General features: G+C 32.7%; 12 protein-coding genes, 1 non-coding gene and 1 pseudogene across 17 annotated transcripts; 7 read left to right on the top strand and 7 right to left on the bottom strand.

Annotated features, from left to right (window-relative positions):
* Nucleotides 1–405: 405 nt before the first annotated feature.
* On the bottom strand, nucleotides 406–14699 carry LOC11420262 (general transcription factor 3C polypeptide 3). 3 transcript variants are annotated; one of them, XR_005645821.1, is made up of 19 exons: nucleotides 14290–14699; nucleotides 13828–13936; nucleotides 13182–13295; nucleotides 12246–12427; nucleotides 10683–10875; nucleotides 9737–9985; nucleotides 8891–9037; nucleotides 7398–7476; nucleotides 6470–6583; nucleotides 6229–6395; nucleotides 4005–4123; nucleotides 3564–3687; nucleotides 3396–3464; nucleotides 3197–3323; nucleotides 2879–2993; nucleotides 2554–2744; nucleotides 2350–2462; nucleotides 1525–2038; nucleotides 802–932 (listed from the first exon to the last, which is right to left on the bottom strand). XR_005645821.1 is itself a non-coding variant. In XM_039833381.1 (18 exons), the coding sequence occupies exons 1-18, from the start codon at nucleotides 14622–14624 to the stop codon at nucleotides 666–668; spliced, it is 2790 nt and encodes a 929-aa protein (XP_039689315.1). In that variant the 5' UTR covers nucleotides 14625–14698; the 3' UTR covers nucleotides 406–665. The 3 variants fall into 3 exon arrangements, 2 of the variants coding, with proteins under 2 accessions (XP_039689315.1, XP_003607543.1); XM_039833381.1 differs by lacking the exon at nucleotides 1525–2038 and having other exon boundaries at nucleotides 406–932; nucleotides 6229–6312; nucleotides 6411–6583; nucleotides 14290–14698; XM_003607495.4 differs by lacking the exon at nucleotides 1525–2038 and having other exon boundaries at nucleotides 406–932; nucleotides 14290–14696.
* A 15020-nt stretch (nucleotides 14700–29719) lies between these two features.
* On the top strand, nucleotides 29720–29792 carry TRNAR-CCU (transfer RNA arginine (anticodon CCU)). Its single transcript has one exon. It is a non-coding gene; the product is annotated as a tRNA-Arg (tRNA).
* A 103-nt stretch (nucleotides 29793–29895) lies between these two features.
* Nucleotides 29896–43338, top strand: LOC11419376 (50S ribosomal subunit assembly factor BipA). The gene is made up of 19 exons (XM_003607492.4): nucleotides 29896–30293; nucleotides 30379–30453; nucleotides 31197–31347; nucleotides 33524–33592; nucleotides 33684–33856; nucleotides 34271–34408; nucleotides 34797–34922; nucleotides 35590–35688; nucleotides 35898–36018; nucleotides 36108–36171; nucleotides 36985–37039; nucleotides 37118–37242; nucleotides 39288–39361; nucleotides 39704–39753; nucleotides 39905–39991; nucleotides 40276–40326; nucleotides 40404–40487; nucleotides 41840–41890; nucleotides 42887–43338. Exons 1-19 carry the CDS (start codon nucleotides 29973–29975, stop codon nucleotides 42968–42970), a joined length of 1998 nt encoding a protein of 665 aa, XP_003607540.2. The 5' UTR covers nucleotides 29896–29972; the 3' UTR covers nucleotides 42971–43338.
* Nucleotides 43339–50360: 7022 nt separating this feature from the next.
* On the top strand, nucleotides 50361–52859 carry LOC11414120 (ras-related protein RABA1f). The gene is made up of 2 exons (XM_003607491.4): nucleotides 50361–50727; nucleotides 52068–52859. Exons 1-2 carry the CDS (start codon nucleotides 50507–50509, stop codon nucleotides 52498–52500), a joined length of 654 nt encoding a protein of 217 aa, XP_003607539.1. The 5' UTR covers nucleotides 50361–50506; the 3' UTR covers nucleotides 52501–52859.
* A 422-nt stretch (nucleotides 52860–53281) lies between these two features.
* Nucleotides 53282–54945, bottom strand: LOC120580252 (uncharacterized). The gene is made up of 2 exons (XM_039833817.1): nucleotides 54630–54945; nucleotides 53282–53886 (listed from the first exon to the last, which is right to left on the bottom strand). Exon 2 carries the CDS (start codon nucleotides 53868–53870, stop codon nucleotides 53496–53498), a length of 375 nt encoding a protein of 124 aa, XP_039689751.1. The 5' UTR covers nucleotides 53871–53886; nucleotides 54630–54945; the 3' UTR covers nucleotides 53282–53495.
* A 3667-nt stretch (nucleotides 54946–58612) lies between these two features.
* LOC11442894 (putative DEAD-box ATP-dependent RNA helicase 29) lies at nucleotides 58613–68221 on the bottom strand. 2 transcript variants are annotated; one of them, XM_039832904.1, is made up of 11 exons: nucleotides 67797–68221; nucleotides 65471–66632; nucleotides 65317–65374; nucleotides 64154–64273; nucleotides 63940–63988; nucleotides 62105–62187; nucleotides 61592–61644; nucleotides 60249–60330; nucleotides 60071–60127; nucleotides 59812–59950; nucleotides 58613–59125 (listed from the first exon to the last, which is right to left on the bottom strand). In XM_039832904.1, exons 1-11 carry the CDS (start codon nucleotides 68140–68142, stop codon nucleotides 58908–58910), a joined length of 2367 nt encoding a protein of 788 aa, XP_039688838.1. In that variant the 5' UTR covers nucleotides 68143–68221; the 3' UTR covers nucleotides 58613–58907. The 2 variants fall into 2 exon arrangements, with proteins under 2 accessions (XP_039688838.1, XP_003607536.1); XM_003607488.4 differs by having other exon boundaries at nucleotides 62105–62184; nucleotides 67797–68219.
* An 8243-nt stretch (nucleotides 68222–76464) lies between these two features.
* LOC11443699 (acyl-coenzyme A oxidase 3, peroxisomal) lies at nucleotides 76465–83093 on the top strand. The gene is made up of 13 exons (XM_003607487.4): nucleotides 76465–77026; nucleotides 78264–78381; nucleotides 78479–78586; nucleotides 78715–78887; nucleotides 78985–79084; nucleotides 79196–79270; nucleotides 79398–79528; nucleotides 79911–80046; nucleotides 80132–80251; nucleotides 81841–81987; nucleotides 82075–82179; nucleotides 82260–82361; nucleotides 82500–83093. Exons 1-13 carry the CDS (start codon nucleotides 76554–76556, stop codon nucleotides 82746–82748), a joined length of 2037 nt encoding a protein of 678 aa, XP_003607535.1. The 5' UTR covers nucleotides 76465–76553; the 3' UTR covers nucleotides 82749–83093.
* Nucleotides 83094–86263: 3170 nt separating this feature from the next.
* Nucleotides 86264–87683, top strand: LOC11438815 (UDP-glycosyltransferase 79B30). The gene has a single exon (XM_003607485.4). It carries the CDS (start codon nucleotides 86295–86297, stop codon nucleotides 87681–87683), a length of 1389 nt encoding a protein of 462 aa, XP_003607533.2. The 5' UTR covers nucleotides 86264–86294.
* Nucleotides 87684–103457: 15774 nt separating this feature from the next.
* On the top strand, nucleotides 103458–105204 carry LOC11441693 (UDP-glycosyltransferase 79B30). The gene has a single exon (XM_003607483.4). The coding sequence runs from the start codon at nucleotides 103640–103642 to the stop codon at nucleotides 105026–105028; it is 1389 nt and encodes a 462-aa protein (XP_003607531.1). The 5' UTR covers nucleotides 103458–103639; the 3' UTR covers nucleotides 105029–105204.
* Nucleotides 105205–105837: 633 nt separating this feature from the next.
* On the bottom strand, nucleotides 105838–109649 carry LOC11441253 (transcription factor VOZ1). Of its 2 annotated transcripts, none has more exons than XM_024782240.2 (5): nucleotides 109474–109649; nucleotides 108952–109179; nucleotides 108700–108858; nucleotides 106873–107494; nucleotides 105838–106683 (listed from the first exon to the last, which is right to left on the bottom strand). In XM_024782240.2, exons 2-5 carry the CDS (start codon nucleotides 109171–109173, stop codon nucleotides 106172–106174), a joined length of 1515 nt encoding a protein of 504 aa, XP_024638008.1. In that variant the 5' UTR covers nucleotides 109174–109179; nucleotides 109474–109649; the 3' UTR covers nucleotides 105838–106171. The 2 variants fall into 2 exon arrangements, with proteins under 2 accessions (XP_024638008.1, XP_003607530.2); XM_003607482.4 differs by having other exon boundaries at nucleotides 108952–109175.
* A 1336-nt stretch (nucleotides 109650–110985) lies between these two features.
* LOC11439259 (optic atrophy 3 protein homolog) lies at nucleotides 110986–113993 on the bottom strand. The gene is given in 4 exon segments (XM_003607479.4): nucleotides 110986–111494; nucleotides 111496–111636; nucleotides 111824–111910; nucleotides 113507–113993. Coding segments are annotated over 4 exon segments (528 nt in total). The 5' UTR covers nucleotides 113774–113993; the 3' UTR covers nucleotides 110986–111461.
* A 2599-nt stretch (nucleotides 113994–116592) lies between these two features.
* Nucleotides 116593–124273, top strand: LOC11439258 (protein MAK16 homolog; annotated as a pseudogene).
* A 1511-nt stretch (nucleotides 124274–125784) lies between these two features.
* Nucleotides 125785–126779, bottom strand: LOC120579971 (ATP synthase subunit alpha, chloroplastic). The gene is made up of 2 exons (XM_039832765.1): nucleotides 126483–126779; nucleotides 125785–125910 (listed from the first exon to the last, which is right to left on the bottom strand). The coding sequence occupies exons 1-2, from the start codon at nucleotides 126777–126779 to the stop codon at nucleotides 125785–125787; spliced, it is 423 nt and encodes a 140-aa protein (XP_039688699.1).
* A 781-nt stretch (nucleotides 126780–127560) lies between these two features.
* On the bottom strand, nucleotides 127561–129292 carry LOC11444460 (probable O-methyltransferase 3). The gene is made up of 2 exons (XM_003607475.4): nucleotides 128490–129292; nucleotides 127561–128067 (listed from the first exon to the last, which is right to left on the bottom strand). The coding sequence occupies exons 1-2, from the start codon at nucleotides 129252–129254 to the stop codon at nucleotides 127765–127767; spliced, it is 1068 nt and encodes a 355-aa protein (XP_003607523.4). The 5' UTR covers nucleotides 129255–129292; the 3' UTR covers nucleotides 127561–127764.
* Between the last annotated feature and the right edge of the window lie 12588 nt (nucleotides 129293–141880).

Raw genomic sequence — 141880 nt, 5'->3', positions numbered from 1 at the left:
CATTCTCAATGCCATCAAAAGTCCTACCCAATTAGTATCACAAGTAGGAGAAACTTAATGAGACTAAGTAAAATGAAACATACTGGTAGTACTGTTGCACTAATTTATCCAACTCAATTTTAAACTAATATGTTGCCACTAATACTTTAAAAAGAGATTAATTTTGATGCAACCAATGTAAATGGTTTTATGCTGTCAAATAATCACAACCCATGATATATTTAAGTTTTGATATAAGAATTATATTTGAAGTCGAATATTTTTAATTTTATATCACACTGACTATACATACCAATTAAAACTCAGTACTTAACTGAAACGCAGTAGTGTAATAATAGTACTATTACAGAATCAAACCTAATAAAAATAAAATAAAAACTGCACTGAACAAAATAAAGCAAAAACTGACGTCAAAATATAGAGCTGAGATCATGAAAAATATAACGCACTAAACACTTCAGCATGTCTTTGAATCATTGCTGCTGGGTGTTTAGTGTGACGTAATAATGAATTAATACCACCAACCATGTACAGAAACCATCTACTAAATAAATGTTTCTAATTTTGTGTGTATATATAATAGAAATCCGCTTATCAGACAAAATATAAGGGAAATCCAAATCAAACCCTAAAGTTAATTTGCAGTTTGTAATGATCATATAACCTCAAACGGAACAATAATCTTTCAAAACTTGTCTAGCAAGATCGAGAGCCCCACTCCTTTTGTAGATTAAATGCAGATTGTAAGCTGCCTCTCTGCGAAGGTTGCAGTAACCAGGTTTGTGATTTTCAATGACATCAATACTCTCATTTTGAAGTTTAGGAATTGGATAGTCTCTCTCCCTAATAGCAATCACCTTCTCATAATATATTGCTGCCAGTGTTACAAGACCAACATGATGGTATGCCCGAGCTATGTTGTATAAAGATTCCTGTAAAGCTTAGCAATCAATTACTTCAGTTTGACCTTATTAATTAATGCATAAATAAACTCATGTATAGAGTAAAACACTCATGACAAGAATCAACCAGCTGTAAGTTTCTTAAATGATAAGCTACCCCGATTGTTTTAAGGATCATGCTACCTTAAGGCACAAGTTAAGGAGCTAAAAAGAGAATCGGGAAAAAAAATATAGACATTCCATCAAATCTGAGACACCGATCACAGTGATTGGTCAACATAATTAGAATGTAGAAACCAACTCGTTATGAGATAAAAGTGCTATTGACTGACGTCAGATTTCAGTCCCCAGTGCCGCTAGTGGTGATAGCTTTTACTTATTTACATTTCCCTCTTGGAATCTAGATCCTTTTGGGTGAAAGGCGAATCTTTATCAGGAAAAACAAAGAAAATTGATAATATGAATAGGAGAATGTAAAAACAAGCAATATGGAAGATAATCCTAGGAGATAATCTAAGATTAGAAATTGATCATAGGAGATAAACTAGGATAATGTCCAAGATATTTTGTATATTCGAACACTCCCCCACTCAAGTTAAAGCATAATAAAACTAAGCTTTACCTTGTTAAAGAAAACAATGCATTTTGCTGCATATAGATGTAATGGTTGGGAAGACAACTTAGGGAGGCTGAAGAAGTCGGGAAGAATTGTTATAAAGACATATAAGTTTGGCCAGATTGATAGCATGATCTGCCTGAGAGAAATTTCATGGCAAGCAATCTCGCAAAGATAGACGTCCTTCTCAAAACCACATTTAGAAGCTTCAAACCAACTCTTAAAACTGCTTCTAGTACAAAGGCCAAGTCAGTGCATCTGGAATGAAGGATGATGCCAGAGCATCTGGGACAAAGGCTGAGCTAGTGTGTTTGGGATGAAGGATGAAGCCAGTGCATCTAGGACCAGGATTAGTGGTGCACTGGAAAAAGGCTCAGGCCGAGGCCAAAGCACCCGAATAGAGAGTTTGGCTAGAGTGAGCCATAAGCCCATAACCAACAAAAGTCATCGTCAGAATGATCATCTTGGACAATGGCTCAAGCTAGTGCATTTGAGATGAAGGATGAGGCCAACATTGCATCTATGACCAAGATGAGCAGTGCATTGGGAAAAAGAAGTATTGTAAATGTGCCGAAATAATTCACTATATGAATAAATACATCTGATACTTCCATTTTCTTTTTTTTGTTTGGTCAAGTAATCTAGTGGCTAGAAATTCACCCCATATGGTGAATAAGTGGGGAATCCGGGGTTCGAACCCCGACCCCTGTATGCTGCAATGTCCCTGCCAACTGAGCTATGCTCACGGGGACTTCATTTTCTTATTTTTATTTTAATAAGTAATGAACATTTTCTTCTTAAATGGGCGCTATGAAATTCATGAAAACAAACCTGACTGTTCGTACAGATCTCCAAATTATTGTAGAGGAATGCTAAACCTTGTACAATACACTGATGCTTATTATGAAGTCTGAAACCCAGCGCCAGGTTGACCAAGGCCGTACCTAAGAAACATTGATGAATAACAGTTCAATTTCTGCTTGTTCTTGGCTAAGAAAGCACAATATAAAAACAGCGTGAAATGAAAGAGCATACCGACACAAAGATTAACCAATGGATTCTCGGGCAGAAGTTTATAAGCTTCAAGATATTTCCTTGCCGCATCTTGATGATGGCTACATAGAGTAAACTGATGCGCAGAAATGAGGATAGGAGGCACACAATCGACAAATTTTCCTTGCATGGAACGTAAAAATTTGTCGTGCCTTGTATCTCGGTTTTCCAGTCTATCGAAAAGGATAGAAACAAGTAAACGAAATTATAGAAGAACAAGGTTCTACTTTTACTTCAGGCCATAACTCTGTCCTACTACAAAAGAAAATTAATGAGCCAAACTAACGTCTTGCATCCACATATTTACCTCGATACGACCTTGTAGTAGCAATTCCAAGCTGCAACACTATGTGCATGTTGTTGAACCATGTCTTTTACACAATCAAAACCTTGTTTAGGATCTGTGGTGTTGTATGCCATTTCTGTGAACACAAAATTGCTTTGTCAGCAAGATATGCATTTTCCCACCCTAGAACAACAAATTAGTTTATCTCTTCAAAATATCTAACAAACAAGCAAACAAGCAGTAAATCCATTCATTTTTTATTTTGATTTCTTGAAACAAGAAAAGTTTGAAGCATAAAATCAATCTAGAAAGAAATACTTGTTAAAGTTCAGGACTTACGAACTTCAAGAGATCGAAGCTTCTCATTCTTCTCAGTAGACAGGGAAGTATGAGCCAATCTTAGAGTTAAATTGATAATCTCCAATGCTTCGCTATACCTTTGCAAGGATGCTAATGCATTGCACAACTGTAAATTCATATTAAGATGGCGCACATTAAAAAGGAAAGGGGATACAGAAAAAGTGATAGAAGTACTAACATCAATGATTAGCTGGTGATATCCTTCATCTTTGTGAAGATTACACAAGGGAGAATCTGTGTTTGGTTCCTGGAAACATCCCACCCAATATACACAAAATCTGGTTAATGCATTATCATTAAAAAAAATTGTACTAGAAGTGAAAGTAGACAACACCAAACAGATTACCTGAGGCTCATCATCTGAGTCATCACTTAGCCAGTCAATTCCAGAGGCCACTGCCTCAGCTTTCTTTCTCTCCTTCTCAATTGCCTTTTTCAAGAGCAACTTTTTTGCCCTGGAAGCTTTCGACCTAATTGAATAAAACAATGTAAGAGGGATTCTTTTCACTTTGTGAGCAAATGAAGTGAGGACTAAGAACATGCAAAAATGTCCACTACTCTAGTATAGTATATGTAGACTAAAAAATCATCACTTACAAGTTATAGTATATCTAGACTAAACAATCATCAACAAAATCAATTAACTAGAACTATTGGAAAAATTCAAGCCCCGCATAGAATAGAGATAAGACCTGATAAGTGTTTATAAAGAGTGGCACCCCTCCCATTACAAACCAGATCAGTACAATTGGAAATGTGATTACACATTGTGAGAAGCAACACTCACAGATCAGATGATGAGGTTATGGGCCTGAATCCTCGAAATACGCTATTTGTTTCTGGAACATTCAGTACCCTTACTCTTTTCTCAAGATCTCTTATGGAGAGACGCCTTTTTGATTGGCCCTGCAGCAACAACCAGTAAGGATGTATTCCTTTTTTTTTTTCCTTCATAAAAGTATTAGTTATAAAAGCAGGAAAAAGGAGTACATATTTAGAGAGGTCAGAAATCTCATAGTATTCAAAAACAAACTTAAAACAGTGACTCCAAATAGCTGAATAATGGAAACAACATGCTCCATATTCTTACACATATTCATTAAATATAAAATGTTGAGTTGTATTTGCAACACTCAAGGTAGTCAAAATTGAGATCCGACCAAAGACCAGAAGTCAAGATCGTAAATCAAGGAATCGTAACACGGATTATAAGATCCTACCATAAATATTAAAATATGTTTTAATATAAACATATGATGATATATTAATTATTAATAGTATAAAAATGTAAATATAATTTCAGTTAGAATATATTTAATAGTCTATGTTTGTCAAAAAAAAAAATCAATAGTTTATGGGTTATTTTACGATCAATGTTTTAAGGAAACCATAAATAGAAATTTTGTCTTGAAAATATAAGTTGTTTTTGATCAAGTAATAATTATACCTCTGTTTTGTGAAAACTTACTTGTTTTGGTTGCATAACCAATTCCCTTGGGGCACTCTTTAGCATTCTCCATGTTTTAATATATGTCATTGTTATTATGAAAAGGAAATTAACTTTCTAAAATAAAACATAATAATATGTAAAAAGAAAGTACCCAACAGTTTTTTTTTTTTCCAATTACGTTGCCTCTCCCTCGTTTATGAGAAAAATAAGACTTCTTGGAAATCAGGTAGTTTTTTTCTTTTCCCTAGAATAACCTTTATCTTTTCCCATGAGAACTATTTGCTTCCCACTCACTTGTTTGGTCCCCAGAACAAGCCTTTCTGAAAAAGACCAAAAAAACCTGTTCGGACGGTAAGAAGCAGAGGGCAGTTCGCAGAAGCTAGAGGAAGACACAGGCAGATGAAGGAGAGAGGGTCTGCGTTAAAGACAATGTTTGAGGGAGAAAAAGTTTGGGGCATGTTGTACAAGAATTTATGGGTACGATTCTGCTTAGTCGCTAAAATGTTATAAAGCCTGCAGCCAAAAGCTTAAGCTCCCAAAATGTGTTGGTCCTGCACACATTATCAAAGTCTTCTTGTTGCACTTGTTCTTTTTATTATATCTTAATCCCTTAAAAAGGTTTTAGGGAAGCTATGTTTAGTCCTTGCTTCAAGCTCAAAGAGCTTTCATTTGAGGTGGTGTATTAGAGACGTGAACACTCTACGGCTAGCACCGGGCAGGTAAAGCTCCTTGAATAAACCGGAAGTAATAGGACCAAAGAGAGACCATAAACTCAATGCCATCACAAAAAGTGCAAGTGCAAAGAGACATGCTTGATAATAATCAATGTAGACATTCTTATCCAAACCAAATACACCATAGAAATAAAACTGAAAAAAGGGACCAGTCACTTCATGACTGATAAGATCACCTTATACTTAAGGAGCTAGAGAACCAAATGGAAGCTGTTGAAGTTTATGGAATAAGTATGAATAGGATTAAAAGAAATGAGAATACGGGATGTCTTTGTGTCATTCTCCAGTACCCTCAAGACCACGAGCTAAGATGGCAGCCTAAGTAGAAAACCTTTCCTTTGCATGATTTTATAAAACAAAATCTAACTGACTGACCACCCATAACATAACATTCTCATATAACTTTAAAGACTAAAAACCTGATATAACTTCCTCAATTAATTGCAAAACTAAAACATATAACCCTTCTTAAAGCATGATTATCATCAACCTTAGGTTTCACACTTTCACTAGCTACAAACAACAACAAACACCTTTTCCCACAAGCAGGGAAGATGCCAGTCTTCTTTTCAAAACCAAAATCCAAAACCAATAAATGCAACTAATTCACAAGTCTCCAGCTGAACCTTTTTAACCGAGCAATCAAATTTTGTAAGATCTAGATGAAATCATTTAGTTTTTTCAACAGGTTAAATTTGAACTGAGCATGCATGTACACAGGTGTTTGGGACCACTCGTATATCTATGTTCAACTCTTTGTGTGTGAATGTGCTTGTATGAAAGCAGGAGCAAGAGTTTATGCATAAATATAGTTTTTCAAATATTACCTTTCGTCTAGGAGCTGGAACATGCAGAGATTCATGTACCAAAGGGAGACTTACATTCACAAAATCATTAAGCATCCCTCTAATCTGAAAAATGTTACAGAGCTTAAGTTTTATTCTCACATCAACCCACCATCTATTTGACTTTTCAGAATGTGCTTCACCAGAGTCTGCAAGTACCTCACCATTAGTATCTCCATGGAAGAACTTCGATCACAAAGAAAGAAAACATTTTTACAAGTACCAGAATCCTTTGGAGGAGACAACAAGGAAATGGCTTCATTTTCTTTCCCCTCCTCAACTAGAAGGGAAGCCAAAGCTACGCGTGCTTCAACATCGTCTTGTAGTGTTTCTAGGGCTGAAGCAAAATCTTCATTAGAACTGAAGAATACGAAGGAAAAAAAAAGTGAAAAAAAAAAAAAAAAAGCAAAGACTATTCAAGCGAAATAATAATCAGAAATCAAAGAGTATTGCAGCATCTATTGTAAAATAGCATGCCTGTGTCAAAAGAGTGTGCAACCCCGATGCACCCCCTTTTGACTCTCTTTTTTCTATTTCCTTTTTATCCTATCACAAAAAGAGGTTTCAAAGATGTTGCAGTAAAAAAATTAAGAACGTTAGCTGCAAGACTTGAATCTTCCGAATTCTCGAGAAAACTCCCCCAAGAAAAAGGTTGGGAACTGTTTGTAACCACAACAACTGGAGATAAAGCCAAAGTAGTCTTTATAAGGCCTGAGCAATCCTCGCCTCTTAAGCTAGCTCTGTGATTATCTTAAACCTCAAATTTTAAAATAGTATCAAAGCATGTCCTACATCTATTATTGGGTCATCAGTGATCGTATTTTCTGCGCTCCATATGTCTAATAGTAGGCATGAGGGGGTGTTGTTATTGGACAACATGATCCTGAGCATAAGTATAGAGGTATGGTATGTTATGGCCAAAGTAGTCAATATAAGGGTTGAACGATCCTCGCCTCTAGAGCAAGCTTTTGAGGTAGAGCTAGGCTAAAAGCCCAAATTCTAAAAGAAACATTTGTTTCAAAAGCTTCAGCACCAAATGAAAATGTTGGTGGAAAAGAAATTTCATTTCATGTATTGAAAAACAAGAGGGGAATGGGTTTCATGAAGTATAATTTCCTTAAATTCTGTTGTTAATAAAAATAAAACCTTACCTTTGTAAAAAGAGATAATTGCTTGTTTCCTTTCTTCCAAGGATCGATAACATCTAGCAATTTTTAAATACAGAAAACCCTGCAAGAAAGAAATTAAATTTCAATATCAGATTGACCTAATAGTACAATAGGTACAATAATGATGACGAAAGATCCATTAACCTGATTAAACTAATATAACTAATATTGATTTTTTCTTTATATTTTTATTTATAACAAATTACAAGTCGAGTTTACCTAGACTATATAAGTTTGACACCCGATGAGGGTGCCTCCCACTAATAATGATTGTTCTAGTCTCAATGTAACACCCTCAACACCCCTAATGCCTAGGACTAGACATCTAAAGAAAGCCCCGGGTGGTCCAATAACTGGTGGCCCAACAAATCTAAAATAAGCTTTGATGTATTTTAGAATGTGGATTGAGTAATCAACCACACAAAACCGACTTTGTATGCGAAGCTTGCAATTCTATTAAAGAATAAAACTGCAAGCTTCACTTTGTTCAAATAAGCAATATGATTCCTCTAACGTACCCTTTATCCCTCCAAAAGACTATCGAAAATGATATCTGGCAGCAATAAAAATAGATTATGGGAATAAGACATAAAGGAAAGGACAAACTGCTAAATGGGAGAGAGAAAAATGAATTTGTTGAAATAGATCTCTATAGTTACATTCCATAACATTGACCTTCATTTATGTTTATATTAAGATTAAGATGACTAAATGATCCTTATACTCCCCATCAATTAACCTATAAATATACATAAAAACTCAATGTCACTACACATAAAGGCACAGAATACACAAGCTTCCGCTTGTTAAAATATAAAAAACTCTTCTTACAAAACTGTGAAACTTAACTACAACAAAACTAAACTAAGACCATCAATCTTGCCAAAATTGGCAACTAGCACTCAAAAGGTCAAAATCCCATATGTCTTTTATTGACAGTTCCCAAAAGCCTGCAACCTATTAATCCTGGCAGATCTCTCCGGAGCTTCTCTCCAGCTACATGGTGATGGTATCATTAATTAATGAGATATTTGAGAACATCTGCATATGATTCTCTGTCGCTTAAGAGAACAGTATGAATTTCACATAGTGAATTAGGCTAGAGAGGAGTAGTGGATTGGATTATGGACAACATTTGAAAAGACTATACGTACAGCTGAATATTAGAGAGTACGACAGAAAAATATTAAGTTGCCTGCTAAATCAAATTACCCAAGGGGGAGCCAGCGCAGCGCTAAAGTGGTTGTCAAGTGACTGAAAGGTCACGGGTTCAAGTCCTGGAAAAAGCCTCTTGTGTAAAAAATAAAAAACAGGGTAAGGCTGCATACAATACACCAATTGGTGGGACCCCTTCCCGGACCCTGCGTATGCGGGAGCTTTAGTGCACCAGGCTGCCCTTTACTTTTTTACTAAATCAAATTACCCAAATAAAACCAATACAGAAAATTACAATAGATAGGAATGAGTTGCCGTACATTTTCATTTTTACTATTTCCTTCCAACATCTTAAAATAATTCAATGCAGAATTATAATGTCCAAGACCCATCAATGAGTCTGCGACCTCGGTGATCAACTCAACGTGCTTGCTTGCATTCTCTGGTTTCAGATCATTGAAGAAAACCTGTTAATCATGAATAAATGTAAGTAATGCATACAAATAACGTAAAACCAAAATAAAAACTCGTATAATTCTACTTGCATTTCATCATTGTATTAACTGAAGCTAACGAGAAACACAAAAAATAACGATATATTGACAAGCTTTGGAAAGGGGGGAGGGGGGCCGTGCTGGAATACAAAGACAATAACCTAAAATATAATTTGATTTACGTTTGCAAAAGAAAAAAAGGGTTTTTAATTAGAAAGCTAAAAAGATGGCATAACAGAATACAGGAGGTCTAGTTCAAAAAACTGAAACGACATGAAAAAAAATCTCCACAACATAAAAAATCAAAACAAATTATGTGAATCTCTTTCAAACTTCAAAAATGATATACAAGATGGAGATAATTTCATGGATAATAACAAGCTTTTTACCTGTAACATCATACAGGTTATATTCAAAGCTCTAGCTAAGAAGGTGGGAAAAAAAAACATCCACAACACAGAAAAATATGAAAGTTAATAGCAAATGTCTTTAAAAAAAAATCAGACTTTGGAAGTGCTAGACTTCATGGGCATAACATCATGAATAACAAGCGGAAGGAGAGAATATCAATAAACCTAACATTATATTATGAGGTTCAAGCAAGTAATATTAAGCAATCCAGTGATCAAGCAAATCAAATTTAATTCAATTAGAAATATGCATGCAACGCACCTGAGCGATTTCCATGTTTCCAAGATGAACATGGCAGATTCCAGCTTTAACTTTCAAATTTAAGGGCAATTCTTTCCCAACCACTTGAGATTGTTCTATGAACTGAAGAGCTCTGTCATGCGCCTTAATTTCCATCAATATGGCACCAAGTAGATCAACTACACTTGCATTTACACCATCTGGTTTACTCTTCAGATAGTCTTCGAGAATGCAAATTGAGCGCTCAACTTGACCACACTTTCGGTAGAACTAAAAGTAAGCAGTAAAATTCTTTCAAATTTCAATATTGAAAGTCAACCGCCAGATGTATATATAAAATGAGCTTTTCCTATTGAACAGTATTCTAAAGCATGACTCCAGCAGAAGAAAAACCAGTTTTGCCAATGATAAATACTGGCAGGACAAAATTCCAACACAATATAGTTAGATCCTGATTTCACGACAAAAGTGGTTGGCCTCCCCGACTTAAGCAAAAAAGTAGTGACTCAAGCAATCATGGGGCCCTAATTTTGTCCCTGAAGTATTTGAACCAGTCCAACTTTTTCTCTGGTTTTCATATTTTGATTGTGTTGGGCTAAAGCTCTAATTTCATTATTGTATAGCCTAATGCTTCTTATAAAAATTATTAAAAATAAATAAAATATATTATGATCAACAGACTTTGCATGTAAATCTATTTTGAATAATGAAATTCAAATTATGCTGCCTCAAACATCACCTTTTCCCAAATGGCCACCCACTACAATAATGCCAACTCAACCCCTGGTAATAGGCTATAATTATAGATACAGGAACAAGAAAGTTATGTGCATTATATAGCATCAGAGAGGCCAATCCTATATTACATATAATCATTAACTAAACAAACAAAACTAGCAAAGCATAAAATCTATAGAAAATTGAATGCATTTTCATACCAAATCCAGCTCAAAAGAAAAAGACTAACCTTAGCTGCTTCTTTTAGTGCATCATCTTCACGACAAAGTTGATGTATTTGTTCATATGCCTCAGCAGCTTTTTGATAATTTTGACTTTCAGCATAAAGCAATGCTTGATGCCTTCTAAGACTAATATCTTGGGGGTCTGCTTTTATTGCTTTTGAAATACAATAACTGGCTTGACCAGCATCACCTTGTTTTCTGTATTTGAAAATGATTCCCAACTTAGTAACTAACCATTTCTTCCATATATAAACTGATTGTTTAAAATGAAAACATGCACGAACTTAGTATTGTTAGAAAATGACAAACTCCAACAACAAAACTTTTTTGTCATTTTAGGGTAACAGGAGAATCTCATAGAAAATGAAGGAAGGCTATTGCAAGTTCGACTCTGTAACAATCACCGATATAGATATATAGTAGAAAAAAAGTTATCAGTTAAATTCAGTTACAAGGCAGTTAGCGCATTTACAACAAAAATCCAATTTGCCAATTATAATTGTAATTAATAACTAATCAGGGATTCTACAGCTAATCAAAATATCACATGTGACCAATTACAAAAGTCAAGTGACTAATTATGATTATAATCATGAAAGGTACAAAATTATTGTTGGCCAAAGTCAGAATGTGGGTAAGTATTCAGTCATCAGAAATGAAGCATAATATATGTCTTGTGTATCTAGGAGAAATAAGGAAGTAAATGGTGATATTATTATTTTGAAGATATACAGCAAAACAATTATTAAGTAGTTAATTTAATTGTGCAATAGGGTAGTTATACGTTATGGCAGTTATTTAGGAGTTACATAAATGTAGGTGGGATAATTGTAGGGAGTATTTGGGCAGTTTAGCATACTTTTTTTTTCTTTTGCATGAGACGGAACTATTTTCTCAGAGGAAAGCCTCGGCTCTAAGGCTGGCAGGGAACTTCATCTACTAGATATTGTGTACTCAGTTGAATTCAATGAGGTTTCTGTTACAAACCTTATCATTGATCCAACCTTCCGAATATGAGAGGGGTTGTTTGATCACAGTAGATACTACTACGATACACAAGTAGCAAACTATATCATCCCGCAAAGTGGAGTTCGCTACCTAACGAATAGTATTTTAAATGTTGGTCATGGAACCATCATGGCAGATCTTTAACGACCGCCATAGGTAGTTTGAGATGGGATGCCAGCCATGACGGCACCACAGGCCAAAATGGCGTGTTAATTTGGCAGATTTTTGGCCTTTCTCCGTTGACAACACTGACAAGTGACAACTGAAGAATTTTCTTTAAATCATGCCAAATTACAAAACATTTGAATCTAACTTTTGATAAAACAGTGATAAACTCCGATGAAGTAAACATAGTGAAGGGGTATTTTCGGTGCAAAATGAAGTTGTTATAAACCATATGTTCCATTAATATACAGCGTACACACAAATTATTTATTTTGACGATGCATTACTCAGATGCAATTTTATCATCTTTCATTATTAGAGTGATGTAGCTAATACTTCCACAAAAGTAACTTTAAAGAAATAACAATCGAAACAAAAATGAATAACCATCTTACATGGACCACACAAAGAGCCTTTCCCAAAGTGATGAATCTTTTGGAGTCAAATGAGCATAAATCATGTAAAAACCCATTTCATTTTCATGATCCCCAATTGCACCATGGACAGCTCCAAGGATGTGATACGGGTCAGGTAAATTTGGTTCCAGCCTGACAACTTCATGCAACACATCTATAGCCTACAAAAAAGCCAACACAGCAATGTATAACTAATTTGCAAAAAGCTAACATAACAGTATTATGTTAAAGTATATCAAGCTTAAACAAACACATAAACTGTGTAAAATCGGAAAAATTTAACATCAAGCTCTAATGGAATCTAACATTAACAGTTCCGCATAATGAAAGCTGAACCAAATAAAAATGGGTACTCTTAGAAATTTGTATTGGGTCTAACTCAACCCTACAAAACCAACTTGAAAGGTGAAAGATGTCTCTCACTTATACATACTTATTCAGGCCAGATCACATCTGATGTGCCTGTGAGACTCTCAACACGCTTCTCTTATGCCTAATACTAGACATCTGGAGCGTGACTTGAGGTGGTCTAGTAATGGATGTCCCGGCAGATTTGGATAGGCACCAAAACATCTTATAATTTGTCTTCGGCCAAACTCAACCCTACAAAACCATCTTGTAACATGAGGAATGTCTCCAATTTATAAATATCTTTCAGGCTATATATATCTGACGTGGGACTTTCAGCGAGTACTGTTCAAAAAGCATTTCAGTAGACAGGAACGCAACCTGTAGCTATGTGTTGTTGTTGGAGGAAACTTCCTCTCGTCAGAAAGGTAAACGTTGTGTTGAGCAAGATCAAAAGTGGATTAGTGTGAATACGTAGTCAATTTGATGAACTTGGATTTTGATATAAACTGAACAACAAACTTGTATGTGAAAACCTATAGATTGTTAGACCACAGAATAATGTACCATGTCATAACGGCGACTCGTATAGTGCATGAGGGCATCACCGAACATTTGTGATATCTTTTCGTCAAGTTTCTTCTTTGATCCTTTTTGCCTACCTCTTTTTTTTGACCGCTTCTGGAATATAAACAACATTGAAAAGGTGAAAGTAAGTTATGTTAAAGGCAGATAATCAAGTGAATCCATAACATGTAATTGAGAATGCTCATCTTTTTCACCCTCTAATCTAAATCCTTTCAAGGGAAAATGAACATGAGAAAATGAAGGACCAAAAGCTTACTAAGAGAGAGGTGTAAAAGTGAACTAGTAAAGACCTCACATCTAAAGCAGAAAATTAACGAAAACAAGGAATCGGAAACACAAAAAATGCCGCAAAGTCACCTGGCATGTAAAAGATAGAAACTCTCCAGAAAAAGCTAGGATTGGATAAATGTAATTGGCATGAACATAAAACAATTTTCTTCCAAAATTATAATACCAAATGCATTATTCACCGATGCACATTCCATTGCTAGAGGTCAGTCTAAAACTTGCAATCTACCTTTCTAAAAGAACTTAACAAATGCTAGCATAGTACATAACGGCGGCGACTCTCTTACGACGATGTTGCACAATTTTGTGTGACTGAACATGTGTAAATGTATCATACCTTTTTTGATCTCTTGCCATGTCCCAAATTCATTAATTCCTCCTCTATATCAGCTAGGCCTACCCCAGAAATATCATCTTCCCTTGCCTTCTTAGAAGAAGTCTCTTCACTGCATTTCGAGTCATTCAATACAAAAATGTGTCAAACATATATAAGTCGGATCCGGATTTGCTAACTTTAAGGCAGGAAAATCACGGTGACTTTGTGTTTATTTCTCTTATATTGCTCTCTCTCTCTCTCTCTTTATCTATCATTTCTCATTCATCTTTCTCATAAAATACACTAAAGTCGCTGTAACTTTCCCGCCAAAAAGTCAATGAATCCAAATCCATATAAAGTCCATTAAGTCCATGCAAGTAGCAAAACATGTATAACCCTTCCAATCAACACTCATAGCATCTGAACTCAAAATCAAACTCATCTTGAAACCCTAGAGAAATTAAAAAGGATGAAGTTAGTTACCGATGAGGTTGTTGCGGTGGTTTTCGCTTTCTGTTATCGAGAGCTCGGTACTGTATCGATTTCTGGTGGTAATCTTCTAATTTCTGGTACAATTGAACACTGGAATCATTGTTACGTACGAAGTCCAACGGATTTACACCGCCGCAGAACCTGAATTGATCTTCATCCACCGTATCGCTTTCTCCTTCCTCTTCCTCTTCATTCTCCAACGCGTTTTCTTCTTCTCCGTTCTCTTCGGCACCGTACAATGTGCCATATTCGGTATCGACGGCGTTGTCGCTGTCTTCTATCGCCCTCGGATGATCTTCATCCTCCTTTTGGTTAATCACTTCCATTCTGACGTTGAATTTTCTTTTTCGAATTTTTTTCAAATTTGCCTCTTTTTAGGTTTATTCATATCCGGTGGCTGCTAGGGTGTATCACTGCGATTTGTGGTGTACGGTACCCTAGGATAAATTAGTAATCTCAACTTAGTCACACAAGTTAAATCCTTCTTTGAGCATTGACATATGTGATCTGACATTCCCACCACAATGTCATGCACGTGGGATCCGACATCGAGTAAGTGAGTTAGCGAAAAGCTATGAAGCCCAGCCAGATATTTTCTGATACGTATCGGAAGAGTATCGGATCATTAAATTTTATTTTATTTTTAATAATCTGATACTTCCTGATACGTATCGGAAGAGTATCGGAGTTTTTTTCTTTAAAATGTAAGAAAAAAACTAAATTATATTTTTGGTCCTCTAAATATTTAATTGGTATCGGATTGGTCCTCTAACTAAAAATTGATTTATTTCGGTCCTCTAAGTTTCGCACCGTTATTACATTTAGTCCTTTCTGTTAGTTTTATTCAAATAAACGTTAGGGTTTGTGTTATGTGGGTCCTCTAACTTTATTTATTAGTATCATTTTGGTCATATGCCTTGTTAAGGTATTATGATTAAATAGTGACTTATATTATTGGCAACTGTTATGGTTCATATGTATGTGTGAAACAGAAGATCAGGTACCTCACATAACACAAACTCTAACGTTTATTTGAATAAAAACTAACAGAAATGACTAAATGTAGTAACGGTGAGAAACTTAGAGGACCGAAATAAATCAATTTTTAATTGGAGGATCAATCTGATACCAATTAAATAGTTAGAGGACCAAAAAGGTAATTAAGCAAAAAAATATATATATTATTATAGCACTAACAATGTTCCTTTTGAATATAGTATAACATTGATGGTGCTCTTTTTGGGATATATTATATATGTAATTGATTAATCATCACTCTCTTAATCGTCGATATTATTTATATTTATGTTGATATGCTACGAGTCTATGGCTGGTTTCTTGTGTTTGTTAATATATTTGCATATTAAAAAAAATTGTTATAATTATATTGTACATTTAATTATATAATTTTTTTTATTAACGTATCTCAGTCGTATCGTATTTTGATTTTTGAAATTTTTTCGCATCGGTGTCCTATCGTATCTTGTATCTAGACTTCATAGGCAAAAGGAGATGAAAAGGGGGATAAAGTTAATTAAAATATTGGTTTAATACATGCTTTGGTCCCTTAATTTATTTTTGATTTTCATTTTGGTCCCTTAACTATAAAGTGTCTCAATTTGGTCCCATAAATCTTCGGCCGTTAATTCTTTTGGTCTTCTCCGTTAGTTTTTAACAATAAATATTTAAGATGAACTAACTTTATAGGTGGTCCTGTACCAAAAAAAAAAAACTTTATAGGTGGTCCACCATAGACCTCATAAATCTTTCTAAATCTAACCATTTGATGTTTTTGTTAAAAATGAAACCGATTGATCTTGAAGGTCTATTGAAATTAATAGTAAATCATCGACACCTAATTTATTTATCTTGAAGGCCTACGACAGAAGATTTATAAGACCAAATTAAGACACTTTATAGTTAAGGGACCAAAATGAAAACTAAAAATAAGTTAAGGGACCAAATTATGTATTAAGCTTTAAAATATTTCTTTAGCTTGATTGACGAAAGAAATAGAAGCAATGAGATGATTTAATTGGATACGGACACTTTAAATAGATCCCTATTATCAAATGGTTAATATTCGCAAAAATATAATTTTGTTTAAAAAAAAAACATAAATCAAAAGTCATGAAATAAAGGGGCTTAAGTATAGAAAAATTTGTGGTATGTTTGACTCTAACGTTTTTTGTTTGGATTCTTTAAAAAAAAAAAAAAAAACATTTTTCTTTAGTAGAAAGTTTCCAACATCTTAATCGACATATATTCTTTCCATCTCATAATAATTATCTCTTTAATATATATTTTTTTTTAAATAATTGTCACTTTAGAAAATCAATGTAGCATTTATTATTATTTTTTCATTATTATGCTTTTATTTATTGAATTTCATTCAAATTAACTACTCTACTAACTACAACTAATAAGGATATTATAGTAAATGATATTAATTTTACCAATAAAATTAACACAATTAATCATTTTTTTAATAGTCGTGCAAAAACCTTAAACGACTATATTTAAAGACATAGAGAGTATTTTATGCTCACATTTTTCCTTATTAGAGTGTAATTTGTTCATACTCTTCTTTATATATTAAATTAGCTTTTTCATGATTTCGTCTACGTCTATTGTACGTGCTGGAGAAACTCATTTAAATCCTTTATTAGACCTTGGTATGACTAAACCTTTGCTAAACATATTTTTCAATCTATGACCAAACCCTTGCTAATATTGAAACTAGGTTTTTGCATTCATTTCAATTATCATGACTCGTACTGTGTGCAGCAGTCCATTACATTTAAAGGCATAAAATGGATGATATTTACTTATTTGTCCGAATTTAAACCTATGATCTTCAACTCTTTTAATAATTAATACTCGTCTATGTTTAAATCGACTTATAAGTGCATAACAGCTATATATGAGACATGTTTTTTATGTTAGCGAGTGAGTAATAAGAAAAAATTTACACGCTTTATAGATATGATGTAATTAGTCAGTAGAGAGCTAAAGAAACATACCATAAAAATTCACACGCCTACGTTTAAAATACCAAGTCAATATGTTAACAAAGGAAGATATGATACTAGTAAAGAAACTATAACGGATGTTAGTTTATTGCCAATGTTGTCTACTTTTGACTTTCTTTTGTCTCTATGTGCTTTGTCCCTTGTTTTCTCTCTCATCATCGGGGAACTCAAACTCTAATCCTTTAATGGCAATGAAACTGGTCGTAGACCGCGAAATCGAGAAAGTTTTGTTTGCTGAAGTAGGAAAGTGTGCAGCCGGATTCCTTTTATGCCTACTTGCATTGTCTCAAGGTACCGTGGTTCAAATGTTGACGTCGAACACTAATGTTATCTCGTGTTCTTTTCCTATTCTTCATTGAAGCTTGAAAGCTATGGATGTTATTTTTGTGCTCGATCTACCTGAGAGTAAACTGCTCAATCTAGTTATGGGGTTCTCTTCATACGATGTGTTTCCTCTATGACACATCAACACATCCCGATGTCAAAGATTTTGAACACGGTGATGATGCCTTTGTCGGTGTCGTGGAGTATGGATACACTTATTTGGTTGGCGACGACCTCTCTATCGAACCAATTTTTTCAGTGATTGAAAATTATGTCAAGTTCAATATGAAGGCTTATTCATCGTTGGAAGTCAGAACAATAAAGTTTGACATTGAACAGCATGACGTGAAGTCGCTCAGGGCATCTCTTGAATCCAAGACCACCGTCCTTACTGATGTTTTCTTCAACACTATAAGATATGGTTTGAAGTCTTATCTCAAGGAGAAAGTCTTGGTTGGGCACAAATCTAACACCTCAATTTTGGGCACACACACAAAAGCAAGAAAAAGTTAATAAAAAATAAAATTATAATATATCAATTGATTTGACTAAATACTTTTTATTCAATTTTGTTAGTTTTATGTGAGTATGTGCCCAAAATTGAGGCGTTGGGTATGTAATGTGCCCAAGCAAGACTTTCTCTATCTCAAGAGTCACGAGCATGACCCAACAAATAAAATAACATTTACAGTTTTTTTTTCCCTTTTCCTTTATTATTCCATTCCAAATTATAAGAATGTTAGTATATTATGGTATGTATGCTCTTTATTAAATAATTTGAATTTTGTCACTATAAAAAAAAATAAAAAATAATTCACCACTCCTAATTTAATATATTATACTTTACATTTATCATAAAGAAGAATCCACCAATATTCGACAAAGACACTCAAAATTATAGTTCTCTCTATTTAATTTATACACTTTTCTTAATATGTGTGAAATAATCAACCGACTCAGTCAAACTGAGACGGAGGGAGTACTATTCTCTTAAACCATGACAAACTTATGATCTAGCTAATAAAAGAGAATTTATCACACAAATTTAAATTCACGTATGTAAAATATATTTTATTTTGAACACCTGAATAATTTACATTAATAATTTTATTGGATAATTTATATGTTGAATAATCTTTATAAAAGAGAAGCAACACATTGCTTCTTATTGTATACAAACTATATTTTATATTACGATTTTTGTGTTTAAAAAAAAATATATAATTTGCATAAAATCGTTGAAGTAAAAGTCCACTACATAATGTTTAAGACTCAACAATGATTAGAGATTCCGCATGTAATATTTCATGTTTACAATACAATACATATGTTTATAGTAATGTTTACAGTGTTTATAATTAAATAAGTAAAAAAAATAATGTTTTTGTTATAAATATTAATAGTGGATGTCCAAATAGCAAATGTGTTAGTGGGCCATACTACTAGGTTATTGGGCTTAGTTCATAAGCTACTCTATTTCCCTATAAATAGAGCTCATTTGTAACATTGATAAATACATTAGTGAATAAGAATACTGCTCTTATTCTCTCTTCTTCTCCTTCTCTCTATTACTCTATTTATTTACTTATTTTCATAACACGTTATCAGCACGCTCTAATCACTGAAAAGGTATTAGTACAATCTATTTCACTAATTAGTATAATCTCTTATAGATACACATAATTGTTATTGTGCAAGTTATTTATTCCTGATTCAACATCCATGCATCACTGAAATCCTTGCAGGATAGTGTAAGACATTGATCACATCTATAATATAATTCCTGAAGAACTATATTATATTAAAAAAAAAAAAAAGAAAAAAAAGGCATCCTTGAATGATTGCTTATAAAAACTCAATCTTTCCTAATGAATTTCTGAAGTGAAGAATTCAACCATAGTGCATCCCTGAAGGATTGCTTAAAAACTCAAATTTTTTTTTTTTATGAACTTAAGAAGAAAAAAAATCTATTTTTTTAATTCCTGAAGAATTCAATATGCACATCTGAAGGATTGAAACGAAAAAAAAAATTGATTTGATTATGTATAGTTCCTGGAGAACTTTAAAACTTTTTATCAAATAGTTAATTTAATTGTGTATAATTCTGAAGTAAAACTCATGTTTGTTTACCTTGAATTTCTGAAAATTCAATTAGATGTTACATAGTTCTCCGAGAACTAATTTGTATTGTTTGAATTCATTCCAGCCGCGATGTGAAATTAGCATGGATTCTTCGTTCAAAACGAAACAAATTAACAGGAGATTAGTTCATGAATAATTTGTAACCTACTTTGAAATGTATATTACTCATAATTTGAAACGTATCTTATTCTTAATTTGTTCCTAAGAATATATATTACTTTATTACTTGATTTGTTGCCTAATTTATGAAACATGGTTTGAAAAGTTTGATACCTCATCGTTTAAATTGGAATTTGGATCACCGATTCACCTTGAAAGAAAAGGGTTTGACAAGATTTGGTCCACAATTTTGTTTTGTTTCGAAAACTGAAAATTAATTTTCCTATATTTATGGATTCAATTGGCACGTGAGTGTAGTGGTTGTTTGTTTCCTTAATCTTTGGTAGCTAATTTCTCTATAACAATGCGTTTGAGTTTCTGAAGAACTATTTATTTAACCTAAAAATTCTTGAATGATTATATGTATATAAACAAAATTTTCTTAATGAATTCTTGAAGAATTAAACACTAATACTAATGCATCCTTAAAGGATCAATTAAAAATCAATTTTTATGAATTTCTGATGAATTCAAAAGTAAATGCATCCCTGAAGGATTGAACAAATGTTTTATCAAATTTGGTATATAGTTCTTGAAGAACTTAAAAAAAAACTATTTTTTCAGCTATGAATTCCTGCAGAATTCAACGTCCATGCATCATTGAAGGATTGCCCAAGGATTGGTTTTTTTTAGAAGGCATAAGGATTCATCTCATATTGAGAGATCTATTATAAAGTTACTGTAGAACTTAGTGAATTCTTGCAGAATTCAATCCAATAGTGAAGCATCTTTGAAATATTGGCAAAAGAATTGATATGATTGTTTATAGTTCATGAAGAACTTAAAAACTCAATTTTTATTGCTTCCCAGGATTGCATAAATAATTGATATTGAATGATTTGAGATCAATTACGATTTATGCATGAAGTAGTGGATTTTTGTGTTGTGTGCGTTATTGTATTTTTTTTTAATTCAATTAAAAAAAAAAAACAAACGCTGTTTATTATGTATTGATACATGGTGTTGTGTTTCGATTATTATTAGTTTTAGATCCAAAATTTTGGCTTAAAAATCTAGTATAAGTAACAAACATAGAATTATTTGGTTGACCGGGTAGACAATTTATTTAGCCATGAAATTATATTCTACCGGTTGCTGCTTTACTATCGTTAATTACGTCTTGATTTTTATAATTATGATTTTTATTATTGTAATTATTAATATCATTGATTGGTTCTAGATAGATCTCTTGTGACATTATTTCGAATTTGAAGAACTAATTTCTTGTATTATCAAAGCATATATGAAAGATTGGTCAACGAAGCAATTTTTTTCATTGATTATTAATATCATTAATGATATACTCCCAAAGAACTACAATTTTTTTTAGAACATCCTTGAAGGATCACTTAAAGAATGATTTTTTTAAAGATCATTGCTTATGAACATTTGTGATATAGTTCTTGAAGAACTAAAATAAACATATTATTAAAAGCATTCATTGAAAGACTACTCAAGGAATGAATTATCTCAATCATTGTTCATGAAGATTTGTGGCATAGTTTTTGAAGAACTAATACTTTAGTATCAAACACCCTTGTCATCGTGTTTGTAAATTTAATGTTGAGTTCCCGAAGAACTATACATTTAAATCATAATAGAAACTTTTTATTTGATCATCATATTAATTTGGAAAGAAAAAGAAAACTAAGAGCGGATGTGTGTATTTCTATACCACTATGTGTTCTTGAATTAGTCACATTTGTAATTGAACAAATAGTGGGAATTGATTAAAATGGTGAAAGGTCACATCATAAATTGAACGTCATTCGCAGAAGTGAATGGTTCATGCTATTTGTTTTATATATCCAACATTGTGGTTATGGAAGTTGATTTAATAGATATTACTATCGATATGATACATGTCAAAGTCATAAAGTTCCACTAGTATGAACTTAGATGAGTTGAAAATTAGTATCAAAGAATTTTTCTTTGAGGTAATATTTTAAACTTCTATGCTTTGTTTTCTTTCATAAACTTGGAAAATTGTTCTCTTATTCTATGAACAAAAATATATTTGATTAAGATTTTCTTCTTCCTTATTCCACAAGATTTTTATCTTGTAAATATTACATGAGAGGTATCCATATTTTCTTATGTCAAACTTTGAAAATATATCTTATTGACAGTTTGTGTTGCCTTATTACTCACCTGAGAAATGTGTATGATTTATAAAGTCTTGTTTATTGGAGAAATTTTGTGTTAATCTATATTTCTATCTATGGTAATGCAAAGGATAAATTTAGAATATTTATTATATTGTTTCAGTTGGATATATTTTTTATGATCATTATTGTTTCTAATAGATAAGAACATATGAAACACGTAATATTGTAAACCAGAAGTTTACAAATCATGTTTAGAATGCTCATTTTGAGTGTATTAAAGATTGCTCAAATAATGATTTATCTTGATCATTTATGATATAGTTCCTCAAGAACTACATGATTAATGAAGGCTTTTGAAGAGTATGATTTTTTCTTTTGTTATTCGGCGAAATATACACTGAAGAAAATAAGTGTTGTGGAAAAGTTATTTTCCTCTGATTTGTACTACACTTATATTAGTGCAACAGAAGCACATATTATTGTAAACCAGAAGTTTACAAATTATATTAAGTTTGTAGTTGGCAATACCGGTTGGGTTATCCCGGATTCGTTATGATGCGAAAAATAAATAAATTTTAATGAATTTGTATTGAAGAGCCAGAAGATTCTTCAATAAAATACTTTTTGTGTCTTAACTATTTTTTTCAAAGTAGAAAATTTGAGAATTTTGGTCTCTCAATATATGTAAATGCGTATAAGTTGATATTTGTGAATCAATACATCGAAAGTGTAGATGAACTAAATGACATGTATGGTTATTATTAACCCACAAACCAGAAGTTTGTGCGATTATCTTGTCAACAAATTTGACAAAGAGTTTATTTTCTGAACTTTTCAAAAAAACATTTGATAAGTATCATTTATCAATTGAAATTGATATTAAACAACTTGTAGCATATGCTCATAAAATGGACTTGAAGATCCATTCTTTAGACGTCTAAAGTTAATTGTATGATTTATATTTATGAGACCATACCTTCAAAACTCTACTTTGGGAACAACCAATATGTTGAAATGTTGATTCGCATCAAGCCAACAAGTTTCCATATGTAAGTCCTCCCCTTATTTTATAATTTATATTTTGGTTAAGAACTTAATATTTCTCATCTAAGTAAATTTTTGGATGTGTTCTGTCTATCACAATTGCTCCAATATAATGCACTTAGATTGAATATGATAGAATATTGGGAAAATTTTATTTGATATGAATCTTCATCTGTTATAAATTGTATTGAGCCAACTTGTTTACAGCCTATTAGGCTGATTAGTTTTCCCAATATTAGGGGGAGAAAATAAACAGCTGAAAATATGAACCTGAAGTTCAAATGAATTATTTGAAAGAAAATATTATTGTCTCATCTTGATCCTCAAAATATAACTCGTTTGCAAAGTTAAACAAATAAAATAAGCAGCTGCTAATGCTCCAATCGAAATAGATGTCCCTGTCGATTATTGCAAATGAGTCTCAACTGCGCATGAAGTGTGGTAGACCAATCAGTTCCACGTATAAAATCCTCAAACAATAAAAGGAGCTAAAAATAAAGATAACCCAAATAAGGATTTGTAAACTCTAAAAGAGTCATATGACATATTTGATTTTAAGTTCCAGAAGAACCGATCAGGTACCTGAGATGTATGAAAAATAAAGAGATCTCGATAAATTATGTCATGAATGGAATGAGGTGGAACAAAATTTAAAGTCAACGTTGACAATGTTTTTGCTTATAACATAGCGCTATATGTGATGAGTGTTAACGAGGATCATGGATTAAAACATGAAATCAAACTCGCTTTGTAAAGTCGAACTTTTTGGACTTGTGGTCCGCACACTTGAAGATGTGAAGTTAATTAGATATATAAGATTTTTCGCGCGAAAGAGAACTACATTGATAAAATACATATGTAAAGAGTTTGATATGTTCACCGAAAGTGAGCTGATATATGTCTAACGTTTATGTTTAAGAGACATATTTACCTGAAGTTAATTCAAGAACTTTTTCTTGCTTGATTAAGTTTAGTATTACATGAAAGGCTCAATTTATATGAAAGATGTGTTGCAATATAGTCGTATGACTCACGTGATAGTGATGAGTATATGAAACTCTCCGATAAAATTAATTTTCGTGAGATATTGAAGAAATGACATCATATGTCTATTCTAAATCTTTGAAAATGAATTTGTTATAATCATTTTAATGACGATGGTATAAATATTATTGAACTCCTGAAGAGATTCTAACATCCATTAATTATAGAAATATTTGAAATTAAATATGTTGCATACACAAAGTTTGTTTGGATTTGCAGATTTATTATTTAATTGAGATTTTGTGCATCAAGAAACTTATATAACAAATGTATTTAATATGGACACATCTAGTTGACTGTGTACTATAATGATTGTGATGTCACTTGATATTAGTATAGATCATGTCCTCAAGAAAATGATAAACAACTTGAAATTGGTTCAGAAGTACCATATCTTAGTTCAAACGAGGACATCAATGTATTTTGTTAATGATATTTATTGTGGTATTTTGGTTTGCCAATGTTAGTAAATACAGATATCAGAACAAAGTCAAGCATATATTTTGTATCTTAAAGAAGCAACATAATCAAGGAAGTGAAGAACGCTCTTTTATCAAGGATGATGATTTTACAAGTACAAGAAACTTGTTGATTTCTTAAAGGGGGTTTTGCAACAACTCAATATGAAGAAACTTCTCAAGCACTACTAATTTGAAGAAGACTATGAAGATAAACCAGATATTTCAACAAAGTCGCTGCAAGTAAACTTTTGAGTAACTAGAACAAATATTATTTGACTTTCTTCGTCTCATAGATGATTGTCTTTATGAGGGGGAGACATAAATGTGTTCTGCACTCTTTTTCCCTTAACCATGTTTTTGTCCCATTGGGTTTTCCTGGTAAGGTTTTTAACGAGGCAAATTATCATACACAAAAGGGATATTGTACTCTTTTTCCTTCACTAGAATTTTTCTCCTATTAGGTTTTTCTCTAGTAAGGTTTTAATGAGGCATATCCTCAATGGACATCCAAGGGGGAGTGTTATAAATATTAATAGTGGATGTCCAAATAGCAAATGTGTTAGTGGGCCATACTACTAGGTTATTGGGCTTAGTTCATAAGCTACTCTATTTCCCTATAAATAGAGTTCATTTGTAACATTGATAAATACATTAGTGAATAAGAATACTGCTCTTATTCTCTCTCCTTCTCCTTCTCTCTATTACTCTATTTATTTACTTATTTTCATAACAGTTTTTTTTTTTTTGGAATTAAGTACTAAAGGCCATAATCATCGTCTTTGTTGGTTTTGGTGAGGTGGCTCCCCGTTTCATACTTGGTAACTTTTTTGTGTGGAGAAATAGAAGAGATTTAGTAAAAAACAATGATGGATTTGCTTTTTTTTTTGGTTACACGATGGATTTGCTTTAATCATATAGTAAATTTTATTTCCTAGTATTTTTGTAGTAAAATTTTCATTTAAGTTTAAGTTGATCTTTTTTTTCTTTCAAGTCTTTCTCTAATTAACTCTTATTTTAATATTATAGATTCATATCTTAAGCGTTATTTAAAGGAAGTTAAAGAAGAAGTATCTGTAAAAAAAAAAATTTACCGCTGTCATTTTGGACAGATTGTTGTTGATGCCTTCATCAATATCCTAAAATTGACAATATTCCTCATTCAAAATCAAATTGTGCTGCTCACAAAAGTCACCTCTTGGGGATTTTGTTTATCGGATGTCACTTATGTGAGTAGGCATGACAACAAAACCCATGTCCATGGGTATCCGTCCAAACCAACCACAATTTGACGGGTTTTCCCTGATTTGATTGGGTTTGGGTATGAGTTTGGATTTTCTCCGATTTTAAAATACGGGTACGGGACGGATAATGGGGATATATGTACACCTCGAACCTATACCCAAACCCTACCCGAATGTAGAAAGGTCATATTTTTGTTTTTGTTAAGGGGGTTGATAATGATATGCCATGTTATTTGGTTTGATGATTGTCATGATATAAGAACTTTCACGAATAGTTAAAGGAGCAACCGAATTATTCGGTAACAAAATGTTAAAATAAGCGCAAATTGTTGAATAATGCATTACAACATTATCATTGAAGCTTAAAAAAAAACATTTTTAAAATTGATTCACTACGGGAACGGGGATGTGGTGGGAATACCTGAACCCATTGGGGACGGGGATGAGATTCAATTTCTCATCCCCGTTGAGATGGGTAGGGTAAGTATATGGAAGTAGGGGATGAGGAAGGCAAAACTCATCCCCACCTCTCCCCATTGCCATGCCTATATGTGAGGGGCTTGTATATGATATTTTCACTAGTCTACGTTTAAAATATCAAATCAATACGTTAACGAAGGGAAAAATAATACTGACAAAGAAGCTAAAACGAATGTTTGTTTATAGTTAATGTTGTCTTTTTTTATAGTTACTCTCTCTAATGTACATATTTAATTCATACATACTTAAAGAAGGAAACAAAGAAGAAAAAAAATCATGCTATATATATTTTTTTAATTTAAACGGCAACTAACCCTACAAAGTGATATGAAATAAAATAGTTACTTTTCAATATTATTTTGGAGAAATTTTTATGTATAATTTTATGGCTTAAATATGTAAACAAGGGATTATTACGTTGTATTTTGCTTCTATGTGTATTGAGAATCTTTTAACCATACCATAACCTAGGCTTAATACATGCTTTGGTCCCTTAACTTATTTTCGGATTTCATTTTGGTCCCGTAACTTTAAAGTGTCTCAATTTGGTCCCTTATGTCTTCTGCCGTTACCTGTTTTGGTCCTCTCGTTAGTTTGTTTTCAAAAATAGTTAACCCTTGTCCACATGTTATTTAAGATTGGTGATCAAGGGCTAGATTTGAAAAGTACACAAATATACAATGGGCTCACAACATATAATAATTTCTATTTTTCTAAAAATATAAATTTAAAATCACCATCAATCTTCATCTATTTATATATTTTTAAAATAATTTGTATCCAGATTTTTAAAAATTAAAATATTTTTTAGAATTTTGTAGAAAATTTTTTTTAAAAAAAATCTGACCTTTTTTTTTTAAAAAGATTTTATAAAATTCAGGAATATTTTTTTTTTCTTCATATTTTTCAAAATTAAAATATTTTCCAGAATTTTGTAGAAAAAATTAAAAAAACCTGTTATTTTTCGAAAAAAAAATATGACATTTTCTATAACCTTTTTAAATTCAGAATTCTGGATTTTTTAAATTAAAATATTTTCCAGAAATTTGTATCCAAATTTTTAAAAATTAAAATATTTTCCATAATTTTGTAGAAAAAATTTAAAAAAACATTTTTTTTGGGGAAAAAAAAATCTGACCTTTTTTTGAAATTTCGTAAAAAAAATTATTTTTTTTCAAATTTTTATATCTTGGAAAAGATTTTATAATTTTTTTTTTCTAATTTTAAAATCTGAATTTTTTTATATATTTTTTCAAATTAAAATATTTTCCAGAATTTTGTAGAAAAAAATTAAAAAAACTTTTTTTTTTTTTTTTCGAAAAAATTTTCGTAAAAAAAAAAATTAATTAATTTTTTTTAAATTTTGAAAATGCTTTCATAAAAAATCTGTAATATTTTTTTCTTCATATTTTATAAAAAATATCAATTTTTTTTATAGATTTTTGGCTTCAAAAAAATCAGGTGTTAATCATTCACCGGAGGCTGCAATACACCTACATGATCCAACGAGTTCTATTTGAAAAATAGATCAAACAGTTAAAATGTAATGGATAGGATCAAAAGAGGTAACGACAAAAGATATAAGAGACTAAATTGAGACACTTTATAGTTAAGGGACCAAAATGAAATCCGAAAATAAGTTAAGAGACCAAAACATATATTAAGCCCATAACCTACAATGTAGGTCATTCTACTAGTTCAAATTGGATTCAAAAATAATTTGTTGAAGGTCCAAGCTAAATGCACTCTATAGTCTTGTATTCCCACGAATGAATAAACACAAGAGACAACGATGATACTCGAAAAATATTCTTTCAAGTCCCAATACGTGGCTAAGAGGTGCCTATCTACCTACCAAAACCTAAAGCTCTATTTTCATAACTCAAAACTAAAAGAGCGGAATGCAACAAAACAAAATGGAACACAACAAAATAGAACAAAAAGGAGATACCATTTTGTTGTTTGGATATTTTACGATGGAATATAACTAGTTTCATATCCCATTTTTTAGAAAATTGACAGAACAAAATGAGCTATAACTTTTTTATTCCAATTTTCCTTTTATTCAAAAAACATTAATAGTTTGAATAAACAATAATAAGAACTAAAACAAATTACCTTTCAACATCTTCATAGTATATGTAAAACATATTACATAAATTTTGCCGAAAGGATGCAAATGCAACAATCTAAATCTCTAATAATTACATAGATTCAACAAGCCAAATGTATTGTGATGATCGTCCTAAAGTGTTTTTGAAACACATTTCTTTTAGCAACTAATTAGTTTTCTGGCTAAATAAATCTATAACAACCAGATAACATTATTTGATGTTTAAATCCAAATGCAAAAACAGTAAGCAACGTTGGAAGAGAAGATGAGGCAAACAGTGAAGGAATAAGGAAGGGTGAATGAGTGGTATTGGAGGAAATAAAGTGCACATTCAATAATGAAATAGAAAAAAAAAATAGGATGTAACATTTTTTTTGAATAAAAAGTAACATAAAAAGCTAATGATTCAAGCTTATTAATTAATATGCATAAAACGCAAGGGAAGCTATTTTTTTGAAATAAAAAGTAACACATTATTTTCAAACCAGTTTAGAACTAATAATGTGATGTCTCGTGTTGACAATTGTGAACCACCGTTATCAAAAGATCAAGTGTCTACAGCCGCTAAAAAAAATAAAAGAGATCAATTGTCTGTTGATTCAATGGCAAAACACCGCAAATCGAAGAAAAATACAATAGAGGAGGTCAAGAGTCGTTTGAGCATATATGAGTTGATACTTGTGACACTGTTCGGAGAAGAAAAAAATGTAAAACAACCAAGGATGCAGTAATTTAGTAATTGGACAAATAAATTAATTTGTTATTCGATTTCATTCCACCCAAATTGAGGGAAAGCAAAATGAGAGTAAGCAATAGAATATGATGGAATGCATGTCATTGAGTTTCCATTCATATTTTTTTGAAAGAGCAATTTTTAATGAATGATAAACTAATGCCAATGGTTAATATATTTTTCATTTAAGAATATTATAACAATAAAGATTGAATTTGAAATATTCATATAAACGCTTTCTCAATACAATTTTTTAATTCCTTATATGAGGAAAATTTTGTATTATGAATAAAAAATTAACCCACAAAGTTCTATCCTCCTAATGTATTCTATTTCATTCACTTGCTTCTTCATTTTTAAGGAGGAATGATATATGAACATCATTTTTGCTCCTCACAATATTAAAGGGTGTTGCATTAGTCGTACAAAAAAACACAACTCTTTTTCAATAGGCCTCTCCTACCCTTGGAAGTTCAACTTCCAAACAAAACATTAGTTGCTTTTCTATATATGGTATCTTACGCTTTCTATCATACATCAGCGCCTGTAGCTCAGTGGATAGAGCGTCTGTTTCCTAAGCAGAAAGTCGTAGGTTCGACCCCTACCTGGCGCGTCATTATCATATTTTTGCACCCTCCTTTTTTTTTGTTTTTGTCTAAACGTGAAAAAGTAAAAAAAAAAAAAAACAACGCATGCGTGCGTGCAAGTTTGCTACAACTTCGATCGCGTTGGTGTAAAACTCTAAAACCCTTACACATTCACATCACTAGTAAAGTCACGGTGCACTGTGGCTATGGCGGTTCCTTTTCTTCTCCGTTCACTCTACTCCTCCACACGAAAATCATTCACCTCTTCTTCACCTCTCACTCAATCTCCCTCTCGTTACTTCCCCCGCTTCTTCTCATCCTCATCCGCCGCCGCTGCCACCTCCTCTCCCGCCGCATCACTCGATCCTAACCGCCTCCGTAACGTCGCCGTCATTGCTCATGTCGACCACGGCAAAACTACTCTCATGGACCGACTGCTTCGTCAGTGCGGGGCTGATATTCCTCACGAACGCGCCATGGATTCCATTTCGCTTGAACGTGAGCGTGGAATCACCATCTCTTCTAAGGTAAGTTTAGCTTTTTCAAATCCAACACGTTTTCTGAGAATTGAAATTGATTTAATGGTTGAGTCATTTTATTTTTTTTCTTCAGGTTACTTCAATTTCGTGGAAAGATAATGAGTTGAATATGGTGGATACTCCTGGTCACGCTGATTTCGGCGGTGAGGTAAATTTAGATAAACTGTTTGTATCACAAATGCACACTATCAGGATAAGCGCTTGTCGATAAGTTTACGTAAACTATTTCTATTGATAAAAGACCAAAGTGAAGTTGTTTTTATAAGCTATCTTGGATAGTTTATGAAATTAAGCTGAAAAAGCTTATGAAAAGTGTCATAAGCTGTTTTCACAAGTTCTCCAAAAAGTCTCAAAAAACTTATGCTACTCCATGCAGGTCCTAGTTTCTTTAACTGTAGTAATTGTACCTTTGGATTGAAATTTTAATTGCATAGCCTATAAGCCTAACATGGTTGATTGATTACCAAAAAATGGTTTTGTTATTTTCAAAATAAAGAATCACGTTAACGGCGGTATGTTAGGTCGTATTTCGATTAATAACTTATTTTAATTAAACTCCGAGTAGCTTATAGCATAAGATATGTGTTATTTCTACACCAAAAAATAAAATAAAGCCAAACTGTCTTCATAAGCTACTTATGAAAATAAGCTAAAAACAACTTAGGGATATGTCAGAAGTTGTTTTGATAACTCTTCCAAATTGTCTCCCAAGTGTTTACTTAATTAAGCTAATCCAAATTTGTTTTTTTTCTCTGTCAGGGTTGAACAAACTCTTTTACTATTAAATCATCAATTTTGTTTTTGTTTTGAATGTGAATTACTATCACTGAAACCTACATATTGGTTGTAGTTTGATTGCACTTACTATTTTTGTGTTTGGTTCACTACTAGGTGGAACGTGTAGTTGGTATGGTTGAGGGAGCAGTTTTGGTTGTTGATGCCGGGGAAGGTCCACTGGCCCAAACTAAGTTTGTTCTTGCAAAAGCCTTAAAGTATGGGTTGCGACCTATTCTTCTTTTAAACAAAGTAGACCGGCCTGCAGGTTAGTTCCCTATTTTTCTAACACAGTATCTCAATATCATTTTACGAAGAATAGAATTTATGTCGATGACATGATTTTATGATGGTATACATGTAGAGAAATTTAAAAACAAAGGCCAAAAATAGCGGCAGCTGCCTTTTTCCAATCTTTCTAATTGCTATCTCATTTTTCATGTATCCTCTTTGTCTTCCCCTTCCTGTTCTCCCTCATGCCACATTTCACACAATAAATTTGATCCTAAGACTTTCTCAAATTTCTATTACTTTTAGAAGTGAAACATAATACTATACAGTAATCACATGAAAGTAAAAAACTATTTAACTGTCTCACCATCATTGTCTTGTTTGCATTTTTAGGTACTTCTACTGTTGTGATCTAAGAGTGCATTTGATGCACACAGCGTACTAGAGTCATAAACAAGAATAAAAACACATTACAAACAAAATAATGCGAGCTCTACTTCAGTATTTTTGTATTGCACAACCTTTATTTCATGCTAGACATTGCAGTATATGCATGTATATGTACATATACATATGTGACACGTGAGTTAGAAGGCGTAATTGTTATATCATATATTCAGCGGTGTTTTTGTGTGTATAGATGATTATTTTTAATGTTATTATATTGGGTCATGTTAACTTGTGCCCTAAGGGCACAAGTTAAGGAGCTTAAAATAGAAATTAAAAATAAATTTTATATTGGAAGTATAACTTTTGCAACTTTTAAGACATTGAATGCACAAGTTCCAAAAAAAACCTTCTACATTTGGTTTCTTAACTTGTGCCTCAAGGGCACAAGTTAACATTTCCCTATTATATTTTATATATATAGAAATTGCATGCTATTTGTGTTAATTTTGTGTGTCTTGTGTACATCACACCTCATATTTATAGTAGTATTTACAATTAGTACATTGAATGCTTTAATTACTTAGCACTAACCTAGTAAGTCGCAAAATCTAGAGTTAACAACAATCGGTCTAGGGACTTGTGTGATCTAGGATTAATTAGCTTAGGAAATATCTAAATCTAACACTCCTCCCCAAGCTGGAGCATGCATGTTATATGCACCAAGCTTGTTACAAATAGATTCAACTCGAGGACCTCTAAGGGATTTAGTAATGTCAGCCAGTTGGTCATTTGAACCAACTAAATCTATAATGATTTCTTCTGAAAGTACCTTATCTCTTACAAAGTGACAGTCGATCTCTATGTGCTTAGTTCTTTCATGGAAAACTGGGTTGGAAGCGATATGTAGTGTAGCTTGGTTGTCACATATTAGATTCATTGCCTTGACATCTCCTAATTTGAGATGTTGGAGTAATTGTCTTAGCCATAGCACGATATTCAGCTTCAGCACTAGACCTTGCAACTTTGTTTTGTTTCTTGCTCCGCCATGAGATCAAATTACCTCCAATGAGGACACAATACCTTGAGGCGGACTTACTATCTGCTGGTGAACCTGCCCAATCAGCATCAGAATAGCCTACAGCTTCGGTGTTACCCTTGTTTTCCATAAATTAATCCTTTACCTGGTGCATTCTTCATATACTTAAGAATGCGAATCACAGCGTTCCAATGGTCATCACATGGAGCATTTAGAGATTGGCTAACCACACTAACAGCAAACGTAATGTCTGGTCTGCTTACTGTGAGGTAATTTAGTTTGCCGTATCTGCCAGGGTCTTTCAGTGGCTCCCCCTGACTTGGCAGTAACTTGACGTTGGGATCCATAGGAGTGTCACTAGGTCGGCAATCAAGCAAGCCAGTTTCTTCAAGTGTATCTATCAAGAGCATATTTTCGCTGAGTAATAGCCACACCAGTCTAGGGACTTTTGTAATCTAGGGTTAATTAGCCTAGGAATTATCTAAATCTAACAATACACATAGTATAGAAAGAGGAGAGAGAAGCGAGAGGGAGAGAGAATGATTGTTGAGTAGAAAAATGTTTTTCTTTTGTATTTTACGCTGTGTGGTACCTGAGACAAAAAGCTTTCACATATCTTGTTGAACAGTAAAACATTAGAGTTTTGTCTTGTGCACCTGATATCTAGGTTTGTAGTGTCCCATGACTGTTTTAATAATTAAACATGCAATGAATTTTTTTCGTCTTCATTCCCTCATTTTAAGCAAATCACACATGCCCTAAACCTTGTGATTTTTACTTCATGTAGTTACTCAGGAGATATGTGATGAGGTTGAAAGTGTGGTGTTTGATCTATTTGCGAACCTGGGTGCTACAGGTACACAAATGAACACATATGAGGATTATGCTTGATTTTTGTATTTCAAATTCTTGTTTTCTGAAAGTTATTTTTTTATTTGTACCTATAGAGGAACAACTTGACTTCCCTGTTCTTTATGCTTCTGCTAAAGAAGGATGGGCATCCACCACATATACCAAGGATCCTCCTGCCGATGCCAAAAATATGTCACAGTTGCTTGATGCCATTGTATCACATGTCCCCCCACCAAATGCAAACATTGATGCACCTTTCCAAATGCTGGTTAGTATTTAAAATATTGACGAATTTATTATTGTCTCTCTTTCATCTGATAAGCTTCCTTTCGGGGAAGTTGCATTTTTGATGCAGTGTTTCTTTTCTTTTGTTGCCAATGCACTTCCCTTTTATCAAGTGCAGTTTATATAGAGGATTCAGATGGCTCGATCCTATTTATATTAAATTTTGAATGCAAAATGAATGTTGTTCATGTTTCATTACTTCAAAATCTGCATCCCTATTCAACTAATTACAATCACAAGTCACAACTAATTATAAGAGATAACAAAAGCACTATAGTTTAGGAAAATCTGGTCTCATTTCTTCTTGTATGAATCCTCTTAATTGTTGTTTCCTGGTACTGTTCTTGGATTTATATTTTCAGATCAGTGAAAAACCATGCTTAATAGTGATTTTCAGGTTTCAATGATGGAGAAGGACAATTATTTTGGGCGGATTTTGACTGGACGCGTGCATTCTGGGGTTGTTCGTGTTGGTGACAAGGTTCACGGACTACGTAACAAAGATTCTGGTGCTGAAAAGATTGAAGATGGAAAGGTTTGTAGACTTATGAGCTCTCAATTACATTTGTAGTTGGATAGAATGGTAATTTGGTCTGATACTATGGTGATAAATGATAAAAAGTAAATAGTTTTTAATTTTCTTCAGTCAATGTGTAATTTATTGAACTATCCACTACACATTCTTACTGTTCATTGTGCAGACAAAGCTTGAAAATATACCTGTATCATTCATTTTGGAAATCATCTATGGAAACTGTAAATAGCTCCTTAAATACAAATTATTCCCTAATGTAATAACTGAATTGTTGAATTGTTTTGTTTACAGTGTCGTCTCTTATTAATTAACAATAACATTTATGAGATAAATATATCTTGATCTTCTTCTACCGAAAGCACTAATTTCACGAGTTTTCATTTAAAAGGTGGTGAAAGTGATGAAAAAGAAGGGTACAACCATGGTTGTAACTGATTGTGCTGGAGCTGGTGATATAATTTCAATTGCTGGTTTGTCAAGTCCATCAATCGGCCATACAGTCACTACTGTGGAGGTATTTACAAGTTTTCATATTTATGCCTCCTTTTTTATAGCTTAATGAATAAGGCCATATGGCATTTAATGCGACCTTCATGATTCCCTTTTTCATTTCTATTTTTTATAAAACTTTTAAACCAAGACACAAAGTTGCTTCAGTAGTTAATATTGCAGATAACTTCAAAGTTCAAACAAGAGTACCAAACTTTAATGATGTCAAATTAGGCTCTTGAATACCAAACTTAATGTAGGGCAATCCAAGAGTAGTCCTCTTGAATACCAAACTTAATGTAGGGCAATCCAAGAGTAGTGCTCATCTGATTATCTGATTGATGGGAAATTCAACATCTTATAAAAAATAAAGTGTCTCAAATGTTTACCCTACCAGTAAAGCCAAACACCCTAATTACCTACTCCTATTATTGGTTAGAATAAGATAATCCAAACCAGAACAAAATCCTTGAATACAATAATAAAACCAAATAGTCTAATATGCACCAGTTGTTTAATAATCTCCTAACCAAAACCTATCCATTTATTCGCTGGTTGAGGTAAACAGTAAGCTCTTGATTATTTCATTTGTGTTTAATTATCAATTTTTATGTAACTAATGTCTCTGTATTTTGATAACTTTACTATCTTGGAATTGGTGACATTAGTAACTTCGTGTTTTTATGCCTTAGATTATGTCTGCATTACCGACAGTTGAATTGGATCCCCCAACAATATCGATGACTTTTGGTGTAAATGACTCCCCATTAGCTGGTCGTGATGGTACTCATGTAAGTTGTGTTAACTTTACTTTCTTTGCTGCTTTAGTTGCTTCTGTGAAAAGTTCTGTTGGAGATTTCCCAAATCCAAATTCAGACCCGACCCTTTGTCATCATTGAAGTTACATTATATAGTTTTTTCCATGAATAGTTTTTATATGTTATAAAATTTGTAGTTATTGTTTCTATCAAGTAAATAAGCTAATGCTGGATTTTTGTAGTTGACTGGGGGAAAAATTGGTGATCGACTAATGGCTGAATCTGAAACCAACCTTGCCATAAATGTGCTTCCAGGCATGTCAGAAACATTTGAAGTTCAAGGAAGAGGAGAACTACAGCTAGGTCTGTTCTTGTTTCTTGAAATTGCATACATATTAAAACTCTGATTCATTTTGTTCTCAGGCAGCTGCTCAAAGCTTTTATGTTAACAGGTATTTTAATTGAGAATATGAGGCGTGAGGGATTTGAGCTATCGGTCTCTCCACCTAAAGTAATGTGAGTTTCTGAGGTTTGAAGCTTTGAAATTTTGGCGTGATTATAAGTTTTGACTTGATGTGGTTTTGCATGCCTAGTGCTGTAAGTTTTTTGTGTATATATCTGTGTATTATTGCTTATGTTTTGATAGAGACTACTGAAATAAAGACCAGCTCGCCTAGAAAGCTTAAGCTATATAAGGGGAGGATTAGTAATGCTCAAATTATTTTTGAAAAACAGACTGCTAGAATTGATCTCCTAAACACTTGGTATAGCAATCTAATACCATGTCAGGGACCTAATTTCTTGTTAAGTTGGAGCCTCAGGACTGGTTTGATATCCAGTACAGAAATTATATGGAAAAGATAGAAAAGGACAAGAGAAATAGTAGTCAATAGTGGTGTCATGCATAAAATTAACCATGTGCTTCTTTATACACCACTATTCTAAATCCAGTACAAGCCCAGGAAATAGCACTAATAACACAATAAGATTCTAATAATAGATACGAAATTTCATGAATTAATCAAAAACAAATAAGCAGAGCGCTGGTGTTCCTCAGGGAAAGTTTTGAAGGCTGCTTTTTCATTTTTGCATTCTTTGTATTCATACTTCTCTTAACTTCATGTTAAACATTCTTGAAAGCTTTGCCAATGCAAAATGTTCGATCTGGCCAAATTTCATATATTGATTGATAAGTTCAGTGATTTTGGTCAAATTATATGATATGCCCTATGACATCATTTAATCCAAGTGGCTGACCCTACTTAGTGGGATAAGACTTGGTTGTTGTTGTTATTCTGTTTTAATGTCCTTTTGCTATGGATTTATTAGGTATAAAACTGACAAGGGTCAGAAACTTGAGCCAATAGAAGAAGTTACAATCGAGGTAATAATTCAATTTGGTGTTCATAGAATGCGTGTACACGAGTTTGGACCTTTGACATCATAACGGATAATATCCCAGGTAAATGATGAGCATGTTGGCTTTGTAATGGAGGCCTTGTCTCACAGAAGAGCTGAGATTACTGACATGGGTCCTGTCGCGGGAACTGTTGGCCGAACTAGATTGTGTTTGACTTGTCCATCGAGGTTGGTTTTGTTGTCTCTTTTTTTCCATCTTGACTTTATCTCTTCGATTTATAACCCCATGTACTGTACATATCGCAGGTAAAGAAATTTAGATGTATTTCTTTTTTTATTGAAACGCAATATATGTATATATCTTTGCCCCATCTTTCCCCCCTTCGTGGGAATGATGATAACCTTTTGCAAACCCGGTCACTTTCTTAAGTAATCTTGTTCTGAGATGATTAAAAAGGAAAGCACGATATTTGTTTTTTTTTTTTTTTGAAGAAGCTAAGGAAAGCAGGATATTGAAAATCTAAGTGGATGGATGTCTGTCAATTACTTCATATAATTTTTCTAGTTTTTTTCTCACCCAAAAATTGCTTCTGGCATCATGGTTGGTTGTGGATGGCACATCTTATAACTTCGTCGAGATTTCTGGTTTACTGTTTGGTCTCAGAGAGCTAATTGAGTAGTTTGAGCTTTGGGAATTCAGTTCACTACTGTCCATTTTTTATCGTATATAGGCAAGAAGAGGGAATGAATATGGTCTATAATATGATTGATGACTATGCTTTTTGATACAAAAAGTTAAACAATAACACAATCTTATTTATACTAATGCAAGACTCAAAATCCTAATTGAATAGGGTAACAAATCATGATAATAACATAACAAATATGGAAACTAATCTAAGGAGATAGTCTAAAATACAGATAAGTAACTGAGCCATTCTGATTATCTAAGATAGTCAGATAATATCAAGAATATTAGAAAATATTTCCATATTTTTTAACACTCCCGAGCTAAAACTTAAGCTTGTTACAAACGTACCCTTTGAAAACCGAATAATATAATATAATTTGATATTGAAAATAAGTAGAGAGCAGAGTTCAGACCGTATTGTGGTTGGCACAAAAGCTGAGGCTAGACTCCAAATGGAACAAATAAATTGGTGGCAAACTGCACTTGAGACAAAACCAGTATCAAACCGCAACTGAGACAAAACTGCAACCAAGGCAAACTGAATGCAAAACCACGGTTGCAACAATACCAGTGGCAAACTGTAATTTAGACTAAACCAGTGGCAAAATGTAATTTAGGTACAACCAGTGTCTTGCAAGAAACACGTTCAATCTAGGTTGGATTAGAGAAACAAGGATCGATCCATGGAGATCACAAGGAGGTGCCGCTTGAGCTGCAAACGGTGGTGAAATGAAACTCAAATGAGAGATTCACAAGCTAAAAGTGGTCTGAACAGGTAGGGCTGGCAAACAAAACATGACCACATTGAACAGACAGCATGAAGCTGGCGTGTGGAGCTCACATGCTGACTAAAACAGAAACTTAGTTGCCAATGAATGATAAGACAATGATGGTTTTAAAATGATTATAAATACAGTAGACTCCCAATATCATATTGAAGGTACTAGATCTTGGACCCGTAAGATGCATGGGAAAATTATATTTTATAAACAATATTTTCCATTTTTGAACAAAATCTTGATAAAATTATATTATATTAAATTAGCAATATGCATTAATTGCATTACAGTAAACAAACCAATCAAATTTAAAGCTGATATTTTAATGTTTCACAATGAAGCTCAAAATTGTACAACACATCCCAGTGAGAAATATACAAGAGCATTTGTTTTTTTTAGGCAAATATGAACATAGCAGCACAAAATGGCCATCAAGTCTCGTTTTGCAACATTTTTTATAAATCTGGTTTTTAGAGACAGATGGTATAAGGTTTTCGATATGGAAAGAAGTGCAAGAATAAAGACTTTGAATTATGAATTTGATATGATTTGACAATTATGAATTTTAATAAAAAGGCTGAACACTAGCCTTTAACTATACTAGTACATGACTCCAAATCCTATTTAAATAGAGAAACAAATTATGATAACAATATAGAAACATGAAAACAAATCTGAAGATATAGTCAACGATTCTCTAAGATAAGAAACCGATTCTATTAAATAATCGAGGATGATAAAACATTTTAATATTTTTTATCAGGCATTATTGTTAAGTAACTTCTTTATTATTGTTTGTTCAGGGGACTGGTTGGTTACAGGAGCGTGTTCAGCAGTGAGACACGTGGAACTGGGTTCATGCACCGTGCTTTCCTCAGTATGCATCTCCTGCCAAAAAGTTTATTTTCTTCTTCTTCCAACTAGCATGGAAAGATGCCGATTTTCAGTATGATTGTTACATGTTTTCCAAATCATGCTGTTTAGCTGCCCCCATGATTTAGGTTAATGCTCATTCATGTTTGGCATGCTGTTTAGCTGACCCCATGATTTAGGTTATGCTCATTTATGTTTGTGGATCATTATGCATGCTTATTGGAATAACTTCTCATACTATTTTTGAGCACTTCGATTTTTGCAATGAAGCTATTAGAGTTGGTTTTATACATACGCCCTACATCCATACATATATTTTATACTGTGCATTATTGTAACCTTGCAGAATATGAAAAATTTCGAGGCCCTCTTGGCAATGTGAGGAAAGGAGTACTGGTATGTTTGTCTGCTGCCTGTCTTAACTTCAAAAATTACACCGAGTTACTCACATGATATAGTTGTTATAAATCATAAAACCGTTTTGAGACAGCTTTTTGTCAAGTTTTCAAACATGTGCCTACTGAATAATGTTCCCTTAATTGAACAGGTGTCGGTGGGTTTTGGTTCAATCACATTGCATGCATTAATGAGCTTAGAAGCTCGTGGGACTCTTTTTGTATCTCCTGGAATGGAGGTAAGAGCCACTACCTTCTGCTATTTTTTTTTAGAAGGTAAAGTTTAGAAAAAACTGAATTTCAAGGGAAATACTTTCTTGTCGTGATTTTTCTTGCGGAAAATAAGCAGGGGATTTTTATGTTCAAATTATGCTCAAATACTTTGACCTTTTAATAATAGTGAAACGCGGGAAAGTGTGCTTAATTTAAACGACTTTATACTGTTTCAGCTTTCATCTAACTTTTGCCTGCACATATAGTTTCTCGTACATGCTGCCTATAATACCTGTTCTTTTGTTTACAGGCATATGATGGAATGATTGTTGGAGAACACTCACGGGATACAGATCTTGATGTAAGAAGAATTCTTAGCCTAACTGCCAGTGGTACGTCAATGTTGGTGGCAAACTGACAGACTAATATAAATTGCAGGTTAATCCAGTGAGGGCCAAACAACTTACAAATGTACGCTCTGTGAACAAGGATGATACTGTGAAGCTGATTCCTCCTCGCCTTGTATGTATTTATGGGTCAATGTTATGCCATTAAATCTTGCTTATTTTAGATAATTGAGAATTCTGATACTTACTTAATTCATAATTAAAGTGCATTTAAACATCAAATGTCCAGCAATGAGTTGAAGGGTTCATCATTTGATAAGACATAGTTAGGAGTTCACATGCTTGGATATTTAAAAAAATCTTTATTTTGCTCAAAAAAACTAGGGTGACATGTGTGTTTGGTTTCGAAGAGAAGTTGGAAAGACAGAAATAGGTAAGACAAAGTTTAAGAAGAGAGAAAAAGAGTAGATTTGATGTATTGTTTGTTTGGTATAATAGAAAGAAGAGAGAAATAGAAGATAAAGAGATGTTATTGTTTTTTAAAAAGACAAAAATATCCTTGATAAGATCATAAGACAACATTATAATTTATGATTAATTAAAAAACCAATGGCGACGCGTCGACCTGCTCTTGCCGCGGGAGCAGCTCAAGCAGTCCGCCAACAGCTGACGCGGATTTTCCTGCGGAAATTTATCCGCAGAGCTGCTTTTTAAAAAATTAGAGATCCCCTTTTGTTGTTTCTGTTGGTTTTGGGTAGTTAACTTGTTTTTCCCCTTGTTGTTTCCTGGTGTTTTAACAGGGGTTTGTAATCATTAGTGTTAGAGACTTCTTAGTCTTCTTCCCTCTTTCTTCTCACTTTTGAAGAGAAAACAAAAGGGTATGGGACCCGTCAATTATTCTTCTCTCTTCTCAATTCCTCTTCTTGCCAAACAAGAGAAATCTCCAACTTCTCTTCTCTTCTCTATCCCTCTCCTCTATTTCTCTCAAACCAAACAAAGGCCAAAGCAATGAAAACTTACAGGCTCAGTCTGTGCAGTGTTTCCAATATTGCATCTACCTGTATATAACATGGATGCTTTTAAAACCTCTGATCGAATAGTTAAAGTTTTTGAAGTTTCTGTTTGTTTAATTATTTTAAATAATGATTTGTAGCTGAGACAATACTTCCTTATTTTTTTAGGTTACATGGTTTAATTTCACTAATATCAGCTGGTGAAATAGAAAATTATCAATATTTTAATCATGCTTTTGTTTTATAGTCGACCTCACTTAGTGGGATAGACTTGATTGTTGTTGTATTTTAATTATGCTTTTCGCGTTCTTTGCATTTCTTGGATTCAACGGTGCTGTTATTGCCAAAATCTTTCAAGGAATCTAGCAACTTTTATGTACTAGACCTGGCATCATTTTGTGGCTGTGTGAAATATTTTGTTTGTGGCTGGAAAGTAGTTAGCGGAAGAGCCTAAGAAGATGATGGTTCTTGAGCTTAATATGTTTTCTTACACCTGGTGGTTTTTTGGTTGCAGATGACACTTGAAGAAGCTATAGGGTATGTAGCTTCAGATGAGCTTATCGAGGTACGTTCTAATCTACAATTTATTAATGCTGTAAAAAGTTTTATCTGATTTTCACGATGAAAATATGTTAAGGGTGCTTCATCCCCAGCCCGCCTCCACTCCATGCCCAGTACCCAATTAAACAAATTGGTTCTGCAAATACCATGATGTTGTCATATTTATCCTCTTAAGATTTTTGACATCAAATAGTCCCCCGATGATTATAGTGTAGAGATATCAGTCCTCAAATCTTTCCCCCTAAAACTAGGATCCTCAAGTTTCAATCAGTGTCTGTCAAATATTGATCATGGTGGCACCATGGCGGATATTGGTGGTGGTATTTGGGCTCTCCGGCACGCCCAATTTCGGCCAATATGGCGGGATTTTCCGGATTATACTGCCGCCACAAAGCAACCAGAATGGCTGGATTTTCTCTCTTCGCCATGCCCCACCATCCGTCATCGACAACACTGGATTCAATAATTAACTCTAAATTTGTTCTGCTGTCATAGTTTTAGTTATATACATGTATGGATTAATTTGGTGTCTTTATGTAGTCTAATTTTGTGATTTTTTTTAAATTTATTTATTGAAGTTCTTCTATGAGGACAATTTGGTTCAGAAGGGAATAATGTTATGATAGAAATATTTAGAAGGCTAATGTGAGGAGACCCTAATTTGACGGACAAATTGAGAGTTTACTTCATTACAAAATATCATTGTGGGGTTTACTCATAACAAATTATCACTTTGTTTTCATTTAAAGACAGAGTAAAATGCCTGGCCAAAAAAAAAACAGTAAAATGAAAATAATGAGCTGGAAACTAAATAATATTTCAAACAAAAAAGACCTTGTTGAGATCAAATGGTCATCATCCAAATAAGGCAAATATGTACCCTTTGAATGCACGTTGTTAAATGGAATAATGGAAAAAGGAAAAAAAAAACAGACAATGTTACTGTGACAAAATGCTATTATCTGATCGTTTTGATTGTGACATTTTTTCTGGCATGAAGGTTACTCCAAAGGCAATCCGGTTACGGAAGAAATACCTTGATGCTAGCAAGCGAAAAACCATGAGTAAAAAGCCAAAGGAATGAAGAGGACAAAAGGCCAGATCAACGGGGAGTTTTTCCTCGATTAAATTTTGTAACATTAAATTATTCAGCATACAGTATAGTCGTCATGAGCAAAAGTCTTCGTCTTCAAGTTCTAACTTAATTCAAGTACTGTATTACAGGCACCTCATAAGAAATATTCTTCGATAGTGAGAAATAAAGCCAACTCAATTTTGTATTTCTAGGAAATAATTAGTGATTGCCTTGCTTATTGGCTTGGAAAGAAGTTACTTACATTGTTATGTAATGTATCAAGTGTATTTTTTTTTTGAAGATTAAACTTCATATATAAACTGGTCATAAAGGCAGTTTATTTTGCTTACATTTAATATAATGATTTATATTTACCATGGTCTTTCTTGCTTTTGAAGGTATAATCATTTTGTTAACATGAGCAAATTAATACTCGGACAACTATGAAAATGTTTGTTGGATATTTGTAAAGTACGCAATTACGAGATAAAATTGTATATTCTAGTAGTAAGTTTCTGTTTATATTTGTTGTATATTCTAGCGTTTAAAAAAAAAAATTGTTGTCATCTTAAAGGCTTGAGCCTCCATTTCGTCTAAAATGTGGATAGATTGTTCTTATTGTCAATATATTTAGTGTCATCTAAAAGGCTTGAGCCTCCATTTGGTATATCGTTGAACAAGTTGAACACGTGGTCTACAAATATTATCATTCTTTTCCTGCTGAGCTAAAGAATTTCATATTTAAACTGAAAACATACAAATTCCGATTTTGTCACGCGAGGACACAAATATTAAGTATATTATTTTTAGAGCATGCTTGAACTTTTTTATTTTTTTTTTATTTTTTATGTTTTATATAAATAAAATTCAAATATACTTTTATAACATTGATTGCTTCAAAAATGTAGTATCAACAGTAGCTGACTTTCATTTTGTCATATATCGAGAGTATCTACCGTGGAACACTATAGACGGCAAAAAAAGAAAATCATTGCTGTCATTGATGTGCACTTCAAAACTAATCCAGGTTCCTCGACATACCTATCAGCAAGGTAATGGTTAACTCGTTAAATGTGTGTTTTTGAACTGAAACAGCGCAGCAAGAAAAGCAAGATGCTATTTATATAACAGGTACGGTAGTGTTCCATATACACGAAATGCTCGCCTATTCTGTCATGTAATAGGTGATGTGCAAAAATTAAATGACCCGATCAAACTATTTGTTGTAAAAAATATTTAATCAATTTATCAATTTCAATTCAATTGTCTATCTAGTTTTTTTACAAGACAATATTGTTGATCTAACTTTTTTTGACAAATGAGTTGTAGTTTATAGACCGCAGAAATTACAAATGAAAGGAGTGAACATATAATTTCGTCCATAAGCCACAAGTCATGATTTAAAAAGATCACTTAGAAATCATGACATATTATAAAAATACCAAGAATTTATATTGTTGGCACGTCTACAATGACACATTTATCTATTATAATTCGTTAGGTTAACGATTTAGAGTTATTTTTCCAATTTTTTTACCCTAATCAAAATCAAATAAAAAATTATGTCAAGTGATGTGACACTTTTTTGTTTGATCATATAAAAATTTAGATTAGAGGACACACATCTCATGGAAGATCAAGGAGAATCATCAACCTCATTGACGATTAACAATAAAATTTATGTATAACCTATCAACAACTAAATTTCAAACTAAAAATTAAGACACAACAATCGATGAATCGAATATCCAACCATGTGTGTCAGCTGCAATTGATAAGATTTCCATTTTTTTTCTTAGAGACATGGGGTGTGTTCGGTAAAAAAAAGCTATAAGCTAGCTGATAGCTGAAAAGCTAGTATATAGCTGATGGCTGATAGCTTATAGCTGAAAAGTTAGCTGATTAAAATTAAAAGTGTTTGGTAAAATTAGCTGTTGAAGTGAGTATAAATATAAAATGACATAAAAGGACATGCTTGTTTAATTTTTTTTAATATCATATATATAATTTTTATTACTTAACACATTTATTTTTAAATATTTAAATATATTTCAAATTATTTTCATCTCCAAAATAATAAATGTATTTATGAATTTAATCGAATTTTTTTATTTAACAATTTTTATTTTATTTTTATGAATTTTATTTAACTAAACTTGCTTCACTATTATAAATTTTATATAAAATTATACATTATATGAATTATGAGCAAAGTAAAAAAAAAACAAAAAAGTGGACAAGAAAATTTTAAAAGCCATACATGGTAAACATGGTTAGTTGAAGAAGATAGTGGGTAGTTTTTTTCTTTATTATTATAATAAAATAAAATAAAATTAAGAAAAGGTTAAAATGGGAAGAAAGTATAAAAAGCTACAAGCTATAAGCTAAAAAGCTACTTGGATTAGCTTATTAAAAAACGCTATAAGATAGTGAGAAAAGCTTTTTACCAAACACGTCTCATTTTATCAAAACAAGCTTATAAGCTAATCCAACAAGCTATAACTAGCTTTTTTGTGTTACCAAACACAGCAATGGTAGTGTTAGTTTAGGTCAAAAGGTCACATTAATGTGTATGTTCTCTAACAATTTAACTTAACAAATGGAACTTTTTCGATTGATATGTTACAATTTTAGGTTGTGTTTGGTAACACAAAAAAGTTAGCTTATGGCTTGTTGGACTAGCTTATAAGCTTGTTGGATGAAAACATGATGTGTTTGGTAACAAGCTTTTTTCACGAGCTTATAACTTTTCTTGAGAAGCTATTTCAAGTAACTTTTTAGCTTGTAGCTAGTAGCTTTTTATACATTTTACCATTTTTAACCTTTAGTTTTATTTTATTATTTTTTATAAAAGAAAAAACCTACCCACTAGCAAGAAAAAACCGCCCACGTTTTACCAATGCCTCTTTTTATATCTTTTCTTTTACGTAGGGTTCATCTCATCTCTCTGTTCAATCTATAAACCAATTTTTTATTTTTATTTTTACAAATTGAGAGTATACAGTATGTTGTTCTTTATATTGCACACATATATCATATTTATTAGTGCTAGTTTAAAGAAAAATATATAACTTTCCATAAGAAATTGTAAACTAAAAAGATATGATTATCTCCTAAAAAAATACGATAATGAAGTTAATTAAACAAATATATAATTTGAATTCATATATCACATATAGCATTGTAAGGGAAAAAAATTATAAACATAATTTATACGAAGAGCAAACATACATGTACTTTTATGTCATTTTTGAAGTAGATAAAATAGTCACAAGGAAGGGGGATTTGAATTGTGACCCTTTAAAAATTAACCTGTAACTTAAAATTAATTCTCAAGTTGTTTACTTGGAATAGTTAAGTTAGTGAAGTGACTTCAGAACGTTCTGAAGTTCTTATGCAAAAACAGTTTAATAAAGTAAATGTTTTTGTGTGTGTGGTGTATACTGAAATTAAAGAGTATAGGGAAGAGAGAAAGAACACTCAAAGATTTATAGTGGTTCCCCCAATGTTGGTTAGTCAACTCCTCACAATCTTGTGAGAGTTTCCACTATGATGTTTGAGATAACCTCTCAAATCCTTGCAATCTTTGTTCACCTGAACAATTACGCCAACTGTATTCTCTAAGCATCAGCAGGCTTGTACCTTCTTGCTAAGTTACCCACTTAGACTTTTACAATTTCTGCTCAAACTAACACTTTAATACCCCTAAAGCTAGATGAGATTTTCTTTACTTCTTGCTAAGTTACCCACTTAGACTTTTACACCTTCAGCTCAGACTAACACTTTAGTACCCCTAAAGCTAGATGAAACTTTACAAGATGTTTGGAGTTTGAAGTTTGAGAAACAAACAGAAGAAGAATGGAGGGAGAAGTTTATCTTTAAAAAGATAAAAGAGAATTGATTTACACTTAAAAAGACTTATTGAAATCTTTGTGATGATCAATTTTTTGCTAAAGCTTCACAACAATGTTCTTGCTGTTTTTCTTGTTGCTTTGCAATGGTGCATGTTATGTTGAGGTCTTGATCTCTATTTATAGAGTTCTTGAGCCTTTGTAACCGTTGGAGAGTGACCAATGGTCTTGTGCCACGTGTCCTGGGACCCACCAACTTTCACTTGAAATTCTGGGCAAACTGAGATACTTCAAAATGTTGTTGTGTTCTTAAGAATACTTCAGAATGTTGTTGTGTTCATCATGATCTTCATCTGGGTTCATGGGGATGAACGGTCAGATATGCATCTGGGCTTTATCAGATGAATGTCACATGAATTTCTAGGTTGTACTATGAAGATTGTTCTTGTACGATTTCAGAATGTTGTTAGGTCAGATCTTCTTTGAAATCTGTCTTGGAACATGTGCAGGATCTCATAAAGTGGAGTTGTCACTTCACTTCCATGCTTTAGGGGATTTGGTTTGGTTTGTACAGTACCAACTCCCTTATGTGTCGAATTCCTGTTGAATCAGACTTGATCTTGCTTTTTGCTTTTGCTTTTTACTTTCCACCAACTGTACTGTTCATGACAGAAAAAGCATGGAGCAGGATCGAACTTTTTGAACTCAGGGGACTTCAGAATGTTCTTTTTGTTTCACTTAGGATGATTTGTAAGACTCTTATTTGATGTAATCAAATTCTAATAGAGGAACATTGATGAAGTGCAGCATGGAAAACATCTAGGATGATATTCTTAATGGAATCCCAATGTTTTGTACTTCAAATGTTCATAGTCTTGAATGAACATTGAAGATGCCCTTTTTGACTTTAATCAAATAAATGCGTTTATTCCTTGATTGATCTTAGTCAATGTACTTTACTGGGCTTTTATTTAAGTCACGTGAACCTTGTATGTTATTCATTTGGTTCATGAATTTCTGGGTTTGGTTCTTGATGTTCATCATAAACAACCTTCTGAACTCTGTCCAACCTTCTGAACTCTTTTTAACTTTCTGAACTCTAACTGAGTTCTTAAGTCTTTATGTCCTTTAATTCTTTGTATCTTGGTATGCTTTAAACTTTGTTTGTGTCTTGGTCAATCACTCAAGAACGCACAAATACCAAGAACTATCAAAGTCCATTAATCCTTTAATCACCATAGATGCCTTTAATGATTTCTTGATCCAAAGTCAAAATCATTGTCTTCATAAGATATGTTCATGTCACATCTGTTCTTGCATGTTCTTGGTGTGGACATTGATTTATGGATTTGCTCTAATGAACCTTCTGAGCAACCTTATGAACAACTTTCTGAACTCCTTCTGGGTTCATACATATGAACTTCAGAATGTTTCTTCTGGGTTCCTTCCTTTTTTACGGTTGTACTTTGTGCTAAACATTCTAATGTTCTTCGACACTTTTAACCTTATGAAGATTGTCTATTTATTTCCTTCAAAAACTACTTGAAGAATATAAAGGAGAAATCATTTGTTTTGACAAACAAGATGATTCTTTCTTTGAAGTCAAAAAGAATATTTATGTGCATCTAGTTCAATATTGCTTGTAACAGATGACTTTAAATATTCTTGTTTATCCATGAAATAATCCGTTATGATTTCTAGAAATATTCTGGTTTATGTTCATGATCATTATGAACTCTATTCATATGAACATTTTGAACTCTGAACTTCTTATCTTCAGAAGTTTTGGAAGTGTGATACTTTGAGGAGGTTATGAGAATCTTCCTAACTTGTATTCATATTCCCTTTTATCTTCTTTGTCCATGGTGGATCTTCAAATCATATAATCATAAAACTCAATGTGAGTTTTGTCACATAACTTCAAGCACATTCTTATGTAGCTTGTGATGTAAGTTCATCCATCATAATTCTTGATTTATGAATCTTCATGAAGATATGATCTTGTTGTTTCAACTGATGATATACTCATTCTTTCATTGTTGAGTAGATATGATGCACTTATCAATGTGGGTGGCTTCTAGCTTATCCACTAATGTGATTCATGTTCTTTTAACAAAAACTCAAGTGCAAACATCAGTAGATCAACATTCATAAAACTACTCATTCATCAAAAAGATTTTTGCTTCAACAATTTTATATTTATCAGTTAGTTTAACAATTAATTTTATCAAATACATTATTTTTAATAAGAAAGTTTTTCAGCTATAAACTAGCTCTTCAGCTATCAGCTAGCTTATCAACTATAAACTACTCCCTCCGTTCCAAATTGTATGTTGCTTTGGAAAAAAAATTGTCCCAAATTATATGTCGCTTTACAATACCAATGAAATATTAATGTTACTTTTTCTATTTTATCCTTTAACTCTTAATTGCTCCCTATTCTTTCAATTATTTTATTTATCTTTTCCATACCATTTATTAAGGATAATTTTGTAAAACAACTCATAATTTCTCTTCCCCACACAATATTAATTACATTTCTTAATACGTGTGAAATAGCCAAAACGTCATACAATTTGGGACGGAGGGAGTAGCTTACTACTTCTTTTTACCACACATAGCCTTAATGACAAAGTTATATTAATCCGTAAAAGTCGGATACAACTGTTACAATTTCAAATATGAAATTGGCTAGAAATAAAAGTAAGTCCTGTATAACAAATTTGTTCACGAAATGCTTTTAGAAAAATACAGCATTAAGATAAGCGTTAGTCACGATAAGTAATTTAAAATTTAGCGTTAGTGACAAATCACAATAAGTAATTTAAAAATTTAAAAGGAATTGACATAAGAGAATTGAATGTTGTGCAATAGCCAATACTATAGCAAGAAAATCATAATTTGTAAATAAAAATGTTTAACTTTCATAACAATTAAATATTATAATTGATGGAGAGTGTTCGAACATTACGTTGGCAATGTATATAAATTAAATTCAATAAAAAAAGAAAAAACAATGATATACATGATTTTGGTCAAGTAGTCACACACCTAAATATGAAGAAGTTGTGAATTCATTGCTCGAGCTATCAACAACTAAGATGTAATTACATAACTATATTAACAACTAACTATTTGATAAGATGATGGACTCAAATGGAATTACAATGTAAAAAAACTCAAAAAATTTGGAGAGAAAAATTTACTAAAGTACATTAATAGTAAGATTAAAGCAAACATATTTCTTTGTAAACCTTAAAATTTACTTTAATTCAGGCGAACACATTCGACTTTCTTAATTTTTTTTAGTTAAACAAATGATCAAATAAAAATCCAAAACATATGACTCGAGAAATTAGTCTGGTATTTAATTCACAACGAAAATAAAGATTCAATTATTGGCAAAATAAAAATAAAACTAAAGATTCAACTTTGCTTTTGTGTTACTAAATTAATCAATTTTGACAGCTTAATTAATAATTTATATTTGTGTTATGGAGGGTGGAAAAAGTAAAATGCAGCCAACTCAAACATGTTGTAATTATTTTTTCATTTCATTTCATTTCTTTGAATATTTCTCCTCCCTCCTCTCTTTAATATCTTTTTCTTTCAAACAATGCAGAAAATTCAAAACCGTTCGTTTCATTGAAAAATTTCCCAAACCCTTCTTTCAAATCCCTAATTTTCATCAACAATGGGTGCGTACAGAGCCGATGACGACTACGATTATCTCTTCAAGGTTGTTCTCATCGGTGACTCCGGCGTCGGTAAATCCAATCTCTTGTCACGTTTCACAAAAAACGAATTCAGTTTGGAATCTAAATCCACCATTGGCGTTGAATTCGCTACAAGGAGTATTCATGTTGATGATAAGATTGTAAAGGCGCAAATTTGGGATACCGCTGGCCAAGAAAGGTTGCATTTTTATCTTCGCTTTGATCGCATTACTTTTTTTGGTTTTTGATTTTTTTATTATTTTTTGGGATTTTTGTGGAGCGAATTTTAGTGGGGTTTGGTTAAATTTTAATGGTCTTGATTATTTTATTGAAAATTTGAGATTTGATTTGGTGATGATGATGAATGATGTGGGCTGCATGAATTTGAATTTGATTTTCTGTTGTTGCGGGGTTCTTCTTTTTGATTTGCGTGATTTTGAGCATTGTGTTGTTATTGTTTAAAAAAAATATTTAACTTTGTTGTATGATGATGGAGAATGCCATTCACATTTTTCTGGGACAATGTTGCTAAATTATGCTATATATTTATGGCATGGTTGATGTATGTATTGATAAAGTTGAACAATTACCCAGGGTTGCTCGGATGAGATGGTTTAAGTCTCTTCTAGTTAACTCATCCTTACAAAACAGACTCGGAATGATAGGCTGTGATACCATTTTAGGTTTTTATATTGGAGCTAACTCACCCTTACAAACTCTAATTTGGCCTTGTCTTTTATCATTGTGGGACTTGGGTTTATCCCAGCACAAAGGATGCCTAGTTTATAACAACAAGAAAATCGCACATTTGATGACTTCTTCTGTAAAATGGTGAATGGAATGAAAGCTTTCTGTTGCCAGGGTTTTGACTTTTGAGCCATGGTAGATGGTTTTGTGGGGAGAGGATGCATCATACTCGTATCGTAGAACAGTTCTGTAGTGTAGATGAAGGTTTAGGGTATCTCTCCTTGTGTGAATTGTGAAATAATAGATGAGTTCCCTCATGTTTTTTTCTTCCACATTCATTTGTTTTTGCAAAATCCACTTCCAATTATCCTTTCCTTTTTTTTAAGCAATATGCTGCTCCCAAAATCAACTGGGTAGATGATAGGCGATAAAAAGTTAAATTGACCACATGACTTCTCAATAAACATTTGATTGAGAAAATAAAGTTATAAACACCCATTGACACCAATTTGTTTCCTAAGTCATAAAAGTGACATCAATTTGGTCCTCCAAAAAAGTTGACATTAGGTAGTACTTCAATCAAATCTACTCCTTCAATCATGCAAAGTTGACATCAATTTAGTCACTAATCATATCAATTTAGTCCATCAATCTGTACAAAGGCCAATTTTGATGATACTTTTAATGGTCGAGGGCCTAACTTGATCTCTAAATTCTTTGAAGTTTGAAGGACTGAAGTTTTGACTATTTTATTTTGAAAGACTAAATATGAGTTTTTGTTATCACTGTTGTATTTTTTATTCTACTGTGCGGTATATTTGCATCTTATTTTTGTAATTTTTATTTCTACAGATATCGTGCAATCACAAGTGCATATTACCGAGGAGCTGTTGGTGCATTGCTTGTGTATGATGTTACAAGACATGTAACTTTTGAAAATGTGGAGAGATGGTTAAAGGAACTTCGTGACCACACAGATGCCAACATTGTAATTATGCTTGTAGGGAACAAAGCTGATCTTCGTCACTTGCGTGCCGTGTCCACCGATGATGCTAAAGCATTTGCTGAAAGAGAGAACACATTTTTTATGGAAACGTCTGCCCTTGAATCATTGAATGTTGACAATTCTTTCACAGAAGTGCTTACTCAAATATATCGGGTCGTCAGTAGGAAGACTCTTGAGATTGGAGATGACCCTGCTGCTTTGCCGAAAGGGCAGACAATCAATGTTGGCAGTAGAGATGATGTCTCAGCTGTTAAAAAGGTTGGATGCTGCTCTGCATAGTTTGACAGATAATAGAAAAGATCTTCACAACAAATGGTATATCTATCTGCATGATTCAACCAATTCTCAACATTTTGAGATCCATGTGAAATTTTCTAATACCTAAGCTTTTTCCTTTTTGTATTTTTCCTCACATGTTGTCTTTATTATTGTCACTTTTTTTACCAAGTACTGTTTGCTCATAGGGATTTATCATTTTACCTTTAGATATACAAAATTACTGTTTGTATTGAATGAAAGGGATATCATGCTCTTAGATTGTCTAGTAGTTACAATACTTGTCACGCTGCTTCTAATTTTCCTTCCATTGGAAAAAGAAAAGTTCTATTGGTAGAGACCAAGTATAATTCAATCCTGAATTTGTAATGTGCATATACTTCTTAATGTTGTTAGGATATAAAGCCATCTGACTTAATATTTACGACGCTTTTGTTGTTGCACTGGGTGCTCTCCAATGCAAGCTAACAAACTTTCATATGTAGATGTTGCTTCTATAAATAATATAGTGCTCAACACAATATGAGGATTGCAAGAAATTGCACAGCACCTGAAGCACTCCGCTCCTTTTTTTGTAGATATAACACCTGTCCCATGCTTTAGTTATTAGAGAAGTGATACTTTTACATCAAGATTTATATGTATTTTGATGTTCAAATAACGCAATTCTACAAATATCTTGACAAACACTATCCTTCCAAAGAGTTGGAACGGCCAATAATAGATAAGTGGCCAACATATATGATATCAAAAACACGTGGCGAAAAAGTAAAGCATTGTGAATAAATAGAGAAATGATTTATTTAGCACTACAACGTATTTCATTGTAAAGAAAACAGTCTAACATCAATAGTAGTGTACAGTACTTCATAAGTTGCTGCTACTGCTAATGTTACATCTATTTATTGGCCTGGTCAGATGCAATTGTTCACTGTAAAACTATAAAACCATTCAAAACAACACGTACAGAAAAAGCAAAAAGAAGTTATTGCAGTAGCTCATGGTTTGGGAGGAGAGGAGCAAAACTGAAGTTTGCGAACAATTTTGTCCCTCACATCTTCATGATACTTGCGAGACTGTGGAGCACGCACCATGTCTTCAGGACCAGGAGCAAAAGGGTTGAAAAGAACACCCTTAGGTGTTCGAGGGCTACCATTTTCACTGTCGGAATCAATGTGGGTGTCACTCAGTTGTTTCCTAACCCCTGTCAATGTCAGAGTTGATTGAGCTTCCAAATCAACACTCTCTCTCATAGTGTGACCAGGAGTTACACAATATGTTGCATGCTCCTTTCTTGTAGCTTTTAGAGAGGAAACACCATTGAGAGTAACATTCACTTCCACTGCAGCTTGTTTTTCCTTGCAAGGATCCATTTGAACCGAGTTTTAGCTACACACACCATTGTTAAAGTTAGATATAATTTAATATCGGTATTATTTAGACACTAAAGGTGTATTTGGTATCGTATAAAATACAACTCAGATGTGTGTGGTGTCAGAATCGAGAAAAGAAAAATAATATAGAAATCATAAATCATTGATACAAACAATGTTGGTATTGAATTTTGTGTACACTTACGAATTTGATTCTCCATAAATACTTCGCTTTTCTCATCATATAGTTGAAAAGAAAGAAACCCTAATATTACCTCGTCGATGCAACACAGGAACAAATTCTCTCAAATGAAAAATCTCTGTCATGGAATCTTAACCACTCAAAATATTATTATTTGAACGGTGGGATTTTTACTAAATTTTCTCAAGTGAAATTTTCATTGAGATGATTCGTTCCTCCACGGAAACAAATCAGCTCCGGTGGAAATTTTCGATCACAAAATCTTTGTCACTCAAGTATCTCAATTGCATCGATGAGACATAATTGAATGATGAAGATTTTTACTAGACTTACTTTAGCGAATCTTCCATTGGACAAGATCCGTTTCAAAAACATAGACAACAATAATATTTATTATTAGTGGAAAAAACAATATAATAAATCAGAAATTGTATATACATTCACTGCTCAGATTTTGTGCCAAAGAAACGTTACTTTAATTCAACTTTAATTCAATTCTCCACAAATACCATCATTTTCTCATCATATAAAAGGAAAGGAAGAAACCCTAATTTTACCTCGCCGCCACAGCACAAAAACAAATCCTCTCATGTGGAAATTCTTCGTTGTTGAATCACAACCACTCAATAACTTATTATTGAATGGTTGGATTTTTACTAGATCTCCTTGAGTGAAATTTCCATGGAGATGATTCGTTCCTTCGCAATACAGAACGATCATCTACAATGAAAATTTTCTGCTACAATCTTCGTCATTCAAGATCTCGATCTCATCGATGACACCCTTTCAAAAAAGAATCTAGATCTCATCGATGAGACATAATTGAATGATAAAGATTTTTACTAGACTTAATTTAATGAAACTTCCACCGGAGAAGATCCGTTCCGAAAACACAAACAACAATAATATTTATTTTTAGGGCAAAACTATAGAAAAAGCCAAAAACACAAATTAAAGCATATTAATGAATTGATTGCATCATATCATCATAAATTATTAAAGGTAAAATTTTATCCTAAGGTGGGAGAAAAGAGGAGTGAAGTACCTATGGATTTGTGAGTCAAAGTTAAGTACACCTTTACAGCTACCGCCACCACAAAGCGCGAACAAGACAAAGAGATGCAGATGCGCCAAAAAAAAAACCCTTCTTTGTATTTATATAATTTTTTTGACACGTGCTAATGTTTTTTTTTTCAAACACGTGTTTCACTTAGGTGTCATTGGTCTTTTGTGCATTTGATCTTATCTCTCTTAATCAATCATTCTCTCTCATCTAAATAATTTATTTTAATCATTCATCCATCATTATCTCTATCTAAATTACACCAAAGACATCAATGACACCAAAAGTCAAATAATGACACCCAAGTGAAATCTATCAAACACCTCGTGAAAATGCACACACAAATATCTTAGGTTCAATTCGATGCCTATGAAAAGATAAGACTTTTATTTTATTTTTGAAATACCGTTAAGTTAAGACTTACCTACCTTACTATTGTTTTTTTCCCCTAGAAATTTGGGAATACCATGTATCTCTCTACAAACATATAGTAATATTTATTTTCAAACCTGTGTTCAAGATGGAAATGTCTCTTGGAAGAATTCTTGTTCTAAAAATTACCTTCGTATACTTTGGGAGTAACTTTGGAACTCGATCTTCTATTTACCAAATATTCTACATTAATTAAGTGAAGAACCAATAATTTGCACTCTTTTCACTTCATTAATTCTAGACTATGAAGTTAGTAAATTTAGTAGTAAATTAAATTCATTCATGAAGATAACGCTATATTTTGAAATTGCATTCATACCAAGAAGAGCGACTTTTACTCTGTTGCGTAAATACATTAAGGCGTCAATACATGAAGATAACGTTATCCTTCACCGTAAATAAATTAAAATAAGGTTTGAAATAAATTTATAAAGAGTGATACACCAATACCACTGCCTTATAGGCTTATTTGTAAGGGTTAGTAGTCATAATATGGTAGTATAAGAGTTTATTGACTCGGACCAACGTCATTTATTTTCATGCATTACACCTCGTAGTACTTGGAGTAGACCTAATACAAGAACCTAATACTTGTGTTGTTTGTTTTATATCAAAATCTTGTTTGCCTAAAAATATGTGTGATTTGTGGCTTAATTCTAACCTTTTGGCAATTAGATTGTTCTTTTATAAATCAATTTAAGGTCGTTAGGATCATACTAAAAATGGTTTAATTTGTATGAAATGATACGATAAACAATTGGTTTTATTATGAAATGGTAAACAATTTCAATTTCATAATTTTCATTATTATTTTGAAGAGTCGTTGTTTTGTTTTTGAATTTACAAGGCTTTAATATGTGTTTCGTCCCTGCAATTATGGGTCATTTAAAAATTCATCATTGTAATCGTTAATCCTAGCAAATTAGTCTTGCAAAGTTTAATCATTTAAAATTTCGTCCCTTGACCCACTTAATGACTGCCACGTCATTAATTTGATGACGTGACTTTGTTAATTGGCCAACCCACACGTGAAATGACATTTTTGCCCCTGTCTTCATCTTCTTCTTCTTACCGGATATTCATTCCCAAATTGAAAAAAAAAAAAAACATTGATTCACCTAAACGTCGATTCCCTCTTCTTCTTCTCGCTTCATCTTCACTTTTCTCCCCTCCACCACCACCAACAACAACCACCACATTCTTCATTCTCATCAACGAACCCAACACCACCACCAACAACTTCCTTCAACACCACCTCAACAGATCCAACAACACCACCTCAACATAACTTAATCATCTTGTCAATTTAAGTATTGATAGATCATTCATAGATCCTTGTAATGAAATTGAAGCTAATCAAGCAGAACTTTGGGATGCTCTATCGATTTATGGTTGGTTGGACAATGATATTGGTTACGTATAAGGTAGATGACTATACCTTTCAATTTTTAATGTTAAAGTGCAGGAATGAATGATATTTGCCCACCTTTGGTTATTCTTATTGAGAATGAAGCAAATTGCTTTTGGTGCTTTGACCGTGCGATGCGAAGGATGGTAGGCTCTATAACACACTAAGATGAACATTATGTTGCTCACAGGAAAAAAAAAATCTGGATTTGTGTTTGTTGTTGATTATAATGTTCAATGGGAGAGATGAAGGATTGATGTTGATGATGAAGATTGTTGGATTGTGGTAAAGATGAAGATCTAAGAAGGATGATGAGGGTAATTTTGTCCATTCCCATGACATTTTGCTAATTTGATGACGTGACAGTAATTAAGTGGTGTAGGGACGAAATTTTAAATGATTAAACTTTGTAATGGTAATTTGCAAGGATTAACGATTACAGACAAATTTTTAAATGACCCCTAATTGGAGGGACGAAACACATATTAAAGCCAATTTACAAAAACATTGAAACCCTAACTAGATCTCCATTCCTTAAGCACCCTAGTATCATTTCCCCTTCGTTTACTTCAAACTTCAAAATACCTTGGGAAGAATCGAGTTTAGCTATTTGGATCTCGAGTCTTTGAGTCGAAAGTTCACCACCTAACATCACATTGGTAAAGATAAGTCATCATTATAGTTTCTATTAGCACTACCCTACACTAAAAATAGATGAATCATATGGATTTGGATGATAAAAAACGGATCAAAACAATCAACTAGTGAATTAACAATCCGCTATTTTTTTTTAAAAAAAGATCCAACCAAATTAATCTATCAAACATAGAATTCATCCAATCCATTCATTATCATATTTTTAACAGAAGAATATCCATCCAATCCATCTATTAAATCTATTAAGGTATATTAATTTATTAATTTTACATTTTTCTCTTTAACAGATTTTTACACATTAATTTATCCATTCGTTATCATATTTTCCTTTTGATTGAATTTAAGCCAAAAACATATATATTTTTACTAGCCCAAAACATTTTCTTTTCAAGCCCAAAACAGATTTTATAGGAAAATAAAAGAATAAATTTAAAATACAAAAACAAATCGATTTTTAAAATAAAAAAAATAGAATAGAATATTTAATGATGTTGCTAACATTAATGACGTGGCATCTTATCGTGTTCGTCAACTTGGAAATTAATGTTTTTATTAAAAAGATCAAAAACAGAAGAGAAAATCACGTTGCTTTCTTTTTCTATCATATACGAATCGATACGCTTGATTTCTTAATCAATAAATTAACAATCATTTTTATGAATTAAAGAGCAAAATTCCAGAAATTATATCAAGAAAATTCTAAAAATCACATATTTTCTCAGAATATACATTCGCCGTCGATTGATGTTGCAAGCAATTAACAGGGAAGGAACACGGATCAAATAAGAAAATGAAATGTTACTTTGGTATTGAAGATTTTTATTTAACAGAAGTTTGGTAAACCACTCTTATCTTTCGCTTAATAGATACGAAACTTGGTGAATATTTATAGAAGATATAATTTTTACAAGAAAAGTTAACGAGAATATCTATTATCGCCATTTAAACACACCCAAACCAAACAACTGTAGCAAAAGACGAATATTAATCTAGGGGCTGCTGTGTACAAGGAGCAATCCATGTAAAACAACAAATAGTGTTATATTACTTTGAAGTTTGAACATACAAAATTCGTTGGCAAATGAAAAATAATAATCAACAAAATTCGTTGGTAAATAAAAAATAATAATGACCAAAATTTGCGTTTTCCTATTACTTGGGTTTCTTACTTTACTTTGCCCCTCATTCTTTTGAAGATACAGATGCACCAGAATTTTGGTAGAAATCATTTTGTTCCTTTCCATGACTAATTAACTTCTGAAGCCCAAAAAACGTCTACTTGGATTTTCTTTTATTTCCTCCCTTTCTGCCAGGTTTGCCCGATTTTTTACCCTTTGGCGACTTGCTCTTCATATAAGAAATTTTGCTGGCTTTCTTCTGCCTCTCCTTTCGAATTTGATCCATATCTTTGATTTCTGAACGGACATGAGCATTGGGCATTAAATGCTGCTTCTTGCCGCCTTTGTAATTCCTACCACCTCCTTGGTAAGATCCTGCATTACAAAAAATCAGTAAGTTATATCATTCACCGTTAATAACCAACAAAAAAAATCTTACAACCATGCATCATTCTTTGATATTACCAACCAAAACCAGCAGATATTACATGCAAAACTAGTTCCTGGATGGCGGAGAAACATGACACAGCAAATGAGGCGATTTTAAAAATGAGATCAAGGATTTAATATGCAACACTAACACAGAAAAAGCATCCAAATTTCATATGCTACTTAGATAAGAATGGTTGCTAAACAGAGCGGTCACTAAGCTACAATACAACCATACCTATGTTTTTGTTTCTTGAATATTTTTTGGCAGAAAAGTAAATTCAGCTAAAAAAAAAAGGGCAACCCAGTGCACTAAAGCTCCCGCATATGCAGGGTCCGGGAAGGGGTCTCACCATTTGGTGTATTGTACGCAGCCTTACCCTGTTTTTACACAAGAGTCTGTTTCCAGGACTTGAACCAGTGACCTTTCAGTCACAAGACAACAACTTTACCAGTTGCGCCAAGGTTACCCCTCAGAAAAGTAAATTCAACTATTGAGTATTAATACAACTCGTAGAGCCTAAATACCCAAAATATTCATAGATGCAAACATCCATGGATATACCAGGGGAAGCACAACCCACCCCATTGTCATCCCTAAATTAAAGTAAGTAATGAATTATGTATATTACCTCTTGAACTTCTTGATTCCTGAGCATCACCATCGGCACTTGTCCCTTTAAGAGATATCTTGGAGTGTGAGCGTTCCTTCCACTTTTTATATATACCAGTCTTGTTGGCCTTTGTTTTTGCACCACTCTCTGTCTTTATCTGTACTCAAGTAGAAATAAAAATGTTATGTTCTAAATTCTATGGGTTTAGGTAAATAAAATAATATCATTTTGCACAGTAAGTACTGACATAAAAAATAGGGCCTTATGAATACTATACCTTTCCATTTGCAGCAACACGGTCACCGTTGTTTAACTTGATGTACTTTTTACTCCTCTGACAGCAAAAGGTTTATAAGAAATAAATGGAAAATGATGCATAAAATTTGAAAAACAAATTAACTTTCCTGTCTTCTTTATTTATTTTTTACAATTAAACCACAACTAAACAGCATTACCTTATCCCAGTGATACACAGATTTTTGTTTCTTAATGCCAGCACCATCATCTGCACCTAGATCTAGGACAGCATCATCCAATCTGTACGTATTACATATCATTAGGATCAAAGCCAAACAAACCAAAGATTAAAACATAGAAAAGTCGGAGGGTGTGTGTATAATTGAGTCATCCAGGTTGAATGCCGCAATGTAATAATATACAAGCAAATACGCCAAACACCAAAGGACAGACAAAATAAGCCAAAAGTTTGTCTTTTCCAACTTTCTGCTTCTGAACTAAATGATTTAGGGTCTATTTGGCCAGCCTTTTGGGGCATAAAAGCTACTTTGAAGCTAAAAACAAGATAAGAGGTTTAGAAATACAGTAAAGGCAGCCTGTTCGCCTTTTTTTTTTCCTCTCTGATTTGAAAGCCAATTTTAAATTGAAAGTTGGTTGGCAAAATATCTTCATAAAATCTTTGATTTGATTATTAGTATTATAAATGAATGAGATATTTGAAAAATAAAGATTGTTTAGAAAAAATTTATTACTAAAAGACATGAAATGAAAGATAAGATTTTTTTAAGGAAGTCGTAAATTATAACATCATACTAGTAATTTACTAAGAGAATGCACTATGTTTAAAAAACTTCGATAAATTATATTTATGAAATTATTGAAGAGTTTAATTATAATATCATTAATTATAAATATAATCACAATACAAAAAATGAAACATATAAAGAATGTTTGGTAGTGGAAACCGTATACATATCATGTATAACGACAAAAGTCATAAATGAGATAAATGAACGGAGAAAACTATATCACCTGATGCTATAATCCCTTTTAGATAAATAAAATTCAAAAAAGTATATCTACAACCTTTTGTATTTGCGAAATACTAGCACAAATCAATATCAGCTCTAAGCTTTAATTACACACTGTGGCTCTCTCGTCCCACACTGTGAATAGCATGCAAGTATGTAAAAATAAGATAATACAATGGCGGCCCTTGGTTTCAAAGTGGGTTTAACAAAAAAAGTTTCGCAAAAGATTTTCCAAAGTTCCTCTCAACTACTTTTGAAGGTCCATTCATTATGTTTTTCTTCATTAAAAAAAAAAAGTAGCTTATTTTTGAAGAACTTTTACTGAATGTTGTTTGGCCTACCTTCTCCTTTTAAGGAGAAGACAAGGCAAGAAAAATTCAGACAAAACAAGCTCTTAGACTATGCCAAAGGGATATTTTGGTTCTCACTTATAATGCATCTCCCACCCTATTCCTTCATCCCAGGCTTAAAATATTTATTTTTTTTTTTAAAAAAAAAAAGACTAATTGGTTAATTGAGTAAATATTTACCTGTTTGAAGAAAAGCCTTCATTAGCTTTTACCGCAAGGCCTGCCTCCATGTGCTGTGCATGATAACAAGATATAACTTAAGTTAAACGGATAGCTGAATGTTTTGTTTCAAAAGCATATCACATAAAATGGTATAGGCAAAATTACAAGTTTAGTTCCTTAAAATAATTTAAGGTAACAGTTCGGTCCTTTATCTTTTTTTCATTTCAATTTTTCCCTTTTGATCCATTTGCATATTTATTTTCAAGCTCCAAATTCATGGTTTTAACTTTTTATGGCATTTCAATCTTCAAATTTATGATCTTTATCTATGTTTACATAAGAATATTAGATTTGAAGCTTGAAAATCCATATGAAATGGACCAAAAGGACAAAATTGAAATTAAAAAAAGATTAAGGACCAAACTGTTACTTGAAATTAAGTTAAGGGACTCAAAGTGTAATTTTGGCAATGGTATATGTCTATGTGAATCTAGATAAATATGAAGAATAGTAATATAGATAGTGACTTGCTTGATTTTGAGGTATGGAACTTATAAAGTATTCCTCGTCCTTGAAACTTTCTGGATTTGGCTTTCGCTTAGAGCCACGTGCTGTTGAAACCAAAAGAAACGGTCAGAAAATAATAATCTTTTGTCTTCCTCGTCTAGTAGCTTTCTCCATCAAAATGCTTAAAGCATACAATGTAAAAGAAAACCCTGAAATTTTCTATCAATTTTAACATACAAATTATCACCATGCCAAGATCTTAACTGCTAAGAAATTGAGTTCATAAGGCTGAGGCGCTAGGTTCATTGCCTCCAAGTGCAATGCATTTGAAAGTCACTTTATAAAACAGGGAAAGAAAAAAGAAAACTGGAGTTGGGGGTTGACAGGAGCCCAGTATGAGTTACTGATCTTGATTATAGACCAATAATAAAGGTATACACTACAAGGACTCACGGGGGAGTATATCTACTCTAACTAATTGTAACTAGCTAGTCAGATTAGAGGAAACATAATAATCCCAAACTCATCTTCCTGATAGTAGACCAATAGTACAGGTGCAGCAGTGCCGGTAAAAGGGTACATTTCACAGGGAATTATATCTCCTAACCAGCTGCAGCCTGTAGCTAACTGGTCAGATCAGAGGAAACAAAATCCCACTTTCAATAATAAAGGTGTACACTAGGAGGAACGACATTTCATACGAGATTATATCTCCTGTAACTAATTGTAACTAAATCAGCCGAGGGTAGTTGGAATGACATGGAAAGAGTAGACATAGGAAAAGGATTGGAGAACTGCAAGAGTGGACTGGAGAGTGGAGACTCTCTGGCTCTACTGGAGTACATTAGATAAATGGGCAAGTGACAATGAGATAATTATTTTTTCTGTCGATCGTTTGCATCTCTTTAGATTTGAAAGCGTCTCCATTGATTTGGTAGAACCTTAGCATTACGTTCTCTAGAAGTGAGCACTCATCCAACTTGCTTCCCCTAAAATGTCCATTGCATACTTTGAGAAGTTACAATCCTATTCTTTGATTATGCTACCGAGTGATCGGCCTCACTGCGAGTCATACAAAATTGATCAACATCGCAAAATCTGTTAAATCAAGTCCTAGGAGGTAGTTTGAGTCCATGTAGAGTTTTGTGAAGGCAACAAAGAAGCCCTAAAGATTCCCCGGGTAAGAGCAACAAATCCAAGAGGTTACTTCATAAAACCTTTTCAATGAGATCGCCATTACATACAAAAGCATTCTTAATATCTAGCCAGTGAAGAGGTTAGTAGCACTTAGCAACCATAGACAAAAATAACCAAACAGAAGTCATTCATTACCACCAGCGTAAACGTGTCCCCATAACTCAAGCCAAGGAATTACGTAGAACATTTAGCAACTAATTGAACCTTAAGCCCGTCAACCTCACCATCAAGACTAATTTTAACTGTAATAATCCACAATATCCAACAATAGACTTCCCTAGAAAAAGAGGAATAATGCCCCAAACCCCACTGCTTTGAAATGCAGACATTTCTTCAATAGTCATAGCCTAGGCTATAGCATAGTTCCCACTTACCATCAGTAAGTAACCTTTTACCCCTTCCCTTATTTTTCAGTTTTGATAAAGCCTACACGACAGGTTCTTGAAGTTGATTTTCAAAAATGTCACCTAATGACATATTCACACCTTAGGTTGAACTAGAAACAGTCCAAGATTAACAAATAACATAAAATCCTAGCATAATACACAATTTGAAAAAACAAAATAAAAGAGCACCAAAATGAGGACAATCCACTTTGCAAACCAAAAAAAGTACAACAATTAGACTTGAAGGACATCTACCGACATAAAAATGGAACAAACCTTTTCTCCCTTTATCCATGGAAGAAGTAATTTCCGGTTGATTTTCCTCCTGCAAGGAGAAAAAATATGTTTGTCCTCGACAAATGAATAAATGAAAAGAAAATGCTAAAGTAAAACCAACTAGCTCGATTCCAATCAATCGGCAGAAAAACCAGGTTAATCAAAAGAGTGTGGTTGACTACTCCAAATCCAAGTTACTGTAATAGCTACGTACCTTTTCACTATTACTCTTCGATTGGTGTTCATTACTCTTCGAATGCTGTTCATTAACTATAATACTATCATGAACGGCTCTTTTCCTTTTCATCACATCAACCCAATGACCAGAAGGGCCCTGCAATTATTAATTGAGCTTCATTTTAGATTTTTTAATTTAAAGGTCAAAGTTAAGGCAGAAAGACAGTAATGTAGGCATGCACATCAAAATAGATGATTCAATAGGTTTTGATGGCAGGCATGAATGGAACATCTATAACATAGTCGTCAATACGGCACAACAAAATTCAAACTGTACGAGCAAGATAGGAAATTGGCATAAAAGCGAAGTGTTGAAGGATGACATCATAACATCTAATGCTCCATGCATTATGCATATTGTGTTGGAAGACATCAAGACATGGCTAGAATGTCTTGCAATTGCAATACACAAGCATGTGTCTGGTGTAGGATGTAGAAGCAACAAACAAACAGGTATATTGAAACTGTGTTGGGCAAATGAATTGAGTCCCCCAAAAGTCAAAATCCAAAATCAATCAAAAACTATGTGTTACATATTGCAATTATCTTATCAACAACAATATCTTTTATTTAAAAATTAAAAAAGTTGGAGCAAGGGGGTGGGGAGACAACATAGGAAAGCATGGCTGGGCCAAGGATAAATAATGGCGTAATTTGATCCATGTAGCCGACCCCACTTAGTGGGATAAGGCTTGGTTGTTGTTGTTGTTGTTGTATGATATTTACATTTTAACCAACTGAGAACTTTACAACTTCTAATGAAGAGCAAGCTATCAAACTAGTTATGATGACATAATCTACAAGGTAAACAGTAATTAATCCCTATAGAAGCTTAGTTCATTCCTTACACTCAACAGGACTAATACATCTTCCCTACAGACTAATCTTTTAGTAATTTTGAATCAGACAAATAAGATTTCTGATGGGTACCATATCCAACTGTCATGTATACAAATATATTAAAATGGAAAACTATACAGAAAATGCTGAGTTGCATAAGAGAATAGTGAAATTTAGTCAATTGAAGGAAGAACTGGAAAATCTCATTCTAAATATCTAACCAAAAAAAATAGAATTATTAAATTAGACCAAAATCAAACAAAATAGAGATTATGGACAATGTTTTGAGTAGAAACGTACTGCTCTACGCTTAGCTTTAGCTGCTTCTCCTTCCGCTTCCAAAATGGTCTGCTTTGGCCTGATATTTTTGAATTGTTAAAGTTATGCACCTATAAAGTCTTCTAAAGAGGGTTGGTAGAAATAAATCCAGTTTATGAATATATCTTGCACTCACCTAAAATTTTTCAAATGCTCAGAAAACGCAATTGCCGTTAACTCCCCTGTTCCCAACACTTTGTTGAAAATCGGATGCAGACCTTCATGTGGCAAATCCTTTACTCTTCTGATGGACTCCTTTGAGGGTAAGGGTTTTGTTTTAGAGTATAAACGAAATGCATTTTTACAGGCTCTCTGCAATGCTTCCAGCTCCGCAGAAGTATCAATAACTTCCCTAACTCTGTCAGAAACAAGGTCAATGACTTTTTGAGGGAAACGACCATAAATGGTTTCTCCATTTAACATTTCGTCGTCAATTCTTGACATCACTCCATCCATATCCCGCAAGACTTCTTCCTCAGTTGGAGCAGCTTTGACTGGTTTTGAGAGAAACAAATGAAGATCCAAGAGATAAGCCATATCCTCGGCAGTCAAGAAAGAATATGCGGTACCAGTACGACCAGCCCTTGCAACCCGTCCAACTCGATGAACAAATATTTTAGGCTTAGGAGGAAAGTCCCAATTGATAACATTATCAAGCAATGGAATGTCAATGCCCCGAGCAGCAATGTCGGTGACAATCAACAACATTGTCTTTCTTGACCTAAACCTGGCCACATGTTCTTTACGAGCGTCTTGATCCATGTCTCCATAACATACAGAAGGCCTAATACCCTCTAGTTGAAACAACGAGTTGAGAAACTCAACATGGTGTTTAGTGGATACAAAAATTAAAGTCTGCTCATCAGAACCGATAAGTTCCCTAATTAAATAGAGCAAAGCAGCGTATTTCTCTTCCTGCCTCAAAGTGAAAAAGACAAGCTTCAAGTCAGGGCTGATTTTAGTTTCCAAATCGAGGCGAACAAGACGAGGGTCTCGCAGACCGGCCTTAGCAAATTCTGCAAGAGCGCTGGGTAATGTGGCACTGAAAAGCAAGGTTTGACGGTTCTCACCAAGCTGGGCAAGAATTTGATGGAGCTGCTCAGCAAAACCCATACCAAATAAACAATCCGCCTCGTCAAAAACAACATACTCCACCTTACGCAAGGACATGTCATCAACCTCAGACAAATGGTGCATGAGCCTACCGGGAGTGGCAATTATAATATCTGGATTCTGAGCTAACTCCTCAAACTGACTTTCCATACTATCACCGCCAACTAACAAACTGACACGAAGGTCTGATTCACAAACAAACAAACCGAAATCAGAATATATAAACATAATTTACAAGCACATCCAATAAGAATTCACTACTTCTTCATTTCATATAAACAATTTCAAAATACACTTACAAGAGTGGGATGACATGACAAAACAATAGACTATCATTAGATGACAACATAAAATTGATTTACACTAATAGAAAGTGTGTATCGTTCAAATATATGACTATGGGCATGTTTGGGTTGACTTTGGGCTTGTTTGGATTGACTTATTTTAAATTATAAACTAGCATTACAGTATTACACTTGTAACGCTCTTCGATAAAACTTATAAAAACAACTTATGGCATGTTCATAAGCTGTTTTAAGCTTATTTCCAAAAGCACTTCATGATAGCTCATGAAAACAACTATAGATTATACAAAAACTGGCATTACACTTGTAACACTCTTGTATAAAACTTATAAAAACAACTTATGGCATGTTCATAAGCTTATTTTTCAAAAGCACTCCATGATAGCTTATGAAAACAACTATACAAAAACTGTTAGACTTCGGGTTTTTTGTTACAGCTTTGGTCATGAAAAATCACTTTTTAAAACAAAATAATCACTTTTAGAAGTTTTAATCTGGTTGTTACAAATATTTTAAAAAATCAGAATCTGACAATAATCTAAAAACAGATGTTTTTAGTAGCTTCTCAGAAAATCATCTTCTGATAATTGATTTTTTTAAAGTGATTCTCATTCTGGTAAACAAACAAAAAGCAAGTTCTGCTTTTATTAAAAATCACTAAAAATGTATAATCACTTGTGCGACTGATGGGCGAGCTTATAACATGTTCATAAGTTGTGTTCAGCTTATTTCCAATAAGAGCTTAAGAAAACATGTAATGCATTATATAAACACAGTATAGCTTATATGAACGCAGATCAACTTTATATTCTATTTTGTTATAGAAATAGTTATAAGTCAATCCAAACACATCCTATCATAAAATGCTTATGCTATAAACACTAGAACTATTTATCCAAACAATACATAAGTGAGAATAAAAACAAAACAGAACATAGAAATTCATTTCAGCTTATTTTCATAAGCACTTCCAGATAGGTAATGAAAACACCTTATAACTTAAATGAAAACAGCTTAATTAAGGTAGATGATTATAAAGAGAACCTGTGAAGTGACCAAGCTCTTTGGTGAACTTCAATGTCTGTTGCGCTAAATCTCTAGTCGGTGACAAAATAAGTCCTCTAACGCCACCCTGAGGAACATGCTGATTAAGTCGGTGAAGCATCGGAACAAGAAACGCCGCCGTTTTACCGGAACCAGTACGAGCCATAGCAACGACGTCGATACCGGAGAGAATGAGAGGCATCGTTTTTCGCTGAATTGGAGTAGGAACTTTGTAGCCTTTGCGTTTGATTCCACTGAATACATCGCGGTTTAGACCTAGGGTTTCGAAACCGTGTTGATTTTTGTTGTTTTTCTTCTTCTTTGAACCTACCGGAAAACCTCCCATTTTTTTGAGATGGTAGCAGATGGGTCTGGGTTCAGAAAACGCAGACACGAGGGTGTATGATGAAGTGCTGTTGCTATAAGCTAAATCGGGTCGGGTCTAGAGTTCATTACCTTAAACCCATACGGATATAGGGTTTTGAATAGGAGAAAACTTTGTTCAAACAAAGTAACGATATTGGTACAAAATGAATAAAGAAGGTCAAATAACGGATGTTGTTATTCAAAAATTGTTACAAAATGATTGTATAAATATTGTTTATAAAAAAATATTAAATCAAAGTTGTCAGCCCCACTTCACAATGAACCCGTCAAAAGCAGAGTCGGACTGGGCGAGCTCAAACATTCACCGCACCGTGTAATGTAGATGATGACATAAACATTGTTTCAAGAGCCCACATTCACCGCACCGTATAATATAGAAACAACTATGGATTTCTCTCCAAGGTTACGAGTTGTCGCCGCTCTTGTGAGTGTATGTTGTTCGTTCGGTGAATTCCATCGTTGCGCTTAGACGTGTGTGCTTAGCTTTAAATGATTGTTTTACTGTTTCAATTTATTAAATTACTGGTTGGATATACAATTGGGTTATATATTCTAGCAGCTTTGTGAGCATTCACTTCCATTAAGCTATGCAGGCCCTGTTTAAGGTCATTCGATTAAGGTTCTTCGGTTAGGAAACTAAGTAAGACAACCACGGGGTCTTACTCGGGGACTAGAAATTAAGCAAGACAATTATAGGGTTTTGCTTGGGTTCTCTAATTTGGGGAAAAGGGTTTTCTTCTCTTAGGATTTATCGATGGTTTTCTAAATTTGAATTTCACCTATGTTGATTCTTGTGTGGTTTATCGCTTTGTTTGTTTGGGTATTGTCATTGTGAATAATGTTGGTAGTGACAGCGAAAACTGGCTGGAAAAATTAGCTTGGTTAGTTGGAACTGTCGAGGCTTAAGGAACCTGGGCGCAGTTCCAAAATTTAAGTACATGGTCCGTTATTATAAGTCGGATGCTTTAATTCCCAGTGAGACATTAATACATTCTAAAAAGACCGAAGAATTTTGTTACTTGTTTGGTTTTGATAATTGTTTAGTTGTAAGTTGTACTGGTCGAAGTGATGATCTAGCTTTATTGTGGTGTAATTCTTTAAATTATACTGTATTAAATTATTGTCATTATCATATAAGCATTGAAGTGGAAGACTTTTATCGAGGTCACTAACAGATTACATGTTTCCATGGTTTCTTGGAAAAAGGGATAATGCGTTCCTCTTGTGATTTATTGTGTGACCTTGCACGAAATACTACACCGCCATGGAGCGTTCTAGGTGATTTTAATGATATATCGGATACACATGAAAATGTGTGGTGGCTATAGGCGTGCAAGGTAGTTAGTTAATGGTTATTGACAAGCGAGTTCTAACATTGGGATACTCGATGTATTTATGGAGAGATACCCATTTACGTGTTTCAAGAGTTTAGGTACTCACTGGGCAGCTAAAGAAAGGTTGGATCGAGCTCTTGCCAATGAGGCTTGGTTTCAATTATTTCCCAATGCAAAACTTGAAAATTTAGTTGTGTCGGCTTCTGATCATTACTTGATTCTTCTTGATCGCGAGATTGTAACCCGAACTTCTACCAAGTGAACGAGCTTCAAATTTGAGAACGCTTAGTGTGTCGAACCGAGAATTGAAGAGGTGGTATCTGAGAGTTGACATTCTAATAATATAGGTCAACTTATCACCCATAAACTGGAGGTATGTGCCAATGATTTAAGCTCATGGAACAAGAGTGACTAGAATTGTATGAACGATGAGACCCAGGGCTATCAGAGTGAACTAACTCAGTGTCGTAATCGAGGATGTGCAGCATATCATTCTCAATTGAGGAGTCTGAGGAAACGTGTGACACACTTATTAACCCAAGAGGACAAATATTGATGACAACGGGCAAAAACGCATTGGTATTGTGATGGCAACCTTAATACTAAAAAAATTCATGTATGTGCTAAGTCATGAAATAAGGTTAACTATACTCATGCCTTTGAAAACTATGAAGATGTACGAGTTTCCAATGAGCCAGGTATGTGTTAGGTGACAAAAAGTTACTTTGGAGAGTTGTTCCAAGAACAAAACAATGTGCGTCCCCCAATTGTAGACATCATTGCAACTGTAACCACTGATGATGACAAATACCTCCCTTGTTGCTCCTTTTCAAATACATGAATTCAAAAAAACAATGTTCTCTTTATGCATCTGGATAAACGTCATGGACTAGATGGTTTTAATTCGGGCATCTTTTAGCATTTTTGGTTTGTTCATAGTCGTGATATCTTTTAGGAATGTTGCTCGTGGCTAAATGATAACCAGATTTTTTCCTCTCTTAATGCAACAAATATTGTGTTGATTCCCAAGGGACGGGAACAGAAGACAATGAAATATTGGCGACCGATCTCTCTGTGCAATGTTCTTCACAAGTTACTTACCAAGGTGCTTGCAAATAGATTGAAACTTGTTCTTCGTAAGTGCGTATCTTATAATCAATCAACATTTGTGTCAAGTCGTTCAATCCTAGATAATGCCATGATTGCTATATAAGTGGTTTGTCACATGAAGGTAAACAAACAATGTAAATAAAATAAATGTCACTTTCAAGTTAGATATAAGCAAGGCTTACAACCACGTTGATTGGCTATATCTCAATGGGCTTGATGAATAATGATGTGTGTGGAGTCAGTCAGATATTATATAATAGTGAACAATGAGTTAGTTGGACCTATCATATCAAGCAAGACTTAAGGGAGGGAAACTCATTGTCACCGTATCTTTTTTACCCTATGTGCATAAGGCTTGTTTGCGCTTATCGTCAGGCTGGGCGACATGGCGACCTTCATGGCATCGACATATGTCGAGATGCACATGTTATCTCTCACCTTTTATTTGCATACGATTGTTTTCCTTGAATCCCTTCTATCTTATTTGTTGGAATTAACTTTGGTTTTTATTATTTATGACCTCGCCTTGATAAACTATAGTTCTAACTGTTGATATAAAATCCAAATCCCTATTTTAAGTTTTAAAGATAATAAACATATTAAATTAAACTTTATTAATTCTGATTTTAATTATTATTTAACTTGTGCTCTTGAGTGTTTCTTTTAAGCCAAAGATATAAAAAGCATTATATGATTACCAAGGAAAACACCAAGTTATGATGAAGAGATTGATCTCAACCATTGATCTCAAATGTGGACTTAACAAGCAAAACACATACAAGGCAATGGAAGTGTTAAAGAATGTCACATTTAAGGAATCAATAAATATTTGAAGCAAAGATATGTCATGACAAGGAATTTTAATCATAAGATCTTACTACAAATATACATATGCACAAAAAGAACATATTTAATTTCACGTGCAAAAAGCTCAGCATGAAAAGGGTCAATGTAAGCACGACAACACATCAAGGATGTATGACAAATGCAATACTATGTAAATCTATGATCCTTTGGATATTCTCTTTATGGTCACCTCACAACATGACAAGGAAAGCCACCTAGTATAAGAAATCCTTTTCTTTGGGCTCAAGATTGAAAACTACAGCAAGAATGATAAGTCAATGAGTTGTACAAAGTTCATGCCTCATATAGCAAGAAACAAAGTACAAAGGAAAGCTTCAGCAACTTTAGAGATCGATCTCAACTTTCAAAGAACATTTTCATCTCAAAGACTCACTTGAATCTTGCGTTGCAAGTTGGAAAGAAGTTAGGCTTAATAGCAGTTTTCACCCCCTAAGTATCAAAAAGTTACGATTTTGACCCCATAACAAAATAAAATACAATTCAGCCCCTAAGTGCTGCCCCTTTTGCAGTTTTGGCCCCCCATTCTAATTTTGACCAATTCAACGCTGACGTGGACGCCATGTGTGTAATTTTCAATTTAAAAATGCCACGTGTGTAATGTTTTAATTATTTTTTGTTTCTTTTAATTACTTTTTTTAATTAAAAAAATAATAATAATAAATTTTTTAATTTTTTAATTAAAAAATAAAAACAAAAATAATTAAAGCATTACACACATGACATTTTTATTTATTTTTAAATTGAAAATTACACACGTGGCGTCCATGTCAGCGTTGAATTGGTCAAAATTGGCTTGGGAGGCCAAAACTGCAAAAGGGGCAGTATTTAGGGGACTGAATTGTATTTTCTTTTGTTAGGAGGCCAAAATCGCAATTTCCTGATACTTAGGGGCCAAAACTGCTATTAATCAAAGAAGTTATCAAGAGTTCCTCTCCTATAAATAGAAGACTACTTCAAAAGAAAAAATAATAACTTTGAGGCATAGAACAAAATAACATCTTTCCATCAAGAACCTCTTTCATATCAATTGGAAATCACTCAAAAATTATATCTTAGTTTGAGCAAGCTGCACTTTTTCATATTAAGCCTTCCAAAAAGGATTAATACTTTTGAAATCCACATAAAAGAAATTGAAATTGTGCAGAAGGCACAAAGGTTGTAAAAATCTTGCTCGTAAAAGCAAGTGACTTGACCAAGTAACGGTTGAAAGAAGTTGTTGTAAAGATCAATAAGATCTAAAAGAAAGAAGGAGTTGAAATTGAGTCATAACTCAACTACCTAGTGGAAAATCTCACAAGTTTTTGTAAAGATCAAGAAGTTGTTGTAAAGATTAAGAAGATCTAAAAGAAAGAAGGAGTTGAAATTGAGTCATAACTCAATTACCTAGTGGAAAATCTCACAAGTTTTGTGAGGACTGGACTAACCCACGTTGGGGGAACCAGGATAACTATTTTTTGTGATTTTTCTTCATTATCTCTTTATATTTATTATTCACACACATTCACAATCACTGTTTTATTTCTTAATTAATTACTAACGTGTTTGTTGAGAATTTTTTTAATAGGTAATTTATTACATCACAATTCAAACCCCATTTTCTTGTGATATTATATATCTTTACTAATATGACCTTGTGATGAACCAATAAGAGTTATAATATATGTGTCTAGACAAGGGATATACTCTTGACTTCCTATGGAGATGAATCATAATAAAAACATCATGCTTAAATTCAATAATTAGATTAAAGGGAATGGGTAATTTACCATTGTTATTGTTCAGGCGAGAGAAAGGTAGTTGGTCTCATACCTTGACCTAAAGATCAGGTCAACCGATAGTTGAATGACATTATAACATTCGCAACACATAGAAATTAAATAAGACCGTGTCTAACTGAATAAAAACTTTCATTAATTGAATTCAACAAATAAACAAATGTTCATTGTGAGACCCTAATTGATATAGGTTTATTTACTCATGGTATATGACATCATAACAAAAGAAAAGAAAAACATATTCTTCAGAACAATTGGAGGAAAATACCCTGCCTTGATGCTCCAGATGATCTACCACTGCCTTCTATTATAAATTTTTTGAATGAAAATAAGTGGGTGCAAGAGTCTCTCTATTTATAGACATCTTTACTTCTAGGTTAAATTAATAAACCTGGGCTTTTTTTCTACGATCCAACTTGGAAACACAAGTTGTAAGTGCATTTTACCCGGCAGAAAGCGTAGAGGAGCATTAGACAACCCCTGAGGCGCTGTTATACACCTGTGTGCGTTCGGTATGCGCATGGGCGCTTTTGTCAGCCTACATGGGCGAATTATTTAATTTTTCGTCCTTTTTCGAGTGTTATTTCGTCTTGAAATGTCTTGAAACTTGGGATGAATTTTCCCAGCTTGTACTGTCTTCAAAATCTTTTTAAGTAACATTGATCTTCATTCTTCAAATCCTTTGATCCTCCACGCAGTGTCTTACTTTGTAGAATTACATGATTTTTCAATAAAAAGACTCAAAACACCTATGAAATTGCATGATTAGGGAGAAACTGAATTATAATGACTCGTATGAGATGAAAACGATACAAAATATCCTTCAAACCATGAACAACTCCTCTAAATTATCTTCAAATTCAAATGAAATAGTAATTTAAAGGGAAATGTTAACGAGTGCCGCCAAAACATTCTTTAAAAACCATTAATAATAAGTTTTTATGAAAAACTATGTAATTAGTGCATTGAAATTTGTAACTTTTGACTTTTTTAAACAATATTTTTAAAATTTGAAATCCTTAAAGAGTGCTTCGGGGACAACTTTAATAAGACCCTAATTTAAAACATAGTCTAAAACATCATTTAATGCTCAATCATCATGGGGAATTAATTAAAGTATCAAATACTCAATAAATACAACATAAACATTGTCAAGGGACAATTGGCCCCAATCTACAATGTTAAATCTGTTAGCATTCATTATAGTTAGTGGAGTATGTAGATAATTGAAGTACAATAAATGAAAGTTATTTACTGAAAAAAATGTCATTTTTTTAAGGAGAAAATGTTGTATTGATATTATAAAAAAGATGAAAAATTTAAGACAAAAAAAATACTATATCCGTTTCTTATTATAGAAAAAATGTTTATTTTTTTGACGAAAATTAGGCATCCTCCGCGCGCAACTGCAGTTACTAATCCCTCAAGTCTCGTGGGACGCAATTGGGTGACAAACTCTCCTCAAGAGTTTTAACGTTGTTGTAAGCCTAAGGTTGACTTCGAGCTTAAAACCTTGATTAAGTTAAAAGAGATCGGCGCCATCTCATCTAAACGTTATTTGATTGAGAAAAATATTTCTATTTACTTTTCACACCCAAAGTTCAATGGAGCATTCATTGATGTTTTGTGAATAACGACCTTAAGTATTTATCGCAATGTGTATAGATGAGATAATAATTCTGTTACTTTCTTTTTTAAGAATAATTTTGTTACTTTTAAAACAATTATTTCTTATTTTTTTATTTATTAAAAAAAAAAAACAATTGTCTTAAAAGTACCAATTTTTTATGAGTAAAAAGTAAAAAAAAAAGATAGATAAATACTAGGTAACATTTAATTTGAGATTCTTAAAAAAAAAAAAATTAATTTGAGACTGAACATGTATATATTAATGGGGTAACAATCACTCTGGTCTATAAATCTAAATATGCAATGAGTAATCACAATAATCTTTTAATGTATCAAAATTTTAAAACAGTCTCTGATTGTGCACTCTCTTAATCAAAATAGTTCCTGACGCTAAAATAATCTCTTAATACTCACACAAACTCTTTTCATACATGGACCTGAAATGAAAATAAATAAGTGTTTATAAAGATTGACATGACAATAAGTAAATATATTGAAGGACTAGTATAACAATATTAGTGAAACATTTTAACATCAGAGACAATTTTAATTAACAAAATACATAATTTAGGATTATTTTAAAATTTCGATATATTACTATGACTATTCGTTACACGTTAAAAGACTAAAATGATTATTAACGGTATATGAGTTTTGTAAGTTGAGGATGGTTGGGTCTGTTTGGTAAGCCCACTAAATGAGCTTATAACTTATCATTTTTTCTTCCATCTTTACCATTGCTATTTTATCTAAAAACCAATTCTACCCCTATAGTTTTAAATAAAATATCTATGTTTTAAATGCTCACAAATGAAAGATCTTTTTTTTTTCAAAACAAAAAATATTCGTGTTTACTGTTACATTTCATTTTACATTTTTCTAAGGACATTTAATTGTATATAATTACGTTATTTTTTTCGAAGGACGTAATTTTTTTTTGTTCGGTTAAATTATTTGCACATAAACTGTGCCCATTATATTAAACTTGCTCGCATCTAATTTTATTTTATTTTTAGAAAGACTCACGTCTAGCTTAATTGTTTTTTTTTTTACGTTTATATAATTTACCTTTTTGTTATATTTTATCATTATATTTATTTTTTTACAAAGTATACTCAAATGAAAATAAATACTAAAATATAAAATAAAGATATATTAAATTAATACTTTAAATTAGCAAATTTTAAATACTTAAATATTAATGGATGTTTCTTAAAAAAATATTAATGGATGCTAATTTTCTTATAAATTAAGAATGTCTTGCTATGCCATTTTCTACTTATCAGCTAATTGAACTGTTAATTTTACCAAACACTTCAATAGCTTATCAGCTATAAGTCATCAGTCATCAACTAACAACTATAAACTATTAACTATCAGTCATCAGCTATAAATTATAAACTATCAGCTAACTTATCAATTATCCGCTATTTTTATTTACTAACCTGGCGGGACAGAAGGAGTGGTAATTAACAAACTTGTAAAAGAAAAAATGACGGAAGAAGAAGAACACGTCAACGTGTTTATCCTTGCATGATAACATTTCCCATTTCCCAACAGCAACGTCACTAAATTAAAATTTAAACTATTATTATCTTCCAAATTCCCAAACACGCTATCTTCATCTTCTCCACAACCATCTCTAACCATTGACCATGGACAACCACCGCATCACTCGGCGAACCACCATTCTCACGAACCACCTCCGTCACGACCCCCCAACCGCACCAACAATCCTCCACAACCATGCTTGCCTTAGCCACTCTCCTCCCGAACTCTCCGAATCAAATCCAACAACATTCGACACCTTCGAGATGCGGAAGCTCTTAGACGGTCACAATTTGGAAGATCGCGACTGGCTATTCGGGTTGATGATACAGAGCGGACTATTCAACCGGCGGGAAGTCGACGGGAGGGTGTTTGTGAATCCTGATTATAACCAGTCCATGGAGCAACAGAGGGAAATGACCATGAAACGAATTGCGTATTTGTTGGATCGTGGTGTTTTTCGTGGGTGGCTTACTGGTGATGGCCCACAAGAGGAGTTGAGGAAGTTGGCTCTTCACGAGGTTATTGGAATGTACGATCATTCTCTTGCTGTTAAGCTTGGTGTTCATATCTTCTTGTGGTACCTCTCTCTCTCTCTCTCTCCCTCTCTCCCTCTACCTTATTTTTATATCTGATTTTCTACGAAGCACAAACACCGACACGTCGACACTAATGATAATTTGAGGAAAAAAATGACATAATCTAATGTTATTATATGTGTGGGTGTCATATTGGTGTCAGACGTGATACTTTGACACGCCTAATCCGAGGAGTATTTGTGCTTCATAGACCTTTTGTTATGGTAATTGAGCTTGCGGTTATTAAATGAACATGGTTTTAAACTGAGTTGGTTACCCTGCGAATCTTTATATTGCGGCAAAATGTAGAAAAATACGGCTGTTACTGTAAAAATCGTAGTTGCGATCTATGAAGCGTTGACATAGACACATTCATTTAACTCAGTTGCGATATATGAATTAATGTCTGTGTAAAATTTGTATATAATGATTAATTTTTCCTGCTAGATGGGATACACTTATATTAGAGAGGGAGTTGGGGTAGCACTTATAGTAGAAAAGATGGTGGAAAATAGGTTTAGGTGATTTGGGCACGTAGAGAGAAGATTTGTAGATTTTCTGATTTTGTATTAAGGAGAGCAGATCAGATAGAGGATACCCAAATCACTAGAGGTAGAGGAAGACCTAGAGTCTAGAGAAACTATTAAGAAAGATTTAGAGATTAATGTGTTGGACCGAAATATGGTTTATGATAGAACATTATGGCTTAACTTGATCCATGTACGAGTATGGCCCCAATTAGTGGGATAAGACTTGGTTGTCGACGTTGTTATTGTTGTGGTTATGTCCACCAAAGCTGCCATGCCCACTTTTATTCTCAAACTAAACTTTAATTTACAAGGTAGGCGGTGATGATGGAACTCTGGATCAATTGGTTAAGAACGAGTATCCCAAAAGGTCAAGCCTTTACATGAAGGGTTATGAATGATTTTTAACTCCGACACATAATTGGCCTTGTTAAATGAAATGTTTCTTGCTTGACAAACTTCCTGGACCTATAATTTGCTGTGATTTCATTCACTCTGAAGCTAGCTGTTGATTGAATAGTTGTAATGTAATTAAATTGATTTGTATTTTCTTGTTCTTCATTTTTTATATTGAGGAGGTTGTGGATATAATAAGAAAAAAATGATGGATTTGTTGATGATGCCACCTTAGATAATTTATTTACCCCCCTCAAAAAAGTTTATTTGACAAATGGCTCACTGTTAGTTTCTTTATATGATTAATGGATTTCAGGGGTGGGGCTGTAAAGTTTCTGGGAACCAAGCGTCACCATGACAAGTGGTTGAGAGCTACTGAAAACTATGACATCAAGGGCTGTTTTGCTATGTCTGAGTTGGGCCATGGGAGTAATGTATGTGAAGGCTGCTCAATAGGACGGGATTGTTAGATCCACATGTAGTTTATTATGATTTTTACCTTTAGTAATCTTTCTAGAGTGATTTTCGCAGGTCCGAGGAATCGAAACCGTCACTACTTATGATCCAATTTCTGGTGAATTTGTCATTAATACTCCCTGTGAGTCAGCTCAGAAGTATTGGATCGGTGGTGCAGCAAATGTAAGGATTCTTTTATTATCATTTTTATTTAAAAGCCTATATGTAGTTAGATTGTTTGGGTGCTTACACTTTCTATCTGCTCTATCTTTGTACATATAAACACTGTATTAACTTACTTTTCCATTCAGCATGCAACACATACTATAGTCTTTTCACAGCTCAACATAAATGGGAGCAATCAGGGGGTGCATGCTTTTATTGCCCAAATCAGGGATTCAGACGGAAACATATGCCCAAATATCCGAATAGCTGAATGTGGTCACAAAATTGGTTTAAATGGAGTTGATAATGGCCGTATCTGGTAATATATACATTATTTCAAGCAACATTGCACCTGATAATAAATGATTTTTTTTTAAATGAGTAAACTCAAGTTCTGGCTGGACATCTGACTTCAGGTTTGACAATGTGAGAATACCAAGAGAGAATTTGTTAAATTCCATGGCTGACGTTTCACCAAGTGGCGAATATTTGAGTGCAATAAAAAATACAGATCAGGTGATTGCTTTTTCTGAGAGTTGGCATTCTCTTTGATCTCCTTGTGCTGTTTTTTTTATCCAATTACAAAATTTGCTTACATATATTTGTTGTATGTCTTTTGTGCTCCAGAGGTTTGCAGCATTCTTAGCCCCTCTGACCTCTGGTCGTGTAACTATTGCCGTCAGTTCTGTTTACATCTCCAAGGTAATGATTCCATCTTTATTCGTGGATATGAATGCATTTGTTTTATATATATATATATATATATATTTTACAAACTCACCAAACTTTAACATCTTACATTAGCCTGCCTTTCATTTTCTGTTGTTAGATAAGCTTAGCCATTGCTATAAGATATGCATTGACAAGGCGAGCCTTTTCTATTACACCAAATGGGCCTGAGGTTTTACTGCTTGATTACCCAAGTCATCAACAACGTCTATTACCTTTACTTGCGAAGATGTAAGTACTCTAATACATGCATTTTATATCTATTTGTTGTGAGGATTCAACGTGATTCAAATCCTTTATGAACCAGAACTTAGGTATGCCACTTTTAGTATACGTCCCTCATAATAGCATTATGAGGATATATTTTAATATATGTTCAGAGGTTATTTTCTGATATGTATTCCAATTTCTAGACGAAAGAGTTTGATATAAAATCAACATGCAGCATGACATAATAAACACCTGCCCTGCGGCTCGTATATGTTGACATGTTGTTAGGTTTAAAATAACTATTTAGAAGTTATAGATTTAATATCAAGTGACTATCCTAGTTTGATCACCAGAAGATATAATAATGGAGCTGTTTATGTTCATCTCCTTACGTCTTCTACAGATATGCAATGAGTTTTTCTGCAATTGAGCTCAAAAAGTTGTATGTGAATAGAACGCCTGAGTCAAACAAAGCAATTCATATTGTTTCTAGTGCATACAAGGCTACTTTTACATGGAATAATATGCGTACTCTTCAGGTATTGCTATCATTATACTTGGGTGTGATAGATTGTATTTTGTAGGCTATTGGCCTCACTACTGTTATACTAATGCATGAATCAGGAATGTCGTGAAGCATGTGGGGGACAGGGCGTCAAAACTGAAAACCGTATTGGTCAATTCAAGGGTGAATATGATGTGCATTCAACATTTGAGGGTGACAACAATGTGCTGATGCAGCAGGTAATATATAGCATTCTGTTAAATATGAAACATAAACCATGTATGAAGTGTAGCAGGTTCTGATGCAGTAGTGTTACGTGTGAAGTGTATCTTAGTCTTAGAGTGAAGAATTATTCTTTTTAGGAGGCCTAGGCTCTAGATCTGTTTTTAAACAGTGCACTGTTTAAATATGAAATTCCCCTTTCAATTCAAAACTGGCTTTCAGTCAAATTCAGGCCTAGGAGACTGATGATGTGTCTATTGCAAAGCAAAACTTGAATCTTGGCTGCTTTTGTTGTATTAATTGCATTTTACCGGTAGATAAATAGAGAAATAATCATATGGGATTCAACTCTTGAGAGTAACTGGGGCTTTAGCTTCAATGCTTGCTACTTCGTTTGAGCTTGTTGGAGATAAAACCTACTTTTGGCCTTCACTTAACAGTGTTAACTTTTTGGATGATTGGTTTCTAATCATAACATTTGAGCCTTTTTGTTCAAGTGATATTTTGATCCATATCACTATTATGCTTGCTACTTTGTTTGAGTTTGTTGGAGATAAAACCTACTTTTGGTCTTCACTTAACAGTGTTAACTTTTTGGATGATTGGTTTCTAACCATAACATTTGAGCCTTTTTGTTCAAGTGATATTTTGATCCATATCACTATTATTGTTGAGAAATGCTAAAGAGTGCCCTTAGGGCATTGGTTAAGAGGATAAACATAGAAATATTGCATTGGGAAATGATGAAAAGCAATGAATTTAACTTTTTAAAAGTTCAAATATTGTTGAATCCAATGCAATCCTACTACTTTTGGTTTCCTTAATAAGTGCCCTAAACTTGTTAGCACAACCCTTAAATTAATTGAGATTTCAGCTAAACATACTGGTAGGCCTATGCTTTGTCATGCTTAGTCCCGAAAGGAATTTCGCATGAGAGATGGAATCTGTTCTTATGCTTATAGAGATACTTAATGCAACCCAGTCTATTACTACTTGAGTTGAACCTGTTATATATATTTTTTAAGGGAAATGCTAACTTGTGCCCTTGTGGTTGTGGCATAAGTTAAGAAACCAAATATAGAAGTTTTTTCTTGGAAATTGTGCATTCAATCTCTTAAAAGTTTCAAAAGTTATCCTTTCAATATAAAATTTACTTTCTAATTCTATTTTAAGCTCCTTAACTTGTGCCCTAAGGGCACAAGTTAGCATGACCCATTTTTTAATTATACCTTTAATCATGGTTCTCCAGAGATGACAATTTCCCATTTATGATATCCGTGGACTTTGTTGATTGACTTTTAGCTTATGATTGTTGACTTATCCCCTTGAAGTAGCATTGAACAATTCATGTCAAATTTAAGCTACATTCCACTCATTTTTGTTTGTTGTTAAATAAAGGCTATAGCAGCGCTATTGCATAGCGGAATTTGAACAAATCGCTAGTGTTCTGTGATACGCTATTAGTACAAAATATTGTGAAATAGTGGCAATAGCGATGCTATAGCATTGTTGCGTAGTGGAATTTGAACAAACCGCTATTTTCTGCAATCCCCAATTGACAACACTATGGATGGATTGAATTTATGGGTTCTACGTTTCACTTCAGATAAGCAAGGCGCTCCTTGCAGAATACATAGCATGTCAGACAAAAAACAAACCATTTAAAGGTCTTGGATTAGAACATATGAACGGATCTTGTCCTGTCATCCCATCTCAGCTAACAAGTTCTACCATCAAGAGCAGTGAATTTCAGGTAATTATTTGACTATATACCTGTTGATATTTGTAATGACCTGGATGGTAGAAGCTTCTATCTGTTTCTTACCTCTCATTTACACAGATTGATCTGTTCCACCTAAGAGAGCGAGACCTATTGAAACGTTTTGCTGCAGAGGTTTCAGAACATCAATCTCAAGGAAATAGCAAGGAGTCTGCCTTCATTCTAGTGAGGACTCTACTACGTTTTGCAAATTATTCATTCATAATTATCACTGTCTTACAGTTTGAAATTACTCCCTTTGCCAGAGTTATCAGCTTGCTGAGGACTTGGGCAGAGCTTTCTCTGAACGAGCAATACTGAAAACGTTTATGGAGGCCGAGTCAGCTTTACCAGCCGGTTCATTGAAGGTAAATCATATTATTGCTTATGGATTGTTTCTTCTCAGTGTGTGCATGCACATGTGTATTTGCTAGTACATTATTTTCCAGATAAAGAAGTAAAACAAGTCTATTAATCGATCTCTTTGCATTTTGTCTCCTCTGCAGGATGTCTTAGGTCTGTTAAGATCGTTATATGCCTTGATTAGTGTGGACGAAGACGCTGCCTTTCTCCGATATGGATACTTGTCAACAGAAAATGCCTCTGCAGTGAGGAAAGAAGTTCCAAAGCTATGTGCTGAACTTCGACCGCATGCACTTGCCTTGGTTAACTCCTTTGGTATTCCTGATGCGTTTTTGAGCCCTATTGCATACAACTGGGTTGAGTCAAATTCTTGGTCTACTGCTCAACATTAATCCTTCATGCGAGTTTCTGCATGTGATTGAGGTATTGGATGGGGTGTGACGTTATGCTTAAATTTAACTTTCCAAAAGAATTTTACATACCAATAAGGAAATGTGAATACTTTTTTTTTTTTATCAACTAGCCTAGTGACTAGAATTCACTTTTTAAAGTGAATAAGTGGGGTGTCCGGGGCTCGAACCCCCTAACCCCTGCATATAACAATGCATTGTCCATGTCAATTGAGCTATGCTCACGGGGACAAACGTGAATAATATTTGTAACTTTATACTCCTGTAATAACAGATTTGATGAATACTCTTACTGGAAAATGAAATATTGAACTTCAATGCTTTTAATCTATGTTTTTAAAATAATCTACGCACATGTCTAAATACTTTTGTCAATGCTATATAGTGAAGTCACTGAAGTGTGGTAGTAAAAAAACTATATACTCAAGCTCGGGTTTGCTAATATGAACCTTTTTAAATTGAAAGTCTAAACTCTCGAAGCTGAAACTCAACTTTAGAGCTTCCACAATAGTGACATTTATTTTTGAGTACTTAAATAGACCATATACATACCACTCATTAATAATTTTTAAATGCGTTGTCTAATAAACAAAACACTCAATCCTTCGGCTCAACATTTTACACAAATTTCTTAAACAGATCATATCAATAACTTTTCCTTAATGTAGGTCTCACCTAAAATTGAAATGCTTCATTGGGACTTTGATCCCATTAGGTACTCAAAATAACTTTTCCTTAATGGGGTACCTCATATGTATCGGGTCTTGAATGGAGAGATCCCCCATTAAAGATGGTCTTAAAGTCTCCAAAATTTTGAAACTTGCCCCCAACTTCATTACTTTAAAAGCAATTGAATATTGTTTCGGAGACAAATAATAATGTCCGGAATTAATGTCTGCAATAAGAAGAAAAACATAATACTACTAACCAATGCAATTATTCATTGTTGTAACTTTTTAAATATTTTTACAAATACACCTTTATAAAAAATTATGAAACATTAAATACATCTACTAATATTAAAAAGACAACTATTAAATGAATGATAAAAATCTTTTAAGTAATAATTACACTTAAAAGTTGTGATATTTTCCTAGAACACAAATGTTTTTTGAAAATTTCTTATAAAAAGACAGGAGGTTAACTAATTAATTATATACAAACTCCAAATGAACCATTAAATTTAATATAGTAAAATAATTAGCATGTTGGTTTTCATTATTATTTACTCCAGGTAGTATTGCATGATGTTGGTCATGTTTTGACGTGTCATTAGTCACTAGTTTATGGCTTTAACCTTTGCTTTGCTCTGTTTTGCTTTGTTCATAAGTATAAGCACACAAGACAACTTCATCACCACCAGAATCAAAGGATCTCCTTGACTCTCGCCTCTTCTTTATATTTATTCAACACATATATCACAAAATAACATTTTTCTCTTTTATTGTTTTTTTTTTTCTTCCTTCCTCTTTAGTTAATATAATAGCATCCTCTACAATATTTTTCATTTTGTTGGCAATCAACATAATTGATTCATTATCATCTTTAGACATAGCAATGTATCCATTGTTTGCCATGGGCCACCTAACAGCATTCCTTCACCTAGCAAATAAGTTAGCAAAAAAAGGCCACAAAATCACATTCTTCACACCTAAATCAGCACAATCCAAATTAGAACCATTCAATCTCCACTCACAATCACAGTTCCTCATGTTGAAGGCCTTCCTCCCAATGCAGAAACAACAGCTGATGTTCCTTACCCTTTACATCCACACATCATGACAGCAATGGACCTAACTCAACATGATATTGAAACTCATCTCTCAAATCTTAAACCTCACGTTGTTTTTTATGATTTCACTCATTGGCTTCCATCTATATCAAAACGTTTAGGTATCAAAGCTCTTCATTATTGCACTGCTAGTTCGGTTATGATTGGTTGGTTACACTCTAACACCAGCTAGATATTCAATGGGAAAAGATTTAACCGAATTTGATCTCATGGAACCTCCTTCTGGTTACCCTGATTCATCTATCAAGCTTTATAATCATGAAGCTAAAGCCTTTGTAGCTAAAAGGAAAGAATTTTTTGGTAGCAATGTTCTTTTCTATGATCGGAAAGCGCTTGCTATGAATGAAGCTGATGCATTAGGATACAGAAGATGCAGAGACATTGAAGGGCCTTATCTTGATTACATACATAAACAGTTTAATAAACCGGCTCTTACTTAAGGACTGTTATACTTGAAAACCCAAATTATGTTTTGAATTAAAGTGGGTAATTTTAAATAACTTGACGTAAAAATGTAGAAAATATAAGGACTTGAAATTAAATGATGAGTTGGAGTATGCTCTGGATTCAAACGGGCACCTGCAAGTGGACAGTGGAATTGATCCCTCGAACTTGTGTTTCTTTTCTATGCTGTCTGCTTTTTAATTGCTCCAATGTTGTTGATATATAGTTATACGTTTGTTGAAACATTTAGTTTTTGCCTTGATTTTAACTTCAATTCTTATTTTATTTTTAAACTCACTATCCGATCAAATGATCAACTAATTCGGGAGACCAATCCTATCCTCCATGATTCAAAACCTAAGAACTAGAAATAAGTACTGTACACTTATGAATTTAAAGCCTACACCATGTGCCATTCTCTCAGGGTTCTTTCGCTTCAATTCTTTATGAATGCTTATTTGAATGAGTTGTGATATTTGTACAACTATTTGTGACAACCATCTTTTTTTTCTTTTTTTATTGATCAAAAACAATAAAGAGAGAGAAAAAAGAAGGAAGAAAATAAGAATGTAATGTGAGTATATATAAAAAATAGAGTTGTTCAAAAAGTTGTCACATAATGAATATTTAAATATCATTTCGTGTCTGCCATGCTAAAGGGCTAGGCAAATGCAAGCGAGGCGCATGCATGCACTTTAGGCCTCCAACAAAATTTACTTAGTAAGAGTGGCTAAGTTCTTCTCTTTTCACAAGATCTCCACTATAATTTTAACGTTGTTTTGCATGTTTGTAAATACAGCGATGCTATATGAAGTGAAATACATGGTGGTTAGTGTATTGACCAGCCAATCAAAACATTTTGCTAGCAATTTGCGAGTCAGTTTTTCACTTCATTTATCATTTCCCTTGTAAATAAAGGGGAATGCTATATATCACGAGAGAAATATCGTGAATGTTTCATGAACAGAAAAATGCTTTGGTAACAAAAAACACGCAATTATATATATATATATATATATATATGTTTTTTTAAGAAGCTAAATTATCTCACATAAATTGCGCACTTACGAATATGTTAGTTACCAAAAATAAAAGATGTTGCATTTTCAAGGTCGTAAAAATTTAGGCGGATTGAATTTTCGCTATAAACAACATTTGCCATAAATAAATACACAAGACAACTTCCTTCACCACCAAAATCAAAGGATCTCCATCATTGTTGCTTATTCTCTTTTCTCTCCTTCATCTGCAATATTTTTCATATCATTCTGTTTGAAATTAATCATATCATCATGGATTCATCATCTCCTTTACACATAGCAATGTATCCATGGTTTGCAATGGGCCACCAAACTCCATTCCTTCATCTAGCAAACAAACTAGCAAAAAAAGGTCACAAAATCACTTTTTTCACACCTAAATCAGCACAATCCAAATTAGAACCATTCAATCTCTACCCACAATTAATCACTTTTATCACCATCAAAGTTCCTCATGTTGAAGGTCTCCCTCTCAATGCAGAAACAACAGCTGATGTCCCTTATCCTTTACATCCACACATCATGACAGCCATGGACCTTACTCAACCTGACATTGAAACTCATCTCACAAATCTCAAACCTCAAATTGTTTTCTATGATTTCACTCATTGGATTCCATCTTTAACCAAACGTTTAGACATCAAAGCTTTTCATTATTGCATTATTAGTTCAATCATGATTGGTTACACTCTAGCACCATCTAGATATTCAAAGGGAAAAGATTTAACCGAATTTGATCTAATGCAACCTCCTTCTGGTTACCCTGGTTCATCTATCAAGCTTCATAGTCATGAAGCAAAAGCTTTCGCTGCTATGAGGAAAAACACTTATGGTAGCAATGTACTTTTCTATGATCGACAAGCCATTGCTTTAAATGAAGCTGATGCATTAGGATACAAAACATGCAGAGAAATTGAAGGACCTTATCTTGATTACATACAGAAACAGTTTAACAAACCGGTTCTTACTTCAGGACCAGTTTTACCGATACTTGAAAACTCAAATTATGTTTTGGATGAAAATTGGGCTACTTGGCTTGGTAGATTCAAAACGGATTCAGTTGTTTATTGTTGTTTTGGAAGTGAATGTGTTTTAAAGCCAAATACATTTCAAGAACTGATGCTTGGTCTTGAGTTGACTGGTATGCCATTTTTTGCAGCTTTGAAACCTCCTTTTGGTTTCGAAACAATTGAAGAAGCATTGCCAGAAGGGTTTTCAGAAAGGGTTGAAGGAAGAGGTGTTGTTTATGGTGGTTGGGTTCAACAACAATTGATTTTGGAACATCCTTCTGTGGGATGTTTCATTACACATTGTGGTTCAGGTTCTTTATCAGAGGCATTAGTGAATAAGTGTCAATTGGTTTTGTTGCCAAATGTTGGTGACCAGATATTGAATGCTAGGATGATGGGAAACAACTTGAAAGTTGGTGTGGAAGTTGAGAAAGGTGAAGATGGATTCTATACTAAGGATAATGTTTGCAAAGCTGTGAGCATTGTGATGAATGATGAGGATGAAATTAGTAAGACAGTAAGGTCTAATCATACTAAGATTAGAGAGATGTTGCTTAATAAAGATCTTGAGTCATCTTATATTGATAACTTCTGCATGAAGCTTCAAGAGATTGTTGAGGGAAAGAATTAATATGTCTTTTTCAATTGTGCCTTCTTTTGATATGTACAATATGGTTGTAGGGTCTACCATGTTTGTAGGGTTATCTTGAATTAAATGTTTGTTTTTCTTTTACTACGTAGGTGATAGTATCCAAACACCCTTGATTTTTTTTAAATTTATTCAACACCTCATTTTCTCTCTTATTGTTTCAATTACTTTCAATGTCAATTGAATATTGAAAGTAAAATTTAAATAACAAAGGTTTTGTAAAATTGAAAAATAAGAGAGCTTCGTGAAAATATATTGATTCCATTTATTGTGTGTGTCAAATGGAATGTACAAGTGTTGTATTTACAGACAAAATTAGTCCTAAAAACCAAAATATCACGACCTACAAAATCCAACCTCATTCGACTATTTTTGCAGGTAATGTGTAATTCTTAAGTTAGCCTTTAAAAAATTGACCAAATCATAGGTTCCAATACTTATTTCATTGTTAGTATTTATGGATGTATATTTTAATATAATATAATATGTATAGTTGGAATTAATACTTGATCTTAATTCGATAAAATGGAGTGTGAAGAGTTGGCAAGTGTCCGACTCTCAAGCAAAACTGAATGAAGCTTGAAATCTTCATATTACTAAGCAAGTTTAGTTGTTCATGATGTGATAATCATTGTGTAACTTTTGAATCGGCATGCATTTACTTTTCCATCTTCAGAAAGGGAATTCTCTCAATTGGATTCCTCTCAATTTTTTTTTTCAATTGTATCATCTTAAGTCTTAACCATCAAACACGAGAGAGAAAATTAGAAATAAAATTATAAAGAAATGATAGATTGAATTTAATGGTTCAGATACAACAATTGAGAAAAATTGAGAGGATTTCAATTGAGTGAATCTATTCCCTTTTGGATATGGACACGAAAATGGAAAATTGAACGGATCTTGGTGGAGTATTCTAGCATTCGCCCACTTCACACACACACACACACACATATATATATATATATATATATATATATATATATATATATATGAGAATGATTATCCACCATTAGATCAAAAATAGATGGTTGAGATTAAAAAAGTGTACCTCACCTTATTATATCAATTATCATAAACTCATTTCCTTTTTCATCTTCTCCCCACAATCAGAATTTTTGCTACCATCTCTCTTCGGACGACCACTGAACCGTGAGAATTTCCAATCTTATTTATTATCTGTCCAAATCGACAAGGCAGATTGATGAATAGAAATAATACGAAATCTATGTTTTTTGTTCGAACAAATCTACAAAGGTTATTAATCCTAATCTAAAAGGTACTTTTTATTAATTTGCAATTCGTAAGAATTCTTCTGTGTTTTTTTTTTTTTACAAATCGTAAGAATTCTATGTGGTTCCATCTTCATTATAGATTAATTAGGTGGAACCTGACGTTGATGCTCATGGATTAAAGAAGATGTATACTTTAAGGGTACAAAGGTATTCTTACAAAGGCACTTGTTAAGGCATGTAAAAAAAATTGTTTTTTGATGTTTTAACTTTTAATGTGTTTTTTTTAAAGGAACTTTTAATGTGTTGAATACACAAATCTCAAGATAATTTTTTTTAATTTGAACTTCTTATCAAAGACATTTGTTAACATTTTTCTTTAAAAAACAAACTAAATAAAAGTATGGACCATTATTGATGAAATCTCTGCTTTGTCTTTGATAAAGGAAATCACTAAGGAAGGAAATGTCTTTAGAGATACACTTGCTCAAGCACAAGCATAAATAAATATATTTGCGCGCACACACAAAACCATAATACTTCCTCCGTCCCAAATTGTAAGACGTTTTGAGCATTTCGCACGTATTAAGAAATGTAATTAATATTGCGTGGGGAAGAGAAATTATGAGTTGTTTTACAAAATTATCCCTAATAAATGGTATGGAAAAGATAAATGAAATAATTGAAAGAAGAGAGAGTAATTAATAGTTAAGGATATAACAGGAAAAGTAACATAAATATTTCATTGGTATTGTAAAGCGACATATAATTTAGGATAATTTTTTTTCTTCCAAAGCGACATACAATTTGGGACGGAGGGAGTAAAAAAAAAAAAAAAAAAGAATAAAACTGAATAATGTCAACTGATATGACTAAATACTTTTTCCTAATTTTTTTTTCATTTCATGTGAAGGTGTGCCTAACAATATTGATCTGTGACATGAAATATTTTCTCATGTCTTTAATGAGTGAATATGTTTGTTAGTCCTCAAATTTGTACTCATCGAACAATTTGGTCCCCAAATTAATCGAAATAGTTAAATAATCCCTTAATTTGCTTAACTTGTATGAAATAAGTTCCTTCGTCAAATTTGTCTGATAGACACGCTGACATGTAATGTTAAACGATGACATATTCTTGCACATCATGACAAATACTATTTTTGATCAAAAAATTTGAGTGCAATAATTTTAGTTTAAAAAAACATCAAGTTAATTTTCTTTTCTCTTTATATTCTATTATGGGTTTGAAGAATACACAAACAATATGGAACCATGTGATTCTCAATCTGAAAGCATTCTCTTTCTTTGTCTCAACTTTAAATTTAGGGTTAAATATGTTTTTAGACCTTACATTTTGTGCCTCTTTGAAGAATAGTCTCTATATTTCATTAAATGTTTTTAAAATCCTCACATTTTATCTCCGTTATCAAAATTAGTCACTGTTGTTAATTATTTAACGGAATGCTGCTGTGGCAGTTAGTGAATCCCAATTATTTTAGGATTAAATATGTTTTTGGTCCCTAGATTTTGCGTGACTTTTAAGAATAGTCCTTACATTTTGCGTGACTTTAAAAGCATTTATTAAAATGTAAAGACTATTGCAAAATGTAGGGACCAAAAACATATTTGACCCTAAAATAATTGGGTCCCACTAACTGCCACATCAATATCCTGTTAGAGAATTAATAGCAGAGACTAATTTTGATAACGGAGATAAAATGTGAGGATTTTAAAAATATATAATGAAATGTAGGGACTATTCTTCAAAATGACGCAAAATGTAAATTTTTATCATGACAAAAACACCATGTGCTTCTTCTGTGCAAAAACACCCCGTGCTTCTAGCATCAAACTCTAAACAATCTCATTCTCAGCAAGACGAGTTTTACTTTGTTGGAGTTAATGAACAATTGAACACAACCTTAAATAGAGATGCAATCATTGAACACAGGGGGAACATTTCGATTAAGACACGACACTGAAATAGTAATTGGTCATATTCAACCCCAATCGACTTCAAAAACAACAATTCAACGACCGTCACCAAATTTTTCTCCTTTGCAACTTCTTTTGGTTTTGCAATAAGAAAATTTTCTCCTTTGCAACTTCTTTTGGTTTTGCAATAAGAAGAAAGAAACCTATAAATTTCCCTGGTAGACGTGGCACGTAATGTGGACATACAACTCATCACTCTCAAATACACCTCACCATGTTCTAATGATCAAACTTAACCGATGGACTTATTTGATAGACGTCAATTAAATTGAGGGACTATTTTGCTATTTTTAGAAATTTGAGGATTAAATTGCTGAAGAAAAGAAAGAAAAGAAGAAATCAGTTCTCAATTAGTTCTCAATTATTGACAGATGAGAAACGGTGTACAAATGAGAACTTGTGAATGCAAGAGAATGAAACAACAATTTACTGTTGACGAATCACGATTTGAGAGAACATGAAGGGATGGACTCGTGAAGATGATAAATCTAAGTAATCCTTATCCTTAATATCCTTAATCGTTATCCTTATCCTTAATATATTAAAGCAAAATAATTTGCAAAATGGGTTTTCCGCCTAAATGCTTATTAGCCCGCCTAAACTTTCTGCCAAAACACAATTGTCTCTCCAACTTCTCAAAAACAAGGTATTATTGTAACTTCAATTTTTAGATTTTAATGTTACTAGACGCCTCTACGGTGCACGGAAAATATTTGTAGAGTTATTCTTAATAATGTGTGTACTCTAAACATATAGTTTTTAATATATTGGTTAGAATGTATTTGATATTGCTTATATTTTCAAGGGTTAATATGTCTTTACCCCCCTGTAATTTGGGCGAGTTCCGGTTTTCCCCCCTGTAAAAAAAAAAGTTTAGATTCCAACCCTGTAAAATAAGATTCTTTGATTTTAGCCCCTGACCCATGTGACTGTGCATAATTGCTGACGTGGCGAGCTGAGTGGCATGCTGACTGTGCATATTTGATTATGTGGCGTGCTGACTGTATAATTAATTTTTTTATTTATTTAAAAAATATATAAAAATTAAAAAAAATCATTTTTTTTTATTACGAATTTTTTTTTTCTGAAATATATATTTTTCGAAAATTCCAAAATTTATAATTTACGAAAAAATATATATTTCAAAAATTTTTAAAATTATTTTCGAAAATGTTGAAATATATATTTCAAAAAAAAAAAAAATCAAATTATTTTCGAAAATATGGAATATATATTTTTTGAAGTTTAAAACAGATTTTTTTTCGAAAAATAAGTTTTTTAAATTTTCTCAACAAAAAAAAAATCTGGATACAAATTTATTTAAAAATTTAAGAAAATTTAGATTTTTATCACGATGTGTTACAGATTTGAATATTTTTTAATATTTAAAAATTGAGGATAAAAAAAAATCTGGAAATTTTTTTAATATGTGTTATTTATATTGAAAATTGTGCGTATTTGTGAAAAGAAACAGCCAACCCAAAAGCTGAAAGAGGTTGTTTTCTTTATATATATTTCCAAAAATATTATGTAAAAAAATTCATACACTTACTATAATTTGAAACTTTCGAATAATTTAAAAAAAATCCAAATTAAATTAAAATTTTAAAAATATTCGAAAAAAATAATATAAGCTAATTTTTGAATGTTTTGGTAAAAAAATTAATATTTTTATTTTTTGTAAAAAAATCCAATTTTTTTTTTTCGTTTTTTAAAAAAATTGTTTTTTTTTCTTGATTTTAAATTGTTGGAAATTAATTTTAAGTTTTTTTTATCTTTTTAAAAATAATTTATTAAACAATTACACACATGTCAAATTTAAAAAAAAAATTAAAATTAAAATAATTACACAGTGGCGTGCCACATCAGCGTTTGAATGGGGTCAGGGGTGTTTTGTGAAGAATCTTCATATTACAGGGGTGTTTTGTGGAGAATCTTTATATTATAGGGTTGGAATCTAAACTTTTTTTTTTACAGGGGGGAAAACCGAAACTCGCCCAAATTACAGGGGGGTAAAGACATATTAACCCTATTTTCAATTTAGACTGTGTAAATGAAAGAGCGTTTTTTCGTTTCGAAAAGAAGAAGAAGATGTTTAGTATTTCAAAAAGTCTTTTTTCAATTTTTAGTGAGTTCATCATGTAAATGAAATGAGACAATATTAATGATGTATATTAGTAGGACGGGGTTAGGGAAATACATTTAAGATTTTGAGTGAGTTGTTTCTTTTAATTCTCTTTGAAGCATATTATTGATAAAAATGTTTTGCAAATCAAATTTAGATTCGGAAAATATATATTTTACTTAAATTGTTAGCAATAACTTATAAAAATGTCTTTTAAGTTATACCAACAAAAATAAGTTTGAAAATTTGACAAACCATTGTAGTTTAGTTGTTTTTCTTTATCCTTTTTATTCATTGAGATATGTTTTTAAAATGTATTTAAACTTTGTTAAGTTGAGTCAAATTTTGTTGTTGATATTAAAATTGATTTTGGTGAAAAATATGTTAGTATCTCTTTTTGACAATTGTGATTTTTCTGATTTTAGTGAACATTCGACCCCAATATACACAATGTATTAAAAATAATAATCTAATTGACCTCTTATTTTTGTGTCATGATAAATGTTTGAATATTTTTATATAAAATTATTTATGCTTTCCCCTTCATTTCACTCACTTAAGCATTTAAAAACAACCATTTCCCTAGCTCTCAAGCAATCAACAATGACACAAATTCAATTCTTCTTGTTCTTCTTCTTCTTCTTCACTTCTGTTCAAACACCTCCATTTCCAATGTAGAGGATCAAAATTACAGTTGAGGTTACAATTATTTGATCTTGGTTGAACAATGGCATACAACCTTTTGTTTCCCGGAACATTGCGGCAACCGACGAATTGAAAATAAATTCTCAATCCATGGAGTTTGGCCCTCTCCTCATCCAAGAAAATGCGATGACATAGAGTTAACGGAAGAAATGAGTCAAAATATAAAATCAGACCTTGCAGTTTCATGGCCAATTTAGAGAAAGGTCAATATGATTTTTCATTTTGGACGCATGAATGGAGAGCTCATGGAAAGTGTTTTGGGTTTGATTAGCCTCTTGATTATTTTAGTTTAGCCTTGAAATTGAATAAGGAAAACAAGATTATGGAAAAACTAGGTGATGTTGGAATTGTTCCAAGTGAAAATGAATGGGTTGAGCCTTTGTTTTTGCGATCATAGTTGAGGATTTAGTTGGTTATCCTCATATAAAATGTAATACAAAATGTAAGCCCCCACACTTATTGGAAGTGAGGTTTTGTGCAGTCCCTAACAATTTGAATATCATTGATTGTCCAAAGATGACAATTATTAAAGTTATGATTTTATATTCGTACCAAAGAGAATTATGCACTTTTGAATATAGAAAAAAAATTACGAGAATTGATGACAAACTCATATTTACATTGTGAGAAGTCACCAAATATTTTTCAAAGTTTTGATTAATGGTTGTAAATATATGTTTATCTAATGTTGAAGTTTATGTGTTTATTTCAATTTGTTTTTTTTTTTTTTAAATATTAATGAATGTTCTATTTACTATTTTTATCGTCGTGTAACTTTAAAGTCATCTTTGTTTTGATTTTTGTTTGAACAAAACCGATGTAAAGGTTCATCTTCTTTTGTTGCCTACAATTATTTTTTATTTTTTATTTTTATTTTTGCAAAATCAAGTACATAGAGCTGCAATTTACATAAGCAGTGAAAGAATGTCATTCCATTTAGGTAAAATATAAAGGAAAAGAGAAATAGGTGGATAAATTCTTGAAATGGCAAGTTTCTCCATCTTCTTCATCTTAGAGTAAACCATTGGAAATCATTTCACATAAGTTTCTCTGCCTTTTCATCTTCATTGTTATTAAAAAGTGAGTGGATGGTTGTTTTATATGTAACTGCATCCGGGTTGCAACCATTCTCTTTCATTTTTGGAAACAATTTCAAAGCATCATTGATCAATTTTCTCAAGCAGAATCCATTGATCATAGAGTTGTATACCACAAAATTAAAAGTAACACATTTCTTCAAAATGTTTTAAACATTTAAAGTGCAATCTCCATTCTATTTCTTTTGTAGCACAAAGCATAAAAAATGATTGAGTTGGTGAAATTATCAGCATTGATTTTATGCTCTTCCATGGTAGGTAATAACTTCATTACTTCATCTACCTTATTCATTTGAAGTAAAGCACAACACAAGTAGTTGTAAGTCACTATATCAGGTTGCAGGCCTCTGTTTTGCATATGATGGAACATGGACCAAGCAGAGCTTAAATATCCTGATTTGCAAAAAGAATTTATCAAATAGTTACACGAAACTACCTCAGGATAGAAACCTTTAGAACACATTAGGTTGAAAATATCAATGACTTTAGCAAACAGTTTATTCTCATAAAAGTTATTTATCATCATGTTGTAACATCGTGTATCATACGGAACACCCCTTTTAAACATATTGTCGAAAAGATCTTGTGCTTTTTCAACTTGATTGCGAACAGAATAGCCATTGATCAAATTTAAATATGTCACAACAATAAAGTTATAACCAGCCTTCAACATCTTGGTAAGGAGGATTCCACTTTCTCTCAACCTCCCTAGGTCACATAGAGCTTTGATCAAGGGCCCAAAGGTATAGTCGTTTGGATGAATGTTTTATGTCCACCAACTTCAAAAAACGGTCAGCCTCCTCAACCTTAAACTGCAAACATAGCCCATAAGCCAAAGAGTTGTAGGTATAAATGTCTGGACGAATGTGATTTTGAAGCATCTTAGAATATATCATAAATCCATCACCAACAGCTTCTGAATCTCGTGTTAAACCATAGAGAACAGTGTTATACATAATCAGATACGGGGTAACAACTAAATCATCAATTTTTTTTAGCCAAACAATATCAAATTTTACATACTCTCACTTAATAAAGCCATTCAACAACGTCCCATAGCTAACACTATTGAATCCGAACCTAGACGCATCACAAGTATCATGAAACCAAAGCGCATTACCAACCTCATCGTTAATGTAATATCCTCTTAACATAGTATTCAATGTAAGGGATCATAGTCAATCTTAAGAATCCTAACAAAGATCAAAGATGCTAACTTCATCCGATTATACAAAGAAATAACATTTCTATAATCTTTCTTAAATTTCAAAATATCGGTTAATGTTATAGAAATAACATTTCTATAATTGAATATTTCATTCAATGTTTTGTTGTTTTAAAGTACCTTAATTTATTATGCCAAATCAATTGAATGAAATGTCATTCATTATGGTACATAATGATATATTCTAAATGCTAATTCTAAATACCACATTTTGAAATAAAGTTTGGTCAATAATTTTTTTTGTCTTTTTTCTGTATAACTTTAATATTAAATTATTTGACATTTCTATATGATTTATCAATGTATTTATTTTTTTGTTTATTTGTTTAATGTCATAATTTAATAATTCTTTTGATCGTGTATTTATAAGACCCGATTCACGATTTAGATAACTTTTATAATTCACGATTTCAATCTTGATTTGATAATAGCTAATAACTACGTTATTAAATGACATGTTCATTTAATAACATATACAAATGTCCCGTTATTTAAAAGGTTAGAGAACTCAAATTCTCTTGCGATTAAAGATCTTTTAGTTGAAGATCATGAAGACGACATTACAAATTTCAAAAAATATTCAATTATATTGGTGAGTTGTTTCTTCTCTTTCCTTGTTTGCATATATAAATTACATAAATGTTTTTAAAATCACATTTAGATTATGAAAATGGAAGTTTATATTTTACATATGAAATATTTCTTGTTTCAAAACTTTAAATGTAAAACATATTTTGTTGAAAGAGAATTTGTAAAGATATTTTTCTTTGACCGTGATAAATACCTAAAAAAACTTGTTGTTATAGATATAACATTAAATGAAAATAATATGTGTGCCAACAATTTTTATATATGAAAAAAACAAATGTAAAACATAAAAATGATATTTTTTTATGTAACCAACTTACTTGTATTGGTTGGACCATGTCTGTCCTATGTTTTCTTGAAATAGTATTTTTAGTGTAACTTGCTTATTTGTATTGGTTAGACTCGTGTTATCATAGATTAACTTTTATAAATACAACAATATAAACATGCAACTTTCATAAGATCAAGATGCAACTTCACAGTAATTTTCTATGATGCAAATGAGTATGAAATTGAGTTCACGAACACTATGAAAACAATAAAACATTATAATATGCTTCTAAAATATATTTAAACTTGGTTAAAATAGTTCAAATTTTGGTTTTGACTATTCGAATTCTTATTGTGATGATATTTTAAATTTTTACTTCTAATTTTTTTGCAAAAGTTTTGGAAGGCCTCAAAAGACTAAACTTGATGTTTTGAAAATAGTATCCATGCGTGCCTCTAAAAGTCATTAAGAATCACAAAGTTATAACATTTTCAAACAAGATATGTAGTTTTGACAGGACTAAAAAGATCAATATGAACAAATTTAAGAGTTTTTTTTAGTTGAAATCATTTCTTTTGTACGAATGTTACTCTTGACTTGTTTTCCTTTTACACAAGCTTCTGAAATTTTGTTTTTGTCAAATATAATTTTTGGAAGATTTTTATTAGATTAAATTGAGAAAGTTTAGATTTTTTTCTTACATATGTGACCAACTCTTTGTGGTAAATCCACTATTTTTTCATTAAACATAAAACATGATTGATAATTCATCTTAAGTATAAAACATACACATTTTTGTTCCTTGATCCAAAGAAGAAATAGTTTCCTAAAGATGATTGTGTTTGCCTCACATATGTTGATTTAAAAGTAACTTCCAAACCACTATCACATAATTGACACATGTCAAATAAGGTATCCTTTACGATTTAAACATATTAGATATCTTCATGCAAGGTATGCTTTACATCTTAAAGAAATTCGAGTAAAATCTGTTGAACCAAGGATGTGACTAGTTATAATTAAGGAAACAAGTGACTTCACGATGCAAATCAGTCCGATAACTCCATTTTCCTTGCACCTTGATAAAAAAATCTTGGGTATACCGATCCATATTATTTCTTTATAAACAAAGATTCCCCCCGGACTCTCTTTCTGTCCGGAGTCTTAAAGAATGAATTCTATTGAGTTGTGGTTATTGACCAACAAATTATGCATGGGACTAGCTGCTTTGACTTGCTAGAGACTAGCCTGGGGAAAGACGCTCTGCTATAAAGCTCCTCCGACTCGTTTGTGGATCATATTCAAATTCTACTAAATTTGTCATAGAATGGAGTTCGTTTCCTTCCTTATCAGAAAGGGGCCCCTTCATCGGGTTGGCCCATCATAATTTGTTGAAACTCTTTCCTTTGGCCTTCCTCCCCCGCAGCGCTGGGTCGAACTACCCGCGGCCTCTAGTCCTTCCCAAAGGAAAAAGGGCAGAAGTGGTAGGCGCACTTCCAGCACTTCTCCAGAGGAAAAAGGGCAGACGTTGTTAGGGCTGCCATTTTGTAAAACTACCTAGAGGGATATTGTGCTATGTACTCCTAAGTTTCATATATGGGAAAACCTTTAGGAACATTGCACCCATACCTTTGGAAATTTAGGAACGCCAACTTAAGTCTATGTTTCAATTACCCCTGATCGCGTAAGACCCCACGCTAATAATCCTTACGAAGGTGGCGGGTCCTATAGGCTTTATAACCCTATAATGTAGCATGCGTATAACCTTAGCGTGACCAGCAGGTGCAACCTTCAGGCGCAGGGATATACTAAAATCAACTGTGAGAGTAAGACCCCACACATAAGGATCACCGTGCGACCAACAAGTGCAGCTTGATATACCAATTGAGTTAAAGCATCCCGACAGACTCATCACTTAGATAGTATACTTAGAATAACTGAACGCGACTTGAATGTTAATTAATTCCAACAAATAAATAGGGGAGATTTGAAGAGTCTTAACCGCTACTATCATTTGAAATGCTTCAAACTTTCCAATTTTAATGTTATTTCTGTTTATTTGACATGAGATGTTCTTTTAGAGTGATTTTGTCTCTAAGAGCATCCACAATGGAGACCCTCAATTTGAAGGTCTTAAACGAGTCTCACTTGTACACATCACTTTTTTATTATTTTTTAATAACAGTACCTAAAAGGTACTCATTCACTCCAATGGAGACCTTATGGCAAAAAGTCTAAATGAGTCCCACACCTACTCTTCCTCATTTGCATTCCACCACTAACATATTATTTTAATAAAAAAAGTGTGTGGGGACCACTAAAAGATGGGGTCTTAAGTTAGACCCTGGATCTTAAAAGACCCCAAAAGATTTTCCGCACAATGGAAGTACCTATTAGATACTAGATCTTAAATGGTGAAGACCCCACTATTGTGAATGCTTTAACAGATCTTGAGAGGGTTCGTCTCTACAATTGTCATGATACAAAACAAAAGTTGGTAATTTAGCAAGAATGAAGGAAATGCTCCATTTTTTTTTTTTTTTTGACGAATTTAAATAGATATATGATAGATTATTAAATAAATAGATTGTTTATAACAATAAAGAGGAAGATGGATATATGTTTGTTTTTCTTTTTCACGACTGATATCTGTGGGAGAATCCATTGAGACAATTTGATGGATACAAAAGGTGGCTTATTTTCTATCATTGATTTTTTTTCCAAAGTTAGATATTAAACCCACTCAATTAATATTTTTCAGGAGAGCTAATCAATTATTAAGAAGTCCAAGTTCCTTGCTATTTGGATCATTCTATTATTATTATTTTATAAATGATTCTTTAAAGCAATGTAAGAATATTCAAATTCCTTTTTTATTTTGCACTACCGTGCACGTTTCTATGGTTTTTTTCCCCCTTCTATTGTGGTTCTTTGCACACACATATATAGTCTATATATAAATCGAAAACGTTAGCTTCGGAGGAGGAGAAGGTGCGGGAGTGTTGTGATTTTTTAACTAATATTGTTTTGCAGTCTAATCATTCTGATACTTGAATTTGGCATTTACATGCATCCAACAAATATAACGTCACAAGTGCTTATAACCACTTGTTGTCATCAACAAATAACAACTTGGCAGCTGATCACATAACTGAAATTTGAAATAAGGAAGTGCCTTTAAAAGTCAGTCTCTTTGCATGGCGTCTGCTTCGTAATAGATTACCAACAACTGGCAATTTAGTTAAAAGATAAATTATACAACCAAATGCTCAAGTTTGTGTGGGTAGATGTGGCATGTTAGAAGATGCATAACACTTATTCTTCTCTTGTGATTTTTTGGTAAACTATGGTATAGTATTTCTCACTAGATTAGGTTCCATATAGTATTTCCTGAACATGTGTCAGATCATTTGTATCAATTTGGCACCTTAGACGAGTTTTCCAAAAGCAACCGCTCAGCTTTTAATCTCATATGACTTTCTTGTGTGTGGGTGATTTGGATAGAAAGAAACACACAGGTCTTTCATCAAAAAGAGGTATCGTTCAATCAATTACTGGATAAAATTAAACTTCAATCATACTGGTGGCTGAAAGCGAACCAACCTACCTTTGCTTTTTCCTACCATTTGTGGTGGTTGAACCATTTACCTTGTCTGGGTATTTATCTATAATGGGGTGATTTTGTCATTTGATCTTTTTATTTTGTTACCCTTTGTTTTGTGGTTGTAATTTGATACTCTTTCAATTGGGATTTTTGCACTTCTTGTGCTGAAATTTCTAAGCTTCAGTAATATATTCAATTTTAGCTTCTTTAAAAAATATATATATATAAACCGAAAACCCTAAAAAAAAGTCTATATATATACCAAATACATTAAATGTTAAATGAACTTAAAAAATATTTTTTTTTATTTATAATTGTGATCGGATGGAGTAGTAATTTAATTCTTCATATTATTTTATGCTATTAATAATTTGGCTTGATTACACTTTTGGTCCTCGTGTTTTGACCAACTCACGGAATTGGTTCTGTCTCTTTTAAATCGAACAAAATCGTCCCTAAATTATATTTTTGTTGCACTTTTGGTCCTAACCCCTATTTTAACATCCAAAAACGCTGATGCGTCCAGTTTCTTGATGATGTGGACAAAATAATTTATGTGGCAATGTGGTTATGGTGCATAAGGAAATCCTTATGCACCGTGCATAAATCCCAACATAATTGCTTCCTACACCCCCAGAGTGAGCCAAAATCATTTTTGTTCAAAATAAAAGAAATCTGATGGTTGTGATGTGTTTATGCACGGTGCATAAGGAAATAACTTATGCACCATAACTTTTGCCAATTCCAACATGGAAAATGACATTGACATGTCATCAATTATTTTTTTAATTGAAAAATAATTAAAACATTTCTGAAATTGAAACAAAAAACATTTCAAATCGATTTTTTTAATTGGAAAATAATTAATATATTTCATAAATTAAAAATATTAAAACATAAATTAAATAATTAGGGTTCTTAAAATCTTTAATCAAACCCAGAAATCACCAACTCTCTCAATCTCTTCACTGTCATCATCATTAAGTTTGAGCCTAGAAATTTGACCATAAACATTATCATTCAAATCTATTCATAGGGAAGCAATTTGAGGGAGCAAAACATGAATTTTGTCTCTCAACAACACAAATGCAACACCAACGTACACTCTCCACTCTCACTCCTGCACCGTCACCCAGTCCAAACCTGTCCCTTTTTCTCAAAACAATTCCAACAACATATTTAAGATCTTAAGTAAATCCTCTCCTTTCAACAACAACAAACAATAATTTATTCTTCATCATCAACAACAATAGCAACAACCTTTTCAACAATCACAAAGACTCAATTTTAACAACTAACAACCACAACTCTATCAACAATTGCAGTGTGTTCTACACCAACATCAACAACAACAGAATCTTCACCCATCAGTAGCTTCTAACTTCTATCTTCATCAAACTAAAAAATAAAAAACCCAAGACGAACCCAGATATGGAAAACGAGCGACAGGAACGAAAGGACAGAGAAAGGGTTGATAGAAATTTGAAATTTTTTCTCAGATTTGTGAGTATAGAAAACGGATTTTTGATTTGTGGTAGAGAAACGGTTGTCACGGTTATGTTGATGAGGAAGCTGGGTTTATTGAAGTAATGATTTTAGGGGTTTGGTTTTCTAACCCTTTGATTTTTGCGTGCCTTTGTTTGAGGGGTTCCGATTCCCCTTTTGTATCTTTGAGCTTCATCCCACTTTCTTTGTGGGAAACTTTTCATTTATATAATATGCTGTTAAAAAAAAATATTAGTAAGGAGTGATTTAGTGTAATTTGTATGTGTATGTGATGGTTTTTTTGGGTATGTGTTTTATCCTAGGTTGAAGATGAAGAACAATGAAGAAGATGAATATTCTTGGTTTTTAGTTTTATTGTTGAAAACCCAAAATTTATTTCATATGAATTTTTAATTTTCCATATTTTTTTTAATTTTAGAAATGTTTTAATTATTTTTCAATTAAAAAAATATTATTTGATGACATGTCAATGTCATTTTCCATGTTGGAATTGCCCATAAGAGTTATTTTGGCCACATCATCAAAAAAATTGGACACATCGGCTTTTTTGGAGGATAAAATGGGGGTTAGGATCAAAAGTGCAACAAAAATATAGTTTAGGAACAATTTTGTTCGATTTAAAAGAGACAGGATCAATTTTAAGAATATGTCAAAACATGAGGACTAAAAGTGTAATTAAACCTAATAATTTACAACATACGTGTTGGACCGTTGGTGGAGAATCATGAATAAGAACTAGGAAGGGTACCAAGAAAATAAAAAACTAAGTGGGAGCTCGTCCTGCTACACACAAGTGCCAACGTGCATCTGTTGAATTGTTTTGATACAAACAAGGTCAGCAGATTTAAGTCTAAGTTATAGTACTACTCCTTAAAATACTCCATGCCACATGGAGCAATATTAATAAAGACCCATTGTAAATTACTCCATGCCAAAGGACTATATTTATTAGCTGGAATGCAACAAGTGTCTGCCATGCCAAAAGATTCTCTTCATTTATAGTTATTTCCGTTTGTTCCATTTAGATAAAGACACAAAAACTAAAAAAATAAATTAATAATGGTATGATCTACTTAGTGATACGACACATCACTTATTTTTTGTATTTATTTCTCTTCAAATTATAACTTTCATTTATTTTTTATAAATGAAGAGGATCTTAACCTAAGCAAATGTCAACAAAATTTACTTAACAATAGTGGCTAAATTTTTTTGTCCGGATAACAAATGCCTTCGAATACTCTTTAAAAAAAATTTAATGACGAAATTATTTTTAAAAAAAGTTAAAAGATTTTGATTTTTAATGCAATAAATACACAGATTTTGATAAAATTTTATTACTTTAGAAGCTTATTTCAAAAGCATTCGTCAATTTCTTTTACATAAAGCAAAGGCTAATGGTTTATCTCAAAAATTGTTATAGACTTAACTCACTCTCAAATTAACCATCACATTCACAAGGCCTCCTACAAGTTCAAAGTTACGTCACTTTTCCATTTTATTTTCTCTTCTTCTTTTTCTTCTCTTTATCATTACTATCATTACCTTCTGCATATTTTTCATATCATTTTGTTTGCAATCATCACTATGGCATCATCATCTCCTTTACACATAGCAATGTATCCATGGTTTGCAATGGGCCACCAAACTCCATTCCTTCATCTAGCAAACAAACTAGCAAAAAAAGGTCACAAAATCACCTTTTTCACACCTAAATCAGCACAATCCAAATTAGAACCATTCAATCTCTACCCACAATTAATCACTTTTATCACCATCAAAGTTCCTCATGTTGAAGGTCTCCCTCTCAATGCAGAAACAACAGCTGATGTCCCTTATCCTTTACATCCACACATCATGACAGCCATGGACCTTACTCAACCTGACATTGAAACTCATCTCACAAATCTCAAACCTCAAATTGTTTTCTATGATTTCACTCATTGGATTCCATCTTTAACCAAGCGTTTAGGCATCAAAGCTTTTCATTATTGCATTATTAGTTCAATCATGGTTGGTTATAGTCTAACACCAGCTAGATATTCACAGGGAAACAATTTAACTGAATTTGATCTCATGCAACCACCTTATGGTTACCCAGATTCTTCTATCAGGCTTCATAGTCATGAAGCAAAAGCTTTGGCTGCTATGAGGAAAAACACTTTTGGTAGCAATGTACTTTTCTATGATCGACAAGCTATTGCCTTAAATGAAGCTGATGCATTAGGATACAGAACATGCAGAGAGATTGAAGGACCTTATCTTGATTACGTACAAAAACAATTTAATAAATCAGTTCTTACTTCAGGACCAGTGCTACAGATACTTGAAAATCCAAATTATGTTTTGGATGAAAAGTGGGCTACTTGGCTTGGTGGATTCAAAGCAGATTCTGTTGTTTATTGTTGTTTTGGAAGTGAATGCACTTTAATACCAAACCAATTTCAAGAATTAATTCTTGGTCTTGAGTTATCTGGTATGCCGTTTTTTGCAGCTTTGAAACCTCCTTTTGGTTTTGCAACAATTGAAGAAGCATTACCAGAAGGATTGGCAGAGAGGATTAAAGGAAGAGGTGTTGTTTATGGTGGTTGGGTTCAACAACAATTGATTTTGGAACACCCTTCTGTGGGGTGCTTCATTACACATTGTGGTTCAGGCTCTTTGTCTGAAGCATTGGTGAATAAGTGTCAATTGGTTTTGTTGCCAAATTTTGGTGACCGGATATTGAATGCTAGGATAATGGCAAATAACTTGAAAGTTGGTGTGGAAGTTGAGAAAGATGAAGATGGATTATATACTAAGGATAGTGTTTGTAAAGCTGTGAGCATTGTGATGGATGATGAAAATGAAACTAGTAAGACAGTAAGAGCTAATCATGCCAAGATTAGAGAGATGTTACTGAATAAGGATCTTGAGTCATCTTATATTGATAATTTCTGCAAGAAGCTTCAAGAGATTGTTGAGAAAAAGAATTAATTCATATTTATGAAGGTTAAGGTTAATTTAGTTATTATCCATCTAATTTCAGTGCGTGGCAGTCTGTTTGTTTTGGATTTGTCTATTTTATATTTGATATGATGCAGGACTAACTCTATGTTTGTATGGTATCATCATGAATTAAGAGTAATGATATTTTTACAATTATTTTCTAACAATATTCATTTTCTCTCGTCTTTATTGGTCACAATACATACTAGTTTATTAGTTCATTCTCACAATCATTGAGTATTGTGATGGATTGTGTTAACTAGTAACAATGAGCTGTGTTAACAATTATTTTGTGACAAACCTCTATGACAACATTACTATATATTCGAACAATTTAGAAATGCACTGCTTAATGTATCAAATATTAGCCAATAAGCACTATACGTGACACCTTGTAAATCTAGAAACCAGGAACAAAAGCTTGGATGAAACCATCCTAGAAGACTAAATTTGTTAATAAACATTTTCACTTTTCAAATGTAGAAATAATTATTTTTTTCAACTGTATCCTATAATTTATTATGTAAACTACTTTCATGGCATTATTTTTCACTTTGACCTTAAACAATACTTATTTTAAAACAATGCCAATATATCATATGAATACTTACTTATTTTAAACAATACTTATTTTTCACTTTTAATCCAAGCAGCGCATAATGTTTATCATATGAATACTTCACACAATGCCAATATCAAAGTAGAACACGGTGGCAAAAATTAATTTTGATTAAATTGATTTTGATTTTCTTTTTCACAAAAAATTGATAGGTAAATTATTAACTTAAAGGTTAGCGTCAAAGTAAGTTGAACAGTAGGTTTGAGTATAGAATCACGTTTAGAGGCAAAAGCTACGAATTCTGACTTGTTAGACTTCTTAATTTCAAAGGCAAAACAAATTCTAATCGAAAACCCCCAACATACCGAAAGCAATTTTAAGTCTTCAAAATCACTTTTAGCTGTTCTAAAAGTACATTAAAACATACACTAATCCAGCATGAAAGAGTATGAACACCTACCACCACAATAATCAGTCATTACCTTGTCCAAGAAATGTTGAAAATTTCCACAATCTGAAATATATACAAGTCGATCAGTCATTTGGCAAAAACCATCCCATGAAGTATTTATTTAATATTCAGGCAGGCCAATATTCTGAGACTTGGCCTCGGTTTTTCCCTTGACAGATTTTCCATCATCTGGCGACGGAGCAGCAGCAGTTAGCTTTCCCATTTTGTTTTGTAAATCAGCAAGTGATTCCTTAGTCACTTTTACTTTAGGACTTTTCTTTTTATCTACACGCTTTAATTCTAGTCTGTATAATGCACAACCATGGTTAATTTTTGTTGATAAGCAACCATTATGGTTATTTTTTTCTGGTAAGCAACCTTCATGGTTATTGATTTCATACTCGTACAAATGCCATTCAACATAATCAACAGGCTGTGGGTCCATGTAATATGATCTCTTTTGTCCCCCATGTTCCTTCATCACCTGCTTCCTTGATTCATGCCAACCACGCCCACAATAATCAGGGATGTTTCTCTGTTTCCTAGATCCAGAGTCGAATGCCCTTCTAGGCTTGTCAAAGAACAGCCACTCCCTAACAGTTTCACCCTCAAGAAGAGAAATGTCAAACAACTCTGCAAAAAGAAAGAAAACACAACTAACAATAAAAACTTTAAACCCAACCAAATAGATGAAAGAAACAAGCATAGATTGACAAATTTCTTCTATATCACATTTAATATAGACAACCTAGTTGTAGAATTTGCAAGATTTCAATAATATAATTAGTGAGATACAAAAAAATAATAAACATGCGTACTAACCTGAAGCATTCCAAGGGGCTTTCGCTGAAGCAGCACCTTCACACTTAGGGATGCCCACTTCTTTTCCCAGTGTCTTTGCAAGAACAGCAGCAAACAAAGGACCGTCTTTCACATCAATGCCACCAGGTCGCAAAATTGGAGTCTTGCCCTCATCCTCACTTTTTGCCAAAAGCTCGTGGTTACTACTACAGTAATCCTGGCACTGCTCTAACCCTTGAGCAGGCCTGAAACAGTCCCACAGTGCACATTTTGGGGCTAGGAAAGCAGAAGGTGGAGGGCGGATATTTGGAAGAATATTAGGTATAAAATTGTCTCCAAAATTTTTGGTGTAATTATCTCCGAAAAGTTGATCATACTCATCAAAGCCTTCTTCAAGATTAAATTGAGCTGATTCTGAGTTTTTTACTTCTGTGTTGTACCCGAGGATGTGGTCCTGACAAAATTTATGCCGACCAATTAAATCAGAGCTGTGACCTACAGCGTTGTGATCCATATCTTGATTCAAACCGAATGAATGAAAATCCAACTGAGCCATGCCTGAGCTATTTAAAGGACTGCTGAACGGAGTTGAAGCAGAGCCTTCGAAAGTATGACCTAGTGACTGGTTATTATCAAAACATTTCTGCACGAATGGAGCAGCCAGTTGTTATCTCTTAAAGAAAAGCAGGATAACAAAAGATTAATGAGTAGAGACAAGAATATGATTAAACAGATAGAAATATTCAGCTGACATACTTCTTTTAGAAATTACAAACAAAAAAAAAGGTCTGTTTGCTTTCTAATGACATTCTCAAATTTCATTTAATCACAGCACAAATGAAAGGCTAATAATCATACTAACGAGCAGATATGGCTAGTTATGGAGAATGTATTTTCGAGAATATTGAACACAGTTCTTCGGCATTTTCCATATTTCTGAAAATACTGAATCTGTTATTGAAGTTGCATTTGAAAAAAATGTAGAATGCATTCTCTAATGCTTATTTTCAATGAAAGTGAAAACAGTTATATATAAGCTATGGAAGTAGACAGGCCCTAGGTTCTATGTTAAATATTTCCATTTTAGGAACAACTAACCACTCAAGTGGTTAATTAAGTGAAGTGGATAAACATTCACAACTCTGAGCAGCAATGGTTAACTAGTCCTGACTAGAAATGTTTTCTAAGAGTTCTCTTTTAGTACTTTTACCTCAACAATGAATTTCAACAAGTTGGAATCAATGTGAGCTGAAAAATCAGAACAAGGTTGAATGTCTTCCTAAAGAGATCAGATGACTTGGCCAGAGCTCGAGTCATACGGTTTGGGAATTGGGTGGGGTTATGGTAATTCCCCGTAAACAAGAAGGTTAAAAAATGTGTCACATAGATTTGCCTTAATGAACTAAAAGACCGCACACCACATGATAGAAACTAGATTAATATATTAAACTATGGATATCGCAAATATGAGTTGTTGCTTACAATTAGACACAATTGTACAACCGGAGACCAGTTTGTGACATAATTTAGAAAAGGAAATCAGAATAGTAGAACAATATAAGGAACAAAATCAAAAGCCATACAACTCAGAGCGAGAAAAGAAAATAATTAGGGTGCTTCAAATTAAGAACCGGACAAATTAGCATGTCACGCATATAGCACACATATATATAGGGGATATATGGATGGCTTGGTGGCTGGGGTGGGGGAGTTGAGGAGTGGAGTGATAAGAAGGTTGAGGTTTTGATCTCCAATCCCAGCATAATACTAACATTGTGAATTTCAAAACAAAACAAAAAATGGCAAAGATATATAGAAGATTCTCCAGAACAAGTGAAAGAAACTCACCTCCTGATAAAACTCATAATTGCTATCATTAATGTTATTTTGATGGTAATCAGTATTAAACATCCCAGGTTTTGTCAACGGACTGATGGCATCGTCTTTCTCCTCAAATCCTTGCAACAGTTGGGCTAATTCCCCGGGAAACGACCCAAGGCTACCATCCTATAGAATGGCAACATATAATTCAAATCTCTTTGCAAGACGGGAATAAACACAGATATTATCAGAGCTATGTATAAGAATTGAAAGACATACATTTAAGGAGGTAGCCGGAGACTCGAGTTCTGCCTTCCACTCTCGAAGCAACTGATGCATCTGCTCCTCAATGATCAGAATATCAGTAGCTCTGCTTTCCTTTCTTGCAGACTGAAGATTGGTGAAAATCCCTTGAATCTTATTCACCATGTGTCTCTCCTTCTCTTTCATGGATTTCTGAGAAGAGGATCCATATTTTCCCCCGGAGTTTTCTTTCATCATACCTTCCTTCAAAAAAAAAAAAAAAATAAAAAAAAATCAACCATCGTAATTAGACATAACTAACTCATAGAAAGTGGATTTTAAACTCATTTGTTAGTTGTTATCATGATAAGTTTCCACTGTCATTTAACGAGTCCGGGAACGAAGACACACAAAATAGGCATTCACATTGAAGCAAAATATAATAATAATCGCAACATTAATAGACCTAGTTGAGAAATTTTAGGGTTTTCTACAGCAAAATTGAATTTATAGCGAAAAAAAAAAAAAGTGATCGATCGGTAACAGACTAAAATATACCTTGAGGCGGTTGGTGGAAGGTTGTTCCGGTGAAATGAGAACCCTACCCTCGGCGCGATTTGTTGAAGTAACGTTTCAAACTTATATTTGACGCAACCACTTCTGGAATTGGGTTTCTGATTCACTCACTTCACAAAACTACGTTTATATATCTTTTTTTCATTATAAATTTCAGATTAAATCAAGTTTTGATATTTTTTTCTTTCTTTCTAATCTTCTGTTTTTTCGAATAAATAAATATCATGGTCCACCTGAGCACCTCAGTCAATAAATATATCATGGTCCAAATAATAACAAAATTAAGTTTTTTTTAGTAAAACAAAATTAAGTTTGTTATCTATCATCTTATCTTCTTATATAACAATAAATATATAAGTGGGATATACATTTATGGTTGAATTTTTTCTTCTATTTTTATTATTTTTAAACTATTGCATCATTCTTTACAATACTTAAATTATTAATTAAAAAATTAGTTAAATCTTGGTAAAATAGAAACAATTCACAACAATTTACCTATCTTTTTATGAATAGAAACAATGGTACAACACTTGCATATTGTACATCAATCACTTATGCTAAATTATGATAATGAGGTTTTAATTTTTTTTTTTAGAGGAATGAGGTTTCAAATCACATAGTTTATTTTTAATTTAGATTTTAATAATTTCATAGTTTCCTTAAAAAAAAAAGATCTTAGTTAATATTGAGGGATTAAATGTTGCAATGGGAAAGATAAACTTTCTCTCCTTTAAGGATTAATTAAGAAAGATCAATGGAGAAGATAAACTTTTTCTCTTAATTTAAGCGCAAATTTGAAATAATATTATAAATTATTGACAAATTTAATATTACTAATCTAATAAGTAAGCCTTTCTAATTTCCCTAAATTAGTCATCAAATTTATGTATATTAAGAGTGATAATAGACTAAACTAAGATAAGTCTCGTAAAATCTAAATTTGACCTGATAATAAAATTCAAGACTCAAGTTTAGTTTGTTACATGTCATAGGTTCTTTTTTGGATATGAGCCTACTCTTATCGAAAGTTTGGTATGGCACGTTAGTCTACTTAAAAAATCTATTTATATTAACATTTTTTAATAAGTAATATGACATATGTTTAAATATAGACTATCGAACTAATATGTGAATGAGATTAAATTATATTTTAAAATTTAACATAATAATCCCCTAAAAAAAATTAACATAATAGTACATTTTGAAATATGAATACGAGTCTAATAAGTGAAATATATTGATAATCATATTATTGGAGGTATATGTTGCTTAACAAAAATATTGTGCATTGTGCATTCTCTATAAAAAAAATTGTGCATTTCAAAATAGAAATTAACTACGTTGATGTATCTGTTTATGAAACAATGGAAGTATAGGAAATCAATAGACGAAAAAGAAAAGAAAAGAAAATCAAATGGTAAATAACAGGAAGCAAAATGATTTGTCTTCTGAATTGGGCTGTAAAATCGAAAGATAGGTTGAAAAGGCAAGTCAAAGAAACTATACTATATCTGATTTCATTTACATAATTTCAAGCAATTATTACAAAATTTAAAAAAAAAATGATAAGGGATTTACTTTCTGTCAATCATTTGAAAAATGTGATCAGTAGCAAGTGAATGACAAACAAAACTTTAGATGAGAGAAATGTAGTTTATCTAGAGGCTTGAGAGCTGTGAATATCTTCTATCAGGAATGTTCTGCTCTCATGTAGCTTTTGCCCAAAGGTGGTTGACACATTCTCAACAGAAAACCAAACATGATATTAGTGTTCAGAAAGAAGTTTTTTAACAAGAACACATTGGCAAATTTGTGTTCTGCATTTTTTTATCTCTTGAGGATGGGTGTGTTTAAGACTAATCCTCACCACATTTAAATGTAATATGCGTGTGCTTACACGTTATTAGCATCAATTCCCAAACCTATGAACTATACTTCTAAAGTTATATAAAATCAGCATGCAATGCTTAACATCTGCTACAATCAATTGGATTTTGATTTTAAATCTTCACCGGCGTTGCTGAGTCTGAAGTTAAAAAATCCAATAAGCCCCCGCCCTCTAGCAAGTTTTTCCATCTCATGAAGCTTTTGTTCAAGAAGTTCAATTTCCCTGCTCAACTCTTCACTCCTAGTCTTTATTGCCTGCAGAGATACAAAATAGTGAGGACAGCCTTTGGATTTAGAATAATTTGGCCTCTACAGCTGCTTCCACCCCCACCAATGAACAGAGTGCAAGAAGACTAACTTTGCTCTGCTTCAATGAAACCCCTACATAATCTACCCTCGTAGAAAGATAGTACACGATGAGAAGAAAGACTCAAAAGACAACCTGTATTTCTTGTCTGCGTAGTTCTTCCTTTCTTGCCTCTGATCTGGCATTTCTCTGCACCTCATAGATTACAGCAGCTCCTGCAACCTAATTAAAAGGAAATTAAATTTACAATTAAGTTAATAACACGTATTAGTTGTTAAAAAGACCACAGATGAGAAGAGAAATCTTGATAAGCGGTATGGTACAGAAGAAAAATTCTCAGTATGCTATTATTCTTGATTACAAAAAGTGGAAATACCGAGTGTTAGCATCTGCCACCGGCAAATTGCAGTGGCTCACCTACTTCTCATAAGATTCACAGATAGCTTGCACCAAGCCTGTTGTATCGTACTGTGACAGCCAATGAGCCAAAGTTGTTTACATATAGCAACAAATCATGTATTTCATAAATCATCATCTTCCCTTTCTATGAAGAAGAATTATATTATATTATTATAAAGATTAAAGAAGAGTATAAAACTTCTCCTTTCTCTCAAAAAAAGAATATAAAACTTCTCCTCCTTCCATTTCTCTGGTACCAAACAAACACTTTCATCAAAACTCACTTTGTTATTTGGTGGTAACGAATTCAGAGAAGTAAAAGGGCTTTCAACTTGAGTGTGACTGCGAGAGTGAAGAGCAAAACGAGAGTTCCGTTGCGCTCCATTCAAAATGCAATCCAGTCGTACCTTCATCATCTTCACCATCTTCCTCATTGCGATCCTCCCCCATGCTACCATCGTTCAGGTCCCTTTTCCCCTTTCTCTCACATTTTACTCCAAAATCCAAACAATCCATTAATAGAAACTGTTTTCATTATTCTATCCTTTTCTTTTGTGCCTGCCTGCAGGGACACTCATTCTCACCATTTTCATCCGCACTCGAAACCCTCCAGAAACAATTAGGGTTTGCTTCTGTCCTTTTATTCAGATTTTTTTTTTTTAATTTGTTCATTTTAACGTGTTATTACATACTGATCAGGTACACTTTCAAGAGCATAAGTCTTCTTCGTCGTGCAATGACTCACGCTTCTTTCTCTGAAGAAAACAACAAAGCTTTCAGCATTTTGGGTGCTACAATCATTGAAACATCTGTTTCTTTCAATTTGCTTTCGAAAGACGTTGATATTTCCGCTAAAGACGTTGAGAATTTCTTTGAGGGCTGATGAAACAGCTACCTCTGTCAAGCAGCGATCAAACTGCAGACATCTTTCAGCTTTAGCTTTGGGGAGTCTGCCTAGTTTATCGTTAAGGCAGTTACATGTTGACTAGGCCAGTTAGTTAGACTAAAGTGATGGCTCAACAAGGGAATTAGTTCCATTTGTATATAAGTCAACATTGCCTCTGATTCCTTTCATTCTAGATACTAAGAAACATTTTTCCTCATGTCTTCTATTTCTTCTCTAAAAGTGTAAAAAGCCAAACATAATCCTACCAACCTTTACAAATTAGCGAGAAATATCAAATGCAAGGGTCATGCTTGGATTAGTTTATTTGAGCTTATCTACTTGCATAAGCACTAATGAGAATGAGACTGTATACAAGAACTCATGGAAACAACTTATGAAGATAAATAAATAGTTGAGCAAAGGATTAACAAAATAGTAATACAGAACACACACACACACAGGGTAAAATAAACAAACAGGTAGATGGCAAAATAAGAAAAAGAAGAAAGAACAGTAAAATGAAGAATACTTACAGAAAAGACGAAGAGTTCTCCAAGAAGATCAGCAGCAGCTTGAACAGCCTTGTCTTGATCAAGAGGACGAATGAGAACATCAGTAGCTTTACCATAAATGCGTCTCTGAATTCTTGTGGTAAACCTGTGATTGGCCTGTGCAATGCTGATGATGAAATTGCGAAACTTAGGGTGGTATCCGGCTTCTTTCTTTAACCTATTGGCGATGGGTTTGCATACTGTTCTCAAAACAAGTGTTCCTAGTTTTACCAGTGGTAGTACTGCCATTTGTGCACTGTGTGTAGGCCACTGCTATTCGCGATCACGATCACGATCACGATTACGATTAGTCACATAATAGAGTAAAGGTACTAAAGTTTGTTTTTGTTGAGGGTGACCAAGGTCATGCCGTTGTTTTCTTTCTTGCTCAACAAGCCCGATCATTCCAACTATTACTGCGTACGACTCCCAATAGAGTGACTGGATCAAGGAATATAGATGGAGTAGACCTTTTTTTTATTAGCTTTATTATATTTTAATTCTTTATATTTTTTACTAAAACATACCTTCATTCATTTATTTAAATTGATAGAATTCATCCAATAATACAAATTTAAAATAACTAAAATTGTAAATGATGAATTTGTAAATAAACTCACGAGATCTCAGGTTCGATTATCTCCGATGTCAATTTAGATGAGCTAATTTAGTTTCTTCTCAATAAAATATATACGACAAAGATTACAATAATAAAATTTAAATTTTGTAGTCTAGTTTTATATTTTAAGGAACAAAAATCAAAATTCATTGTATTTTTATGGACGACAAACTTATTTAACCCTTATTTTATGAATTCATTGTGATAATCTACATTGGATGAAGATGAGAGAGAAAATAATCTATGGAGACATTATTGAAGTGTAATAAGGCCCAAGAGCACTTATACGATGATAAGAGGTCTCTTCCAACTTAATCAAGGGTTGTGAATTCGAATCAAGATTTGAAAATGCAATAATGTTAAATCTCTTGTGAGAGAACTTACTTTACCATCTATTACAATCATATCGAATTTGATGTATTAGTCTCCGCAGTTGTGCGCAGAGATAACTGATTAAAATAATATATATAAATTTTAATTCTTTGAATATATTTTAATTTTAATGCATCGAGGGATTGATCTCAAACACTCAAATGGAGGATGCAATAGTTGAAAAACAAATTTAGATTATTAATTTTAGAAACTTTTTTTAATGCAATTTTACAAACATATCTATTTGAAAACTTTTTATTTTGAGATTTTGTTTGGTAAACATAGTAGATAAATTAATTAGCTAACTGTTTATAGTTCTTTTGAGTGAGAAGATTCATTCTAGTTAGTGGCAAAAAATTCGATACATAGTTTGTTATTTCACTAAAGTAAATGAAACTTTTAGTCTCACAAAAAATAAACTGGAACAATCTAGTTTTAACTTCATTCATTCTAATATATACTTTTTTTCTCTGGTTGAAAAGTAGGGTGAAAATAAATCCAATAAGACCAAATTAATATGACTTAGCTTTAAAAAAATTGAGAAGGAATATCAAATATTCTCCTTACAGATTGCATATGATGGCACAAACAATTGGGAACTACTATTTTAATCTTTTTTGTATAGGCCTGATGACTTCAAATTCAATGCCCTCTTTGATTGCATGTGATGGATTTTAATGAAACTACTATAAACTATTACGAGTTACCAACAATTTGATGATGTTTGGATTATGGTGTGGCTAATTTCAGCTTTATTTAGATCATTCACAACTGTGTTTCAAACCTGCAAAGAAGCCAAAAGGAAATTGACTTTAGTTTCAAAGAAACTTGAAAAGGCTGCCCTTGATTCTATCTATATGAAAGAAAACAAGGGTCCTCGTTGAGTTCAACACTGTTTCCTTGTTTAAAAAATTCAACATTGTTTCCTTGTGATAGGAGATGGAAGCTGCTAGACGGGAAACCATATTCTGATTGTCATTTCTTCAAATTAGTTTGTACTGAGGAAGAAAACAGATCTGGACAAAATTTTAGTTATATACTCTTTCTTTTCAGTTATTTTCCTTTTTGTCTATGTTGAGATAGATAGAATTCATATAGAGGAATCATAGAGCAATATGAGAAAGCTCTTAGTTAGTTAGCTAGTTAGTTAGAAATGACGGGAAAGCTCTTGCTAACTCCGATGGTTAGGCTAATTCGGTTATAAGTTATAACAGTTACTTGTTCAACAAGTTATCCATGAGTGTGATTTGATAGAATAGAATCCTTGTGCAATTTGATTGAAGGATCAAGAGGTATAGTAGTTGGTTTTGATCCGAGAAGACCTGTATCATTTAAAAAATCCATGCAATACTTGCTTTGTGTGATAAAGATTCCTAATTTGGAAGGAGTTAACTTCAAACCAAGAAAGTATTTGAGTTCTCCTAAATCTTTATTCTTGATGATATTGTATAAAATGGATTTAATTGCATATTCTTTAGAAAAGTTTCCGCTATCATATTATCATCAACATCTAAAAGTGTTATGATATCATTTTTGTTTAAGTAGACCGGTCTTATAGACATCAAATAATATTTTTAATTGAACATTGTTGTATATCACGATGGTTTCATTCGTGACATTCCACGACACGTTTAATAAACAAAGAAATAGAGTGGCTTAAAGCTTTTGTTTTCGAGGAAAACATAGGAATACCATGGTTACTGTATGCTGTTGTAATGAATTTAATTTTTATCCATTTGATCTTAAATTGATGGTAGAGATCGTTTAATATTGATTTTATTAATAACTAATATAAACTGTCAAATATCAAATCAATTGTTCAAATCTAATATTGTGTGTAACTATTACTTTTTTCTACCTAGCAAGGTTTTATACATGGTGACTTAATATGTGAATTGGATTGCACGCAGTTATCTGTGTGATGAATTTCGGTCGTCTGATCTAAAATTAACGGTAAAGATTAGCTTGACATAAAAGAGATAAATAATTAAAGTGAAAATTTGATATTCTGTAAAAATAAAAAAAATAAAAAAAGTGAAAAAAGTTATAAAATAAATCATTTGCAACGTCGTTTTATGATTCTGAGAGAAAATAAAACCCTGCATCGAAACCATTCCCTTTAAACCTCAAAACTGAAGGTAAAATCCTTAAAATTTCATCACAAAGATGCAGCACGATGAAGTTATATGGCAAGTTATCAGGCACAACCATTGCAGTTACATGGCCAAAATTACCACCGGTATTTTTTGCAGAAACCCTTACAATGTCACTGGAATTTGTAACCGAAGCTCATGCCCTTTAGCTAATAGTCGCTATGCCACCATTCGTGAAGACAATGGTACTTTTTCTTATTCCTCTTTATTGTTGTGTTAGATTTCAACTAGAAATTGAGCCATATAGTTATGAAATTCTTGTGGCGTGTGGAGAAAACTGCATAATTTGGCTGAGTTGATGTTAAAGTTTACTTTTTTCGACAACCCATTTGATTGAAATGACATTTAGGTTATGTTGTATATTGACTTTGATATTTCACTCTGTTTAGACATTTTGGTTCTTCAAGCGGGATATGTAATTATTTGGTTTGTTTGTCAATAACTAAGGCTCTGTTTGGATAAAAAAAACTTATTTTGCAGCTTATATATCATGAGGTCTTATCATGTAAGCGCTTAATTTTTATAATAAATAAAAGATAAAATGAAGTCAAACTATTTTCGTATAAGCTATAAGCTGTTTTAATAAGTTATCTTGGAGAGTTTATGGAAATAAGATGTTTTCATAAGGTATATTGGAGGGCTTATGGAAATAAGTTGATTTTGTAAGTTCTCCAACGCCTTGGCGCAACGCTAAAGTTGTTGTCACATCACTAAAAGGTCAAGGGTTCAAGTCGTGGAAACAACCTCTTGTGTAAAAAAACAGGGTAAGGGTGTGTACAATACACCAAAATGGTGGGACCCCTTCCCGGACCCTGCATATGTAGGAGCTTTAGTGATTATAAGTTCTCCCAACCTGTCTCAGAAGTGCTTATACGATCAGACGAACTCAAATAAGCCAATCAAAATAGACCCTAAATGGTGGTTGTATTGTATCCTTTTGAATGGAAAATGCAATAAGTTGATAGTATATGGTAGAGAATGCGAGTAATGATACAATTGCATTGTGTGATGTAGGTGTGTTTTACCTTTACATGAAAACTATTGAAAGAGCTCATACGCCAAAGGATTTGTGGGAAAGAGTTAAGCTGCCTAGGAATTACCAGCAGGCACTTGAAGTCATTGACAAACATCTGGTACTGCATATCTACGTAGTTTATGCAATCTTTATTTGTTTGACGTTTTACTTGTAAGTAATTGTCGTGATTGGTCGCTTACCTGACTTTTACTGCACTGACAGATGTATTGGCCCAAGCTTCTTATACACAAGATAAAACAATGATTGACCAAAATGACTCAGATGCGGATACGTATGAGGAAACTTTCTTTGAAAACAAGGTTTGAGACTTCATTCTCCTTTGTTTCTTTTTAATAATAATAATACTATTATAAATTTACATTCGCGTGACAATTCTTCTCCTTTATCTTCTATATTTTAGGCTGTAGTCTTGAGTTAACGTTCATAGCAGTTTCTCCATAAACACGGCCTGATTGATCATGTTGGTTGTTGTTGTTGTTGTTTTACAGGGAGAAAATAACGACACTGCCAAGGAAAGAGGTAAAGAGAGAAGCTAGAAGAGAAGAGAAAGCTGAAAAAGCAGCTGTGCTAGAAAAGGTTATACTTAATCCGAATGTTACCCGTGCGCATTAAATTATATATTATATTTGCTATCCTCACCGTTTCTTTTGAATATTACTTAGTCTATTGAGAAAGAGCTATTGGTACGCCTTCAAAACGGACTTTACCCTGGTGATATATGCAACGCTAATTTTGAAGCATACAAAAAAGTTATTGATATGGTGGAGAAATCTCAAGCTGTTGAAGAAGAGGATGAAATGGTACATGTTTATTATTAATTATGCATTTTGCTCTGCTGTCATTTCTGTTTAAATCTAAATTCTTAGTAACTTAACTTGTTAATATGCTGAGCCTGGTTTCTTTCTTTTATCTATTCAGATTGAAGAGGAAGAAGCAGGACCAGAATATGTTGAATTTGAAGAGGAAGATGATATAGAAGATTTTGGCGCTTTCGCAGTTCACGAGTCACAGGGAAATGGCAGCGATGATGAAAATGGTAACATTTAGTTTAGAAGCTTTGCAATATGCATGGGTTTTTTTTTTTTTTTTTTTTCCATGCTAAAATATATGTGAAATAGGTTATGGAAATGTTTCGTGAAATATTTCTTCACTCATCAAGGACTTTGCTTTTGCATAACTGAAACTAAGATACAAAAGATTCTGGATTAGATATGCATCGTATGATACTTAAGTGTGTCATGTGGAATCATTTTCACTGAGCTGTGTCATGTGAAATCATTTTCTTTGAGCTGTAGTAAATATTGGATGAGAATTTTATTTGCTGCATACTTTTTTTTTTTGGTCCAGATTTGCTGCATACTTTATACTCTAGTTATGTGTCATATTTTTCAATTCCTCTAGATACTGCAGTCATATCTGTACTTTAAATCGTAGCTTTACAATAGCATTTCTTCTGATAGTTTCATGTTATTATTTACTATACAATTCAAACAATGCAAATGATAGAAAATAGTTATTATTTTATCTTTTCCTTGTTTGGTTGGTTGGGTAGAGAAAACGGGAGAAGGGAAATTTTGCTAATTAGAGGAATGCACTTTTTTTTTCTCATGTCGTGATGGAGGGGTGAAATATGAAGGGGGGGAAATAATGTGAGGCTCAAATTGAAGTTTTCCCTCTCAAGTGAAGAGACAATGAAAAAACTTTAGAAGACAATTTCACTTTTTCCATTTTTTACCCATCTATTTACCTCTCTCATCTAGCTTGCGATCCTTTTGATTCTTATTTATCAAGGTTGAAAAAGATACTGCCTCAATTATTATTCATTTTCTTTCTTTTCACTTTGAATCCAACCAAACAAGCAAAAAAGAAGATTATACTTTTCTTTCTATCCATTTTCTCTTCATCTAGAGTCCCAAAAAATAGACAAAATTCACTTAATTTCTCTTTATTTTATCTCCTCTTCTATTCCTTTACTTTCTGTCCATTTTATTATCTTCCATTATCTTTTGCATCCAAATGAGACATATATGCTGGTGGCGGGGCCTTATCGTTTGGGAAGAACACTCTTCTTGTTAGTGATTTTGGAAGGAAAAATAAAATGAAACTTACACATTTAAAAAGCAATAATATGATGACATTTACTAATGCAGATGGAAGCGCTGAAGATGATGAAACTGAAGCTCTTAATCAAAGGAAAGCAAAAAGGAAAATGACTTTAGCTTCAAAGAAACTGGAAAAAGATACCCTTGATTCTAAATCAAAGAAAGCGAAGGTCCTCATTGAGGTAGTTTTATACTGTTTCCTTGTATAAAGTGATCCGTTCTTTTAAATGCTATTGGGTATTTTGTCATGTACTATTATGAATCACTTTCTGCGTACAACAACTCAACCACTTCTTTTGGGAATTTTGGTGTATATCATTATTCTTATATTTACAATTGTCAACATTCTGTTATAATTTGAAGGCTCCTATTACTGATTTTAAATATATGATGCTGCTACAAACTGGATTTTTGTTGCTCTGAACTTTCGAGATAGATGATGTTGGTAGAGTGCAGAAATATTTTGTTTGCGTTTGAAAATAAAGTTGATGCCTCCATTTTTGCATGATGACCTCACAAAGCTAACCTATGACTGTCCTTTGTCTTGCTTGGTTGTCTTTGAGTACCAAAGTTACATTCTAAAATATATAACAAATATTATGTCAAACACATGTTTGTTGTAATATTGTGGTTAGTATTCTCATGTTCGAAACAATTAAGGGGAACATTAATTTCAACTTTAATTTTTCTTGTAAAAAGCAAAAGCAATGCTGAAGTGACTGCTTGAGTTCTGTATGGTGTAAATTTAAATGATTTCCGTGTTAAGTAATTTTCTTCATTGTTTGTCAGTTTTAAAGTTCAGAGATGTATGAGATGCCTAAAATTTCGTAATTTTGATTTTAATTGTTTTCAGGTGGAACATGACGATGCTGTTGAAAGGCAAAGAGCGGTGCTGTAGTTGCATTTCATGTTAGTTACTGATAGGAGAAAGAAGCTGCTATATAAGAAGGTTTGGTTTGATTGAGCCAGAGCATCTCAATCCTAATTTGTTTGAGGACCGTGACTGATCAAGTTTTGTGTTGCGTGGTTCTTCAGGATTTTTGAGTTCATTATAGTAACAGTTATTTTAAGAAGTTAAGAACATTATAATAATTTGTCAAATGATATTTTACATAAAAGATGCTTTATTTGACACTTAGCCGTTAGTTGTGTATGAAGGTTGGTTCCGTGATAAAAGTTAGCTTAGTCACAAAGTTGTGAGTTCAACTTTTGTTGTCCGTGTAAAGATATCTTTGAGCATATGATTATTTGGAGAAATGACTTTTACGAGTAATAAACAAATAGAAATCTTTAAATTCTTTTTTGTCAAAAATCTTTAAATTCTTTTAACACTATCATAATATTACTAATGCAATACTAAGCTGCAGGTTTGCCCTAATTTGTTCCTCTATGAACCCTTCAATTTTGTACTGCAAGTCCTTGGGCGGGAAAACCCTAGGTGGTCCATTTTAGGGGGTAAATTACTGCATTGCCCTTCCATTTTGTCAACCATGTTGTACTGCCCAATGCCATCTTTTGATCAGATTTTCAAACAAGTAAGTAATCTGAAAGCACAGACCAAATATTTTGACCAATAATTTCAAACTCAAAGCACAATTACACATACCAAACCTCCTTTTACTCCTCACTCTCACTCCTTCTCTTTCTCTGTCTTCTCTCTACTCTCAAACCCTTCTTCCTCTCCAAACCCGCCAATAGCCCCCCGCACCACCATCACCCTCGTCCTTCTCCATCATCGGTTACCACCCACCCACCCACCGTCCTCCCATCACTGTCCTCCTCCTCTCATGACCCGTGATGATACTATATTCTACACACGGCTCCAGTAATAAGCACACATCAAGGCAACAACACCAAACAAAATCTGGTTTTTCCTCTTTTTTTCTTTATTTTCATTTCTCCTTTTTTCTATAAACTTTCTTCTTTAATCACATATTTTTTTCAATTTTTTTTTTCCTTTCAAATCTCATGCTCTTTACTTGAATCCCTAAAAATCTCAATCAATTTGGGGTTTAGTGGGTGAACTTCCTGAGAAAAGGATTTGAGTTTTTTAATTTATCCACAAATTTGGTTTTTACAACTGATTTGTTTCTTTATTTTACAATTTACAGATTTTTGTTGATGGAAATGTGGACTTTGGGTTTGCAGGTATGTTTATTTCAGTTTCTCTAGAATTCTATGTCTACCCTCACTTCTTTTAAATGATTAAATGATTTTGCTTACGATACTATTTTCTTCTTGAATGTGAAGTCAATGCTTGAACAAAGTTGAAACATGGAGGAAATGAACGAACGAGCAAAATGACGAATTTGATTTTTTTATAGAATGTGCAATGACAATTTCTCTGGCCAAAACTTTGATATGCTGATGTTGCAAGTTATCCAAGTGATGCGACAGTTGAAGATTCCGTTAGCCGGTCCAATCGACAGGTACTACGACCTTCTTCCAAAATCAATATAATTGATGTCCATATGATTGGTGTGGGGTTTGGTTTGGTTTGTTCATTTTGCAGTAGAGAAATTTCCAAAATGGCGGTTGGAATAAGAGCAAGAGCTTTTGTTTAATTGGATTTTTTGTTATTTGTAATTCGACGAGTTTTTGAATTTCATTGTTATCTAATTTATTACCATCTCTTTTATATTTTCTAGAACGAGGTTTATGCGGCGGTGGTTTTCGTAACTTGCAAGAAGGCCCCTGCGCTGATGATTTATATGGTGGTGGTTGAATAAATAACTATTTTTCTGCAACACGCTATTTTGTACAGAATACCATCAAGTAGGGCTCTAGCAGAGCTAGATTTGTTGCATAGTTGAATTTAATGATATTTTTGCCACTTACTTTAAGCATTTCTGATCTTACAGGATCATTTCACAAAAGTGAAGGAGCTGGCCATAACTTTCAAATATATATAGGTTTGTAAGAATTAAAATTTGAAGAAAAAAAACGCATGCGTGCATGACCATTCAAAGGAGAATCAATAATTTATAGAATATTTCCTTCTCTTTTCTGTGTTACAGATCCAACCTACATCATCCGAGTTGTTCCAAGTAATGCTTCTGGCAGTGTGTACTACACACTTCTTACTGTAAGTGTTGTTCATGGAGCAATGGCTGGTTACATCGGACACCAACTATACAAGTCGACGTGTCAATAGAAGACAAACTTATATACCTTATATGTGAGTTGATTGCTTATGATATTTGTTGGTTCTAATAGATAACATTACAACTATTCATGATTTTGTCGGTTAAGGACAGAAAATTGAACTGGACCAAATTGATCATTTACAATGTGTTTGGATTATCCACCTATGGGCTGATACAAACTGAATGTGAATGCAGCAGGACCAAACGAGGAGGGCAGCTGGGATCTTTTGTCGGTAATTAGAGACGAATTTGGTTCTGTTATGCTAACCTGCAGTTGTCAATAATAGCTGCAAAATGACGCAGATCTGGTGGACACGATGGCCTACAAAATCGTTTTACAATTTTACCTAAAATTCTTTTACTTGATCGTTGAATCAGAACCGATGAACACAGCCAATGTCATCTTGGATCAGCAGCTCTCACACTCTTATATGGGATCTATTGTTGAGTGATGTATCAATTTTTACTCTTACTCTCATCTATAGACAAGGACCATTTGTTTTATTTTGTTGTGGATACTGAGATAATATTTTGACTTTCACATAGTCTTTACATGTGTCTAAATGCGTTTCAGAACATTCATCGTAATCATCTTCAGGTACTTACTCTACTCTACTCTAATCTACTTTTTTTTTGTTCATGTAGCTTTTTAAAGATTGAAGTTTTATGCTGAAAACTAATTGAAATCAAAGTCTTCAAATTCATGAGCAGTAGCTAGCATATTCTTTGAATTCAATATATTCAGGACCCTATCTTTATTAACAGGAAAACACAGAGAGATTCCTGAAGGACATTACACACAACAGAACCACAGTCGATGCTTCTACACGGTTATTGGAATTGAAAGTTATATAAAACAAAGCTTCATTTTGTGTCATTACTTTACGACGTTCACTGAATTGAAGACTGACTTAATAGAGAGTTGATTCAATCTGTAAGAAATGTGACTGATACAACGCTATTAAGCAAAAGAAATCCAATTTGTTCAGCTACAACGTATTCTTGAAATCCAACATGTCAACGCAGACGTCATGTTTGTCTTTCATGTCAAATCTTGATCTCCCTCTCTTCAATTCTGTTCTCATTTTATCGCAAATTCACACTGTTTTGTCTGGAGATCAGTGTGACTCCTTTTTGTTTAGGATCCACCGGTGTTTGATGTACTTAATGAACATTGATGGTAGAATTTGGTTAATTTTATGTTTCATTCCTATATGAAGTTTGTTGTTCTATTTGCAAGACAATGAATGTGCCTGACTGTTGAAAGTGCAAGTAATTAGTAAATGCATATGTGGTTGCTGAGAATTAGCTCTTTTATTGATGCTAATGTTTTCGTTTCCTGCAACTTAAGATATGAGCTTTATTTCTCTGTTGTATTCGTTTCATCACTGTGTTGTTTTTTTGCTGTCCGATCCTAAACTATTTGATTTTGTTGATGGCATAGATTTTTTTGAATGTCATCAGCAGAATATCATGCCAGCCAAGTATCCAAGTATTTTGCATAATGAAAGAATTAACTGATATATGTAGCTTATGTTGTTATTCAGCTTGCTTGACAAATTAGTCATTATGAAGTACGTCTATTCCAGACAGGTTTTATTGTCCCTTTTTCTTCGAGTGGATGACACAATCACGTATGTAATGGTGGTTTTCTCTCATAATAGGTCGTTATTATCACAAGAGATTATTCAAGTTAGACATCATCATCCAAATCTATTATCTTTATTAACTTCCATATTATTTGCTTATAGTTTGGCTGATTGAATAAATTAAATTTAAGACCTTTTAAATAGAAATGCTAATCATATAAAAAATTTTAAAAAGTTTGTTGATATGTACCCTTGAAAGACATTTCAGAATGATTTTTAATATGCACGGATCAAAAGTCCATAGTTACTTCAATAAAAGGATTAGAGATGTTGTTAACTGATGAGGAAGACGAACATACAAATGTTATATCTAATTTAATTTACAAAGAATTGTTCTAAAATATTCTATGTGATCTTGCAATGAAATTTAAATTATTATATATGTCATGTTGTTTTAGTTTATTTTCATGTGATGTTGCAGTTCTAAACAAAATGGTCCCACTAGATTTTGTTGGAATTAAGAAAAGCCCCATTTATGGATTTTCCATCCCCACCAACTCCAACCGTATCTTGATGAGCAAACCCACCATGAGAAACAAAAAACGAGGAAAGCAATGGTAATTAAGAAGTCAATAAACAACACGTATGTGTGTGTGTGTATATATATATATATATATAGAGTCAGGATCCATTGACACCAGGTGTCAACGGATTCGTTGACACCAAATCTCAACCGTCGATTGTTTTTAATCAAAGGGTGTGAGTTTATTTGTTAAATTAATAGCGTGATCTTTTTCTCTCAAGACTTATAGGATTGCATACTCCTTTTTCCCATCAGCGGTAACATACAACACAGAATTCCTTTTCGCTATCACCGATGGCCGTCTCCTTGTTCATATTTCATACCAAAAGGTGTGATCTTTCTAAATTTAATTTAAAGGGATTCCGATATGATTATTCAAGCCATTTTCTCACAAATTCAATGCAGTTACTATACAATCATGTTTATTCAATTAATCCAATTACAAAAACTCAATTAATCATAGTTTGCATCGGTTTCAATGCATATGTGAAATGGTGGAGCACAATTTTCGGTTAGGAAAGACGAATATCATTACGGTGGCGGCGGCAGTCATCAACTTGAGTTTTTTTTTTGTTATCAAACAAATTAATTTTGTTTTAAAACTGATAAATGTGCTAATCAAAAGTAAAGATACGGTGAATCAATTTAAAAAGTTATTAATCAACGGTTAAGATTTGGTGTCAATGAATCCGTTGACACTAGAACACGAGCAGTTGATATTAGAATCATCAACATTAACACTAGAACACGAGCTAGCTCCAACTTCTTCCGGTAAACATCAATTTCCTTACGTAATAAAATGCAAAATGTGACAATATTTGTCCTATACTTTATTAGGATAAACCAAAATTTTAAAAATAAAAGAGAAACAACGCACACTGCTTGTTTGTAAGTTAACCAGAGACCTTGACAGTTCCAACATGAACCTAAGAGTCCTTGCATTGCAGGCCTGGCTACCGGGACCTTGTTTCCTTTTTTCTCGAAACAGCATCAATGTCATCATCAATTTTCATCTCTTTTCACTTCATTATCAAATATTCCTTCTTTGTCAGCATCAATGCCAAACTCACTTTTGTTGTGCTTGTGTGCCAACTTCAAACCAAAACTCACGTGAATGTGTCTTCAAACGATGGATTTGTGTTCATTTTGCACCCACCAATTGCTGCGTGTTATTTATAGCTCGTACTCCCATCGTTTTATGATAGTTCAAATCAGTCCCTTACAAAAAAAATATTCAGGGTCAAATTACTCCTCAACAAAATTAAACCGAGACAATTTAGTCTCATTGAAATTTCTCCTCTACCATCAATAAGTTTAGCTAGGGCATTTACAACACGACCCAAATAACCCTCACTTACCGGTATCTGAGCAATTATTCCTGTTGCTTTTACCGAACTTCCCTCTTGTATCAGCAAACCATCACCCATTAATACAACACCAACATTTTTGGATTCCAAATTCAAAGCAATCCCTACAGTACCCTCTTCAAATTCGACTAATTCACCTGCCATTACTTCATCAAGACCATAAATACGAGCAATGCCGTCGCCTACTTGAAGTACAGTACTTGTATTTACAATTTTTACTTCGGTATTATATTGCTGAATACGTTCACGGATAATTTTACTAATTTCATCTGCACGAATGGTTACCATGAATATTTCTTAATTTGAATTTGAATTTGATTCTTTTTCGAAGGAAAAAAAAAAATAATGCCCAATATTTTTATATTTATCGATTCTTTTCTTCCTATTTTTAAATTGTGACTGGACATATGTAGCAATTCAGAGTTGTCTTATTGACTATCGTGTGTATTGTTTTAAAAAATAAATGACATTTAGGTCTTCCTAATTCTTTTCTGGGATAATTTGGTCCCCAAAAAAATATTTAAAAAATTGTGAAATTAGTCATATATTTTCGATTTCTTCATAACAAAAAATATAGTTTGTTAAATTTTAAGACCAAATTGGTGCTATTATTTATTTTATTTTATTACAGGGCATCTTGTCTGGTTTAAACAACCGATACCACTAATACTTGCCAAACACGAAAGGTTTTGGGAGAAAACGAAAACATAAAAAGAGATGCAATTAAAACATAAGGAATTGAGTTTAGGAGTTTTTAATTTCTCAACTCATTCCCGTTTTCGCGTTAAACATTTCATTTATTCTCATTTTGCGTTAAACACGATCATTCATTCTCGTATTGTGAAACCGTTTGATTAAAATAGTTTTTATCTTTAAAGCATTTTTCATTAAAAATACTTAAATAACATTTTTCTCAAAAGATGATTTGATTTGTGAACATAACTAAGTTGATAAGACATTACGATATGTAAGGATTGGAGTTCAGTCCAGATTCCGCATTTCATTCACCTTAAAACATAAATTTCTAAACAAATGACTACTTGACAATTTTTTTTTTTAATTCCATATATAATCCAAAATCAAATCATATTTATTGTAACAAAACAATAACACAAACATACATCCTCTCAAAATAAAAAAATAACACAAACTTACACGGTACATAAAGGGGATAAAACACACAATTGGACACAAGTTCAAACACACCAACAAACAGAGGATACACTGGCCCTTATAGTGTGAATGTGAACCACTTCAATTACAAGTACTTGTACTAGGGAAAAACCTCAATGAGAGACTTAAAACCAAGACCATGAGTTATCTTGTAGTTACTAAAACCAGCAGATAAAAACAAATTAGACCATTCTTTTTCATTTCTCTCTTTTCCATTGACCAACACCATCATCTCCAAATCATAGAACAATTGTGCTTCAATTGATTCATTGTCTTCCTTCTCATTCCCCATCACTGCGTCTATGATTATCACTTTCCCTTCTTTACCTTTGTTTCCTATTGCTTCCTTGCATTTCTTTAGTATTTTCAAGCATTCCTCATCGTTCCAGTCATGTAATACACCCTTCATATCATATCATATAAATAAATACATATCAAACAATAACTTAATTAGTCTTGATTTTCCATTTAGAAGTCCCTAAATATAAGATTTCATTGACTAAGTTATGAGAATATGAAAGTTAATAGCACTATTAAATTTGTTGAAAATTGGTATTTTTTTTAAGTTTATGAGTGAGAATTAGTTTTTATTTCTATCATAATATTTATTACATATTCCATAAATTTGAAAGTTTGTCCCATAAAAACAAAGAAAGAAAAATCTCAAGAGAGTCTTATATTTATGGTTGAAGATTGTAATTTTATGTGACAAGCTATAAAAAAAAGTCAAATATAAACAACAACAAAATTCAAAGACTAAAAGATAAATTAAATTGGTGTTTTATTTTTGTGGCTTTAACACTAACAACATAATTAACTTACTACCTTGAGTAAAATTGAATGGGTAGGAGGAATAGCCTCAAACATGTCACCTCCAACATATTTTAAGTTTTCACTTCCTTGTAAGCCATCAACAACATGTGGAAGATCAAATACAATGCACTCAATGTTTGGGAATGACTTAGCAATGACCTTAGTAATAGTCCCTATGCCTCCACCAACATCAACCAATGATTCCAATCCTTCAAACACCCCTTTACACTTTCCCATCACAACACTAGAAGCCAATCTAGTTTCACAAGCCATAGCTTCATTGAACAAATTATTGTGATTAGGATCATGGCCAGCATAATCCCAAAATGCAACCCCGTTATTTTCGGTGTGAAAAGGTGAAGGGTCATCATTTTTGTACCAATTAGAAAGTTGATACCATGGTTTACTCAGAATTGGACCAAGTATAACATGTAACAAAGATGTCATACTAAAGGGATGGTCCTTAAGCAATAACCTAGATGCATCATTAAGCTCATACATCACTTCTAGATCATTTTTAGAGACATTGAAGAAACCAGAATGTGTTAAAACTCGCATCAAACGATGTATGTCACCGGTTTTGGAAGGGTGGATTGGTAACAAAGAAATGAGTTTTGAGAGTGGGATTGGTTGGCCATAGTTGTGTATAACATCTGGTATACACAATTCAATTGCACATTTAAGGGACATTGAGTTTATGAAACTAAAAATGTGGTTGAATACTTGGGTTTGAGCTTGAAGCAATTTTGCAACATGATCTTCACTTTGGGATCCCATTGGTTTTGATTCCTCAACTATCGTCTCTATTTGTTGGTTCATTTATAAGTGGAGCATATAACCACAAATTATTGCAATCAACCACCCACATATAAAATTATTTCGTTAAATAAAGTTTTTTTAATTTTATTTTTAAAAATTTAGGACAAGGAGGCACACCCCATGTCCCATATAAGGTGAGTCGGTCCAACGGAGTCGCAAGTGAAGACAACCGCTTTGAATCTCATAATTTCTTACCTCAAATTCATTATTTTAGGTTATGTAGTATACTTTTTTTTTTTTTTGAAGTAAGTATACATTTTACTTATTTAATTTGCTATTAATTGATTTACTAAAAAATAAATCAAACTTGGGAATGTATTTAATATTTATCTTTGTCTTGACTGTTTTATATTGTAAAAAAAAAAAAAAAAACTTACTAGAATTAAAAAAAGCCTCAAACTTTGTTGTTGTTGCCTTGTTGGTTTATAAAGGGTCTCACTTCAAATTAGATTTTATGATTTTTCTTACTCCTAATAATGATCATTGATCATTTTTACCATAAAATGTAAAAAAAAAACACTATGATTCTTATAAACAATATAATCATACTTTGCTTATGAATTTCCTAAAATATAAATGTTAGCAAATAACTCTTTATTTTATTAAATAATCGCTAATTTATTGATTTGAGAAACAAATGTATTAGTACATAAATTTACGAATATATCATAGAAACTCGTATATCATTAAGAGATAGTGATAAAATTTACGTATAACCTATCAATTGTATAATTCTAAACTAGAACCAAAGAATTATGGACTATAACCAAAATCACAGTTGGCATTGGTGAAAAATCTAACTATGCCAACGACAACTGATATTTGTTGAATATTATTCCCTCCATCTCGGATTAAGTGAGTCATTTACTTATTTCATATATATTAAGAAAAATGTATAAAGGAAGGAAAGAGAAAAATGGTTTTAAGTGTTATTGTTAAGTATTAGTGCATTCATTCTCTGCTATCATAAATGCAAAGTGAAATATATTGAATTGAGAGTGATGAAAATAATATTAATTATATTTTTTTGAAAGAAATATTAATTAGTTATAATTTTTTTTAAGGATAATTAAAGTTATAATTAAAAAAAGTAATTAATATTCTATTTAAAAATAAAATGAGTCAGTTATTTTAGGATAATATTTTTTTAAAAAAAAAAACTCACTTATTATGAAACAGATAAGTAATAAAGTCGTCACTCACAGATATATATAGTTTCTGTAAAAATTCAAAAAGCAAAACTATAACTCCTTGATCCCTCAAAAAAAAAAAAAACTATAACTCCTTGTGTGTAAAATCCTGAATGTCACACTTACATCGTAAATATTTGTCTTAAAAATTTGTGTCATTTCCACTTTTAAATTTGTGAGTGGCACATTTACATTTTAAATTTGTATCATCTACTCCATTTGTCCTCTCTATTATTAGATTCAACTTTTCTTTAAGAAAAAATCTATTTTAAGAATTTTTTTTCACTCCCTAATAATGGGATCTGGACTTGGCGTTGTAAACCACGGGTGAAGATCCTCACTACTAAAAAATCAAAAATTAGTGAAGGAAATTTTGTGAGGGAAAACGTAAAATCTCTCTCTAATTCCGTCATTAAATTTTACGACCATAGAATTTGTGAGGAATTTCATTTTTTCCGTCACTAATTTCGCTCGCTAATTTTGTTTTTTCTCCATTTGGCAAAATAAATGGAGTTTTGCAAGTTGAAGAGAGATAGACACAAAAAATAGATGGTGGGTCCTACCACTAAGTGGGTTCCATCATCATTAATTATATTTTACTTTTTTCAAAATTTTATGTGTCTTTATCTATCAAAATTTTATGTGTCATAACCCGTAAACCACGGTTTCACACTGTATTCAATCATAACCGTTGATATTTTCACTTTTTATTTATAATGATAGTGAATATATAAATATTTCATAAACAGAGTTTAGAACAATTGTTATTATCGTTCTTTTATTAATGAGTTTTTCCTTGCGTAAAAGGATTGGAATGGCAAACTCGGTATCCTAACTAACCTTCAAACAGACACTCCGAAGTTATTTATTCTATCTTTTATTGCGTTAATGTATATAAATTACAAACAATAGTTTTTATGAACTTTTATATTTTGATTAACATAATAGATATAAATATTTCAAGCTTTTAAACTATAACAAATCATACTTACCTTTTTCAATGATACTATAGCAAATGCAATATAAATTCATATATTTTTGAATAAAATCAACATTAATATATCATCATTATCATTTTTATAAAGGGGGTAGGGCGTGAGAGTGGAAACGTCGTTTACTAGCCTGGGAGGAAGACAGTGTTAGGGAGTGTTCTCTTTTATTACATAACATTGTGTTGCAGGAAAATTGGATCTAACAACCACCTCCATCTATTACCAACATTTTCCTGCAACACAATTTTTTTTTTCCTTCAACAAAAAATTGTGTTGCAGGAAAATGTTGCTAATAGACGGAAGTGGTTGTTAGATCCAATTCATGGCTACTCAGTGCGGGATACATACAGGTTATCACTCATTCAGGTGGGCAGGTGGATAGAACTTAGGTGGATGATGTCTGGCATAGGCATATTCCTCTCAAGTGTCTATGTTAGCTTGACGCCTTTTCCAAAACAGACTTCCAATGAAAGACAATTTAGCGAGACAGGGAATTCTTCACTCTATGGACATCACGTGCACAACAGTAGGGTGCGAGAGTACGGAAACGACAACACACTTATTTCTTCAATGTGACACATCCAGAGAGCTTTGGTCTAAAGTCTGGAACTGCTTAGGTATTTCTTTGGTTACTCCTGTTCATCTTCGACATCATTTTACACAGGTTTCCACAATCGCGGGCTTGCCGAGATCCTCTCATTTATTTTTTAGAACAATTTGGTTTGCTACTATTTGGGTAATTTGAAAGGAAAGGAATTACTGTATATTCAAAATTACAGCCGCTACTTCCAGTGCTCTTATTGAAAAAATCAAGCTAAATTCGTTCTTGTGGTTGAAATCTAAGCAGGCTTCCTTTTGTTATAGTTATATTGATTGGTGGAAACATTCGCTTCTGTGTATGGGTATACATGTGTAATTTATTTTTTGTTTTTGATGTTGTTGTTCCTTTAGAGGCAGTTTGACTGTGTAAATATTTCCCAGTGGTTCTCCTTTAGCACACCTTGTGCAGGCCGAATCATTGTGGTTTTAATCATATTTCATTTTGATTTGTTTAAAAAAAATAAATCATTTTTATAGGTAAATTTATGGGTATGAAAAAGTCATCATGTATCTCCTAAGATTAAGTCAAGTTTGAATGAGTTAATTGGTTTATGTTGACCTCGAGATTAATAATCAGGATTATAGAAGACTAAATGATAATGAGTTGGAAATTCTGGATTCAATCCAAGACCAAAAAGAAAAAAAATAATATAACAACTAATTACTACAAACATTTATCATTAAAAATAATAATTTAGATCATGCACCTGAACATATGTCCCTCAAATCCTTAAACACACCTAGTGAAATGTGGGATAAGAGTCACACATCAAACAGGAGAAGACCTGACAATGTGTTTATAAGTGGGAGCAATTCTCACATCATAAGCCAGTTTTGTAGGTTTGTGTTAAGCCCAACCACGTTTTCTTAGATGGTATGAGAGCCTCCTCTAAGATCCATTGGACCACTTGCTATCAAGTTTCGGCTATCGGGCCACCCAATCTTGCTTCAAATGTCTAGTTCTGAGCGTAAGAGATGTGTTAAGAGTCCCACATCGGGTAGAAGATTGTCTGATAATGTATTTATAAGTGAGGGTAATCCTCACCTCATAAATCGATTTTGCACGGTTGTATTTGGCCAAACCACGTTTTCTAAGAATGTGTCACAAGTTTGTACTATAATATATATCAATCCATTGAAACCAAACGTGTCACATTTGATTCGCATTTCTAAAAACAAAAGTAAGGTGGTGTCACAATAATGCAAATGCAACTTGACAGACATATTGAAAGCAAAAAAATCATGACAAGCTATTTAAAATTGTTATTGTTAACGTTGGAGTGCTTTCAATTCAAAAAGCATAAAGGCAGCTATATTATTATTTTTTTGTTAAATAAATTTTTTCGTCTGTAAAAAATTATCAAATTAAAGAAAAAACAGAGAGATCAAACATATATTTTCATAGTAGTTGTGATTTTTTTTTGTCAGGTAGTCTAGTGGTTAGAATTCTCCTTTTTCAAGTAGAAAAGGAGAATAAATGGGATGTTCGAGATTCGAATTCCAGCCTTTGCATATAACAATACATGTCCCTGCCAACTGAGATATCATCACGGAAGAGTAGTGATTTAAAATAGGGAAAAAGTCAAGCGGAAGATATTCGAATGCTAAAATTTGGTGAAGATAAGACATAAAGTCAATCAAAAATGATATCACTTTCCTTTAAAAAAAAGTTATATCACCTTTTTTTTTTGACAAACAAAAGTTATATCACCTGAAATGGCAAGATAATTTAAATTAGGCTAAAATATAGTTTTGGTTCTTGTAATTTTTTTTTGTTGTTTTTGGTCCCTGCAAATATGTCTCGTTTTGATTTTGGTTTATGACCCCATTTTTGTAATGATTTGCACACGCGACATACGATGACTGAACCTATTTATTAGAAAAATAGTCCCTGCAAAATCTTTTGATTTTGAAAAAGGTCCCTGCAAAATCTGTTGTTTTTGAAAATAGTCCCTGTAGGGATTATTTTCAAAAACAAAATATTTTGCAGGGATCAAAAACAAAAACAAAAATCTACAGGGACTAAAACCAAAACAAAACATATTTGCAGGGACTAAAACCATATTTTAGTCTTTAAATTAATAAATGTTCTTCAACTGGAGAATGTAAAACATTCTATAGCATCAAAATTAGGTACAAGGGATATACGTACCACTACTTTAGTTTTCTTCCCTTGATTGCATTTCCATTTTCTCAAATGGGTGACTAAAATGAGAAACTCGTTTTAAATTTACTAACTTCTCCAAGGAACTACAATATATATATTTTTTCATTCCTGTTCAAGAAAAAAAAAACATATACTATTTCTTCATTAAGTACTATTCACATTATTGAAACTGTTATTTTTCGTATTTATAAAAAATTCAGAAACTACCACCGAAGAGATTACTGAGATAAGTTACGACTAGGTCGCTCTCTGTAAGACGTTTCGCGGCACTACCCAAATTTGTGCAAGGTAGACTAACAATTGTGCCGCCTCGAGGATAAAACAGCTCAGTTCAGTGTTTAATTAGGTGCTGCACAATATGTAATTGTTTGAGAATATACACCTAAAAAATATGGTTTAATCATTCGATTAAAACCACTTTATATGGTACGTAGACCACTCAAATCAAAATCGAACGGATAAAAAGGAGTAAAAGAAGAAGAACTTGTCAACACAAGTCGAAGGAGGGAGAAGAGAGGAAAAACACATGAATCATCAACTGTGAATTTCGGTGTAAAGAATGAGTGGGACGAGCTCTCCTTTTATAGGGAGAGTTCGTAACAAAAAACGAGTGACTTAAGGATTAAGTCTGCTTAATCTTTAAGCAACCGCGTTTATGTTTCTTAGTTGGATATATCTGGAAAATTCTAGATACTCTGTTGGATAACAAATTTATTTGTTACAAGTGTGACGCTTTTGGATAATGATTAAATTAATTTATTTATCATTTTCAAGTGATAAAAAACATATATCTTTTTGACCCAAGCCCAACCCGCGGCGGCGGCGTCGCGCTCCTGATATATATATTTTTCTAAGCGCGCACCTGTTCGTAAAAGTGGATACCCCAAGGGCACACCCTTGGAGGTCACCAGGGTCGGCCCAATAGATTAAGAGGTCTAATGCAAAATATTATATGTGGCCTTTAAAATTATTATTTTTAATAGAATATTTATATAAAATCAATTTTGTGGAGACCAAAATCTGAATTCATGAGCAAGAGAAATTGAAGCCTTTTTGGTAGTTAGTTAAGCTATACAAATGTCTACAATTTATCTGTCATATAATATACTTATAACCAAATTAATTTTTTAGAAGCCTTTTTTTTCTTACGAAATTTTGAGGCCTAAAACCCTTACTTGGGTTGCTTGGCCCTTAGGTCGGCTCAGGAGGTCACCCCACCCTGTAGATCAATTATTTTCTTAATATTGAACATGAGTGATCGCTTTTCATTGAAAGCGATCTTAGATATCAAGAAAGATTCAAGAATGACATGACACAATAATCACACTTAGATTTCAGTCTTATTTATTAACCTTTCATAAAAAAAAAATACATAACACCCACCACCCCATGATTTCCGGCCAGGCTGAGATTTTATTGGCCAACATTAATTGCAGGATAATTTCTTGATAAAATCTAAAGATGACTATTCTGCCGTGTCATTGTTGAATCTTTCTTGATATATAGCATTGCTCTTTACACTTTTACTTATAAATAATGTGAATAAAAGCATTTAATGATAAAGGTTGTGAAAAATAAGTTTTTCCGATATGTTACACGTTTCACTGCTCTAAAAAGTCACTATTTGAAACAACGAGGTCCCACATGTTTGACCAGAAACACAAATACTTTGTTGATCCAGTTAAACACTAACCGATAAAAAATGTATCAATCCGAGGTTATGGGTCTCTTTGGTAAGCCCATCTAATGAGCTTATAGCTTATAAGCTCGTTTGACAAAAAAAGTTATGTTTGGTAACGATTTTTTACAACGAACTTATAACTTATTTTATGAGCAATAAGCTATTTTTCAGATGCTATTACAAGTAGCGTTTAAGCTTATAGCTTATCATGTTTTATTCCATTTATACCCTTACCACTTTAACTAAAACTCATGTTTACCCTTAATAATTAATTTTATTATAATTTAAAACAAAACAAAAACGATGCTACATCTACATGTACACACGATTAAGCTTACAATGGTTGAATCTCTACCACGAAACCATTGTTCAGTATAAGATACATACATTTTTTTTTTCTATTGTTGTTGTCCTTTTAATTGTGTAATGTAATTTTTATTTTCAATTGTGCTACTGCTGGGTATGTATGTATACGTATTTTTTTTTTGTTTTATCCTTCGTTTATTTTTTATTTTATTCTTAAAATAAATTTGTATACTTTAGTTTTTTTATTAATGTATAATAACTGGAAACTGAATCGAAATAAATTGAAAATAAATTTTTACCGAAAAACAATAATTTAATAATATATAAACATGGGTACCCCTGATATGGTCCTTTTTTTTTAAGGTCCAACTGTGGTCCTTCTAATATGACCTGATATAGCCCGTGGTAGATGCAGTTCCATGTTCTTCTCTCTGCTTCGTCTCTTCCTTCCACCGCCACACCAAGTCCTTTTCTTAAACGGATCAGACCAAGTTCTTTAACTTCTTAAAAAACACATGACTAAGATTCTACTGTGTGAGGTGCTTAAAGGTTTTGGGGTTAGACAGAGTTTTTAATTTTTACGATTTATGTCTTGGAATGAAGTTGCAGAAAATTTAAGGACCAAAAAATTCTGCAAAATCTAACTGTCCTCAATTCCACTTTGTTGGGGTTGCAAGTTAAGAGGAGATGATGAGGGGGAGAGTGGTGGGGTTCACATATGTTAAGCATAAGATGAGTATGGGTTTCTATGGGTTGGATTATGTGATGAGAGAAGTTGTAACTTAATGTGTGAGTTGTTATTCAAACTTGACTCAAAAGCTCATAAACTTCAAATCCAACAACAACAAAAAAACTCATAAACTTTGTTCTTAACTTCCACAGAAAATGAAATTGTAAACTTAAATTAGATGCATAGTGAAATTTGGGAGTTCCATGTCTTTCAAATTCACCCACACATAGATATTGATGCACCTTTATGGGTAAATGTTTTTAACTGGAAGAAGCTATGGGAACCTGCTATAACCGGTCATTTTATGAGGTCCATGGTTGGACCTTTAAAAAAAGGGACCATACTAGGGGCCACCATAAACATTTATTAAATTTAAAATATTTAAATTATCAAATATCTTAAATATTAATTTATTGTAGTATAAATTTTATATGAATTTATAATGTCCTTTCATGTAATTTTGCATTTATCAGCTAGTTCAACCGCTATTTTTACCAAACACTTTAATTAGCTTATAAGCTATCAGTCATCAGCTATCAACTATAAGCTATAAGCTAGCTTATCAGCTATCCGCTATTTTTACCAAACAGAGTCTATCTCTCAATCACAAGCGAACGAGAATTAGGACCCCATGGGGTTATTTTTAGAATTTTGAAGTGCTTGTTAGCAATTGTAGGTGCTTAAAGAAGTTTTTAAGTCATTCTTCCACCCGAGCTTCACTTTGTTCCTCTTGACCCTTAACTATGGACTTGGGCTATCAAACGCTCCTCTGCTCTTAGTTCCATGAACATTGCTTTTTAGACCCCTCAATATCTCTTTATTTCCATAACATCCCTCCCCTCTTCGAAACACGCCTTATCCTCAAGGTGGAAATTTGGGTAAGCATGTAAAATCTCTTCAAAGGGTTCCCAAGTAGCATCTTCCTATGAAAGTTGGTGCAAGAAATGGCCAAGGTCAAACCATCTCACCAAACTTTAGATGAAATGTTTGAGAGTTATAAATCACCAAAATATGGATATATTTTATAGAAGATATAGATATATAAAAATAAAATAAAAAATATCAATCACATATTATATAATGATTTATCTGTCATTGAATTTTTTATGCATTTTCATACTATATTCGAAGACTAAAAATTGTTTTTATTTTTTCATGAACCAAATTAGGTCTCACGGTTTTTCTTATAGACTAAAATAATCTTCACTCTAAAAACTAATCCTCTCAAATTGAAAAGAAAACAAAAAAATAGATAACAAACAATCAAAAGGGCAATAATAATATCTATCCAAAACTATTTAATTAAGGCTTAAATATGTCTTTAGTTCCTGCACTTTCATCATATTTTGGCATTGGTCCCAACACTTTTTTTTTTTGTTTGGAATTGGTCCCTGCACTTTGTAAAAATATTGGTATTGGTCCCTCTGTTAACTTTCTGTTGAAAAAAAAACACAAAACTATTGGTATTAGTCCATGCACAAGGTGTACTAAAAGCCACAAAAAGTTAATGCAAAGTCAACAAGGCCAAAACAAGGCCAAGAGATCTATCCCGGCAAAGTCAACAAGGCCAAAACAAGGTGCACAAGAGATTTATTATAACAACACAAGAGATCTATCCCGCACAAGGTGTACTAAAAGCCACAAAAAGTTAATGCAAAGTCAACAAGGCCAAAACAATAAAAACAGTCCCACAAGAGGAATAAAGAAACAATTACATTCCCATGTAAGATAAAGGATCACTCCCACCATACTTGATAGTTAAAAGCATAGAAACGACATTAGCTTAACTTTATCTAGCGCATTTGGTTGACTGGTTTAAATTCAAGACTTTGTTATTGAAGTTCTTATTATCTATTTCTTTTTAAATTGTCCAGACACAAGAAAATAAGAAAATTCACTCTTCGCTTCACTAAATTTTCTTTCCTCTTCTTTTCATCATCAACCAAAACATAGTATAAAAAAATAAGGATTTAGTTGTCCCTGTTTATTTTTCTCTAGGTTGAAAAATAACTTTTAATTTTTTCAGGGACTATATTGGGTCTTACAATTTTTTGAGAAACTAAAATGAGTCTTATAGGATCCACATAAATACATAAAGAAGAGTCTGATTGTATTTTTTTTATTTTTATTTTTAACTTCAACATCTTTATTCAACTAACCGAAGAGGGGTTGCTAACAAAAGGATCAATCTTCATTGGAAGGACATATCCCAATCAAGACATATACAACCAACTTGCATAGCAAGACCAACAAAGTTATGTGCAGGGTCGTATCTGAGGCGGACGAAGAGGGCGACCGTCCTAGCTTCCAAAAAATAAGTACGAAATTTAGGTTTCAATTTTTTTTAGGGTTTTATTAAGCCTTAAAAAAAATTCTTAATTTTTTATATCAAGTTGATGTTTATATATATATTTATAAATTAAAACTTAAATTATATGTTCGTCTTAGGCCACCAAAAACTCATAAACGGTTCTGGTTATGTGCTAAAACATTAATGTCTCATAACGACTGAGATTTTGATCCTTTGCAAGTTGAGGAGTTTGATTGTAGATGCTTCTGTTTATTGGTACAATCCATTTGTAGATGCCGTAGTTTGAAAAATTGTCGTTATCCTTTTCTATTTAATTTTAGAAGTGCAAGTTGGTGTACTTTTTCTTTGAGGCAACCAGTTGTCGTATTTTATTACGTGAATTTTGCACATTTTTATTGATAAAAACACAACGCATATTTTGACTTGCATTTGTAGAAATATCATCATCAACGCAGACATGTGTATACATAAGTCTTCCTGTTTTTTGTTTGAAGTTAAAATATATATAATTGCATGTGGGTACGTATGAAACAAACAATATGGTGGAGTCTGTCGGGTAAAAAATATATTTTATAGAGAGAGTGAAGTCGTCTTGGTCTAAAAGTTTAATTATTCATATATGATATGATTTATTTTTATTTTAAATCAGTGTGAATCATCCGTGCAATATTGACAGGTTTGTATTCATAAAATCTTGATTTCTATATGATTGTGTGTAAACATTATTTCAGGAAAAATATGTACGTGAACTCTTGTTAATTAAGATTATTATTGACCCAAAAACTTGAATAAGATGGTAACGATATCATCCTGCTTACACTCCCCTCCCATAAAAAATGAAAGATGTTTGAATTATAATTCTCTTTCCTCTTATATTAAAATATATACATACACTCTCCTTTCCTCTTATGTAAAATATATTAAAAAAATGTTTCACCTCTCTACTTTGAAAGAAACTTGTATTACATTCTTCTCTCCCTCTTATAGTAAAATCTACAATTTCCTCCCTTAATTGTTTTTTTTTTTATTTCTAATAATCTAACAAAAAAATCTAACATACTTCGAAGAAAAATAGTACTGTGGGTCCATTTTTATATAATCAAAATTTAAATGCATTTTTTTCTCTATTTTTTATTCACAGTTTCATTAAAATTAAAGATTATTGTAAAAGATTAAGGAAGTGAAATTTACTAAAAAAATATTATTGTAATTTTGTTAGTTAAATTAATTCCAAAAATCTGATGTAATTATCTTGTTAAAAAAGATAAAAATTAGTTAATGAATTGTAAAGATAAAACTAATTTAAGTTCTAGAGACTAGTTTTACCAATCAAACAAAGTCAATATAACATTACCTAAATATTTTTCAACTCTATATATCTCTTAAATTCAAATTCATCAACTCAATTAAAGTTTAAGTTCAATTTTGCTAAATAGATCTCTAATCTATTCAAAACTATTTTAAAGATCCTAAGCCTACACGCTTTTGTTGTGAAAAGTTTTTAAATATCCCCATTTTCCGCAAAGGTTACTACAAGATAATGCAAACACCTTAAAGTAATGTAGATCTTGTTTTTGAAGGAACCTCTTGCAACTAATCTTGATTTATGCTTAGCAATTGTTTCTTTTGAATTCGACTTGACCTTAAAAATCCACTTCACATCTGCTGGTTTCTTGCCTAGTGGTAACTTTGATAATTTTAATGTTTGATTTTTTTCAACCGAGTTCAATTCTTATTGCATTCCTCCAAATTAAGTTTCACTTACAGATATTTTCACAAAATCACTTCAATTCGATTTTTTTTTTTCTTTTATATAAGCAAGTGCATCATGCTATTTCTTTTTTTTCTTTTAACCTGACTTGTTTTAGCTCTTGGTTAAAGCTTCTTGGTCGGCAAGAGTCTCTTGTTGTCACAGGGAGAGAATATATGTATGTTTGTTTGGTTTTGTTTCAAAGATATGGTTGAGTTTATCAAAGGGAATTAAAGACAACAACATCAACATAATTGATTGACATCATCAAAAATGGGGAGAATGCTGTTTCTCATTTAATTGATTAGCTTAGGTTTTGATGATATTTGTTAGGTTGATGTTTTGTGTTGATGTGTTCATGATTAATTGCTTGGTTGAAATTGTGAAGCACCCTAGTTAGTGTTTCCTCAAAATCGTCTATGATGATGTCTTATGAATATTTGCATTGGTATCAAGTTAGGTGTCTCTTGTTATTTAAGTTTTCTAAAAAAAATATTCTTGTCGAAGACTTTGATTCGATTCAAATCATTGCGCATTTATGTAGAGTGTTTGTGCTTTACATTGTTAGTTAGTTCTAACTAACCAACTTCCCTAACAACGTTTAACTAAAACCACATCCACTTGGTTGGTCTGGTGGTATTGACTTGGGACGTAGGAGTGTGCTCCTTTTCGAGGGCTCATGTTCGATTCTCTTCGATGTCAATTTGATGGACAAATTTAGTTTCTTAAAAAAAAAATTAACTAAAACCTTTTTTAATTAAAAATCTTAGTAGTTTGTTAGTATTTTTACTCATTCGTCCAAGTTTAAATCTAAAATCTTCAACTCTTATTCCCTTAACTCAAAGGCTCAACAAAGC

The sequence above is a fragment of the Medicago truncatula genome, chromosome 4 (genome assembly GCF_003473485.1).
Source record: "Medicago truncatula cultivar Jemalong A17 chromosome 4, MtrunA17r5.0-ANR, whole genome shotgun sequence".
Taxonomy (NCBI): domain Eukaryota; kingdom Viridiplantae; phylum Streptophyta; class Magnoliopsida; order Fabales; family Fabaceae; genus Medicago; species Medicago truncatula.
This window is presented reverse-complemented; position numbering and strand designations above follow the sequence as displayed.

Excerpts from the sequence above, each read along its gene's own strand:
- LOC11441253 (XM_024782240.2), bottom strand. The coding sequence starts at position 109,173 with ATGATGAAAGAAAACTCCGGGGGAAAATATGGATCCTCTTCTCAGAAA. Across the intron at positions 108,859-108,951 it reads CTCCGGCTACCTCCTTAAAT|GATGGTAGCCTTGGGTCGTT; the intron begins GTATGTCTTTCA and ends GCCATTCTATAG. Across the intron at positions 107,495-108,699 it reads ATTATGAGTTTTATCAGGAG|AAATGTTTTGATAATAACCA; the intron begins GTGAGTTTCTTT and ends CCATTCGTGCAG.
- LOC11420262 (XM_003607495.4), bottom strand. The coding sequence starts at position 14,624 with ATGGAAGTGATTAACCAAAAGGAGGATGAAGATCATCCGAGGGCGATA. Across the intron at positions 9,038-9,736 it reads GAAACATGGAAATCGCTCAG|GTTTTCTTCAATGATCTGAA; the intron begins GTGCGTTGCATG and ends CATGATTAACAG. Across the intron at positions 3,465-3,563 it reads ACTCAGATGATGAGCCTCAG|GAACCAAACACAGATTCTCC; the intron begins GTAATCTGTTTG and ends GGATGTTTCCAG.
- LOC11438815 (XM_003607485.4), top strand. The coding sequence starts at position 86,295 with ATGGATTCATCATCTCCTTTACACATAGCAATGTATCCATGGTTTGCA.
- LOC11441693 (XM_003607483.4), top strand. The coding sequence starts at position 103,640 with ATGGCATCATCATCTCCTTTACACATAGCAATGTATCCATGGTTTGCA.
- LOC11419376 (XM_003607492.4), top strand. The coding sequence starts at position 29,973 with ATGGCGGTTCCTTTTCTTCTCCGTTCACTCTACTCCTCCACACGAAAA. Across the intron at positions 37,243-39,287 it reads TGTTTGACTTGTCCATCGAG|GGGACTGGTTGGTTACAGGA; the intron begins GTTGGTTTTGTT and ends TTGTTTGTTCAG. Across the intron at positions 41,891-42,886 it reads CTTCAGATGAGCTTATCGAG|GTTACTCCAAAGGCAATCCG; the intron begins GTACGTTCTAAT and ends TCTGGCATGAAG.
- LOC11443699 (XM_003607487.4), top strand. The coding sequence starts at position 76,554 with ATGGACAACCACCGCATCACTCGGCGAACCACCATTCTCACGAACCAC. Across the intron at positions 79,085-79,195 it reads CAATAAAAAATACAGATCAG|AGGTTTGCAGCATTCTTAGC; the intron begins GTGATTGCTTTT and ends TTTGTGCTCCAG. Across the intron at positions 81,988-82,074 it reads TCAAGAGCAGTGAATTTCAG|ATTGATCTGTTCCACCTAAG; the intron begins GTAATTATTTGA and ends TCATTTACACAG.
- LOC11414120 (XM_003607491.4), top strand. The coding sequence starts at position 50,507 with ATGGGTGCGTACAGAGCCGATGACGACTACGATTATCTCTTCAAGGTT. Across the intron at positions 50,728-52,067 it reads GATACCGCTGGCCAAGAAAG|ATATCGTGCAATCACAAGTG; the intron begins GTTGCATTTTTA and ends TTATTTCTACAG.
- LOC11442894 (XM_039832904.1), bottom strand. The coding sequence starts at position 68,142 with ATGGGAGGTTTTCCGGTAGGTTCAAAGAAGAAGAAAAACAACAAAAAT. Across the intron at positions 65,375-65,470 it reads GAGCATTTGAAAAATTTTAG|GCCAAAGCAGACCATTTTGG; the intron begins GTGAGTGCAAGA and ends CAAAAATATCAG. Across the intron at positions 62,188-63,939 it reads CATGGATAAAGGGAGAAAAG|CAGCACGTGGCTCTAAGCGA; the intron begins GTTTGTTCCATT and ends TTTTGGTTTCAA.
- LOC120579971 (XM_039832765.1), bottom strand. The coding sequence starts at position 126,779 with ATGGTAACCATTCGTGCAGATGAAATTAGTAAAATTATCCGTGAACGT. Across the intron at positions 125,911-126,482 it reads GAATAATTGCTCAGATACCG|GAAATTGATGTTTACCGGAA; the intron begins GTAAGTGAGGGT and ends TTATTACGTAAG.
- LOC11444460 (XM_003607475.4), bottom strand. The coding sequence starts at position 129,254 with ATGGGATCCCAAAGTGAAGATCATGTTGCAAAATTGCTTCAAGCTCAA. Across the intron at positions 128,068-128,489 it reads CCCATTCAATTTTACTCAAG|GGTGTATTACATGACTGGAA; the intron begins GTAGTAAGTTAA and ends TATGATATGAAG.
- LOC120580252 (XM_039833817.1), bottom strand. The coding sequence starts at position 53,870 with ATGGATCCTTGCAAGGAAAAACAAGCTGCAGTGGAAGTGAATGTTACT.